Source organism: Chroicocephalus ridibundus, chromosome 2 (assembly GCF_963924245.1).
Source record: "Chroicocephalus ridibundus chromosome 2, bChrRid1.1, whole genome shotgun sequence".
NCBI classification, from domain to species: Eukaryota; Metazoa; Chordata; class Aves; order Charadriiformes; family Laridae; genus Chroicocephalus; species Chroicocephalus ridibundus.
In genome coordinates this window covers 37,345,281-37,484,373 of record NC_086285.1, presented here as the reverse complement: position 1 = coordinate 37,484,373, position 139,093 = coordinate 37,345,281, and the positions used below count along the sequence as shown (strand labels likewise).

The window sequence follows — 139,093 nt, the reverse complement described above, 5'->3', positions numbered from 1 at the left end:
ACTGGCTTTGAACTTCTGTATTGCTTGGACATCACCCATAACCTTGAGGTGAAGCACTTACTGACTTTGGGCCTTTGTTGACAACCGCCAACCAGCCAGACAACGTCTACCCAAAGGAAATGTTAAAAAATGAGGCGGGGGGAAAGGGGACTTTGTTTATTTGTTTGTCCAGCGTGCAAGGGGGAATGCCAGTTAGAAGGAGGCGGACAGATGGACGGGCGGTGGGAGAGGGACAGAGGGACGGATGGAGAGCTGAATGGCAATGAAAGTTAAGCCAGCAAGCTTCCTTTCCTGGTTAAAAATTAACTGGCATTCACAGCCAATCCCAGAGACAGTTAAACCATGGAGTTTTCTCTGGTCGGGGGTTTTGATTTCCTCAACCCAATAAAATCGCATCCTCTGTGTGGCTGTGACAATGTGGCCATAAAAAAGTGTCCGTGACTTGTCCGCTCGCTTCTACGAAAGACATCGCTATAAAGGCACTGGGAGGTAAACGGGCACTGCCCTCCGCTACCACCACCGCCGCCGTCCGTCCGTCCTCCCGCCCGCCCGCCCGCCGTCCTGCCGCGGCAGGACGGCGGGCGGGCGGGCGGGAGGACGGACGGACGGCGGCGGCGGTTTAGGGGCTGTTTTGCCACAAGATGGCGATCTTCCGATCAATGTCAAAGCCGCCTGGGGCGAGGGGAGCAGCCCTGGAAAGGAAAAAAAAAAAAAAAAAAAAAAAGGAAATCTTGGCCTTTGTTCATTTTGCATCCCTGGAGCCGCACGGGTAATTATTGCACTTAACCGGGCTCCGCGTTCCAAAAAAGCCGCTCGGGATGGCGGGGTTGGGGAGCCGCCGGGGCTTCTCGGTGAGGTTAAAGTTTCCTTAAAAAAAAAAAAAATTAGGAAACGCGCGAAGGTAAGTGTTTTATACATCTAGCCGGCGTGGAGAAGGGCGAGGAGTGTTGCGGTGATCGGAGGGGTACCTAGCGAGCCGGGGTGGCCCCTGCCCCGGCCACTGAGCACGGCGGAAAAGAACCGTAGGGAGGGGAAGCGAGGCAAAAAGTTGGTGGTTACGATGTGAAATGATATAGAAGGGACTTTCGAAGTTGCAGTTGACCTTTTATTTTCTCTTCGTAAAGTTTTGGCCAGGCGTGTGGAAAATCCACGTTATCTGGAAATATTTTTTTTTCAGAGTAACTCGTAGCTTTCTTCCAGTTATAAAAAAATTGTAGCACTGGAAATATTATGAAACTTGACATTTATGTGTGGAACAGTAGGTGTCTTCAATCAAATAGATCTATGGCAACACAGACTGCAAATGACAGATAATTCTGGCGATCTTATTGGACTTGAACTGTAGTTTAGTTAGGGTCGTTTGGTAACTTTAAGGAGTAGTCTGCTTCCTCGCAGCTGGACACAGATAGTGGTAAACAAGTTTTGACACACTTATGCTAAAAATTATTCATATGGTTGCATATTAAGTCAATGTTCATGCAAGACCAGGTTTGGATTCCATCTATCTATCTATCTATCTATCTATCTATCTATCTATCTATCTATCCATCCCTCTTTCTAAACCAGCACATGTGCTGTAAACAAACAATAGTCACACATTCTCATGTGCTCAGGGCTGCACTGGGTTGTAGCTTTGAAACTCTATCCTCTCTACGAGTATCCCTAACTCCAGGTTACTTTTCTCGCCCATAAAAGTTTCACATGTTTTTGTTATGTCTCCATTTGAGAAGGGCGGGAGGGAAGGTGGTATTATATGGAGGAGATACTGGTTTGGCTACATATTTTAATCCACGTGTTTCTTAGGAGAGGGTATACAATTTTTAAATATCTGTCTGGAAAAAAAAAATTAAAAAAACCCGGTTCATTATGCCTTTGCTCTGGTATGTAAAGCAGTGCAACTCGGCTGCAGTATTTTTTTAGAAAGCGCCCTTTAAAATCGTGCTTCCAGGGGACTGTTGCAAGGGTAGTTAAAAGCACATGCTCAGTCGGCAGAGAGCGTTTTGAGATGATTATCGGAACCTATCGATTTCATCAAAGATGCTCCATTAAAAGCTGGGGATGTTGATCTCTTTTGACCTCCCCTCGGCAGCTCCAGGACATGAAAAGCCACGTCTTGGGAAGGCGCAGAGCGATTTGAGGGTCCCTTTGCAACATTTCATTTTACACCAGTCAAGTTAAACTCAGCATATTTGATCAAATATTTATTTTTCCCCTTGTTGTTTCCCTGCCCCATTCAATACTCGGCTGAATAAATCAAAGGGACCCCAGCAGCAGTTAAAGCGCCCTCTGGTTACGAATTGTTTACTGACGGCCGCGGTCATAGGATAATATTTAAAAAAAACAAGCTTGTTTCTTACAATAACTGTTTATTATTTCACATGATTTGGGTTTGCATGTTTTGGAGGGAAGAGGCGAAGCCAACTCAGTGTCTACACTGTGTTTAATTAATCGTGTACTCAACTTCAGCTCACATACCACATCCAAACCCCTAGGAGGCTTTTTCATAAGCTCTTCGGGTTTGTGTTTTGTTGCCTTTTTCTTTTCTTTTTTTTTTTCTTTTTTTTTGTGTGTGTGTGTGTCACAATCTTTTCATTAAATGCTCTGAAATCGAAACTTCAGGCCAACGTGTGTGTCTGAGAGCCAAGCTATACCGCAACCAAAAAAGATATTTGTATATGCATCCAGATCTTATTTAAAGGAAAGACAACTACAAAAAGAGGAGGAGGGATACAGTTCCAAGTGCTTAATACAGCTGTGCGGCCCATCTCTCGCAATAGAACGGGTACACTTAGAAGACGGACTCGGGTATGTAAGATTTTCCCGACACATATATAACCCGATACCGTTGTTGCTTCTGCACGGTTTTGGGGGCTCTCCGGACAATAGAAAGCCCCGTTGTTCTCGCCAGTGCCGGAGGAATGGCGAGGAGATAAAGCCCTAATGAATTGGTTTGGCTGTAGTTTGTCCTGCCGCACACTAGAATTCGGAACTCGTCAGAATTACTTGCAAAATATGTTCCTAATCCAAATGAGTAAAACGATACACATATAGTATAAAACATAGTCAGGAGAACAAGACTCCGGATGGCTGGAATAAAATTAAAACTCAACCTAATTTTTAACAGGGTAATCCGCCAAAACAAGCCAACCTCCCCCCCTCCCCCCGGCGTGAAAGAATTTCTAGTAAAGATAAAATTAGTGGGGCCGTCATTTGTCACCTAACTTGGCACAGACACAGTTCCTAAACCTCCTGTTTGAAATCCGCCTTCTTTGGAGCGAATCCAGAAAAAGAAAAAAAAAAATAGAGAGAGAGAAATCTGGCACACACGCACGTTCCCGACAACTGACAGTTCCAATATTAAATAACTATACCCTGATTGCATTAATTTTTGGAGCTGAATAAAATGTAATCCACAGCTATATTGTCAGATAGGCGGCGCATGCACTCCTGCCACAGACTGCAAGGCCGTTTACGTTTTCACAAATTGCAGTTTGCCCGTGTCTACAAATAAAAGCATATTTTAATTAGCTCGCAAAATGCGTCTCTGGATTAACAGTGCTGATCTTTTGGGTTATATGGGCCAATAATAAAAAGATAAATCACGGTTTAACACGATACATTTTGAGTTTTCCAGTCAGAGTTTTCTTAGGCTGAGCTGTCGGTTTTTATTTATTCCCTTTTTGTTTTTAATTTTAGTCCAACCAATAAAACGGCTTAACGACGCTATTAATGCATCTATTATATTTTTCTTAGATCAATAAAGTTTTATTTTGATAGCGTTGTCTACGTACGCAGTGAATTTAGATTCTCCGCGAAAGCACCTTCTCGCCGGTTTTGATATTTATCAGAATTTTATTTGCTCGGTTTTATAGACCCTCGGACAGCTTTACTTACAGAAGTAGAATTAAAAAGAAAGTATTTTTCGTCCCCTGGCGTCCACAATATTCTTTAAAATTTCTTTTAAATAGGGGTTAAGCTCCAAGGGACACGTTGTTAAGCGCTGGAAATGCAGTAGCTACACCCAGCGCATGCCAAATTAGCTCAGTTTAGTCAGAATTGACCATTATCTTTTATAGTTACGAATCAAGTGAACATTATTAGTTTTACTTCACTGGGTTTGATGATGCTGGTTACTATTTGCCTTGGCCTTGTTAGCGATTAAAGAAAGCGGAGATAATGCAACGCCGAGCTGAGTTCATGATCTAGACGGAGTCAGTGCCTTGACCATCAAACCGGCACCATTCGCGGCAATCAACACCACAACACACGGCCTTGCCGGACCCGAGACGGGGGGCAAACCCCACAAAACCGAGGAGAGGGGGCTAAAGAAAACTTAAAACGTTCCAAATTGTCCCTGGCTTCCGTGCCTTTTGTCTGATTTCCCTGCGTTAGCTCGCAGAGAGGGAGAAGAAGCCAACTACTGTTTCTTCCGATGCATTTCGAGTCGTTTTACTCCGGCTGACAAGGACTGCAACGTACTTTTATAGGCCTTTCCCCGCATTAATCCAATTTTTAAAAGGGAGCTGCTTATTTTAAAAACAGCTTTGGAAGGATTTCAAGTGTTGCTCCTCGGTTCCGTATGGCTTTTAGGTTTGCAATCCATTTCTATTTAATTTGGCAAATGCAAAATAAACATACCGCAAGAGCGGACTTCCCCGGAGTAATTTTTATACCTGAGTTGTGTAGAGAAATGTATTTGGAAGGCGGCGTTGGGGCTCACGTTTCATTTTATTTAGATCTGTATTTATAACGCTAAGCCTATTGATAATAGCCTTCCTGTATACCAGCCAATAAACCGGTGCCTTATATGGTATTAATTTTGTTAGCAGTGATATGGCCCTCATAGGAATCTGATAAGGGTTTGTCCATCGCACATTAACACATCGCGGGGTTAGTCGGCTTGGGGAAATGCAAACAATATTATAGGAGGAAATGCGAGGAAAACAAAACAAAACAAAACAAAACTCGAAGGGTTTTTTTTTCTATAGGCTGTGGGATCGGCGCCTGCCACCGCATCCCACGGGCCGGTCAGAAGGAAGCCGCGCTGTGGTGCTGGCCCCATCACGCTGGAAAAATCAGACGCCTTTTCCCGTAAAGGTTTAACGGGTATCGCGAAGTTGTAGCAGCCTCTGCCTGCCCCGGCGCTTCCCGCGGGCGCGGAGAGAGGCTGCGGGGGGGGACGACCGCCGGCTCGGCTCGCCCGCGGGAAGGGACACTCGCCTCCCGCCGCACGCAGGGACTCCTCGGGGGGAACGTCACGCTGTGGAAAAAGCATTTCCTCGTGGCAGGCAAACTGCGGGACGAGACCACGTGGGGCTTGACAGATCCGTGGGGCGGGGGGGTGGTGGGGGGAAAGGGCCGCCCCAGCCCCTGCCCCACGCTGCTCCCCGGGGCGGTTTGAACGCCGAGGGTAGGCGCCGGGGGATGCGGGGTGAGGGGGGACGCGGGTGCCGGGGGATGGGGGGCGCCGCGCCCGCCCCATCGCCACCCCGCCCGGCAAGCAGCAGCCCCGGCGCCGCCGCCAGCGGCCTCCCGGGGCACGGCAACCGGGTGCAAGGCAGCGGCTCTGGCCGGGGACGGCGCTGAAACCCGGGCGGCCGGCAGCCACTCTCCCCTTCCCGCCCTGTTGGAAGCGGAGCCCTGTCGGCCGCTGCTTCCCTGGGCAGCGTGCGGGAGAGAGGAGCGAGCTCTTTTCCTTAGGGATGTGCAGGGAGTACTGGGAGCACCCCTTGTCTAAAAAGCCCTTAGTTTCGCGGGCCAGGCAGTGAGGCGACTTCCAAATGGCATAGGCGAGAGATGATGGAAGTGAAAGCAAGCCATCATTAAGCGATTCATTAGAAAATCTATCTGTCTCTCTGTCTGCGTCCCTGTCTGTCTACTGTCTGTCTGCTACCTCTGCCACAATTACATATTGACTGGACAGGGCTTGTCTAATATCTCAGGATTCATCTGCTTACTCTTCTTTCTATTATTTAGTACAGTGCTTGTGAAAGAGACGGTGCTTTTGAAGAAGCGAAAAGTGAATGACCCAAATGGGGAAGGGAGGGCAGGGATATAAAAATGATCGCCCAAATATAAACACATCAATAAACAGGGTGCGCAGCATCCTGCGAGGATCCATTTGAACTGCTCGCGTCTGGATTCTTTCTGTGGCATATGTCTGGCTTTATATTTTAAATGGTAATCAGACCTCGGGAAGAATCCACCGTTAACTAAAGCATTAGGAGCTGCAACCGCACAATCAATCCTCCCAGAGTGGCATTGCTCCCTAAGAGATTCTTCAGCGCAGCAGCGAGCATTTTATCTCCAGGAAATTTAAGCCCAGCCTGGCGGTGATGTTAGGCTGGAAGCAACCCCCTTCCTCGGTAGTTTAACGCGAGAGGCACCAGGCCCCTTTACGGTTTCCAATGATCCGTGATAAACAATAACACGTCTTTTATTTCTTAAAAAACGAGACAATCAAATAAAATGAGCAGAGCCTGAGCATAAAACACCGGGCGAGCCGTGGCTTTATTAATTTCGTGAGACACATAGGCTGTGCAGGGAGGTGAGCAGGCACCGCTGCCGGAAAACCCAACCGCGGGGAGAGAGGAGCGATAGTAAAAGCTTCATCTGGACACGGCTTCAGCCTAGGTATAATAAACATCAGGACCGCCGGGCTATTTTATAGCGGTGCGTGTGATAAGAGAGGAAGAAAACTTGGAGCCAGGACCAGCAAAGCCCTCTCCTTCCCCTTCCCCTTCCCGGGAGCCGGGGCTCCCGCCCAGGCGCAGGCACTCGCCCATGTGGGCGAAGCGTGCGCGCCTGTGTGTATGGAAATCCATATTACATATTAATATACATCTATCTCCCAAATTCAGAGGTCGACCTGAGAGCAGCTCGGTGCATACGAAACCAGACGGGGAGGGGTTGCTGGGGAGGCCCGGGCTTCCATTGGCTGCAAGCGTCTGCCGTGGTGCGGGGGTATCTCTAATCATATTCAGCATGTTTTGCACAAGAAATGTCAGCCAGAAAGGGCTATCTGCTCCCTTCGCCAAATTATTCCACAACAATGTCATGCTCCGAGAGCCCGGCTGCAAACTCTTTTTTGGTAGACTCCTTGATCAGCTCGGGCAGAGGGGAAGCGGCGGGAGCAGGAGGCGGAGGCGGAGGAGGAGGCGGCTACTACCCCAACAGTGGTATCTACCTGCCACAAGCGTCCGATCTGTCCTACGGGCTGCAAAGCTGCGGACTTTTCCCCGTTTTGAGCAAACGCAATGAAGGTACTTCTCAAAGCATGGTCCCCAGCTCGCACCCCTGCGTGTCAGGGATGGAAGTGTGGCTAGACCCCCCCCGGTCCTGTCGCATGGAAGAGCCGGAGAGCCAGCAGGCCACCTCGTGCTCCTTCGCTCCAAGCATTAAGGAGGAGAGCTCCTACTGCCTCTATGACTCAGAGAAATGCCCCAAGGGCTCGGCCGCCACGGACCTCGCTCCCTTCCCCCGGCTGAGCGCCGAGGCCGGCCCGGCCGGCGGCGGCGGCGGCGGCGGTGGGGTCCCGGTCCCGGGCTACTTCCGCCTCTCCCAGGCTTATGGCACCTCCAAGAGCTACGGCGCGGGGTCGGCCGGGGCTGCCCCCTTCCCTCCGCAGCCCCCCGGCCGCTTCCAGACGCCTCCATCTTTGCCTCCCGTCCCGGACGCGGGGAGGAAGGAGGACGAGGAGCGCTCCCCCAGCCCCTTGGCGTGTGTCTCCCAGAGGGAGGACGAGACTCAGGCTTCATCTTCCACCGCAGAGGAGCTCTCTCCAGCTCCGTCGGAGAGCAGCAAAGCCTCTCCCGAGAAAGAGCCCGTAGGTAAGCGAATGATGATGGTGATGTTTGTTTTGTTTTGTTTTGTTTTAAAAAGAAAAAAAGGAGAAAAGAAAGCGGTTGAGGATCATAGTGGCATCGCGATGCGAAAGGAAGATCCCAGCTGCCCCGCGGGGCTGCCAAGAAGCGCTGCTCAGACTGACCTTCTGAACTTTGTAATATTCGGGCATGGGGTTGCCGTAAAAATTAATGTCCATCCTATAGTTTAAAACCCTTGGAGCCTCCGTTCTGGGCGACTTTAGCCTGCATGCTGCTTAAACATATAGAAAAACAAGATCAATCTTTCCCCTGTGATGTGAAGGTGCCTACCAGATAACAGAGATGTTTGTAAAGCATCCAAAATAAGCAATAGGCAGTGCCAATAAATAAACCTATTAACGCGGTAAGTTATATTTTACGATCCAGAATGCTTTTCGGAATAACAGCCGCGCTGAAATGTGCCATCTATGAACTGCTATCAAATTAGACTGATGAATGCACCGCGAATATCCTTCAGCGTCTACACTAGATAACAGGGCTGTTATTTATTCATTTGCTTATTTATTTCCCTTTCGGGCCCCCATGGCAAAAAAAAAAAAATCTCCCCTTCCCTGGGCGGCAGACTTTTCAGACTCTTCTCTCCTGCCGCATTTCAGACGCCCTGTTATTCCTTCAGGCGCCCCGTTGGAAAATAATAAGATCAAAACAAAACAAAACAAAAAAAAAAGAAAGCAGAAAACTACCAGAGAGCCAACCCCAAACCACGAACCACCCCGAGCCATCGAGGGATCGGTGTTACCTCTTTCTCAGCCGGTTCCACTGATAGGAATAAACACCCTGCAGCGGGGGATTTTTAATATCTTTTTGGTGGTTTTGGTTATTTTTTTCCTCCCCCGAAATGGTTGGAAAAGAGAGGGCCGGGGCGAGGCTCCCCGGGAAGGCAGGGGCTGGAGGCAGGGAGGCTCCGTCTCCCCAGCTCACCTTGTTTTCCGCCTCCAGAGCACACTTACAAAGTTCAGATCCGCAGGCTTTGTTTTTTTTTGAAGCAGGTGCCTGGGGGGCGCGGGGGGTGAAAACCGACCCCAGGCCACTCACCAAACCGTCCCTCAGTAACAGTGGGCTCGGAGCGGCCGAGAGGGAGCGGGCAAAAGCCTGTTTTGGGGGGTCGGAGATGGGCTGCCCAACGGGACAGGCTGCCCTGCCGGAGGCTCCCCGTAGCTTTTGGAGCAGAGGCAGAATTTCCCGGGAGGACCTTTGGGAAACCTCTTGGAAGCTCTCGGTTCCCACAAGGACACCCCGCATTCCAACTCCCCACAGCTGGCGGAGAGAGCCCCCCGCACACACACATACAGAGATGCTCCATCCACCCTCTCCCCTCCCACCCCCCCAGCTCTTCGCCTTCCTACCCGCTGGTAACGTCCCTTTTTTACTTTCTCAAAACTAGGCAATTCAAAAGGAGAAAATGCAGCAAACTGGCTCACGGCAAAAAGTGGCAGAAAGAAACGGTGCCCCTATACCAAGCATCAAACTCTCGAGCTGGAAAAGGAGTTTCTATTCAATATGTACCTGACTCGTGAGCGTCGCCTAGAGATCAGCCGCACAGTCCACCTCACAGACAGACAAGTTAAAATCTGGTTTCAGAACCGCAGAATGAAACTGAAGAAAATGAACAGAGAGAATAGGATTCGGGAGCTCACAGCCAACTTTAATTTCTCTTGATGAACCTATAAACACATCTTTATGGTTTAAAGAGCCAGTATCATTTTCCTAGGCTGTAGTCATCCGCACCTGTATGGATTAACGATTTTTAGGCGTTCTCAATATGTCCTTAACCTCTTAAGAGCTACTTTGGGGTGGGGGGGAGGACTAAAGCCACGCTAATGCACAAAATGCCGTGCGTGGACCTCCCCGCTTCCTTCGGCCTTCCCCGGGGCCGATTTATTCCTTTAAGCTTTGAAACACAGAAATACCATTTCAGGAGCTGCAAATATCTTTCCCCTCTGAAATCTCTCTCTGAAAAGTAAACAAGCTCGGTTAAAGGCGCATTCTTTTAAATTATAAGCGGTGTAACGTGGACTGTACGTAGCTGCAGAATGAAGAATTTAAGCCTCGCCATATTTCTATACATTCGGTACTTTTCCCCCCTCCGTTTTCCTTTTCTCCCCCCTCCCCCCGTTTTTCTTCGAAAAGCAGGACTTACAATAATGAAATGCAGGCATCCTTTAAAAGGGCTTCATGGGAACGGGTGTTAAGAGCGATTTTTTTTTGTTTTTTGCTTTACCTTAAAAGTCAATATTACAGCTTTAAAATTGGCCAGGAAAATGAAATCTCTTCTCTTTAAAGATATAAAAGAGTTCGTGTTGCTCATGGACTAAATTATGACACTTACCTCTGAATTTCTCTCGCTCTTTCTGGTTGTAGATATTTACTTAATGTAGTTTTGCTTAAATATGTGGAATTAGTGATCTTTTTTTGTCTATAAATAACGTTACCTTTGGTAACGCATGACAAGCACACATAAATTCCCCCTTGAGAAGAAAGTAGTCACTTTTTCCTCACTAATTTCACTGAAAAGTATATATCCTGAACATCAGAAGGACTTTCTGAGCCAGAGTCTGAGATTGCGAGGGAGAATATGTTCGTCTTCCTTTATACTGTGAAGTTACATGCATTAAAGGGTCAAACATATAGGTGAAAAAAATTTAAAAAGAGAAAAAAAAGAAAGAAGGGGAAAAACTATAAATACAGATATGTATAAATGTCTATTATTATTAAAATGCCGGTACTGTTTTAAGCAAATGCATTCTATCGTTATTATAAATGTTAGTTCTAGCTATATCTAGTTCTTACCTTAAATCGGAATAAATTAATATTGTAATGCTGCTGTGCGTGAAAAAGACGATGTTTATGTTCTCATAGAAGAATAAAAAACCGTGGAATGAATCCTTTTAATTTTACCTCTTTTTGTGACTGTTTATCCTCAGGTTCTACTTTATGTCTTCGAGAACTTTTACAACAGGAATAGTTGCCTAAACCCCCTGCAATTACTTTAGGAATCTATTTAAATATTACCTAGACGGTCGTAATTTGTCTGGGCCATATAGCGATGGTGCTCTAAGGTTTGTCGGCTTTTGTTCAGTTTTATGACTTGCTAGTATATCTGGATTGTTGCTGTCTTGAACGAGTGGTTTCAGTTGACTGAGGAGCTGCATAGACTGAGGAAGCAAATTACTATTTCTTGAGGGTAGGGAAACGATTTTTTATTATATTTTTTTTTTTTAAATCAAACACCTACAAGTGTGCGGAGATGTTTAACTCCAGAGGACGGTGACAAAAATCTAGCTTTATCTCAGGGCTGAGAAGAAATCGTAAAGGTGAGCGCATGGGGGTGGGGGGGGACCCCAGCCTCGTCTCCCTGCCAGCGGGCCCCTCCAGACAAGGCTACTCCCTACCTGGCTGCATGTGGACATGTGGAAGGGCTTATTACACCCAGGCTGCTTTTTTTTTTTTTTTTTTTTTTTTTTTTGCATCCTCCCTTCCTTGCTGCATGTTTAGCTAATAGACTCTTGCACAAAGGGAAGGCAAAAGGAGGGCTGGGAGAAGAGCCACAGCTAATGCTTCTTTGCAGGGTATGTGTGTGCCGGGAGGAGGGGGGACAGACTTTGAACCCGGGCTTACTGGGAGCCGTTAGCTTTTCATGATGTAACATTGCCGTGCACGGCCTTTTTCTTCCCGATTGCATCTGCATGGAGAGGCGAAAGCTGCCCGGGGGTGGGGTGGGGGGTGTGTGTTATTATATTTCTCTCTTGTTTTCATTAACCCACCCGAGGCTGGCCGGGGGGCGCGGAGGGGCGCCGGCGGGGCGGGCGAGAGGGATGTTTTAGTCACGTTTCTGGTTTTATTTTCGTAGCGGGATCCTTGCGTTAAAGACCACGGCAATGGGGAAAGTAATTATTAGCGCCTGAGAACTGCTCTGTGGTTTAGGTAGTTTCATGTTGTTGGGGCTCCACCTTTCTCTCTACAGCACGAAACTGCCTTAATTACTTCAGTTGATATCATCACCAGGTATGCTTGGTGCGAGGGTCTTTTCTGCCCGAAGAAATCTTAGCGCTGAAGTGATCTGTAGGCGTCAAGTCCCAATGCCATTGTTCCCCATCTGCAACGGAGCCTCCTTTGATTCCTCAGATAAACACGGCAGCCGAGGGGGGAAGCTTGACAAGTTCTTCAAGGTTAGATAGCTCCTAAGCGAGTCCCTGCCTGCTTGCGGGATTTTAATATATCTCGTAGGCTGCATTCAAGGTCAGGTGCGTTTTTGCATTCTGCTCGGCGTGGGTCGAGCTCGGGGCGGGGGGGCGGGGGGGGCCGGGGGACGGGAGGGGGGGCATGTCGGCGGGGTGGGTGCTGTTTTTATTTTTCTGTCTGGATTTATTAAAAAAACAGAGACCCAGAAGGCTGCTTGGGGGAGGGGGGTGGGGAGAGATCAAGTCTGCCGGCCCCACTCCGCGCAACAGCACAAACAAGGCCCGGGAGCGCAGGGCCCGCGGCCGGGAGGACCCGACTCGCGGCGGGGGTGCTCGGCCCCACAGGCGGTTCTCACCCCCCGACACCCGTGGGGGGTGGCTGGTGCCCGCCGGGGCCTGTGGCAGGGCTCCGCCGTCCCCGCACCGCCGCCCGTCGGGCCCGCTCCCCCGAGGCTGCCCCGCAAGGCCTCGGTTACGATCACGATTGCGGCGCGGGCGCGGGCGCTCTCCGCGGCGGCGGAACGGGCAACAGCGACCTCTCCGGGCCCGCAGCCACCGCCGCCGCCGCCGCCTTTTGTTGTCCGCAGCGCGACCGCGGGCAGGGGCGGCCTCCCGCCGGGCCCTCAGCGCCGGCACGGCAGCGGAAAGGCAGGGAAGGGAAAGGGCAGAAAGCTCACTCGTTGGGGGACTTTATTTCTATTTATTGTTTTTAGTGGCCGGGATTATTTTTGCCTAAAAAAAAAAAAAAAAATTAAAAGAAACACCGACAGAACAAACTACAAACTTTTTCGAAACTCCGGGCTGGGCTGCAGGGAGCTCAGAGGAGTTCAGATAGCGGATTTTAGCTAGAGCTATCCTAGCCGCTTCCTTAGAGGAGGAGACGTCCTCGGCTGGGGCAGGAGCAGAGCTCTACGTCGCAGTCAAATTTAAGTGCTTGTGGCTGCCTCTACACACACTGTGCGCCTGACGGGCTTTCTGCTGGGTCTTGTGTACGTACAGGGTGTGTATTTACAGTGTATATGTCTGTGCGTGCCTCTATGGCGTTTGTTTGTACATAGGTTTGCCTCTGCCCTTTATTTCCCATTTGAATTGCATCATCCTGATTTTGGACCGCTTCCCCCAAATTCTGAGTCATTTTTTCTCTCCGCTGTGCCAAAACCACCTCCGTGCATTCGTAGCACCGGCGATTCCGTGAGAGAGGTTTGCAGTGGCAGGAAACCCTAGGAAAAGGCGATCCTGAACTTCCCGTTCAGGGAAGAGACCGACAACGCCCGCGGATTCCTGCTCCGCGCCCGAGTACACTCCGCGCCTCCGCGGTGCGTGGCTAATGAAGCAGGGCTTGCAGATGCCCCCAGCTTAAAAAACGACGGGGCCCTTCCTGTTGCAGCCGGGGGTAAGAGCTAGGGAATGGGAGCTCTGCTGATTTGATTATATCGGGATGGAGGGCAGAGAGTATTTTTATTTAGGCACGATCGCTCCAGCGGTGCTCCGTTCCTGGGAATTCCGATTTCATGTCACAATTTGATGTAGAGGTCTGTCTTTGCCCGGTTTGGGGTGTAAGGGTGTAAGCCACCAAAACCTTAACTAATTTGCAAGGCAAATTGTACGAAGCCCCCGCTGTCCCCACTAGCCCTGGTGGCTCGTATGAAAAACGTACTTTGGGGAAAAATGGGTGTAAAAGGACGAAGAGAGAGGCGAATGCTCCAGCGTTGTTATCAGCAACGTGACCGCGTGAAAAATGTCTGTAATTATTTACTATATTTTATCTCTGGCTTTCTGTACACCCTCTCCTGCCGCTTGGATGCCGGCAGTGAACAAACGCAGAATTTTACAGGGAAATAAAAATGCAGGCGCGTTCTCTTAAACGTTACTGTTATTGTTATTCATTTGCTATTATTTTTGGTGAGGAACCAAAAAAATGAAACCCGCTGCAAGTTGAGAACCCAAATTCGAATATAAACATTCAGGACTCCTGCAGCTAAGATTATTTTTTCTGAATGGAAAAAGGAAGTTCTACAATCACATTTCACCACAGCTGACTCTTAATAATAAATACAAATGACGTCGAGTTCCGTCTTTCCAGGAAAGAAATACAATTATTTTTTTCTATTACGGCGTGTCTATAGAATGGCCACAAAAAACAACAGAGGAGAGCTTTATTTGCATTTTTAAAATTGTTAGAAAATAACGGGCTCCTTGTTTGTGGAAACCTTGCAACTGTTCCGTAATTTTCGAACTCTAATGGGGGATAATAGTTTCATTATGGGTCTTTGTAATCTTGAATGGGGGGAGAGAGCGTTGTTAAAATAGGATCTCCGTAAGATTTCGGATTAAACTGTTGGGAAGACATGAAAAGAAAAAGAAAGAGAGAAGGAGAGAGGGGGAGAGAGGGAGCGAGACAGCCCACATAGCGATGTAAAACTAATTAGAACCACACTTTCGCATGCACAATATTTACACGTGATTTTAATTATTACTCAGCCGTCCCTACTACTTGCTGGGCTCTATTTTCAATAAAAGATATTTCGAGTAAACTGAGCCTCTCGCGGAGATTTTTTGTGCCCCCTGCAGCCCCACTGACCGCGCTCCTTCGCCAACCGTGGGGACAAACAGCGTGAGCGTCCGCCGGAGAAAAATCAGGGAGTCACAGGCGTATTTGCAAAGCGCTCAGCCAGGACTTTAATTCCTAACACTGGACTTGGATCTGGCCGCCTCTTACTTTCCCCCCGCGCACCCTCCCCTCCTTCTGCGGAGGACTGTAACCCTCCGCTCGGTTTCCGATGCCGCTAAGCGTGCGTCCTGCAGTCAAAGGAGGTGCCAGCAAATAACTAACTATATTTGCACATAAATTTGATTCACCAGAATGCGGGGACGGCCGACTGCGAGCGCCCCTTTGATAGCCGCCCTGAGAAGCGGGGTGCCTTTCGGCAGCGGGGAGACGGGGCTTTTTCTCCCCTTTCCCCCCGCTGCTTGCCTGCATAGTTAAAGAATTAATCGTAGCGATAAATACCGCCGCCCGGCTCTACCCGCGCTCCGTCCCTCCCGGCCGGGACGGCTGCTCCGTTCCGCTCCGGAGCTCCGGCCGCCGCCGCCGCCCGGCCCCGGCTCCGGCTCCTCTCCCCGGCCTGGCGAGGGGGCTCCCCGGTCACCGCGGCCCCGTCCAAGGGCAGGGGCGGGCGGGCAGGCGGTGCGGGGAGGACGAGGAGGGTGTTTCGGTCACTGCCGCGCTCTGCCCGGGTGGTGAAGTGCAGTTTGGTGCGGGCCAAGCCTAATATACGGAGCCAGCGCCTGCCCCGGTCCTCCTCCGGCCGGGCGGGGAGGGCCGGCTCGGCGGCGCGGTTTACGGAAAGGGGATACGTTGAATTTGACTTTCCGCTGCCAGCTCCGAGCCGAACTGAACGGTATTATTTACAGTGAGTTCCCAAACTAAACACAATAGTATAATTTAACCTTTCCAAGCACTCGTAAATTTTTACGGCTGTGAAACACAGCGATGCAAATGAGCGCGCTCATAGTTACTGACTTAATAACAACCCCGTGGCTCCCGAAACAATAACTCCTTATGAAATATAATAAATATATATTTAAATACAGTATACCGCAACTGCTATTTTGCTTTTTTTATTGCTTCAATTATTGTATAATTTTATGTGAAGGTCTCCGATCACAAGGGTGGTGGTTTTGTGTTGTTTTTTTTTTTTTTTTCGCGGGGAACACGACCCACTGATGGGATGATTAATTATGATATAAAATAGTCCGCTTAAACGAAAAAAAAAAAAAAAGAGGAAAGAGAGAGAGAGAAAGAGGGAAAGGGGGGGCTGTAATACGGAATCTGATCTTTTAATCTCAGTTGGCCGCAATTAAAACAAACCCCGCCGTATAACTCCAATATCCCTTTGCATAAAAACATATGGCCTCGCTATAAAAATTATGGCTGGAAAACACTGACCCATTAATAGCCCGCGGACTGATTTATACTTTATTGTTCTGCTCCCCCCGCCACGTGACCGGGGCAGCCAATGGGCGCCCGGGCTGCCCTCAACTTATTACTGACTCTACTTCTCCGCCAGCACCAAGTTGTTACGTGAAACCCGCAGCCCCGAACCGCGGCGGGTCCGCCGCCCGCCCGCCATGTCGGCTCCCGGGACCCTCAGCAATTACTACGTGGACTCCTTCCTGGTGGCGGAGGGGGACGAGCTGGCGGCGCCCCGCTACGCCCCCGCCCCGCTGGGGCCGCCGCCGCCGCCGCCACCGCGGCCGGCGGGGCTGGCCGAGCACCCCGAGCTGGCCCCCTGCAGCTTCCAGCCCAAGGCGCCCGTCTTCGGCCCCCCCTGGAGCCCCGCGCACCCGGCCGGCGCCAGCGGCGTCCCCGCCGTCTACCACCACCCCTACGCGCACCACCAGGCACCGCCCGACGGCAGGTACATGCGTTCGTGGCTTGAGCCTGTGCCGGGCTCCTTGTCTTTCCCCGGGTTACCTACCGGCAGGCATTACGGCATTAAACCTGAACCGCTGGCGGCCAGGAGGGCTGACTGTACCACGTTTGACACTCACACTTTGTCTCTCTCTGATTATGCTTGTGGTTCTCCTCCAGTTGATAGGGATAAGCAAAGCCACGAAGGCGCATTCTCTGAAAGCAATGGAGAAAGTGAGGCAAACGGAGAGAAACCGCAGATCGATCCAAGTAAGTGGGACTGCGGGGGTAATGGACTTCAGGGCGCTGCGCCGGCGGCGGGGAGGTGTCGAAGCGCTGGGGCTAATTACGCGGCTGAGCACCGGCTGCCGCCGCCGCTCCGAGCTCGCCGGGGTCTGCCATCTGCAAAAGCCAGCGCTGCCTTTCGCAGGCTCGAACGGGATGTAGGATGGCTGGGGCTTTTCCAGGCTGAAAGGAAAACAAAAAACCCACCCGACAACTGCAACTTAAACAAAAAAAAAAACCAAACAAAAACAAAAAGAAAGGCAAAACCTGCCCACTCCTGCCCCAGCCACCCCAGCAAACTCCAGCAGGACGTATTCGCATCCTACTCCTGCCCCGCCGCGCTCCCACGCGTGGGCAAAGGCCGGGGAGAAAGAGGGTGCTTAGAAAGCGTTGGATGGGAATCTGATCTTTTTTTTTTTTTTTTTTTTTTTTTCTTGAGACGGCTCGCAGGCCGGGGCGGCTGTTGCGGGGCTGAGAGCAGAAATCTCGCCGTTGACTTGGTGTCGTGTCCCCCCCCCGTCCCTTCCCCCTTCGTCTCGGTGGAAAACCCCGGGCTGGATGCTTCCAGGGCTGCGGGACTGGTGGCAGAGCGCCTCGGGATTGCTACCGCGATTAACGCCGTGCGAATAAGGGTGCTAAGCGGGCGAGGCTTTAATTCTGCCAGCTGTAGGCTGACTCGCCAGCTCCCTGGGTCTTGCCAGTGATGACACGGGAGAAGGTCGAAATTAAAATGTGAAACAATTTCGATGACATGTTGGTCTGGCTGGTCACTCCCCGGGCTGGCACTTCGGCGGGGGTGGGGGGGAGTCGGGGTGCGTGGGGAGGCCAGGAAGGAGGGAGGGAGCTAGCAGAGAGAGAGGAGGAGAAAGTATTTTAAAATTGCATCCTACAAACAATAAAAAAGGCGAGGGGAGGCGGGGGCGGTGGGGCTTTGCCGCGTGTGGTTGCGTGTGACCTCTCCATGTGTCTGTATTTTGGAGTCCATTGTGCCTCACCGTCCCTCTGTGCCTGGGGAAAGGAGAGCCACTTCCTAAACCCCACTATCGGGACACCTACGCGGCTGGTCCTGCGTGGGTCTCCCTCCCCAGCCCCCCTCACTCCCCCCGCCCCGAGCCTGAACTTCTCCTGTTGTTTTCGTTGTAGATAATCCAGCTGCAAACTGGCTCCACGCAAGGTCCACCAGGAAAAAGCGATGCCCTTACACCAAGCATCAGACGCTGGAACTGGAGAAGGAGTTTCTGTTCAATATGTATCTCACTAGGGACCGCAGATACGAGGTGGCCAGACTCCTCAATTTAACTGAGAGACAAGTGAAAATCTGGTTTCAGAACAGAAGGATGAAAATGAAGAAAATCAACAAGGATCGAGCGAAGGACGAATGATGGCGACATGCGGGTTACATTGAAAATGCGTAAAGTAAAAAAAAAAAAAAAAAAAAGTTGCAAACAAAACAAACAAACAAAATCCTCCCCTCGAGCCCTGCCATGCAATGCGTCTGGGTCCAGGCCTCATTTTTTTCCCTTGGCAAATTCTGATAATGATTGTACCTTGATTGTCACAGAGGCCAGTTTGCCAGGAGAGGTGCAGTAAGACTTTTAATTTTCTAATAGGAAAGAAAAAGGGGGCATTAGCGCGAAAAGGCTGTTTAGCTGGCTTGTATAAATCTACCTGTTTCTTCACTTACGTCAAGAAAAAAAAAAGAAAAAAGCAAAAGAAAAAAACTACCTTTTCATAATGCACAACTATTTACGGACTGTATAGTTTAGTCTATGTAGTTAATTTTATTCGCTCTTTGCGCGGCAGAGATCTCTCTGCTCTAATACTTGAACACTGTGTTTTATTGTGGTAATTATGTTTGTGACTCAATTTATGTGCTTGGGTGCTGTACCGGATGTAATGGTGTAAGCTAGAATTCAATTTGAACTCAGGTTGTTTATTATAAAAATTGCATAGAGTATAGCTCTGTAGTGTATTAAGTCTTTTCTGTATAATTAGACAGTTAACCTTTGATTGTAAAATATATATTATATATCCCAACACACACACACAAAAAAAAAAAAGTAGAAAAAAAGTTCGTCCGGGATGTCTGAGAATTACGGTTCTCAAAATATTGAAGCAAGTCATTTTAGTATGCACAGTTGATATATATATAGTACTGTCTTTGTCAGTTGTATATATAATCTATATATTAAAAAAGTAAATAAACAGACTAGCTTAAATATTGTTTTTGCACCAGTGAGCAGTTATCAGATTTCGGAGCTATACGTATATGTGAAAAGGGTAACTACCTATGGTTTACGTTTTAATTTTAATCGAATGATTTGATGGTTATTGTAATGAAGGTTAATTTTATTGATAATAAATTATACGCTATAAAAACCTACATTTGGTTATTGTAAATTTGTATCGATTTAAAAAAAATAAATCTGGGAAGTTATGTTGATGCAGAACGTACACTGTCTATTTTGAAATAGTTACCTCATGGCCTACTGACCAAATCATTGTGTTGAAATGATATTTAACTTTTTGCCAAATAAAATATATTGATTCTTTTACATTTTGTGATGTTCTAAGCTTATTAAAGGAGGGTTTTTTCCACGGCACACCAGCAGACGTGGCAGGGCTAGGGCAGCTGCGGAGGCCAGGCGAGTAGCAGTGTTATTTCTCAGCCAAGGCAAACCCACGGTTCTATAAACGCAGACCCCAGGGGATGAAAATTTGGGCTTATTTTCGTCCTAAACGAGCAGATTTAGGTCCTAAACGCCATTGCTTCGCTGAGAGGAGGCACGGCTTCCCCCCGCCTCTCCCGGGTAGAATTTGGGAAGCTGGTGCTTGCGGTGTGAGGATGGAGCCCCTTCGGATGGCAGTGGGGGCACGCTCCCCAGTTAACGCCGATTTAATAAATTCGTCTGGTGGGGCGGGGGGATTTAGGACCAAACCAAAATGTCCGACGTTCTTTAGCGCGGACAATAATGTAAATCAGCTCAGACAGCGACATTTAAGCTGAGATGGTTAATTAGCCTCCACCAGAAAACGTCCAGCACTAAGTGTGCTCCAGCAAGCTCTGTGAGAAGGCTCGCCTTATCAGCGCGTTCATTTTAAATTCTCTTCTAGAGATAATTGCCCATGCAAAATATGTTATTTCAAGCGCCACACATTTTTTTCCTTCCCTTGCCTTCACGTTTGGTTTTATTATTTTTTATCATTTAAATGTCCCGTGGCAAATAAAAACAACCCTTGCATTTTACTAGCGCCTCGGATTATATATGTATGTATAGATAGATATAGATACAGATAAAATTTTACTGACAATTACGGTAGAATTTATGGCGTCAATATTGTTCTCTGATTTAGCCGAAGGAAAGAGCTGGGCTGGGAGCAGGCTAGAGCAGAGAAGGCAAAATAGGATTTATTTTTAAAAACAGAAAGAAGGTTTCTCTGGAGTGGAAGATTTCCACACACACCCCCATTGCATCCACCCCTCCCCCGCCGCCCCAAGCCAAACCAAGCTCAGCAACAAAAGAAAATAGCGAAGTCTGTGAGCTTGCTGAAATTTACCCTTGTTTTGGGCGGACATCTTACTGTTCAGGGTAGATATCCTCCATACTATGAACCGCAGCACGCTCCTGCGCCATACTGACCCTTGTCTGCAAATATGTCGAATAACACTAAAAGCCTTCTTGTTTTACGGAGGTACGCTTACATATATATATATATATGTATTTAAAGCAAAATAGGACGGAACACAGTTATGGTCTTGGCAGAAGTTGTTGTTAGGAAAATTCAGAGCCATACAGCGCAATAAAAGAAAATGACTGCTGTAACCGTTTATGGGGTGTAAAACGCTGCAGGGCTGAAGACAAAACTTAGGGAGCCGGCAAGAAGTTTACAGATGTGCAGAACTGCGGGAGAAAAAAAAAAATAAAAAAAAAGCTTTCGGCTTCACCTTGGGGGGAAAAAAAAAATCCGGGGTAAGATTTGATGAGTTCTAATTAGCAAAAGGGAGCTCGTTCTGGTGTGCACACACACAAAAAGCCCCTAATTGATCCCTGAGCCAGTATTTGGGGATGCTGGGACGCCCTCTGTTGTTGCAGACAGAGGCAACTTCAAAGAATCAGCATTAAGAGTGTGTAATAAATGACGGGTCTGCAAACTGTCTGGAATTCGGCTCTTAATGAGTTTACAACTGTCCAGCCACAATTAAGATTTTCTACAAAAGCCTTTTCATTTGTTTTGTCTGGCTGTTTTAGATAAAGCGGGCGAGCGGAAATAACAACCTTTTATTGGCCTTCCCCTGCTTAAATCCAGGCTGGGAGGTGGACATTTATCTTCCCGTGGGCTGGCGGGCAGAGGCGCTTGGCTCCGCCGGGCCGGCGCGGCGGGGCGGCGGGCGGCGGGCGGGCGGCGGTGCCGGTGGCGGCGGCGGCGGTGTCGGGCGGGGGCCGGCAGGTGGCGCTGTGAGCCCGCGAAAGAGCGCCCGCCCGCCATCAAGCGCTTCGGCCGCCTCCCCGAAAGCTCCTAAAATGTCGACTTTATGGGAGCATAACTGAGCTCGGAGCCGCTGGTTTGGTTTCAACAAAGGCCGAGGGGTATGAGGGGCTTCTCCCCCCACCCTCCCCGCCCGCCCTTATTCCGGGAATACGGTGAGGGATGCCCCGCTGCGCGGCCAGCGGGCGCGGACGGGGTGGCGTTTAACGCCTGGCCACGCTGGGTGCACTCGTGGCAAAAGTAAAGCTTGTTCTGCACCAAGGACATACCCTGCATTTATTATTCTCAAAACTCGCGTTGCCTCTGAGCTAACAGAGGCGGATGAGGCCCTGGCACAGAACTGCCAGCTCCTCTTTCCCTCGCCCCAAACCTTCGCCCTTCTCTGGCGAAGCTCTGAGCCTGCAAACGGGGGGTGTCCTGACCCCTCGAAGGGCTGGTGCGAAACAAAATATTTGGAGAAAGCGGGAATTGAAATGTTGGGGCAGGATGGAAGAGGGGACCAGCCCGGGAGGAGAGCCCCCGAAGAGCTTCACCCTCGGAGATGGGGGCGAAGCGACGGGTTTTCCGATGCCCTTCTCCGCCCCGCGTAGCCGGAGGCACAGCCGTGCCCGGGAAACGGCAGCGCCGCAAACCTCCCGTTTGAAAATTATTTACCGGCGAGAGAAATTCCTCAACAGCTGTCTTTGATACAAATAAAAAGCCCTGCTTGTGTCCCCAGCAATTTCTGCTCTGTGGGACCCGCTGTAATTATATGATACAGATGCGAGCAGGCTGATGCTCTGCAAACTTGACGTGTCTCTCAAAGTCATTCCTAACTTCTCCTCGCCTTCTATTTTGATTTCCTCCAGTCGTTTTCGTATTTTTTTCCGCTTTGCTCTTGTTGGCTGTCGCGTCTTGAGAAAGAGGCTTAGTGGGGAATTGTGGAGAATTTTCAGACGGCAGTTGCCAAAGAGAGGGGGAAAAAGTAATTGGAAGGAAAATAAAGGCAGGAGAAAAGGAAGCATAAAATGTGGGCTGAAGTATGAACGTTGTATTTTTCAAGTTAAAGCCAGACAAGTAAACAAATCGCTGCATAGTACTCCGTAACAGAGCTACTTTCTCTGCCCTTTATTCACATTTCCTTAAATCAAAGTCAATATCTTTATATCGAAATTCAGCATCGGGAAGGAATGTGAGCACTAAGCTATTTTTTCCTCGCACTGTTTCAAAGATTTAATTCTTTCTAGGGATAAAGAGTAACAGCCACTCCCTGCTTTCTAACAAGAGCCTTCCTATCAAATGTTTGTCTACAATAGCATTGCTAAACTTATTATGATTAATTATTTTTTTCCTTGGGCAGTAAAATTATATTGAAATTAAAAAGTGTTTACGCATCGTCATACTAAGTAATAACTTGGCACAGTGCACTCCATTATAATCGTGGATAAATTACGGCGAGAACAGATTCCAAAACAACAAAATCCTCCCTAGTATGAACCACATCAAGATACTGCTTAATACACAAGCCATAATCATGTAGTGCTCCCAGGTCGCTTATAACTTATGAGCACCGTTTTATCACTACCTTTTACTTCCCGGAAAAGCTCAGAAGGCAAAGAGAGGTAGTCCAGAGCTCACAAGAAAAAAAATACATACAATGAATCTCGCCTAGAGGATTATTTTTTTAAAGCGTGAGAATATTGCGGTGATCGAAACCTTGCAATCTGCGCTCCTTCGCCGTTTCCTAGACAGGAAAAAAATACATACAAATGAAAAAGTGCGTTTTCAGGCGCGGGGATACAGCCTGGTTTTGTGTGCGACAAAACGAGAGATTTCAGAGGCTGTTTCAGAGGCAGCGTTATGCCTAACACGCAGAGGGTGGGGGAAGTAAATATGGTGGGGAGGGATCCACGTCTGGGGGTCCTTTTAAGATTTATTCAGTGAAGAGGTTTTGAGAAATCTTAAGGGTAAAAAAAGCTGGAAGAGAAATATGTATTAAAATAAAAAAAAAAAGGTGGCAGCAGTAAACACATAGACGCAAAGAAAAATACATAAATGTGCAAATTGTACAGGACCAGAGAGCTCGAAATACAACAACCCAGCTAATCTATTCGGTCCTACGTTATCCATATTTAGGTCTAGACATTGGTTATATTTGCTGTTTCTTTCTTCTTGCATCTTGGTATGTTGTCACCAGAGGAGCAATTTATTGGTCTAATGTCATCTACTTCAGCCTCTTTGATCTTCTTAGTCGTCGTCTTGTTTGCTTCGCATTCGTTTAACTTCTTGGGCCTTTATTCCTTTCCAGCAGCTTCTTCTGCCGGCGTGTTCCCACATCGCGATTGCGACCGCAGGGATATTGTCTAATATTGGCGAATTGGAAGAAATAACCGAAGGGGGTTCTTTCGCCAGCTTCTCCCTTACGCCTGCGAATAACAACTGCGTTTTCGCATACTTAACACTTGGCAAATATCTACATACAGCGGCCACATTAGCATGCTCTGAAGCACCAATATTTCAGAGATCTGGCTTTAGAAAATTTACTTGCTTCTGTCAGTAACCTATATTCATGGGGCTGCAATAACCGCGCATAAAGAGTCCCAAAGGGTGCGTGTGTGTGTGTGTCTGTATTGGAGGTGAGTGGGGGGGGGAGAGGGTGTCCCACGTTTACAAAACGTAAAGTTTAGGGTCCGTGCGAAATATCGCCAAGAACAATTTTAACTGGTGAGAAAGTCTTTGTACACGGGGCACCAAACTATAATTGAAAGGAGAATTTCCGGGGCAATTCCATTGTGCTCCTTCCAGTTTATGATGTGCAATATAGGCAGGCAGTAAAAGCTGTCTTTACCAGGACTCCCTGTCTGAGGGAAGGAAACTCATTTTACGATCCGTTTAAAGGAAGGGCACGGTGCAGCATCCTCAATGGAGAGCCATTCGCATTGTTGGGGAGCCCAGGGCTTAGAAAAGCAGCAACGCTCCCCGTCATCTGAGGGTACCGCTGCCGCCTCTCGCGTAGGACTGTAAGGTAGGTAGGACGGAAAGGTAAAAGGGGCATTAAGCAGGCGGCTGAGATTTGAAGCCATTTGTAGGCGATTTCTTCAAACTCTGGGGGTTTTGGTTTATTTTGGTTGATTTTTTTTTCTTTTTAAGGCGTTCAGAAAGTTGAGTCCTCGCATATTTTTTTCCCTTTTTTTTTTTTTTTTTTTTTTCTGGGGGGGGTGACCGTTTGTTTGTTGTTTTTGTTTTTTTTTTTTTTTCTTAGGGAGGTGAACCGGCGGCGATCCTTCCGGGGGGGGCGCGCCTCGATTTCCAGGGCTCGGGCAGCCCCGGGGCGCGGCGGGGCCAAGGGGATACCCCCGTAACCCCGCTGTGTAGTTCCCCCTACCCCCCCACCCCTCCCCGAGCTTATTTTCCTTGCGGAAAAGCAACGAGAGGGTGACGACCAGCCCCCTTTAAAGTTTATATTTCATTTTATTAATTTTTCGCAGCACACAACACAACCACCCCCCCAGCCCCCGGTCCAAAGGACCACATGATGTGTTTGTGTCGCGTGTGTGTCGTCGTCCCCCCCCTCCCCGACTCCCGGCGGCGCCGTCGGGGGGCGAGGGGGCGGCGGCGGCTGGAGGGCGCTGCCGGGCGCGGCGGCGGCGGCCCCGTCCCCGTTCCCGTCCCCGTCCATGGCCGGGCACCGTCGGGCCGCGGCCGGCACCACCTGTGAGGCGGGCGGGGATTGGCGGGCGGCGTCATATGACCGGTCACGTGCTCCAGGCAGCTCAGTCCAAAAGAAAATGGGGTTTGGTGTAAATCTGGGGGTGTAATGTTATCATATATCACGCTACCTCGTAAAACCGACACTGAAGCCTGCCGGACAACAAATCACAGGTCAAAATTATGAGCTCTTCGTATTATGTGAATGCGCTTTTTAGCAAATATACGGCGGGGGCTTCTCTTTTCCAAAATGCAGAGCCTACTTCTTGCTCCTTTGCAAGCAACTCCCAGAGAAGCGGCTATGGACCAGGCGCGGGTGCCTTCGCCTCCTCCATGCCCGGCTTGTACAATGTGAACAGTACCATATATCAAAGCCCGTTCTCTTCCGGATACAGCCTGGGCTCTGATGCCTACAACCTGCATTGTTCCTCTTTTGATCAGAACATTCCCGTCCTCTGCAATGAGCTAACCAAACCCAGCTGTGAGAAAGCGGAGGAAAGCAACCTGCACAACCAGGCTGAGCCTAATTTCCGGATATACCCCTGGATGAGGTCTTCAGGTAGGGGCGAGCGGAGAGGGCTCGGAGCCGTGGCAGCCAGGCAAAGCGTGTCGCCAGAATTACTGTCAGCACAGCCTTTATGGTTTTAATTATAGCCGAGGCGCCATTGCGTAGAAAGCCCGTGGCATTGTATGTAAATGAGTATCATAAAACTTTTTATTGCCCAATTAATGGGTTCTAGCCTCGTAAATTTATTTAACTCCATTTGCTATGGAATTTTAGCATTGGGTTGATTTGCGCTGTTTGCTATAGAAATGTGGAGAGTTGGCTGCGGGCTCCCAGAGCCCCCACGGGTAAGCGTCTCCCCTGCCCTCTGCCGAAGTTGGGCAAAAAAATCCTGCTCGCTGGGGAAGGCGGAGGGGAGAGGGGCGTTCAGGAGCGGGGGACGGGCTGCTGAGGACTTTGCCAGCCCACGTTGCCGAGACGTGCCACCCTCGTCCCCCCTGCCCTTTCCACGGAGATAAGGATCTATAGAAATATACTAAACAGGAAAACGGGGCGGGGGGGGGGGGAGGGGGGGAGGCTGGCGGGGCTGGGGGGGGGAAGAGAGGCTGGGGGCAAGAGTGTGTGAAAAAGGAGACCTCTCTTCTGGAGCTAAATGCGATGTATTGTTTACGATCCAGGCGGGGTGGGGTGGGGGGTGGAGGGAGCCCCCGACATTAAAATAAAATAAATACAGCCCAGCCTTCCAGCTTTTTATTTCCCCTTGCGAAACGCGAAAGTCTGGAAGGTTTTAGGGAAATCCATCGCCTGGGGGGAAAGTTCCTCCTCCCAAAAGCAATTTCCTCCCTCACCTCCTCTCCTGAATGCTTTCTCTCCACTTTTTCTAGGTCTCGAGCAACTTAATTTTTGCCCTGCCTGAGCAGGGCAGGTCGTGTGGCTGAAATGTCTTTGTTAGGGCAAAGTGGTGGGGCGGGTGGAACTGAAAGAAGGGGATCATTCACTCTATCTCGGCCGCTTTTTGTTTGTTTGCTTGTTTATTTATTTATTTTAATAATACTAAAGGGGCGTGTGAAAAAAGAACCAACAAAACTAAAAAGAGAAAACTTTCCACCTCTCTTCTTGCCTAACTCCTGGCCGTGTGTGCCTGCTTTCAGGTCCAGATAGGAAGCGAGGGCGCCAGACCTACACCCGCTACCAGACCCTGGAGCTGGAGAAGGAATTCCACTTCAATCGTTATCTGACTCGGCGGCGGAGGATAGAGATCGCCCATGCCCTCTGCCTGACGGAGAGGCAGATCAAAATCTGGTTCCAGAACCGGAGGATGAAGTGGAAGAAGGAGCACAAGGAAGAGAGCTCCAGCACCCCGGCTCCCAACGAGCCCACGTCAGCAGCAGCCTCTGTTGAGAAAGTGGAAGAAGATGAAGAGGAGGAGGACTAAGGAGTCCCACTCGAGGAAGCGATCTCTTAGTATAATGAATGCACATGACAGTTGGAAAAACTCCCTTTAAAGGAAAAAAAAAAAGAGAGACTCATTGTTTTTATTTAAAAAAAAAAATCAGTTCCCTTTACTAATCTTCTTGCAAGCTAGCGTTTGCAAACATGAAAACGTTTCTTGGGGTGGTTTTCCAGCCTTCTCTCCACTCTCCCGTACTCCCCAAACCTGCCCTGTGCCGAACCTTTCGGTAATATCTCCTAAGAGCATCCTACAATCATTTGTTTTTTCGTTCACGCAAACCTGGGTGGGTTTCTCCAGGGGACATTTCAGTGGGAGAACTGCTGCTTGCACAGATAGTAAACCGTGACCTTCCGAAGTAACTACCTGACTCAATAGTCCCATTCATGTGTGAGGGGAAAAGTGCATTAGGCTCGTATCAAGAAAAACTACCTAATTTTGAAAAAGTAGCTCTGCACTTCTCTTTTTTCTTTCTTTATTTTTTTTTAATTATTGTTAGAAAAGTATCATAACTAACAGCTACACGAACAAAAGGTTAAACAGCAAGTAAGGGGGAAAAAAAAAAGATGTTCCACAAACCACTACAATCTACAGCAATGATTTGTACTACCTATTTTCCAGACTACCTATATATCTTGCTCCGCCTACCTATCTTCGAAAGTATACTGTATTTTAGTAGTCAAAAGAAGATAACATTACTAATGTGAATTGCAAAATGCTTTTAGAAATGTAAGTGTAGTCGTTCGAAAAGCACGCATCAATAGCTTTGGTATAGAATTTGGTACCGAAAAGGCTGAATATATTTAAATTTAAAATAATATATTTATTCCAAAGCAATTATAAATGAAAACCATATGCTGCAATATATCTTTGTTCTCGATTCTTTACTATTCCGAGTGAGGAAGCAAACACATGCCAATATTGTACAAAGCGGTTTAATATCTCCCGTTGGCTTCTACCTTCGGCTGCCTCTGCTAAAGGCCGTTTTCTTAGTCTAGGTTGATCTTACTTAATATAGCGAAAAGTGTTCTTTGAAAAGTGAATTTAAATGACCATGTAACCACCTTTAAAAAACCCTGTTTGTCCTGATTATCCGAACGTGTTAATATGTAATACCGTGAATTTTCCTACAATAGCAGATACTGTATATTTGAACGATTTTTTTTTTTTTGTCATTTATATTCGTCTTGGAGCTCATTTGTAAGATCATGTCATAAATTGGGAAGTATGTAATTAATTTGGAAACTTTGTAGCATGATGTATCGTTAAGAACTCTGTATAAATCCGTCTTGAAGGTTTGGCTAAAGTTTATTCAAAAATTGTATGTTACAATGTGTTTCGATGTGTTCGTTGTGAACATTTGGATATACCGTGTAAGTATTGGAAGTGGAAAAAAAAAATGTCTGTGAACTCTCTTTGGAAGTGCTACCGTGTTCAAGTATCTCCCACGATAAATGTGTTTTATGTTACACAGAAAATAAATATGCTTGTTGACAATGAATTGTGTTTCTTTATTAGGGAAACAGTTCGAAGGAAGCATCAAAAAATAATTTACACAGACAAATAAAGAAATTAGACCATATAAATCTTTTTTTGCCCCATAATCATAAGGAAAAAAAAATCCAAGGTGATGAATTGATAGGAATCAGTCAATTTCTCTACCTCTACTTCGTGATATTTTTTTTTTTCCCTAGCGCAGTTGATTAATAAAGCGGAAAGCCTTCTTTATGGGAGGGCTTCCTTCCACCGTGTTCCCGTGTCCTCTTGCAATCGTAACCCCGGTCCAGGCGGCCGGCGATCAAGCCGAAATCGCAAGCAGCGAAATAATATTTTGTAATGAACAGAAAGTGCGATGCGAAACTTCCAAGTGTAAATGATCTGGTCGGTACGTGTGTAGCTTGTGCGTGCGGCTTTCGGGGGGCGGGGGGCATCAGGGTGGCGTTAAAAAGGGGAAAAATCGCCCCGCTTTAGAAAATCTGTCATTTTTGCCAGGTACCACGTAACGTCAAGGAGATCTAGTATTTTCAACCTTCGTGAAAAATTAAAAGAAAAAAAAAAAAAAAAAAAAGCTCCGCGAAAAGTCCTTTTATTCGTCCGGATAAATACAGGTAGAACCAGAGCATCATTTGCGCAGAAGTTCCCTTTTTCTACTACACTCTGTTCCCGGTCAACGTACTAATTGTAATTTTAATAAAATTAGTACAAACTCCAGGTCTTTTGAAAAACTCCAGGGCTGCCTCTGTGGTAAGATGGCGCCTCTCTAAGACCTGCCTCTTCTTAGTGATGAGGAAAAGGCCATAAATCCGTTGTTGTTTATGAAAATTTACAACTTTGCAATACAACTTTATGAGTTGTTCGGTTTTTCCATTGGTCGTTGTCGGTCATGTGGATGGTAACCGTGAACATGAACTTTTTTATAATTTCCCTTGCGAGAATAGAGCCGCATTCTTTTGCTGAGCTCTGTCCTGCTTCGGATCTCTCTGGCTTTCAATCCCCATTTCATTTGTTCTTTGTAAGGCAATAGTGAACAAAGTGTGCGGAGGTTCGGCATAAGCAGCCGCCTAGAACACAGATCCGGGATGGCAATTTCCAGTTCCCCCGCTGGAAGGTGTGGCATATTGGATTCAAAGCACTGGCGTGGCAGATTTTCAACTTGCAACCTGGCTAATTTCCTGCTTCTTCTGGCACCAAAAGGAGGGCGATTCGTCTCCTGTGCAGCCAAAGCGACAGCTGTCAAAGTCGCAGGGGCTCCTGTGAGCCAGAACCTAAAAGGTGAGAAATGTATATGACACTACCGTAAGCAGGGAAACATTGTTTAATACGTTTAAATATTAGACATGTGCAATTAAACCAAATAGAAATGTTACCGGCCAAAATTAGAGGTGGCTGCAGCTCAATTGATTTCGATTTAACCAGTGCATGCAAAAATATGCCTAAATAAAATGTCTAATTTCTATTATTTTGCAAGGAAGTCGTGGATATTTTTTTTTTCACGAAGTTTATTTCTGTTTGCATTTGCCAGGGGGTTACTGTGACATTCATCCTATTTACTAAGAATTGAGGTTTATAGCATCAATCCGAGGGGATTTTTTTTTCCCCCAGCACGAGGAAAAAAAAAATTAACCCCCCAACATGATTTTTTTAAATTTCGCAGCATTAACTTAAAGTTCAATTTCGGCAGCTGGAATTTAGGTGTAATTTATTTTTTGCTATTTCAGAAAAAAAAACCCCACCAGTCAGCACAATGTCTCCTGGCTGCCCTGGCACGTCCAGGAGAAAGGTTATTTCTAGACGGGGGGGAGGGCGGGGAAGGAGGGGAAACAGCGCGAATGTGTCTTTGATTTTCTTTATCAGATCGAGCGCTGCCTGCAAACCCCCCGTGCCCGGCCGTGGGTTCCTCGGAACAGCGTTCCCGGCGCTTTCCGGCGTGGGTCGCTTGGCTGCGCGGCGCGGGCTTTGCAGCGGATAAACCCATTTCAGTGCCGGAGACGGAGCTTTTTCCTTTTTTTTTCCCTTTCTTTTTTTTTTTGTCCTCCCCCCTCCTTTCCTCTCCTTGTTGTGACTGTTACGGTGCGGCGCTGGGGCGGGGGGAGCGGCGGCTTGGCGGGCCGGTGCCCCGCGGTGAGAGCCGGCGAGGGGGGGAGCGGAGCCCCGGGGACGGCGCCCCCGAGAGACCCCTCGCCGCAGCCGGCCGGCTCCGCTCCCGCCTCCTCATGGCGAACGAGCAGCTCGGAGTGCTTTAAGTGTTGGTTGGCCCCGGCTCTGGTTGTGCTGCCGGGCTGATAAAGCATTGCATTTGCATTGCATTGCGGTATCCGCCGGACTGGAGCTGCAGTGAGCGCCGGATTATTTATTGCGGGGGGCTCAGTGCTGCCACGGCGTGGCGGAACGGTGGAGGCGGGAGCGGAGCGGCCCCCGCAGCCCCTGGGAGCCTGCGCTGCTCGGGGGAAACCCAAATAAAAGATTAAAAAAAAAAAATAAAGGAGAAAAAAAAAAAAAAGAGAAAGAAATCCGGCCTACTTTTCCTACGGGAGCACCGGAGCTCGCCCCCGGGCAAGATAAGCCGGCAGGGCCGGCTCTGCCCCCTCCCCTTCCCCTCCGCTTGTACCTCGGTGTGTGTCAACTGTAAAATATCACAGTGGGAGCTGGCTGGGGAGGACCCGCCCGCGTCCCCCCGGCCAGGCTCCCGGTACCCCGCCAGTCTAAACAACGGTTCGCCTTGCCCAAACTGTTTGGATTAGGAGCTATTAGGTAAAGGTTGGTTTTGGTGACGCTGCCGAGCATGGAGAAGGATTTGTAAGTGGTTTTATGTACGAGGAGAAGGAGGCTTTTAAGCTCAAGAGGGTAACTGCCCCCGCACCTGTATGCGAGGGTGGCTGGGGTTGCGGCCGGGTTTTCGGCGGGAGGAGGAAAGCGAAGTGCTTTGCTGGAGGAGGTGCTGGGGGTGCGGGGAATTCCGAAAACAAATAAAAGGCGGACGAAATACACGGGTATCGCCAAGTGTGACTTTGTTGCGGTGGCAAAATGCAGCGGCTGGCTTTCTGCTTTCCTTGGTAGGGGGGGTGGAATGGTAAAGGGAAACTGCTGCGAAATATGTCCGGGCAGGACATATGCCCCGGCAGAGCTGGGGGCTAACAGATTATTGTAATTCGGGGTTTTCTGGGGGTAGGGGGAGGAGCGGAGAGGACGCTTGAATGTGACTGAAGCGGAGATTGCAGTGCAGATTGTTTAGCTGTCACTGTAACTACTCTAACACGACCCGGCCAGGCAAACGTGCACATTTCATTCCTTTTAATATTATGGGATCAACGAAGAAATGTTTTCGCTGCCTGCGGACGGGTTTTCGACAGTTTGTTTTGGACGCAAACAATAACTTGAAAGCGAGAAAAGAAACGAAAAGAAAAAAGGGGAGAGCAAAAAAAATCAGTCTGTAACCGATGCTATAAAATGTAAATATAACTGAGCCTGGAGCGATTTTTTTTTTATTTTGGTGTCTGTGTGATGGATTCAAACAAAAGACTGTCTGGCCACAACTTTTTAAAGTAGGGCCGGTGGGTTTCGCGTGTCCTGAGTATTCATTTTTCATGGTGCGTTTTCGTTCTGACGTATGTTGGCGAAAATCTGCTCTTCTAAAAACCTCTTTGAATTTAGCGTGCTGTGTGCTTGTTTGCTGGTGTTCCCTCCTTTTTTAACTGTTCGCGCTGAGTAAAAAAACTTTTTCTGTAGAAGGCTGTCTTTCAGGAAATACATGTTTCTGAAATGACCTCCCAAAGCATGCAGCGAGCGAGCTGTAATTCCACCAGGTGTGTTTATGGATTAGCCAGGCTGAAGAGGTTAAGGAAATTGGGAAAGAAAAAAAAAAATTGGAGGCAATCAACATCTGAATGTGAAAGTCCAGCTGAGACTGTGAACAATACAAACTATTGTGGAGCGATGTTTTAACTCACTACTGTTTTATAGGTATCGTAATCTGCCCCCGGAAATGAGACAAATAGTCTCCCAACAACAACAAAACTCTCCTTTGAAAGCTACTTTAGGAAACGGGGCTCGTACGAATGTCACTTTCCGTCAGAGCGCATTTAAAATTAGGCTATTCAGTCTGTTGTAATGGGCACGGATTATGAGTAAACACAGTTTGGAATGAACAACCTCATGTTATCTCCAGGAACTGCAGGGTTACGGCCGAATTAAAAGCGCCTCAGCGAATTTCATCAGCACTGTTACTGTCCCTGCCCTGGGCCAAGAATTATATTTCCGCTATGGGGTAACTGCCATGTTGAAAAATGAAGGTGGAAATGTTTGTTTCATATAATTGTTTTTTCCCTCTTAAAGACACACATCGCGTTTAATTATTCGGAGCAACAACGAAACCGATTGGCTTCTGCTGACTCATTAGCGGGGCTGTATTAATTAGGAATAGTCCTACTGGCTCGTTTTTGAATTTGAATGTTTGATTCCCTCGGCTCGACTTTGGCGGGGGGGTACTCGGGGAGAACAGACACGTGGAACTTTATCTGGGCTGCTCGGGGGGCGCCGGGAGCCCTCCCAGCCCTTCCCGGGGCCTTCTCGGGCACTTTTTTGGTGCAAATCAAAAATCCCCCTCCCCAGAAGGCCACCGTTCCCTGCCCCAGCCACAACCTCCGAGTTAATTACGGGGGTGCTCATTAAGATAGGAGGCCTCTTCCACGCAGGACGCGTTAGCCTCTCTCACAAAAGCTGGGTTCTGCGCTGAGGCAGGCTCCCCGAGCGCCGAAGGGAAGCCTCAGCAGAGGGTCGATCTCCGGGAGGAAAAAAAAAAAAAGAAAAGAAAGAGAAAAATCGTCCAAAAACTCCTGGATGCGGCTGCAGCATCGCTGTGGGAAAATGGAGAGAGGCCGGACCGCTCCCCCCCGCCTCCCCCTTTCACATACTCCCTCCGCTCCAAACTTTCCCCCTCCCGCAGCATCCCCCTCGGCCGGGGAGCCGGGGGGCGGCTCGCCCACCCTGCCCGCGGGACTGCGCAGCTCCCTCGGGGGCGACACGCCGGTCGTGGGGCCACCAACTTTTCAGGGCTCCCCTCCCCTACACATCCCTCCCGCCGCCGCGGGCGGGAGGGGGTGTGGGTGTCCCCGTCCTCCGCTGTCACATTCCTGCCGGGAATCTGTTACTGTTATTATTATTATTATTGTTGTGGGAATTTTTTTTTTTTTTTTTTTCCTCCGGAGGGGCGGTGCCGCGGCGGGGGCGCGGCCGGTGCCCGCGGGGGCTGCGCGGGGCTGCGCGGGGCGGCGCGGCGGGGCCGGGGCTGCCGGTAAGTTGGCGGCGCGGTGGCGGCGGCCCCGGGGGAGCGGGCGCCGCGCGCGCTCCCATTGGCCGCCCCGCCGTCAGCTGCTCCTATTTTCTGCTGTCGCTTTTGGCGCTCGGCCATCCAGAAACAAACCACTTCGATGACTCCTAATAGTTATCGCCAGATGTACTAATACACAACAAATCACGGTCCGGGAGAGGGGGAGAAGCAAATGAGTTCCTATTTCGTGAATCCCACTTTCCCGGGGAGCCTGCCCGGGGGCCAGGACTCTTTCCTCGGGCAGATCCCCCTTTACCCGGCGGGCTATGATGCTCTCAGGCATTTTCCGGCTTCGTACGGGGCAAGCAGCCTGCAGGACAAGACTTACACCTCACCTTGTTTCTACCAACAGTCCAACACCGTCATTGCTTGCAATCGGGCTTCCTATGAGTACGGAGCCTCTTGTTTTTATTCGGACAAGGACATTAGTAGCGCCTCTCCCTCCGGCAGTGGCAAGCAGAGGGGGCCCGGGGACTACCTGCACTTTTCTCCCGATCAACAGTACAAATCCAGCGGCGTCCAAGCCAAAATTGTAAATGACGAAGGCACCGACCGGAAGTACACGAGCCCTGTTTACCCCTGGATGCAGCGGATGAACTCCTGCGCTGGTAAGGCATTTCAATGCAATCAAGGAAGGGGGAAGCGGGGAGGGGGGGGGAGGAAGGAAGGAAAAGTTTCTTTTCCCAAGATTTTTCTTTTTTTTTTTTTTTTTGGTGGTTCTTAGATAAAGTCCAGGCTGCTGGAGAGACACGGTTCCAGCAGGGCAATGCGTAACATGAAACCTTCCCAGGTTATTTTAGACCTGGGCACGTTGGCACCCTGGGAACGGTGACCGAGAGCCCAGCTGGTGGGTTGACTGGTGAAAGTGACTGGGGAATCCTTAGGAAGAAGGAAAAAAAAAAAAAAAAAAAAAAAAAAAGGAGCAGAGCAGCTTTACCACTCTCCTAAAGCCACCCCAAAGCCTCTGCTCCGCTCTTTCATTGTCAGAGAGCGATGCAGGGAATATGCCCTCTGTACTGAGGATCCAATGCATTTGTGGCACATTCCTCCTCGCCCCCCTCCTCCCCCAGCTCATTAGCCTGTGAGTATTGGATACTGAGAGCACGTTTCTGGGGCCGTGGGCGCACTTCCATGGCATCGCGGATTTTTCTCTGATTTACAAGTGAACTTCACATAATTGAACTATTCTGTCCAGGATTGGTGCTGGGAGGGGAGGGTTATACTGGGGTGGCACTTATTTTTAATAATCCCATATCAAGAGGTTTACTTCCAGTTCTTGCTAATGACTCCCCTCCTCCGGAGTTTCCGTCTGCTGGACTGTAGGTCGCATTTCTTTTTTGGAAAGTTAAACTTTTAGCAAGACCTTTCTGATGCTGCTTTGCATTCGAGGGCAATAAATTCCGGAGCAAATGGCAAAGGCTCTTCTATGATCTTTCGCTGATGTCTATAATTATACTTAAATTACAGACCCTCTGTAGTCACAGCCATGGCAATAGAATGTGTTTGTGTAAACACACCCGCATATGCGTGCACACACACACATGCGTGCAGCTCCCTGGATCGCACGCGTGTGTGTGCGTGTGTGTGTGTGCGTGTGTGCGCGTACAGGCGCTCACCACGCAGAGGGCAGACACTGCTCAGCGATTCACACGGGTGCTGCCTACTTCACTTTCCCTAGGTCCACCTTAAAGCCTCTTTGTATCCCAGTTACCCCACTACCGTAAGCACGCTGCACATCCGCATTTACAGCTGGCCAGGCAGGAGAAAAGGAAAAGCAGGATAAAAAAAAAAAAAAAAAAGCCTCCAGGAAACCAGAGCTCCCCCCGCCTCCCCCCCCCCCCCCCCCCCGCCCCCCGTGATTGTGCCTGCAAAAGGAGGCAGAATATACTAACCACTCTTTCTGGTCTGAAATCACTGGGCCCTGTCCAATGCGATCGTTTTGTCTTTACTTCTACAGGTACAGTATATGGAACTCATGGGAGACGAGGGAGGCAAACTTACACCAGATACCAAACGCTAGAGTTAGAGAAGGAATTTCATTTTAACAGATACTTAACCCGAAGACGACGTATTGAGATTGCAAACGCTCTCTGCCTTACTGAACGCCAGATTAAAATATGGTTTCAAAACAGGCGGATGAAATGGAAAAAGGAAAACAAATTCATAAATTCCACACAGCCCAGCAGCGAAGAAACAGAGGAAAAGTCAGGGGAGTAGAACCACGTTTAATAAACGCTACCAGGCCTTTCCTTAGCGCTTACAATTACTATTATTATTTAGCTTGTGTTCCTTCTGCTACTAAAATCCTATAGGTTTGTCACAGTCTATTAATTCCCAAAAGGCTTGGTTAAAAGATGTACATTTGCAATCATCTGTGACTTTCTTTAATATATGTGGAAGTCCGAGCTTTCGGGCTACAAGCATGTATGTGTATAACCACCTTCCCAAAGCGTAGATGGCGTTGCTTAAAGTATTAGAGAAATGGCTCAGATTTTTAAATATTTGAGGTGACCGTCTGTGTGTGGGTGAGTGTCCCTGGCGTGGCTGCGTGAGAAGAGATAAGCGAGTGATTTTTTTCTTTTTTTTTTTTTAATTAGAAATTTTCATATCGTAGAAATACGAGAGATTTTAGAAAATCTTGAATTTATGTTTTTGCTAACTCCCGCTACGTCGGGCCGTCTCGTTATTCTGTGTTTGGGAGCTTATGGTCTGCAGGGGAGGAAAAAAAAAAGTTTTACGCATGTTTAAGATATTTAAATAGCAAAAAAGAAGAAAAATCCTTTAAAAAAAATCGTTGTATAAAACCCTGGGTATAAACTGGCAGTTAAAGCGAAGATGAATCGCAGGGAAATTTTTTAAATGCCGCTAAACTGCCTAATCTGCACTACTAGTATTAAAGTTAAAACTCGGCGTTAAACTTCAGGGGAAGCGAGGGAAGAGGTTTCGAGGCGGGTGAATTTCTGTGGTTCCCGTTGAGCTTACACTGAGGTTTTGGTGAGCTCAGCTCTACACTGAAGGGTCTTTGAATTACGAACTACATTTCTTGGGGCTTCGTGGGCTTGGGTCGATCTTTCTTTTATTTTATTTCTTTATTATTATTATTAATTTTATTAAATGAAAAGTGTCTGTCATATTAACTCGGGGATCTTCTTCCCCGCTTTTGTGGTATCTTAATTCACATTCGCATTTCTGAGCACTGGAAAAAATAAATAGATACTCTAAAGAAAAGTAGCTGCCATAAAATGCTTCCACTTCGAGTTCTGTATAAGCAAAATAAGCGCAGCGAAAATATTGATTAATATATACGTTATATCTCTATGTATTATATTGTGTGTGCGTGAGTGTGCGTGTGAAGCCGTGTACAAATATGCTTGTATACACATCAAGGCTCTTTTGTTTGGAAGGCAGCGCTATTTGGGCTACCGCTCTAAATATTTTAAAAGCCAAATCTGGAAAATACTACTGCAAAATGGCTACCGCCGCATTTAGAGGTTTTGTGTTGTGTTGTTTTGTTTTTTGGTTGTTTTTTTTTTTTTTTTCCGAGAGGCGGAAAAATAACGGCGGCCGTAAAGCCGCCTGGAATTTGACCCCCTAGTTGAAAAAACACTGCACGATATTTATCTTTCATAGGTACCTGCCATTTCCCATCGGCAGGACTCGGGTGCCTCTCGAAACCTCCGGCACGGGAAAAAGGGAGGGGGGGAATATATATTTTTTATATATATATATATATTGAGAAGGGACATAAGCGTTCCCAGCATCCGAGGACGGATCGTATAGGATTTGTGAACTGGTGTACATAAGCCTCGCACACAGGAGACAACAGGCACAAAGCGGAGCGCTCTCTGCATGCCAGGCTCTCCGCCGGCCGGGGCGGGGGACCCGGCCCCTCCGGCCCCGCCGGCCCCCCGGTCCCGCCGGCCCCGCAGCCCCGCCGCCCGCTCCCGCCGCCGCTGCCGCCGCCGGCGGCGGTGGCGGCGCGCCCCGCGCCTCTCCGCTCGGCTCCGCGCCGCCGTCGGGGGCCGTCACCCCGGGCCGACCCCGCCGAGCCGCCGCCATCCCCCTCGTCGCCAGCGGGTGGCGCCGGAGGCCGGCGGACCGGCGGGCGGCGGCGGCGGCGGCGCGCCTCGGCGGCGCGCCCCGGGCCGCCCGCGCCCTCCCAGCTCCCCCACCAGTGCACGAGTTTACCTCTAGAGGTCATCAGGCAGGATTTACGACTGGACAACAAAAGCACGTGATGTGAAGCCGTACCCCATATTTGGGTGCCTACGTAGGAGGGAACCAAGTACATGTCCCAGTCATTTCCATAATTCATCATAAATTGTGCAAGGGTGCTATAGACGCACAAAACGACCAAGAGCCACAAATCAAGCACACATATCAAAAAACAAATGAGCTCTTATTTTGTAAACTCATTTTGCGGTCGCTATCCAAATGGCCCGGACTACCAGTTACATAATTATGGAGATCACAGCTCGGTGAGCGAGCAATACAGGGACTCCGCCAGCATGCACTCCGGCAGGTACGGATACGGCTACAATGGCATGGACCTCAGCGTCGGGCGCTCTGCTTCCACCCACTTTGGTGCCAATGAGAGACCCCGCAGTTACCCGGCCAACACCACCTCTGCCTCGACAGAGCCCAGGTACAACCAGCCCGCGGCGGCTTCCCACTCGCCTCCCCCTGACCCTCTGCCCTGCACCGCCGTGGCCGGTTCGCCTGTCAGCGAGAGTCACCACGGGGTGAAAAACTCCCTCGCCAACTCCACCAGCACTTCGTCCAATTCCAGCAGCAACACGCACATCAGCAGAGACGGGGTTGGCACCTCGTCTGGGACTGAGGAAGACACTCCAGCAAGCAGCGAGCAGGCAAGTGCCCCGACCGACCAAAGCACAGCCCAGCCTTCACAGCCCCAGATCTACCCCTGGATGCGAAAACTGCACATAAGTCATGGTAAAGCAAATACCCTCTTCTTTCTTTATTTCTCTGGAGGAAAAGGAGGATTTAATGTAAACCGGGTGGCTGCGCCGAGCAAGGTCGGGGAGAGGGGGAGAGGAGGGCGTGAGAGCGGGCAAGCCTCCGCGCACAGCACAACTCTGCTAGCAGGGAAGCACGCTCCCTTCTCTGGGAGAGTCCCCCCCCAAAAAAAAAAAAAGAAAAAAAAAGAAAAAAGAGGACTCCCGACCCCAAAAACCACAGCCCGCCCGGCTCCCAGCGCCGGCCCCGGCGGGCAGCGGGGGAGCAGAAAGCGCCTTCCCGAAGGGGGGATCGGGAGCAGAGGCTGCTCCCGGCTCTCCTCTGTAAGGGGGAATCCTCCAGTGGGAACGGCGAGGCTGACCCCATTTATTTCGCCGAGCCATATTAAGAAGAGAATAGGAGAGGGCGAGGAGGGCAGTTTTCACTGCTGGGAAGCCGTGGGGGAGGAGGCGGGGGGTGGGGTGGGGGGAACGAGTCGCCCCAAACTCCGGGGAGAGGGTTTGAGGGGCGCGGGGAAGCGGAGCAACTTTCAGCCCCGGGTACCTGCCCTGCCCTCGCTGCTGGGGGAGCAGCCGGGGGCTCGCTGCCTCCCACAGCCTTCCCTAGCTCAGCCGTGGGAAAGGGCTGCACGCTTCAGCTTTGCTCTCCCAGCCCTGAAAACACAGATAGCAGCAGAGGCATCCTCCAAACCAGCTTATCTGGGGGAGGCGTGTGTGTGTGTGTGTGGTGGTGGGGGATTAGCCTTCAAAAAAAAAAAAAAAAAAGAAAAAACCAACCAAAAAAACCAAAATAAAATTCAATTAAAAAAAAAATCGAACCCCAAATCCAAGCGAAAACTTACCGAGACCACCAAATCCCCCTCCCCCAAGCCTTTCCTAAAAGGGGCTGGAGGGGGAAACTTGTTGAGCCTTTATCCAAGCCAGAAACAAAACCAAGCAGGACTGAGAATAACGGTCCTGGTCGCTGGTAGCTGCAATAAGACACGAAGGCTCCGAGTGGCTGCTGAGAATCTAAATCATGTACTTTTCTCTTCCAGACAACATAGGGGGACCAGAAGGGAAAAGGGCTCGGACTGCTTACACCCGCTATCAGACCTTGGAGCTGGAAAAGGAATTTCACTTCAATAGATACCTGACCCGCAGAAGAAGGATTGAAATAGCACATGCTCTTTGCCTCTCAGAGAGACAAATAAAGATCTGGTTCCAAAACAGGAGAATGAAATGGAAAAAGGATAATAAGCTGAAAAGTATGAGCATGGCAGCTGCAGGAGGGGCATTCCGTCCCTAAGCGTTTGATCAATTAAAAGTACTGAGCAGTATTAGCTGACCCTGCGTCTCATGTCAGTACTAAGTTGACTTTCTAAAACTTCCTTGTGTTACTTCTGTGAAGAAACCCTGTTCTTGTCGCCCTTATTCATCTTTTAATCATGAGCCTGTTTATTACCATTCTCTCGCGTGTATAAGTAGATCTGCTTTTATCGTACATTTCTTTGTCTTGAATGGCTTTGTCTTGAAAAAAATAATAGATGTTTTAACTTATTTATATGAAGCGAGCTGTGTTACTTGAAGTAACTGTTAAAACAAAACAAAACTAAACAAAAAAGAACAAAAAAAAAGAAGGTAAAAAAAAAGGAGAGAGAGAAAGAAACCCTCCCCCGGTTTAGTACAAATGTTATGTGTTGCACTCAACCTGCTTAACTGTGCATGTGTGGTCAAGTGTTAATGTCTGTATAGCTCCAAGCTGTTAAAAATATTTTTATTCAAACTACCTATATAATTCCTGTGTAATTAATGCTGTTGTAGAGGTGATATGATGAAATCAACTGAACTTGTCCTACGTGTAGTGAATAGTGAATCTGTGACGAAAACTGTGATTCCAAGCAGTATGTCCTTGCTGTGCCTTTGTATATGACTCTTTGCACGAACTCTTAGAAGTGGCTCTTATTAAGCGCAGCTTCTGTGATGTATGTTTTTTGTGAACAAAGTTACAAATATAGTCAAAGTCTGGCTGTTTGAGCAAACTGTGATCAGCTTTTTTTTTTTTTTTGTATTTGTTTTTAAAAAAAACTGACTGGAAATCAACAAAAAAAATAAACTTTCTATTGTAAAGTTTTCGTGATCTGGTTTGTGCAAAGCAAGAAGTTGTGCTTCCTGATTTGCCTCTGAAAAAAAATATTAATCCGTGCAGAGTTTGTAATAATATTTTACCTGGCTCCTGCTGCACGTTGCAAATGGTAGACGCTGCGGTTGTCCGCTACAAGTATTTTTAATTGAAAGTTTGACCATAAGTTCCTCCTTACCAGTTTCTCGCTAGGTGGAAAGCTGCATCGCAGGACCACAATCAACACCCTTTGTGGGTGAATTAACTGTTAGCTGTTTGCTGATGGTTGAAAAAAAAAAAAAACAACAAAAAAACCATGTGCTTTGTTAAAACACGCTGCTAACTCCAAGACGTGTTTGCAACGCTCTAGAATTTCTCCTGTGGTTTCATTAAGTATATTTGCAGGACAGCCTCGTCCGAGCCCTCTGCGCCTATTAGTAACCCTCGCTAGCTACATTCCCACTTTTCACCCTTTAAAGATTTTTGGTTTTTTTCGCTACAATTAGTTTGCTATAAACGCAATGTTACTTACCCCATCAGAGCTTGAATGGTTAACTCTTCCGAGCTTCTAAGAGCAACTAAAGATTTGCACATTTACTGACTGGTTACATTGATGCCTTCCCTTAAAAGTTATAAAACAGTAAACTTTATAAGCCCCAGTTCCGGCTATATGACATTTGGGTGCCAAATGAATAGGGTTTTGTCTATGAATTAGATCGTAAAATCATCCATAGCACAGACAGATAGGCTCACTGGCTATAAAAAGTCACGTGGTGCCATTAAAGTAAGTTTTATGGTTTTGGGGAGTTGACATCCAACATTATATACCACATAACATATAATCTCACTGACGCTGGACTTCATTTGACTCTTTTGCAGGCTACGTGTGCCTCCTGGCCATTCAAATTGTCAGGTTTAGGGACAGAAGTATCCAAACCACAAGTTCTCAATACTGTATGAAAAATGGCTCCTTGCAAGTCAAAGGTAAGTTTTGTGCACAAGTTCCTTAAAGTTTATTTGTACAGTGGGGAAGCCGAGGCTCCCGCTCGCTCTCGCTGCCTCTCGCCTCTCTCTTTCTTTCTCTTTCTCTTTCCCTTCCTCTCCGCCTGGAGCTTTTCAGGACGGTCCCAGCGAGCCCGAGAGGCAGGATCAACCACTAATGATCCAGGTTGCGCTGCAATTCCCCCCCATCCCTTCACTCGCAGCAGCTAGCTCTCTATTTTAACGATCAAATCAAAGTAAACCACAATAAGCGACTTTGGCAGAGATGGATTTTGGGGCCTAGCTTTAATCACTTTGACTACCGCAGAAGATAATTACTTCCTTTGCTCCAATAGACTCTCCAAGTTTGGAGAGGTTTTGTTTAGCAAAGAGTAGTTACTGCAGGCGATTGAAAAAAAGGGGAAACAAAATAGATAGGGCTTGATATTATCTGGGCAGTGTCTTATGTAGGCATGATAGAGTTGGAGGCGTGCTGATATGGTAATAATCTTTGGATTGGTGAAATATGTTGCACATCAGAACTAGTATTATAATGGCGTGGACTGTACTGGAGGGCTTAAAATTCCTATTTTCTGCATTGGGTCGTGCAGAAAGCTTTAGCTATGTATATATGTCCATCTGCGAGCGCGTAGTGTGTTTCGGGGATGCGCATTTATAATGTTGCTGTAACTTTTTCCAGATCCTATATGTAATCGCATAAATATAAATATATTAAAATTATATGCACGTGTGCATGCATGTACAAATCGATGTATATGCCTTTATAAAGCCGTGCACATGCATATGTGTGTTTAATATCTGTATATTTATGTATACAAAGGGTGCATACGTGTGTATACATATATACGTTCCTGTGACTTTTTTTTTTTTTTAAAGCGAACCAATTGACTGTAACTTGTAGCATTAATACAAGAGACTACAGGTCATTAGAGTGCTGCAAATTATGAAATACGGGCTTGGTTTATTGAAGATTGTAAATATCCCCCCAGCTCTGCTCTCTCCCTCTCTGCCTTATATTGCTGTCTGCCATTGTGGGGTAGGCCCCAGCTGCGTGTTTACTTCAACATTCTTTTTATTTAAGTGGACTGTTCTCACTAGAGTGTGATTACTCAGCAATAAACTTTATGGCCGGATTTAACTTTAGTCTTTGAATTTCCAGGACTTGAATGAAAGGGTGAAAGGAACTCTGTCTTTCTCTGGTTAGCATTAAGGCCTGATCCTTATCCTCAGAGCTGTTACTCAGGCGAGTGATCTTGGGGGGGTGGGGTGGGGGTCAGAACAACTAATCGGGGGCTAGAGAAGAGATTTGAGAATTGCCTCAAAAAAAAAAAAAAAAAAAAAAATATATATACACATACACACACACACACACACATATATATATGAAGCAGCTATGGTTATCTCTGTCTCCCCTCAGGTTTGGAGTAGCAGGGATTCAGCAGATCGCATTGTTTTCCTTCTTGTGTCATAAAGTCGGGTTTGCAAAAGAATGGGGTGGTTTGGTGCGAGCTGGGAGATGGGCTTTGTTTTATTTCGCTAGTGCTATTCCGTTTGAATATTGCGGTTTGGGCTGTATCTGCTACTGAGGGTAAAAGTGAGAGAGAGGCACAGGGTAAGGTTGTTGCGTACCTCTGCAAGGTCCCACTAGTTCCTATTTTTAATGTATTTGCCTTTAACGTTAAAGAAACGGTATTATATAAGGTTGTCTCTGCTCAAAGGTCTCACAGATTTACAAATATTTAATATTTAGAGTCAGCCCCCTGTGTAAGATGAATGGACTCTGAAGCCTTTGTGTCTGTGTATCTTCCTATGAACACTAAACAAACACATCTGCATATACTTTATGTTAAAAAAAATGGGAAAGGCTTTAGAAGTGCATATCCAAATGCACATTTGAAAATAATTTCCGTAATAAACAGCTGGAGATTTTATAGTACACTAGCTGTCATTTTTTCGTCAATAGGAATACCAGAAAGTTATATATGATAGGCGTGTATTATATTATATTATATAGCATAAAATTTTATAGTTTGAGGGAAAGGCATGAGAACCCTTTAAAAGTTTGGGCCTCATTTATGTTCGAGTCCTTTTCCAAAGAAAATCCTTCGCTTGTAAACGGGAACGATACCAGACACAAACCATTCGCGATTACTCAATATTCAACAACACTGCGTTATTTGAATTATCCGGTGAATACACAAACACACAGGCACACCCGTTCGACTAATATTTTAGGAACCTGGATATCATCGCGGATTGTAATTTTTCACTGTCTAGACCGAAAAGATTTGCATCTATATATTTTCACATTTCTGAATGTGGCTTCTGGAGCATATTCCACATAAAGCAGCGTACAGAGATTCAAGAACTATGGCAAAGAAAAATATCCCCAAACCCCCAAGCATATAAACTCGCCCGTACTGCAAGAAACTCCTTAACAACAAAAGAAAGTTATCTAGAAATGACAGCTTCTCCGTATTTCTGGCCCTGCCCTGTCCTAAGCAGGACAGTTGAAGCCATTCAAACCCAGAAACGCATTAAGATTTTCTAATCCACTTTGAAATTTGAAATTCAAACAACCCCAGACTACCGAACTCTACCAAAATATTCTCAGGTCCTAATTGTTTTCCGAGGGAAAATGTCATGGAGAATAATCGCTGGGAATCAGGAGAGAGGTCTTATCTGCGCACATTATTTTTCTACTGTGTTTGGGGGATTAATGCGTGCGAGTTTGTTTTACTTTAGGCATGGCAAGTGGCGTTCTGCGATTTGAAATATAGTTTACCTAATCCTTTGAAAGAAATACTTGAGTGTAGTGTGTCATGTCTAAGCGTAAGGCCAATTAAAGATTAGGCAACTCTCCTAATGTGTGTTACTAGTGACTGTGCAAGACATAACTTTCTCTAAACCAGAAGTATAACAATCCGATGGAGAGTCATCCGTAAATTACAGCTCTGCAGCCTTGTCTAAGCCCTGCAAACGCCCTAATTGCAGAACATTACGGGGAAATTATTATTCTGCCATTTCCTTACATTTAATAAGTGTGTATCTGTGGAAGGGTGACAATAGAGGGGTTTGCAATCTGCTCCATGGGAAATTGAATGGAACAGATCATGAGGGGCGGATCAGGAGGTTTCGATTTCAAACACTGGATACCCGAGCAATGCCTTTTCCCTCCCCGCAAATACAGATTTAACGCATTAAATGCAGACATAAGTAAATCTTCTGACCGAGTTAAGACATCGCTTTGCTTTCTTAGCTCTTTCTCTTTTCTGCCCTTAAGATCTCCCCAATTTGTTGCTAGAGTTGCTACCCAGAGCGCAAAAACACAGCTCCCACAGCCGCCTGGTCATCTTTGAAAATATTATCCCTTTCAAATTAAAGCACCCTCACTAATGTCTCTCTGGAAGGCAAATACTCATGGACCATCGCAGTCACATGTTCCTGTAGCTACACGCGCAAACAATATCAAGTCTGACATGGAGAGCGTGTAAAACTTGCAAGGATTTCGCCTTATAGCACGCATAAGGCATCTTTCCTATACCCCCTCCCCAAAAAAATGTCTTTTCAATAATAATATTTGCTATGAAGGTTATTGGGTAATTATTGCAATTTTGTGGAACAGTCCTTGCTTGAGGTGAAGTCTGTCTCTGGATAACAAATGGCAGCCCGTGCAGTTCACTGCCAGGTTAAGTAAATGCAGAAAAGATAAATCTGCACACCCTAGGAATCACCAGCAGAGCTCGCTTTAGACCAAGTTCACAGTCAACTCGTTTGCCTAGACAAGGCTTCGCAAACAATTAGAGTTGTTTCTTTATGTTTAAATCAAGGAGAAATGACCGAGACCCTCGCGGCAGAGAGCTGCAGCTTTTCCCCCAACGCTCGTCGCTACATTCCTTCCAACCTCACGCCCAGAACTTACCCAGCATTTCACCTGCAACTGTAACCATATAGCGCCTTTGAGTAACAGGCTTCCCTCCAACGCTGCCGAAAGGCTGTGCAAACTGATTTAACAGCACTTTACAAAGCTGCGAGATTAAAGAAAAGGAAAAAAAAAAAAGCAATAATTAAAAATGCAAAAGTATCCGATTTCTCAACAGCAAGAAGCAGAAAAAAGAAAAAAAAAAAAAGCCCTTAGAAAGCTGGGGGAAACGGCAGAACTATTGAAACAAACAGTGCGAGTCTCTTACTCCTAAAAGAAGCTGCATAGCTTTTGTATATCTTTGTGGTTAAGGGCGTTACAACTGCAGGTCAAAAAGTTGAGGGTCAAAAGTTTACGTTTTGCACCACTCTTAGTCATTCGCCCAGACAGAGTTTGATGTCAATGTTATAGCCGAGATCTTGACTATCAGCACAAAAGATAAAATAGCTTTGAGTTACGTGTGTATCACAGTATGGACTCCAGGTGAACCCTACTGGCTGAATGACCTCAATTACCGAGGAAAGGATAGAAAATTCCTCTTTTCAAGAGTAATACACGTTGTATTTCATCTTGAATTATCGGCCACATTTGTGCCTGAATATCTCGGGTTCAGCCGCGGCAGGTAAACACGCGTGTTACCCCCACGGCAGCCGCTGATGCTGCCTCCTCCGAGAGTCAGGTAGCAAAATGTTTCGCCCTTGTTTATGATATAATAACCTGCGTTAAGAGGTTTAATGTTAAGCCTTCTCACTTTGCAAAATGGCAGGAAGATAAGATAGGAGCGAAGCTATTAACGCGTGTATCGATCCCAGCCGCGCCTTTGTTTTTGCTCTCATTTCTGTAGCGACCGCTAAACTGTGCTTAAACAGGACATGCTGGAGATAATAAGGGTTATATGTTTGGTCCGAAGGAGCTCGTTTAAAATGCGGAGCGGTGGGGCCGTGGCGTGCTACCGACGGAAAATGTTGCGGAGAAGCTGGCGTCCTGCGCCGCTCCGTGATTTGGAGGGATCTCTCAGCCTTCTGGAATTACTCGAGGCAGCGGTTCCCAGCGAAATGGGGAGCAGGGAGGGTTGTTTTCCCTCCCTCCATCCCCCCGCCCTCCTGCCCTCCCCTTCTCCCCCCAAAAGAAAAAGTTTAGTGGAATTTCTTTGCGTAGAGAGTTATTCCCACATTGCTGGGATTTTTTGTTCGTCGGTGTTGAAGTTTTAGCTCCTCGGCTAGGCGTGTCTGTAAGGGAGCACTGGCCACTGTCGCACAGGGAATTTCAGTCTGGGGGGGAGACCACAGCAAACCGGATTCAGCCTCAAATGATGAGGATGAAGGGTCGACGGAAGAGGGAAAGGATATTCCCAAATATTCATAAGCAGATACGAAAGGTGTGGAGGAGGGGACAGGGCGACGAGGAAGTCCGAGAAAGAGCGCACCTCAGCCCCCATCCATGCCTTTCCACCCCCAAGGCAGGAGGCTACACCGGCCTCTGTGTGGCTGGTACGCGTGAATTATTTGCCAGAAACACAGCTGGATCGTGGCAGCCGAGCGCTATTTCTCGGGTACAAATACGCGAGGGGTTAGATTTCAGATTAGCCAAAGTGATTATTGGAGATTTTGCCTAAAGTACCTGCTGAAGCCTGGAAAGAATATAATGCAAGTGTTTGCTCGGCGTGCAGGCGTTGTTCACAAGTTGCTGCTGTTGCTCACTTGTAGCGAGCCTGGCACTGAACGTTTGGGGAGCCTGCCCTTGCTGGAGATAGTATATAACCTTTCACATCCAGAGTATTTATTTGGTGTAAGAGCGAAGCCTGATAACAAGCTAAAAACCGTAGCCAAATATCTATTTTCTTAGAGAATAGCAGGCGGATTGTTTCCAAGAATAACAACGCATCTTTGATATACCCAGAACGAAAGCTGTTACTATAACCGGCTTACTCAAGAGTAGGTGACCGAAATCCATTTGTTTCCTCACCAAAACAATTAGTCGCTCGAATTCCATATTTTCAATCTTGTTTAGAATAAAAATATCAATGAGAATGTTTTCAAAGAAGTTGAAACCGCGACTTTGATAAACAGTGACTCTTATGAATTGTTGTTTAAATTATTCCTTTTTTTTAAAAAAAAGGCAACAAACTGGAGCTTAACAGTTAATAACTTGAGACGAACTCTTTCTGTCCTTTCACTCTCTGCATTCAGCACACTGCTCTCTGGCGTGGAAGTTCTGCTCAAAAGACCATTCATTTAAAATCCAGGCACAAATCACATTTTACGTGTGTTTATTTAACCGCGCCAGGACAGAGCGAGCAAGTCCCGCCAACCACCCCGTTGTAAAGAGGAGCCCCAGTACCGGGGAAGTCCCCGCTTTTACCAAATGCTGAACTTGGGGCAAAACTGCGAGCAATGCCCCGGCAGCGACCATAGGGAAGGAGCGCTCCCGCCCGCTGAGGCAGGAGCAGCCTCGGGGGCTGTATCAGTCCCAGGAACAAAGGAGGGAATACAGTCGATACATTCCATAACGTTTACATTTTCCCGCGATTTTTTCTTAATTTTCCCTTAGAAGTAGTGACCTGGGCAAAGCACCCCGCTATCTAAAAGACACTGTTATAGACCTTTTAGAAAAACTAAGTCCAAGGCCGAGGTGAACTTCAGGTCACCGCGTCTAACAAATATGAAAATGTCGCCTGGTGAAGGGCACGCCTTGTTATTTAACAAAGACTGTCAATGTGTAAGATTAATAAGAAACAAAATGCACACGGTGTCACTTTTCGGTCACTTTGAAACTTGGGACAGCCTCGCATTCAAGAGGGGAAAGCTGGGGCTAAATATATTCAAAATGGTTCAAATCAAATTCAAACCAGGCTGCTAGTGAGATTCTTCCTCCTCCTACCGCTCTCGGTGGAGGATGCCCGGGCACGGCGAAAGGTTGACTTGAATTATTATTATTATTTATTATTATTGTTATTGTTATTACTACTATTACTATTCTTGTGGTTATTATTATTTTCTCTTTCGGGGTAATTACGTTTTAGCCGCGCATGTGGAGGGTAGCGGGAGTGCTTGCCTGTTTCACAAGAAAAAGGGGGATCCCCCTTTTCTCCCTCTTTGGGTATGTATGAGGTTGCCTCTTCTTGGTGCATGAAAATTGACTCTCTCCCTCTCAACTTAATTCCGGTGGGGTCCCCATCTCCTCCTCGGCCAGCCTCGGCCAGGAAACTCTCGCTCCTTTATTAACTGATTAAAGTCTCCTTCACCAGCGAAATCGAGCCTTTAATCCTTGTGGAAAAATAAGGGAGCTGGCCTATTTTTCCTCTCCTTTTCTTTCTTTGAGAGCTTAGGATGATGCTACAAGTTTGTTAAAGGGAAGTACCGGGGAAAAAAAGGGTTTCTGAGATTGTTTATTACAGCCATAAATCTTGCAGTAAAATGTCGAAATGGCCGTGTGCAAGATAACACTTGGTGGTCTTGGCTGGGTTCTTGTTTATGATAACAAAACCACAAAGACATGGAACAGGCCTTTTGGAGGTCCTGCCTCAGCACATCTTCGCGGACTAATAGAACCACACGAAAAAAACAGAGTTCAGCTGAGCAGCTCAGGTCACCTTGCAGATTTACAATCATATACAAAATTGCATCCTTCTCTCTGTAACCGAGCGCCAGAGCCCTACGGTAGAAAGAGACGCAGTGAAACAAGTATACTTTGAGATCTAATCACGGTAAATAATATGAAACAGAGCCCGGTCAGCTCTCCCAATATAGCGCTGAGCTTACAAACCGAGACACCACCTTTTCGTTGCGTTTTACCGTGGCTAGGGAGCACGGCAGCCTCTGCTGTACTGCTCTGGCCAGAGTGTCTCAGGACTTGTGCCGAGGATAATATTTACGATAACCCAGTGTAATTCATCTGGTGCCGGCCGGCAGGTATTTGTACGTATGTGTCTGTATGTGTGCATGTATCTCTCTACGCCGGGAAAATGCTCTCTGTTCGTGGTGGACGTTGGCAGTCTTTTATTTTTTACAGGCACGTAGGTGGGAGCTTTATTCTTTTACAACATGGGTTGCTGTTGGTTTTTGGAGTTTTTTTTGGTCGTTGAGGTTTTGGGGGTTTTTTGGGGTTTTTTGTTTTTTTTAAATATAAATAAAACAATCTCCCCTTTCCTGTCAAATGTGTGCTGTTGAACAGTTGCGGCTGTCTCTGTGTGCGTGTGTGTAACCGCATTTCCTCTCCATGCAGAGTAAATAGAGAAACTTATCTATTACCCCAGTTAAAGAGTTCCATAGATGTGCTGTTGGAAATGAGTAAGTAAATGTGTTTTAGCTCTTTTTACAAATTAGACATTCGATAGGAGGAGGAAATGAGTGATTGTTTAGATAAGTACCCCAGTATAGCCAAGTGTTGGAAATGTTCTAACATATTACAAGCCGCCTGCAATGGGCGTGTGTGCGTGTGTGTGTGTGTATAAAATATAGATCGATACGATGTGTGTCTTGTTAGATAGAATATATATTCAAATAGAATTTTATTGCATGTATCCATTATCTATGAAACTGCAAAAGACAATAATCTGAATTTAAACCAGGGTAACTGTTAATGTAATATCTTTAGGAGGGCAAGATCTAAACCGTATCGTATTTACGCTTGATATATTAGATGTATTTTCCCATACCAGCAGATGAGATTACCCACTCAGCAATTATATTCTCGAAGGGTGCGGTAAATATTTCTATGTGTTTATATGCTTTCCTGTAAAGGAGGAAAAAAAATAATCCGAAAAGTTCGCTTCTAACTACAAACGTACCAGACTAGCTGACGTTCAATAAGTATTTTTTCCCCCTTAGAATAAGAGCGTAATTAGTTTAACCATCAAATTTCAATTACCTAAGGTCAGGGCTGTTGCCTCTTTTCCCTCTGAGCAGCAAATATCGTTAACAGTCTCAGTTTTAGCAACGCAGAAGTGCCCGAGTGCCCTCTCCCTCCTACGCCAGGGTTTCCGAGTTACTTCTGCGAAGGCGCTAGCGATTTCTCGTGGAATTGAAAATTAAGAAATAAAGCCAAGATGAGGCATACCAAACCGACGGACATAAATTCGTAGTTTGGAAACCGCTCCTCCGCGGGGGGGAGTGGGGGGGGGAAGGCACTCGCAGTGAGCCCTGCGATCGCCGGTAGGAAGTATTTTATACCGTCGCGTCCGCCTTCCCCTCTCTCCCTTCCCCCTCTCCTCCCCGTTATTTTCACGCTCTCTGTAGCCCTCGCACCCCGCACGCCACTCCAGGACTCTCCTCGGCCTCCCCGCCACCTTCGTAGTAACTTTTGCATCTATTCCTCCAGTTAGCACGGCTCCAGAGGTGCAAAGGGCTACTAGCCCAAGGGCTCCCGGCCGCCGGCCGTCCGCAGCGGCGGGGCGCTCCGGGGCAAACCCCGAAGGGCTACCGATGGCCTGTGCCCAGCACCCGCTGCCGCCCTCTGCCTGCGCGCAGCCCCGGCTCCAGGCATTTGGAGATGGGCTTGTTTAAAAAGGATTGTGCAACGCCTTGTGCAATGCCTGCCTCCCTCTGGATCACGCAGCTGGGCTGCGCTCCGCTTCCTACGCTATCCCGCGGGGGAACGGAGAAACAAAAAGTGCTGGGGGGGTGGTGCGGGAGGGGTTGTTTGGGAGAAAGACTGTCAGAGCTGGATTAGTTTTATCTCGCTTGACACCGCGACTGCCGGACGCGGCCCGGGTCGGCGGGCGGGAGGAGCCGGGGATGCTGGTGAGGAGCGGCCGCGGGGGTACCTCAGCCCCCGGCCGGGCGCTCCCTCGGCGGGCAGCCGCCCCCCGGGGAGGAGGAGCGGCGGCGGCCCCCGCGCGGTGGGTCCGCGGGCGCGGAGCTGCCCCGCGGCCGCTCGCCCTCCTTCCATTTCCTGATCCGGGGTCCGCGGCCCCGCGCGGTAATTGGCGCTGGCGGTCAGGTGGTGATGGGGTGGCGGGGGGTGCGGGGGTGTGTGTGTGTGTTGTGTGTGTTGTAGGCGCTCCAGGGGTGGGAAGAGAGGAAGGGAGGGGAGTGCGGCGGGGAAAGAGGCGGGGGGGGGGGGAAGCTGGAGGCCCAAACTTTGGCAGCGGCGAGCACTTGACAGCAGCGGGAGGGGGAGAGGGAGGGAGGGGAGGGAGGGGGGGAAGGGGAGGGGCCTCGCCGAGCCCAGAAAAACGACAACGCGAGAAAAATTAGTATTTTTGCACTTCACAAATTAATGACCATGAGTTCGTTTTTGATAAACTCCAACTACATCGAGCCCAAATTCCCTCCCTGCGAGGAGTACACGCAGCACAGCGGCAGCGCCGGCAGCTCCGCCAGCTACCACCCGCACCACCCGCACCCGCACGCCCCGCCGCCGCCGCCGCCGCCGCCGCCGCCGCACCTGCACGCCGCGCACCCGGGCCCGGCGCTGCCCGAGTACTTCCCGCGGCCCCGCCGGGAACCGGGCTACCAGGCTCCCGCCGCCCCGCCGGGGCCACCGGGGCCGCCTCCCGAGGCGCTTTACCCCGCGCAGGCACCCTCCTACCCCCAGGCTCCCTACAGCTACAGCAGCGCCGGCAGCGCCGCCCCGGGCCCCGAGCAGCCGCCCCCGGGCGCCTCGCCGCCGCCGCCGCCGCCCGCCAAGGGCCACCCCGGCCCGCCCCAGCCCCTGCTCCCAGGCCATGCCCTGCAGCGCCGTTGCGAAGCGGCCCCCGCCGCCGGGGCCGGTACCGGGCCCGGTTGCCCGTTGCTGCCCGACAAGAGCCTGCCCGGGCTGAAGGGGAAGGAGCCGGTGGTCTACCCCTGGATGAAGAAGATCCATGTGAGCACGGGTGAGTTGCCCTTGCCAGGGGGAGGTGGGGATGCGCCTGCAGAGGACGGAAGGGGGGAGGGTGCTCCCGGGGCCGGGATGGGTCGTTGCGTGTGTGGCTTTTTTTTTTTTCTTTCCCTCCTTCTCCCTCCGCGTTTCCTAATAAAAAAAAAAAAAAGTGAGAAACCTTTTGTATCCGGGGTCCTTTATCAAAAGATTTACGAGACGCCAAACTGTTAGGGCAGTAATTATAGCCCCCATAAATTTAATTGCCCTGCAGTGGCTCTGGGCCATGTGTCTTTGAAGCTTTTCTTCTAACCCAAATGCCCATCACCATTTTTTATTGCTCCTCGATTGTCCCCACTGTCGATAGGCTGTGAAACAATTTTTCTTGCCGTTTATGTATCTTATGTGAACCTGGTGTCAAGTTATTATATAATGATTATGTTCCATCGCTTTCCCCCCCACCACCCTTCTCCCTTTCTTTCCTCTCCGCGTGTGTGTGTGTGCGCCTGTCTGTGCACGTTTCAGTCAACCCCAATTACAACGGAGGGGAGCCCAAGAGGTCTCGCACTGCCTACACCAGACAGCAGGTCCTGGAGCTGGAGAAGGAGTTCCACTTCAACCGCTACCTGACCAGGAGGCGACGCATCGAGATCGCGCACACCCTCTGCCTCTCCGAGCGCCAGGTCAAGATCTGGTTCCAGAACAGGCGCATGAAGTGGAAGAAAGACCATAAACTGCCTAACACAAAGATGCGCTCCTCAAACCAGTCCACACTGAGCCAGCAGTCCAAAGTACAGACACAGGGCCACCCCCATCCGCTCGATGGGGCTACACCCAACGCAGCCGCGCTATAAATACGGTTATTTTTTTTTTAATATATATATATATTTACCTATCTATTGGGGTTTTCCAGCTGCCCCGTGGTGGAGGCTGGCCGTTTGGACCAAACAACTGTGTAAAACAAAACAGGAGCAGGAAAGGAAGACGAGACGTGCCCAAGAACGGGCACATGTTTAAACCAAAACCCGGACGATTGTCTACATTGTATATAGATAATGGTTCCATGCCCATCATTTTTTTTCTATTTATGGAAACGCTGTCTTGCCCTCGGTGTAAGAGAGGGCTGGATGCTGTCACGGACGAATTCTCTATACCTAAGACGGACTCTTTTTTTTATTATTTTTTTTTTTTAGAGAACACGTTAAAAATAAAAGACGGTTAAAACAAAGCAAAGAACTCGTGAGACACTTGTGTAAGGCATTGACTTGAATAGCGCTGTTTCGTGGCGTGTTCGTGGACTCCCGTGTGCATGCGTGTGTGTGAGGGTGCACAAACACGTATGCACACACACCAACACGGGAGAGAGAACGAGCACGTCCACGGGAGGTTAAAGACTTACGAAAAATATCCCCTTACGCTGTCTAAAGGAAAATGTTTTATGTATCAAAGGTAACTTAACTGGTTTTAAGTGTAGCCCCCGCAGTAGCTGTGATCTATTAGTTTTTCTCCACATTCCCTATTGCATTTATTTAAAGAAATATTGCTATAAAAGCTGTTGCTGTCTTCATATTTGGCACCGTCTAAATTGTTTGGGTCCATGTACAATTTGTGGATTTTTGGTGTAATGTATCACAGTGCCAAATGCTGGTAATAAAGATTATTCTGTACAAAAGAATTAAACGCTTGAAACACAAGTCCACTCAGTGCTGTTTCGTCCACCTTGTGCTTGGCTGGTGTTGGCAACCAGGAATGGAAAACAACGGTGTAACTTCTTGTTTTAACTCCGATTCATCTTGTCAATAAGGTAATGGTTGCTTTAAATATAGTGAAAAAAGTCCTAATTGCCCGGCTGTGAAAAAAAGCGCTGTAGGACGAAGAAAGTTCTTGCTTCATTGATAGGTGAGTGGTGTTCTCTTCAGCGGACTTATGGCAGAATTAGTCTGGCTCTCCATCGCTGTCCGTACGACTATTTTCAGCTGTGTTACAGAGAAACTGTGCTTCTGCTGGGAGCCAGTAAGCTCCCATGACGGGTTTTGCTGGCGGAGAAGTCACACATGCTCCTCATGATAGCACTTTAAATTTTTAGCCAGTCATGATTTATTCGTTCGTTTTCGCCCGATTACGATTTCTCAGTTGGCTAGCACATTTGAAGGGGAATACATGGGCGGTAACCTAAAGTTTCTCCAGCTGCCGTTTCTGTTTCCTTTTATTTTCTTTATAAGACTATTTCGAAATGTGTTGAGAAAGCCTCGGCAGAAACATGAATTTGGGTACAACTCAAGAGGTTTACTTGACCGAGATTGTCAAAATGACTGTGGGAAAATGGGGTTCGAGTCGTTCCAGCTCAGGCTGCGCATCTTGCTGCTTCCAGGCAGCTAAGGAGCACAAGCAAAGTGGAGCTGCTGACGGGGAACCTTGCTCAGGGCTTCCACAACAGGGAGTAACACTGAGCCGGGTAGAAAAAGCCATGGGAAGGAACTCAAGTGCTAGTAAATCTTCCAGGGAAGGCCTGAAGGCCAAGACTTATTTACTTACACAAATACATCCGAGAAGGATTTTTGGAATTAAGGCTTCTCTTTGCTTGAGTGAGGCCGCCAGCATGGGTGCATCATCACCCCCTGGGTGAGGTAGCACCAGGCCCCAAGAGTATTGCCAGCATCCCCTGCCTGGCTAAGGAACACGGATTGTCCCCGAGAAAAATGTAACGTGCCACTGGCAGAACACATTCAGCATCAAAGATATGGCAGCTGTAAATACCCTCAGCAAACACTGCTGTCTCCAAACCTGATGAAGGATCAGGCCTGGAAAGTGTGTTTCCACCCACATATCCCTGTTTACTAAATCCTGAATTGCCAGCTGCCTCCTTATAAAGGGGGGAAAATATAGCTGTAAGTGAAGTAACTACTGTCCACTAGTGTGTAACTCTTCATTTTGTTTATTGCTTGAGAATCCCTCAACATGTTCCCAGCCAAAATTAGCACAACCGAGCAAAATTACAGCTGAAATATATTAACTGGCGATGCAGGATTTCTTTAGTGTGCAGCCTATGCGTATAAACCTGGTTTGCTCCCATTGTAAAGAGAAATGAAATCACGCTGCAAATAGCAATTTTAGCGAGAATCATTAATCACCTCCTACAATAAATACTTCTTTGTAATTCAACAGCGGTTCTGAAAGGCATTCTCTTGGAAAAGTCTGTGAAGACGCAAAGGATTTTCCTGGAAAAAAAAAAAAAAGTGGTCATGTGTAAAGACACAGCATCTTGGCTGTCTGCTAAAAAAATGTACACTCTCTTGCTGGAGATTGAACCGCGGACTGCAAAATACTCCATGGCAGAGTATCGTCGTTTAAGGTAATTTTTCCTTCCTCCCCCACCCCTTCCCCCTCTGCCCGTGCTGGGAGCGGGGCGCTGCTCCCGGGCTGGGAGCCCTCCGCTCCCCGTCCGATACCGCCCGCCTTTACAATAACTTCGAAAATTACATCGTTCAGTTTAAATTCTCGCATTGTGCTCCCTTTGCTAAGGCAACCGGGAGTTCATCGAGAGGACAAATTTTCTATCCCATTAATTGTTTTTTTTAGAGGAGCAGACTGACCCTTCAAACCCTTGACCTTTAAAGACAGTGTTCTTTTTAATCCGGCACTTGGACCTAAATGTCTCTCCCCCCCCACCCCCGCCTCCCTCTCTCCCGTTCTCCCGGTGTCTCTCACACGGATTTATCTGCGCTGGCCACAAAGGCGAGCGCGGCCCAAAAACGCTGGAAGTGGAAGTTTGTCAATATTTCAAAGAAAGACCAAATCACCCCGGAGTCAATTTGCTGGCCGCAGGGAACGCCACGCCGTTAACCCCGGTACCCACCTCCCCTCCACCCACCAAGAGAAAGGCTCCTTTTCCCAGGTCCCCCTCCTCGTTCCTCCTCCAAGCTCTTGCTATACCTGGTGTTTTATTACACGGGGAACTCAGCTGTGACAAGCGCCTTGTGGTATTTAATAATTAGAGCCATCCTGCAATGGAAGATTACCCAATGCTGGGACTTTTTTTTCTTTCCTTTTTTTTTTTAAATTTTTTTTTTTCCTTCAGGGTGCTTGCCGTCCCGTGGCCTTCTTTCCCAGTGTTTTTAAACGAGGAAGGGGGTGGGGGGAGCCCTCACACAGGCAGAGATCTTGACAGGCTTGCCATGAAACTCCGGCTCCCCCTTATTCCCCCCTCCCCTCCCTTGCCCCGCGTTGGGGCCCGATCCGGGCTGCCCCAGGCCCGCCCTCCGTTCCCACAGCTCCGCCGGAGCCGGCCGGGCGGCTCGGGCCCGGGGGCCCCCGCACATCGCGGCCCCGGGGAGGCGGAGGCGCTGGCCGGGTGCGGAGCCTAGGGGCCTGGCCGGGCCGCGGCGGGGTGGGACTCGCCCCCCCGCCCCGGGGGGTCGCCCCGGGGCCGTCCCCTCGGGCGCTGCGCGGTCTCCCAAGCCCGGCCCACGCGTGTCCCCCCGGGACCGGGGAACCCCGCGTGGGCAGGGGAAGGTCGGCGGCCTCCTCCCCCCGGCCCCGGGCAGCCCTCCTGGCTCCGCCCGGGCCCGTGGACAGGCAGTGCTGACCCGCGGAGGGCAGCCCGGGGGATGCCGCCCCCGATGCTCCCCTGTCCGCCTGCCAGCAGCGCTCAGAGCCCCCCCCGCTGCCACTGCAGACAATGAGGGTCCGGGTTCAACTGGCTAATCGGGGGTGCTGGGTGTGTGTGTGCAAAGCTGCCCCATCTCGCTGTACATAGCGGGACAAACCCGTGTTATTAATGCCCAAGCGCTCTCCCTAGAAATTGAGGAGCTGTCAAAGCCAGCAGAGATTAGGGGACCCAAGTATGAGGATCCCTGCGCTCGCAGATAAAGGTGTTGCGTCTGTTCTGGGGGAGATATTGAAATTTTAATCTTTAGGGTCACGTGACTCATTAAATAATTAATGCAGATAGTCAGGAATGGATCTGTGGCCGTCAGTCCTCACTAGGAGTGATTCTCTCAGAAGTGAAACTCAACTCCTTATTACTGGAGTTTGTTTTTCTTTCTTTCTCTTTTTTTTTTTTCCCTTTAAAAAAAACCCACCTGATTTATCTTGAAAGATTCTAAACTTCTTAAGCAAGCAGTAGGGTCTGTGTTGGTAAGTAGGTAGTGTGTATTTCTAGCTTGATGACTTTAATTGTTTGTGCTTGCTTTGTCTGCTGAGCATTTGCTTAACAAGTTTAATATTTAGAAATGTTAAATCTTTGTTTTAGCTGCCTTGTGGTCACATTACGGCTTTTGGTGATTAAGTGTTACCGAGGCAAACACATTTGATAATGTTCTAATTCACACTGTGGAAGGCTGGGTGCCACAGTGCAGGAGGACCTGCTTTGTTCAATTTTCCTGGCGTTAATAAATCACCGGCTCCTAATGCAGGGCCAAAAAAGCGATGGAAAGGCAGTGAGCATTGTAAAGGAAAAGTCATGGGCGAATTTCTCTATGACTCATTAGTCTGAACGATTTATGTACGAACTTAAAGTGCCGCAATGAATATTAGAGTTTGGGATAACAACAAATTAAAAAAAAAATGTCATAGCGTTTGTAAAGTGCTTTATTGCTACTTAGCAACTCTTTCAAGAAGCAGCATAGTTTAAAGGACTGTGGCAGCGTAAAATATGGTGGCGTGACTTAATAGCTCCAAAATAAATAACAGAAAGTCGCTGGCACCATTTTCAGATACACGCTCCATATTTAACACGAGTGGGGCAACCCAGTCACGACACGCTTGATCGATGATTATTGCCGTTTGTAACATGACTATTGATTAGGGATCAAAACGGCTAAGGTATGAGTTTGAGCTTAAAATGCCAGGGGGTTCCCTCTGTGCTGGAGCCGAGCGAAGGGAAAGGTAGAGCTAAGAATAACCCCAGGCAGCAGTGCCCGGGCTCTGCGATTGCAGATTGAACTTTCCATTTTCTTTTGTGTTTGCCAATAGATTCTAGCAGTCAGCGCACTCAAATTTATGAGACGGCAATAAACAGCTTAGTAGGCTATTATTGCATGATTTTATGTAGACTGGAGTTCAACACCAAATTTAAAATTATTAGAGTAATTATGGAACTACTATATTACCAAAGCAAAGTCTCTGCTCGAAAAGTTCTCCCAAGACAGACTTAATATTTCCAAGGCTCAGATGACACCCTTCCGCAAGAACTGTGTTATTTAATTATTAGCATTTACATTTACTGACAATTTTAAGATGCGTTAGATGGCTTTTATTAGCGAGAATGAATACGGAGGGTACATTATCATATCTGACAAATTCATATGTAAACGTGATTCAGTAAGTGGCGTGCGGATAATCTGACTATTGTCTTTTTGTACTGCGCAATATTGTTTATTTTAGGCGAAGAGAAGCCGTCCAGTTTTTTCCCTCCTTCAATGGCTTTCAGTGTGTTTTGGGTTTCTTTAAAAAAAAAAAAGGCTTTGGGCCCGATCCCTCTTCAGTGAGGTCAATTGCTAGTCTCTTATTGCGCTAGTGGTGGCAGGATCGGGCCCCGGCTAACCGTTTGAATAAAAGCCCAACCACAATACGCCCCGCATTTAAACTGGAACCCTTCCCGCGTTTTATTCAGCAGAGATGAACACCACGAGTTGTGTTTAATGTCTGTTCTTGATTAAATGATCCTAAACAAAGGTTTCCCAGAGGAAAATAAAGCAGACATTCATGTAACAAGAGTTTGGAATGACAATATTTCCAAACACTTGGAGACAGAAGGCATAGCTGTCTACGGGAAAAAAAAAAAAGGGGGGGGGGAATCCCAAACAACAACCACACGCTTTTATTTCTCAGCTCCCCGTGTTCTTCACCCGGGTGGGAACCCACGCTCCGCGCCGGGCGCCCGCGCCCTCTCCATCCCTGCCCGCCCCGCTCCGGGGCTCTCCCAGCGCACCCAGCAAACCATGTATTGCCTATGAAGGAGCAAAATACCTCCCCCGGCACTCCCCGGTAAGGCACTGTTTGTTGCTTCTTTACAGGGAGCCCCGAAAAAAAAAAAAAAAAAAAAAAAAGAAAGCCGCTGGGCCGGGGCGGTGGAAGCCGGGAGCGCTTCAGCCCAATTCCGCGCAGCTGGAGGAGGTAAGAGCCGGGAAGCGGCTGGTTTTGCGCCGATCGCAGCTGTAAGAAAGCCATTTGCCCAGTACCTGCATGCAGAACGAGCCTGCTGGAATGAGATTTTTGTTGGTGGTGTTGTTGTTGTGATAAATATTTAACCTAGCAGGATTTTTTTTTTTTCATTTTTTTTTTTTTTCTGGATTGGCTCTATTCATCTTCCGTGGGTGGTGAGTGCGCGTGTCTGGGCAGACAAAGAAGTGTACGGGACCTGAGTGATCGCCATCCTTATAAAGGCATTGGGGACAGGAAGGATGCAAAGTCATTTGAAGAGCGAAAGAGGTTGAGAATTTCTTTGTCCATTCTTAGCTCCTTCCCAAATCAAAGGCGCAAGGCGAGGGGAGAGCGGGGTTGGAGCCATTTCGGTGTTGAATGGCTTATCGCGGCATGTTTGTTTGCCTCCTCCTCGAGGAGTTCCGCAGCCGGTCCTGCAAACGTGGAGTTCGTGTGCGGATGGTAGAAAACCTGATTTTTTATTTTTTTTTTGTCTGAGTGCGTGCACCAGAATGGATGGCAAATAAGTTTGGGGTATTTGTCTGTCCTGGCCTGCTTTGCAGCGGGCGGAGGTCGGTGTTTGGTGGTTCAGGGTTGCTGGAGTCCTTGATGAGCTTGGTCCTTTGGCAGGAGAAATGTAATGCTTTTCATAGTGACCATTTTCTTATGCCGGCCGCCGAGAGGGAGGGATTACATAGAATTAGCTCAAATTCCTGGTAGATTTACCTGCTTATTTTTGGACGCTGATGTACAATTAGTATATTTTACTACCTTTTAAAAGCGGCCATAAATTACAGGACTACAAGGGCTCTTTGTGTTAGCTTAATGGGCTGCTTAAATCTTAACTACAAAAAGGCGCTGCAAATGTCTATTCACGCTTGTGTTAGGAAATTAAAAGCGAAAATAACGCTCCGGAGGAACCTTCCTCCGGTGGCATGTACCCACAGCACGACGTGCAGAGATATTTGGGATTCCTTAACGGACCCATCGCTGGCAGACTCCGCTGACTCTGAGCAGAACTTCTCCCACAAGGGCACAGTCGATAGCTCTATTCCTTTTATCTGCTTGGAAATGATCAAAGACCGACTTTATCTCTATCAGACGCACAGATGTAGGTAAACAGCTCTGCGTCCCGGCAGATTTCAAATCTTTCGAGGAAGCGAGGAAATAAATACTTATATCGTACGGTGATTCCCATTTCGTCTCCACATGGGAGTGATAGGCTTACCTCTTTACAACTGGCATAAAAGTAAACTTGAAAGACAGTAAAAACTCTAAATCTAATTATGTTGAAGGTAACTTTAAATAGCATAAATGCTAAGAGTGGCTATTAATGCCAGAGCTGGCACAAAGGGTCTCCCTTAATGAAGAGGCGTTATGAACTCAGATCTGTTTGTTGTTACTGAGCCTGGAATTTCAGCTCAGCTCGAAGCCATGTGTATAGAACACAGAAAAATCAGTAGCAGACCTACTGATAAACTCCACATTTTTCTGCTAGAAGCGGTGTTTCAGGTCTCCAAATCATCGAGGTAATAAAACACAATGTTGAATGCCCAGGAACAGGAACAAAGCAATATATGGGGTGGCGGGGGAAATCTAGCGTCTGCGACTCGCAAGACCATTTGAATTTGTATTTGAAAACTCGTAATCACGATACTAGAGCAAAGAAAGCTTTCTCCAAAACCGGCGGAAGGGAATAATTTTCAGCTGCGACCCAGGACGGCATAAAGTTAGGCAGACTCCCCCTTCCGCCCTTCCAAAGCACACCCTGTGGAAGGTATTCACACGTCAAGAAGTTACTTTTCTTAAGAATTAATTAGTTTCCCCACCACATACACGAAGTTAATTGTTAAACAGTAGTTTTAGCATTAACTTGACCATTAATACTAATAAAGATGTTCATAGAAACAGGGTTTTGAAGCCAATAGCCATAGCTAGCGTTAAGGCATTTAAGCTGACTTATGATTGTGATTTATTGCTTTTGTAGTTTCTATTTGCTCAGGTCTGTAACTTCTAAAGCCATCTTTCTGCTTTTGACGCAAAGCAGTCGATAACTTTTTACAACAGCCCCAAGAAAGACTTGCTCTGCTTTTTTCGACATCTGCTCCATTCCCCATTAATTTCAGTTTCATTGTTGCAGAAGAACTTCTCTGTGTGTTTCTTTCATGGGATCTAAAGGCACCGTATTTAAAAGAGCCGTGAATCCATCTCGAGTAAATATCAGCCCTGGCTTACGTTAAGTTCGAGAGCTGTGGAGTTACCAGTCGTGCTGATGGTTACAGACTTGGGCACGTCGTGTGTGAATAGTGCTCTCTCTTTTTCATAGGTATATAGCTCTTATTCCAGTTCTTAGTGAGGGATAATATGTGTCTTTCCTGCTACTAGCTTAGTCGCTTCCATATGAAAAATTGCAAATTCTTCCTCTGTTGTAATGTCACGCTGACTTTGCTGCAATGTCCACTGCTCTACACTGTTACTGATGGATTTCAATTCCAGTGGCCCACTCACACAATCCAAGCGAGAGTAGATAAGGCTTGCCCATAACACCAAAAATCGCTTTGAAAAAGAAGTCTCCTTCCATTCTGTTCAATGAAGTGCAGGTGAAACTATAAGAGGGGATATGCAGTTAGCTGAAAGTTTTCTCCGGACTCATGGGGGATGGTGGAAAGGTTTAGACAAGGGTTTATACATCACGATGCAAAATGCTGGAGTCACAGAACACGTTAAAAGCGTGAACTATCTGATTTTCTTTGACTCCTTCCAGAAAAGTTATGTGAGTTGAGGGTTTCTTTTGTTTGTTTAGCTTATTGTGTCAATAGCACAAGTTAAACAGTCTTACAGGGAAGATGTGGTGTGTTCGCACACAGGAGAAGCTGCCTGGCTTGGGGGCCGCATACAACTTTGCTCTTATTTTTTTCTTAATTTTTTTTTTCCCTTAGGCGGAGAGCTCCCCCTCCCCATTTTTTTTTTCCATCGTTAGAAACCTATAATTTTGTGCATCACTCAAACTAGCTGTATAGGAAATGCGTAAGCACAGGTTTAACAGCAAGGTCCCAAAAGGTTTTGCAAAATTCAGAGCCACGCCAGTGAAGGAAGGTGTATTCTTCATAGTGTGTTACAAGGACAAAAATCAACTAGCTTCTTAGAAGAGACTCTTTTTTGCCTTTGTCAGGTAATTATAGGTCTTTTTAGTTTCTACAGGAGCCCTGATGTAGCGTGTGGGAGTTGAGCAAGCCCTGTACAATGGCAGGGTAGAGGCGGCTGGGGGTGGGGGGAAGGCTGGTAATCGTCCCATTTAGAAGGGGGCTGGAAATAATAGTATTAAGATTTGGGCTTTCTTCGGGGGTTGCAGAGGACATGCGACGTGGAGCAGAGTGGCGGGCCTGCGGAGCAAATGCCGGTTAATTAGGCTAAGTATCAAAGTGCAGCGTAATGCCCTATTATAAGAATTCCTCTTACCTTCCAATGGGCTTTGTGTAAAGAAATATTGGTGTGGGAGGAAAAAGAATTAAACCAATCTCCCCCCCCCGCTTTATCATCTGCATCTCTTGGATTTTTTTTTTCCCCTCCCTTAAAACTCTTCTTTAACATATTGGGTTAAGGCTTTAAAAAGCAAAGGCTCGCGCTAAGAAACGCTGTTCCTTCAATGATTCCCTATTTCAAATAAAAGGATTTAAGTTGACGTATGACCACGTGAGCACATAATACAGCGCATTATTGTGGCATTTGGAGTGGAGACCCGGTCTGGCTCCGTCTGCGATTACGCTTTTCCAGTTTCTGTTCAGAGCAAGCACTGCTTTCTATTATTTTTTTTTTTTCCTCCTGCCCCCATCACCGTCCCCGCAAGAGCTGGCCATTTCGCTGACAGCTTTCGTTCCTTATGGAAAGGTTATTGTCGAGCCGAGAGGACGAAATGCTTCGTTAGAAAGGATGGATTTTATTTTAAGGTATTTCCGTTGATTGTTCATTTATGTGGTGAGTTATTGCTGTTCGAGGCAAAGGTCAGTAGCAGAGGCTGGAGCGAGTGCGTGTGTGTGCGTGCGGGTGTGTGTGCACCCGGAGCCAGGCTGCTTCCCCCTTTGTTTCAATTTGCTGCGGTAAATATTCAACTCTCCCCTCGCAGCGAGCAGAGCAGGGAGAGTTTGCTTCTTTATTTATTTTTCTCCATAGAGATCCCACACTGCTGCTGATGGCCAGCTGCCTCAGCTCCAGCCCCTCGATTGCCATCTTATCATTATTTATGATCGGCTAGAGATGGGAAGCCTCTTTTATTGTCGCGTTTGGACTTTTTTCACCCCCCTTAATTTTATTTTATTATTTTATTTTATTTGTGTGTTTGTGTGTTTATTTATGTATGTATTTGGGGAAGTCGGAGAAAAAGATGCGGGGGGGTGGGTGGGGGGGGTGGGGAGGGATGCTCCTCGGTCGGGGTCGTGCTCGAGTGTGCGGCGGCGGCGGCGGTTGTTGTTTTATGGGTGTTTGTTCGGCCGCTGCCGCTCGGTAAATCGATGAGTATGCGATCGTGCTGCCATTTTATTTATGATGCTTTAGCGGTACTTTGTTTCCCGTGCGCGGAGGGCTGCATGGGCGCCCAGCTCTATGGCAAAGCTTCCCCTTCCCAAATGAGCCAAGGGGCTTTATTTCTCCGCCGTGAGAAGGAGCTGAACCCAGAGCCAGCCGTGGCTTCTAACAATAAATCGGCCTTGGAAATGTGAGGGCTTTCTCTCTCTGAATGGGGATCTGGAAAGCGAGAATAAAAACGGGAGAAGTGGAAATTATCTTGTGGGAGAACATATGGTAGCTCTAAATTCATATCCATACCGTCGTTTATTTAAATATAGGTATATCCGTACGTATAAATATATAAGTATTTGCATATACTTATAAATACGTGTGCGTAGCTATACATAAAAAAAAATGTACTTTAAAAGACGAAAGTGAAAGACTACTTGGCTGTTCAAGGAGGGCAAAATGCTATATAAAACGACATTTGCACGGTGTGTCCTGGCTTTGGGAAAGGTCGGAGCGCTGGGGCTCGCTTTCCTCCGGTTCGCTCCGCGCCCCTCGCCTATTCCTGCTGTACCAATTTGTGCCCAGTTACCGGGCGCTTGTAGTTACTAATTACTCATCTTGTAAGGGGTTACAAAGAGAGGGGGAGAGAAAGAAAAGCAAACTGTGATAAAAACTCCGCCGTAAACGAAAATAATAATAAAAAAGGTTATTTCCACTCGGAGCTATTCGCGGGAGCTCTGCAGAGACCTGCAGGGTGGAGATGTTGGGGCTGGTTTCTCGCTTTCCTGCTCTTAAAGCCGTTCTCGGAGCAGAACTGACCCAAAGAAATGCTATTTCCCCTTCTCGCCATACTGAAGCACGTTGTCCTTTCTTAGACCCGGCCTCTCTCTCTCTTCGGAGAGGGGAGGAGAGCTGTTTCTCTCCCAGCTGTGTGTCTAAAAGCCAAGGTTGGCTTTGCCGTATTTTGAAATGGGCCAAAACGCGCCTCAAAAATAAAGTACGGGCTTTAATTGCAGCTCAATTACTTGGCAGCGTTTCCTCTGATTTATGACCCAGTTCGGATGCATATTGACCCAGTTAAAACACTCATAAATAATACAGTCCTGGTCTAGAGCAAAAGAAAGCAAGAAGAGTTTTGGAGGAGAGGGGGATTTCGGCGAGTTGTGTAAATAACCTCAGTCTGCTGAGCAAATAGCAGAGAGTCCGTTGCCATTCTTTAGTGTAAGAGAATATAAACAATAATTCGGATTAACCACGGCTTGCTTCGATAGTTCAGTCTTTCTCTAAGGCAGTTAACACCCCCTCCTAACTCTCTAACGACTTGGTCAAACACCACTTCCAGAATTGGTTCCCTTCTCCCTGCCTTGCTATTTCATCCCTAAGAGATCCCCCCAAATCAGCCTTGAATTATGGTGCTGCCTGCTTCCATTTCGGAGCATCCAAGGACAAAGCGCTTTACAGGCATTATTTTATTCAGAAACTAAGAGTAATTCCATGAAAGGGGGAGAGTCCCGCAGATCGGAACCCTTCGGGAAGAAAAGGCAGCTCATTTCTGGCCCGCGAATCGGCCCCAAACGCTGTCGGTCCCTCCCCGAGCTGAGCCCTATCGTTCTCCGCGGAATAGAGCAGAAAGAAAATATTCGGCCTCTGGGAAGGAAAGATAGATAAAAGCAGCGGGGATCTGTGCGTTGGGACACTTATCCCGACATCATAGGAGACATTAAAAAAAAATAATCATCTTCTCAGGTTTAAAATTACCTCTTTGGGGAGAGAGGGGGCGTGGGGAAACGGGACTAATAGGCGAAATCTCGCAAAATACTCTTTGCAGGCAGTAAGACGAATGGAGGAAACACTTCAGTATTCCTATGAACCACTTCGGTTCTCACTATTAAAATCCCTTGCAAATCCCTTCAGTTTTCAAAAGACCCCCTCCCCCCCGCACCTCCCAGTCCCCGCTCTTAGATACAGACATGTAGTCAGAATATCCCGCTGGAGATCGCTCCAAAGTTTAAAGGCGCTCCTAGGAAAAGATCGCCCAGGCTTTCGGCAGGGCTCCCCAAACCGGCAGGCTCCCCGGCGTCCGCAGGTTCCTGCAGTCCCCGGCTCTTTCTCTCTCCCTTGCCAAATCCTCCTCTCCAGTCCGGGGGGTTCCGCCGGGGCGCAGCGCTGCCTCTCGCTATTTGGCCGGGCAAGAGGGCGAATGGCAGATCAGCAGTTTCAGAAGAAAGTGTGGGGTTGATTATTGACTAAAAAGACTTTGTTTTTTTCCTTCCGATGCAACATTCAAGGGGTTGTTTGAAGCAAAACGCATACGCGGGATTTTTGCCTCTCCTCTCCTCCTACGCTGCCCGCTTCCCCTTTCATGTGGTGCCTTCTCACTTATGCCATAAGGAGCAAGTGTTTTCTGTTTTAGTGCTCTGTTTACAGCTTTGGTGCATGAAGTCATAAATCTTGCATAGCCATAAATGACAAAAACCATTGGTATGCGTAAGAGGCCACCCCAGCCTTATAGTGCTTTTTATTTCTCGCTTCCCCCGCGCTTTGTTTGTGCTTTAAGATGACGCCGGGCTCCCTCGTGCTTTAAACCGGCTAGTTATATTTTTAATGCCTTAATTAACGAAGTAACGTCAAATTTACACCTAGGCATTATTCGGAGCCTCCGCTTAATGCACGGAGACCATAGTCCAGCTACTAGAGGGGCAGGGGCTGCAACTTTGTTTAAGTTCTCCTTCGCACGGTCCGCTGCCGTGTTTCTGTTGCAGGGAAAGGGGCGGCGGGGGGGCAGACACGGCCATCCCCCCAAAACCCAGGGCGCTGGAGAAAGAGGCGAACGCCTTCCCCAGCTCTGCCGAAGAGCGGGAGGCGAAGGCGAGCTGTGCGGCGCCGGGCTCGCGTCCACGCGGGGCTGCCGCCCACGCGTCCCCACGGGGGCCTGCGGGCACCCCGACCCGCCTGTGCAGCACATGTGTGTGTGTGAGCGCCTCTGTGCCCGTCCCGGGCGCTGGGGATATTTGCGGGGGTGAGGGTGGGAGGGGGGTGTCTGTGTGTACATCTGTGTGTGTGTGTGCGCTCACGCATGCATGAGTTAATAATTAGTAACTCTAATGATTTCCAGCGTGGCTCTGAAGGCATTGCCCAGAGCGGGGATCCTGGTGGGCTTCGGTCGGCTCTCCGGACCCAGCCCCGGCTCTCCGGGCTTTGCTCCCCTCCCCAGGACTCAGCCGGGGTTTTGCGGGGCTCCCGGCGGCGGGGAGCGGCAGAGGGGCTATTCCGCAACCGCCCCCCAAACCCACCGGTAAGAGGGACAAACCCAAGTTCCCCCCCCAGCAGCACCCCCGGAGGCTGGTGAGAGCGACCCTTTGTGAGCGCCGTTTGTCTTCATTAGCATAATTTTCCTGGACTTTGGTGACGCCCGGGTGCAGGGGGGGGTGTCACACTCCTTCACTGCCGCGCTCCTCCGCTCCCCCAGCCCCCACCCTGCCCCAGGCTTACCCAGGCGGCCGCCTTTCTTTCTTCCTTCCTTTTTTTTTTTCTTTTTCCTTCTTTTTTTTTTTTTTTTCCCCCCTCCACTCCCCCCCACCCCCCTTTTCTCCTTTCCTCTCTCTCCTTCCCTTCCCAGACCAGCCCTGGGAAACATCCCCGTCCTCCGTGCCCCGCGCAGGGGGAGTCCGCCACGCCGGGGACCGGCTCTGGGTAGGGTGGGCAGCTTGAAGCGGGAGGGGAGAGGAGGAGGTGGGTGTCCGGAGTCACCTTCCCATCCCGTGTGGGGCAGGGCTCGCCCCTCCCGGCTGGGGGGTGCCGGGTGCGGAGGAGCTGAGCCGGTGCCCACCCCGCGGCCGCAGGGACCCGGCTGGGGCAGACACAGCCCCTGCTTCCCTGGGTTGTGTCGCCTCCAAAAAAAATAAAAAAAAAAAAAAGAGAGAGAGCGAGCGAGCATGCTGGCTTCCGCCTCAGTCGTCAGAAGTTAAGGTAAGCAGGCCACAAATACGCTGCTATCAGTCGTGAATGGCGGAGTTTATGTCCCAGTGATTTATGACCGTAGACTTAAATGTCGGTTCAAGAAGAGTTCACAAGCTGGGGCTTCCTTCCAGGCAGTGACTGATACCCTTACACTTCGTGTTCAGGCAGCTCTCTCTCCTCTCTTCCCCCCCCCTAACCCCCCCCCCCCCACCTTCTCTCAACTTTGTCTTTATCTTTCAGGAAATCTTGCGGGGGGGGGGGGGGAGCGGGGGGGGGGGCGCTGCCTGGATTTTCGTCCTGGAGTCAGAGTTTGGGGCTCGGCTGGGAGTTACAGGGCAAAGATCTGGCGTGCTTGGGAAGGGGGGTGGCGGAGGGAAGGAGAGGGTAGGGGAGAGCTGGAGTGGGGGAAATGGGAGGTAATTGCCTCCCCCAAGCAGCTTTCATCTGCTGCCTCCGGGCTGTCTGGGTTGGGGGGAGAGAAGTTGGTAAAGGGCAGAGAGGTGTATTGCACAAATGGAGATGGAGCCGATTAAACGGGCACTGGAAAAATTGGGGGCCCATCTGTCTTTGTGAGACCTGGCCTTTTGTCTGCGAGGGGGAGAGGAGAGCTCTTCCCATCCCAGGCACCGGCTGGGGTGACAAACTCCCCCCCCCCCCCCCATACACACACCCCTTCCCACCTCCGCGTCTCTCGTTAGGGCGCTGTTATTATCGTGATCGTCGTCTCTCTTAATCCCGCTATTCCCGCTTTTGCCAGGAATGGCCGCGCGCTCCTCAGGTTACCCCCGCTTCTCTCTAACTTTGTAGGAAGTGATTAACTTGGCGAAGCCAAAGGCGGGAGCTGATTTTTTGCCCCCCCCGCCCCCCCCCCTTGCTGGCAGGCGGCCGAAGCTCCAATAATATTTTGCCTTCCGAGCAAAGTTGCCTATTGTCTGCGGGCAGGCGGCTGCGGGAGCCGCGGGCTCCGCATCCCCGCTCAGCGCTGCCCGTCCTGCCTGCGCCGGCAAACTTCCCAGCGGCCGGGGGAAGGCGAGATATTTGATGTCGCGATCATGAAAGGCGGGTGGCTCTGTAAAATCACCGCCTGCTCGTTATTTCCTCTGTCTCCTCTGGTCGTGGTGTCTATATTCTCTCTTTCAAAGGAATTGAGAAAAATCACACCAGGCCTCGATAGCATCAGGAAGGAGAGGCGAGGAGCTGGAAATTGTGTGCGCGCCTCAGATCTCCATCGGTTTATTAGCTTAATAACATCCAAAGAGCTTGATTAGTGCAATAACAGGGTAGCCGCCCTGCTGTAGGTGTGTTACCTTCATTTTGTTACGATCTAACAAAGGGAATACTGTTTTCTAAGAACTTGTATAACTTGAAAGGCGTAGAATGAGCTCGTTTGGTGCATGTGTTGTGTAAGGGTTTTCGCCCCTAAGCATTTGTCCTCGTTAGATGTTTGTGGGGGGGGGAATATCCATCTGCTTAAGTACAGGGTAAGTGGCAAAAGAAACGAGAGCTCTTCTGATCCGAAAAGACGTGGTCAGCAAGGGAGTAGGGGGTGAGGAACACACTTTACTTGCTGAGAACAATGTGAGTGCGTGTGGAAAAAGCTCCTAGATAGGAGATTAAGCACAGGTCTCTTCTTTCATTAATGCGGGCGATTCTTTAACTGGTTATTTTCAGGCAGGTAACCAGTAGACTTCAATCTGGGAGGAAAAAAAATATAAAAATCACAGGAAGAAAGAAGGACGGGGAACAAAAACAGAGGGGGGAGAAAGGGATTCGCCCGGGCAGGAGAAGCATTCTCTGGGTTTGTGTCCACCCTCTCCCCAGCCAAGTGACCCTCATACATCAAATTACATAGCAGTTTCCAAGACAGAACCTATTATCGCTAAGTTGGAAGGAAAGTTCAAGCCGTGGTCATGGAGATGAACGCTGGTTTTTCAGGTTCCTGGTGTGTTTTTTTCCCCCAATCCATCATGTTTTAACAGGTAGGATCTGGCTGATTCCACGAAAAGTTAGTGTCTTGAAAATAACTGCTGAAAAAAACAAACCAACAACCGCCGAAGCGCCCAACTTGCCCCTGCTGGCCTCGCTTGAAGGGGCTTCGAGCGGCGCCGGGCGCAGCCCAGGCTGCGGACGCCTTCGCGGGTGGGAGGCGGGCGCGGGGGGTGCGTGGGGCGGCCCCGGCCGCGCTGCGGGGGCCGAGCGGGAGCCGCTGCGGGCGGCGGCCGGGGCTCGCCCGGGCAGAAACCGCTGCCGCCGGGGTGCGTGACCTGGGCGGCTCGGGGTGTTGTGCGAGCACGGAGGGAAGGCGGCTCTGTCTTTGTTTATTTTCCTACCGAGCATTTCATAGACAAGCCAAAATCCGTCGCTGGGGATCGGGGTGTGTAAATATCCCCGTCTAGGAAACCCTTCCACCCCGCTCCTGCCCCCTGCCACACGTAGACAGGAACAATCTCGTGTATTTCTTTGACGTTGTATGGAGGGAGAGACATAACCTGGAGAGAAAGGCTAAAAATAAAATGACGCCGGTTAGAGGAGAGGGTTTGATCCCAGAGCTGGAATGAAGGAGTGTCCCAGCCCCTTCGCATTACCGATTCCTCGATCACCCTTATCTCAGAGACTGGTATTAAAACAGCCCCTTGGTGATAAACGATCAACCCCTTTGCCTTGTGGTGCCCCACTCTGTTTCTTAAGAAGAAAGAAAGAAAAAAAACCTAGAAAGCCACTATCCCGGTACAGCAAAGCACATATTTGTAGCTGCCAGTAAATCCAGGCAGCTTTTATATCGAAACGCTCTGTGCCTGAGGCCAAGTCATGCTGCTAAATATTGCTGACCACTTTTTCTTTTATGGCTTTCATGTCACTTAGCTATTGAAAGTAAGATGGATTTGTACCATTTCTTCACCCTGCTCTGCTCTCCCCACACCCCAGGTCTGCCCGGAGAGGCCATTGGAGGAAGAGCGCCACGTGACAGAGGGGTGCCAATGTTATTCTCCAAGGGTGTCAAGACCCTGTCAGTTTGCGAAATAAATATTGGGAAACAACGAAATGCAAAAAGCGACCTACTACGACAGCTCTGCAATCTATGGTGCCTACCCCTACCAAGGAGCAAATGGTTTCACTTATAATGCGAGTCAGCAGCAATATCCTCCATCTTCATCACTTGTGGAAACTGAGTACCACCGCCCCGCGTGCTCCCTCCAGTCTCCCAGCAGCTCTGTGTCCCACCACAAGGCCAATGACATCAGTGAGAGTTGCATGAGGACCCTCCCCAGCCAGCCTCTCCAGCCCCCCGGCCTCACCGACCCACAGGCCCCACCGCAACCACCTCCAGCCCAGCAGGCACAACCTCCACCTCCGTCCTCCACCTCACCATCTCAAAATGCCAGCAGCAACCCTGCCCCGGCCAACCCCACCAAGAGCCCGGCTCTTAACTCGCCCACCATGTCCAAACAGATATTCCCGTGGATGAAAGAGTCTCGGCAAAACACAAAGCAGAAAAACAGCAGTTCCAGTTCAGGTATGAAACATGTTCTCCCCTCTCTCTGGGTACCCCTGGGCTGGCCATGCATCCGTCCTTCCCTGCCCACCCTCTCTTTGGGGAGGGGAGGGGGCTCTTTTCCTCTCCAAGTTGACCCCCTTGAGCCTTTGGAGAGGAGTTCCCACTGCTTGCAAGGGGAGCTCGGTGAAAAAACCGCCCCCTGAAAAACTTTCCCAGCCCCGCAGGATGGGTCTGAAGTGGCTTTGTTTCCTCGTGGCTAAGCCACTTGTGCCCTCTTACATCTATCACATTTCCTAGGTAATCCCCCCTCCAGTAAATCATGTCAGTGCGGAGCAGCCCAGGCCTTAAGCCAGAGGCCTGTCCCGAGTACTTTGTTGGCACGGTGCTGTTAGATTAATAAGACAGTGACCTATCTCTGCTGAAGTGTAACAGGAATAAAATAGCTCATAATCACGTGCAGGCAGGATCAATGCCCTGCATGCAGTCAGAACCCCTTTCTATTTTAACAAGCTGATTGGCAAAGTTACAAGCCTGGTAAACAAAAAGCATTCTGGAGTGCCATAAACTTAAGCCCATAAAATATTATTTGAGGGATGCAAGTGTATATTAACGCTTTTATTACGCGAGGAAACCCAAATTGATAACACCAGTGCTAGCTCCAGTGCCCAGGAGTTGGGCTTATATTAACTTCTTCCTCTTTCTCTCTTAAATGTGCCTTGGAAAGAGAATCCAAAACTTTGGCAAATGTCTTTGCCAGTCTGCTTTTTAAAGCCCTGGTAACATTGCTGTTTACAGCTTTCCATATCATGTATTTATTTTATTAAAAAGCAGTAACATTTAAATATGTCTGTATGCCTGTATGCAAGCCTAGCCACTGAATGTTCTTATGTATATTATACTTCCCAATCACTACCATATGTTTATGCTATATGCTAGAGGTGATAGAAACACTATACTGTCAATGCTGTGCTTATGTGTTATAATGTTATATTGTAGATACCTAACTTTCAGGCATCTCTAGCTGATGTGTAGATATCAGGGTTTTCAGGAAAAAGAGGGCTGCAGGTCTTTAGAGCAATGGAAAACTGCTAGTTCCTGAAGACCCTGATCCCACTGTGTTAGCAGAGCCATAGGTTCACCTTCAGAGTTTCTAAACCCAACTGTGTTTCCCTGAACCCTTCTAACTCCCTTATGCAAAGCTCAAGATATGTTGTATGCTGTCATTCTTAAAGGAAGAAAATATAGTCATATAGTAACACTAATGAGGTGAAGGAGTCTACGGAGGCTTGAAGGTTGGCATAGCTGAGCTTGTGCCATGGGGGAGTACACGTTGCAACTGTAGGCGTCCATCTCACATCCAAGAGCTGGACTCTGCAGGTGCTGGTGTTGTTGGCTGTTGTCTGTGGTTGCTGTGTCCAGGTTCACCATGCTGATTGTGTTCTTTGTGTGATTTACATAGGTGAGAGTTGTGCTGGTGATAAAAGCCCTCCGGGGCAAGCGTCCTCTAAGCGAGCCCGTACAGCTTACACAAGTGCCCAGCTGGTAGAACTGGAAAAGGAGTTCCACTTCAATAGGTACCTTTGCAGGCCGCGAAGGGTAGAGATGGCTAATTTGCTCAATCTCACAGAAAGACAGATCAAAATCTGGTTTCAGAACCGCAGAATGAAATACAAAAAGGATCAAAAGGGCAAGGGCATGATGACCTCTTCAGGAGGACAGTCCCCAAGCAGAAGCCCTGTCCCTCCAGCTGCTGGGGGATATCTAAACTCTATGCATTCTTTAGTAAACAGTGTCCCCTATGAGCCCCAGTCGCCTCCGCCATTTAACAAGCCTCATCAAAACACCTATGGCATCCCTGCATCGTATACTGCTCCTCTTAATAATTGCCCACCTCCTCAAAAGAGATACACGGGGACGGCAGCTGTGACACCTGAATACGATACTCATCCTCTTCAAGGCAATGGTTATGGGAATCCACATATACAGGGAAGCCCCGTCTATGTAGGGGGCAACTACGTGGAGACCATGACCAATTCTGGGCCTTCCATCTTTGGTCTAACTCATCTCCCTCATCCTCCCTCTGCCAACATGGACTACAGTGGGGCTGGGCCAATGGCCAACAATCACCACCATGGACCTTGTGATCCGCACCCAACATACACAGACCTTACAGCTCACCATCCTTCTCAGGGAAGAATTCAGGAAGCGCCCAAACTCACCCATCTGTAAGAGACAGGAGTCACTAAGTGGAACACCAAGCCCCCAACTTTTGGAAAGTACTCACCCCTTCCCTTCTCTTTCTCTCCTCCTCCCATGTGCCCTCCCCTCCCCTTCTCGTTTCTTTTGTTTGTTTTGGTTTGTTTCGTTTCCTTTGGTAAAAGCGTTTTCTAGTTTATGTGACGTAGCAATATTTGTTGCTTGAATTGCTCTATAGTTTCACTAGTGGATATTTATCTTCTTGAACTGTAGCCTTGTGTCTCACTTTGGGAGTATGCAGAGGCTTTATACTTTACCTTCTACACTTTTATCAAAACAGGGTATATGAACAAATTTTCTATAAAAGGAATTCTTAAATGTGAATTTGTTCGTACATGATTGATCCCACGGGGAAGCAATTTTTTTTATTGCACTTCTTTTAAATAGCGAGAAAGACATCAAAAACGCTTGGACAGGGACTCCCTGGACAATTATTAATACGTGTAAGTCTTTCAATGTGTGTATGCTGGTGAACATTCAGATTTATTTATATTTTTTTTTGCAAACATTGAATAATCTAAGTGTTTAAAATTTTATTTATCCCCATTTGTTCATATTTATATATATATAAAAAATCTGTACCCTGAATATTCAGGAGGTATTTACCTGGCCATATGTTAGATGGCGTATCGGCACGCATAGGAAATATCATTTGAAAGGAAACTATTACTCCTTTTATTAAAAATGATGATAACGATGATGATGACGATGCAATAAAATCTGGGAAAAAAGATCATTGTTTGAATACTTTATGCTTGTAACATCCAGCTAGGCGGAAAGCCTGTGAAGCTGAAAAGGCTAGATTTGTTTTGAAAGTTATACATTCCTTGCTGCTCACGTTCCGGAAAAAAAAAAAAAAAGAAAAAAAAGAAAAAAGAAATAAAGTTTTTATTCTGAATAATAAAGAGTTAAGAACATGTTCTTCGCAGCGCAAGGGAAGGGAGAGCCCTTCATGACGTGGGGAGCTGGGAAACTCGTCTGTAAACTCATACGAGGATCCGCTCGCCCACCCGAAGGGCCCCGCGACGCCTTTTCAGCATTTCGTAGGCAGGGAGAGGGAGTTTTTTGGCGTGTTTTTTTTTTTTCCCTTTTTTTTCTTTTTTTTTTTTTTTTTTTCCAGCGGTGTTTCACGCCCCGCGGCCCGGACGCCTCCTCCTGCCCCCGCTGCGCGGTGCCCGCCCGGCGCGGAGGGCAGGCGGGCGCGGATCTCCCACCTCCCCGCTCCGGGGCTCCGGTGGGGGACCGGCGGCGGAGCAGAGCGGGGGGACAGTCCCCTGCCTCCCTGTCGGGGTGTGTGTGTGTGTGTGTGTGTGTGTGTGTGTGTGTGTAGCACATGGGAGCAGAGCTGAGGAAAAAGCCTCGCGTGGGTGCGGAGGGGCCCGCCCCGTCCCCGGGCTCGCCCACTGGGCAAGGAGGGGACCCGGGCAGCTGCCGAGCCCCGCCGGATTTTGGGATTAGGGGCGTTGGAGCAGGCCCCCGGCCAAACCCCAAAGGCGGCTGGTTGCTGGGGCGGATGCCGAGCACTGCTGCCTCCGGACACGGCTCCTTCCACCCACCGCCCCCTCACCGTTTTTCCCCTTTTCCTTAAAGAAGTGGATTTTATCTCTTTTTTTTCTTTTTTTTTTTTCCCTTCTTTTTTATTTAATTATTATTTTTTATTTTATCTCGGGGTTGTTTCATTTGTGCTGAGCCGCCTTCCCTCCCCGCCGCTGCCTGAAGCTGTGGGGGAGGGGAGCCTTGCCCTCCCCTCTCTTCCCGCGGGGGTGTGGATGTGTGTGCGTGTGAGTGTGGATGTGTTGCGGGGGGGAGGGGGGAACCACACGGTACTGCAGAAGGGCGACTGTCCCGGACCCGAACAGGCACCCACGGGGGTCTCCGGTCCGAATCGGCTCGAAGCGGAAGGCAGAAACCCGCAAACGTGTGTTTAAATCCGATTTTTCTCCCTTTCAGGCGAAATGTCCGTGATTTTTAGATTGAAACTTGAAAGATAAATCAAAATGGACCTTAATAGACTAGGTAAAATATACCCCCGCACGTTTATAAAGACATATTCCTATGCTGCGTAGATAATAATGCACGCTGTTCACCATCTGTATCTTTTAGAGCACAGAAAAAAAAAATATGTCGCCATTTTGGTCTCATGCTGAAATATTATTAATCTTTGGGCTTTATCTTGTTCCCAGAACCATCCTTGCCTGATGCTGAAACATTGTCATGCGTCCATGAATCTATACAGAGCTTTTCTGCATAAATAGATAAAGCATGCTCAGTCAAAGAAAGGCACTGCAAATATATTTATACCGTGATGTTTATTGTATATATAGATATGTAACCGTGGAAGGAAAGGTTATGTAGTCTGATATTTTTCATCGAAACCTGACTATTACCCAATACAGACCAACGACTCACTATTATTTTGTAGGCAAAGGAAGCATTTTTGCAACATTGCAAGACATTGCTCGTTTCGAATGAGCGCCCGTATAAAATTCAAGCAGCCACCCCCCCCATCCCCCCCAACCCCTCGGATCGGTTAGGTTAGATACAACAAAAGGTAACGGTACAGTCGGTGATTCTTACTGTGTGGCTCCTTTAGCACCACGAATTACATTTAAGAAAATGTTCGAAGAGAAGGAATTTGGCGTTTCACCCCCCTCCCACTACGGAGAAAGAAAAATACAGGCGATTATGCCCCCTTCTTTTCAGAAACCGTACTCAACCCCTTCTCTGGAGCTTGGAGGTTGCAAATAAGAATTTGAATTTTTGCATTTAAGATTCGCCCGATTAAAACATCCCTCTGGAGGCAGAAGTAATTGATTTGCCCAAGAATTTCGCGTCCCCTCTCCAAAGGTTTTGTTCCAGGTGGTTTTTGTATTAGACTGACCACAAGAAACAAATGTGCAGAATAGAGACACCCACACAGGTTTTACTCACAAAGCCTGGTTAAAGTCCAAACCTCTCTCTTTATTATTTGTCATCCTGCTGTTAATCCCAATATTTTCCAGAGGGGAAAAAAAAAAAAGGAAAAAAATTAAAGACAAGACAAGAAAAGAAAAGCCCGACCCCACGGTAGGCACTGAGAAGCAAAATAAAACCGGACTTTTCCCACAAGCAGCCCAGTCCTCTGCCAGCATATTTTAAAAGCAGCTTTTTTCCTTGTTTACTTGCGTTTCTTGCTCTGCCTCTTTTCTCGGCCACATTTGATCTCGGAAAGAGCAAGAAGCTTTAAATGTGTTCTTAAGGGCCAGTAGCTGTCAAACCTTTTGGCGGCCAAGATTGATCGCGCACAGACACCACCAGAGCTTTGTTTGGACTAAAAGCAAGAAAATTAAACCCCTTGCATTTTCCAACAGCATCGATATTTGTAAGGCATCCCTTTTGAGGGATTAAATGACAAGTCTCGTTCTATATTTTATTTAAACAAGCAACCACCAAAAAGCCCATTTAAAGCCTCCCAGCCCCTCCCCTCCCCCTCTCTCCAATGCCTTCGCAGATATGCTACATCTTGTGGGTGCATTAACTTAAAAGCGATTTTTTAAATGCACTTCGTGCAGTCTGGACGCCGACTGATCCGCTGAGTGCTTGGGGTCTTGTTTTCTTTTTTTTTCTCCCCCCTCCCCTCTTTCTTTTTCTTCCTTTTTTTTTTATTTTATTTTTTTTTATTATTAATTACGAAGACGCTTGCCGACCCCTTTTTGGCAACTCCGAAAATAAAGCGAGACGGCACGGCATCGCCCTGGCGATGGTCCCTGGCTCCTCGAGGACGCGGAGAGCGGCTGGGGAGCGCCATCCCACACACCCCCCGAGCCCCCCGGCGCACCCCGACCCGTCGGGCACCCCGGGTTCCGCGGGAAGGCAAGCCAGCCCCGTCCGGGGCTGCCCGTGGGCGGCTGTGACCACAGGATTCATCAGGCTGGTGATTGTGGCCATCATTGTCATCGCTCTCCCTCTCGCCTCAGTCTGGTTGGAAAATTGTGTGCCCAAAGCATCCAAATTCTGGACTTGCCTCGACCTAGCAGGGGCGACTGGAGGCGGCGGCGGCGAGAGCCAAGCGTCGGAGGCGAGTGCCGTCTCTCAAGTCATAACCCCGCAGCATTTTCGCTCTGCCTGGCCCCCGTGAAAACAAACCCGCTACCAGCCCATATATTTCCTGGTAATCGAAAATACTCACCAGACCCAGCCTACTACGGTTATTAAGCAAATTATGCCAGCAGACGGGAGTATCGTTTGCAAGCTAAGGCACAGGATTTGGGTTTTTTTTTAAAGAGGCAACAGCCAGACGCGTTTGCAGCCTCGCGATTTGGCTCGCCCAGAGAGGTACTCCTAGGGTTATGTTTTACGGTCCAATCCCGGGAAGCCAACTGGAGAGGGAAGTCATGAAGCACAAGGGCTGCTGCCTATGTGACTCTTCCCCTAGAAGCAAGGTTGCTGAGGAAGATCCTGTTAAACAATGGCTCGGCACCGGCGGCCAATTGTTCTCCGTACTGTACACCCGAGAGCTACCAAAAAAAAAAAAAAAAAAAAGAAAAAAAGAAAAAAAGAAAAAAACAAAGAAAAAAATGAGAAAGGGTAAAGAAAGGAAAAAAGAAAGGAAAAAAGAAAGGAAAAAAGAAAGGAAAAAAGAAAAAAAAAAGAGAAACAAACAAGGGAAAAAAAAGAAGGAAAGAAAAAGGAGCCCATCGAGGCTGAGTCGGGAAGGAGAAACTAGTTTTGAAGGAAGTGCTATTCCTAGGAAAAAATCAAGACCCTCTGCTTCAGACTCCTGCCTGGGTGCAACTTCTTATGCGGGGGCCTGGCGGTGTCAAAACTTTGAAGATTAATGGATTACTTTGTTAATGACTCAAGGCGTCAGATTGAGGTGCTTAAATGATTTGTGAGGTGCAAAGCGTTTTCCTGACAGTCCCAAACAATGAGAGAAGAGTGTGCGGGTGGAGGCGAGGGAGGCAGCAGGCTGCAGGACAAGCAGCCACACACACACACACACACACTCCCGCGCACACACACACACTCGCAGCCTCTCACACAAACATATCCACGCACACGCACCCTTCCCCCCATCCCCGATCATTTCAGATTAGGACGCCAAGGGGATAGATACTCGAGATATCATTTCCCTCTTTAAAAAAAGTGTAAATAAAGCCTTTCTGGCCCCCAATGAGGCGTTCCTTCCCGACTTTTTTGGATCAATCAAACAGACAGTGGCTTCTTTTGATTAAAGCCCAAATTGTCATTGGGCAGAGGCAATCATGTGACAGCCAATTCGGGCCAATTTCAACCTTGTCTCCATGAATTCAATAGTTTAATAGTAGCACGGTCCCCATACGGCTGTAATCAGTGAATTAGAAAAAAAACACCCCACCAGCGATCTTCTATGCTATATTTTTTTCTCCTCTCTCTCCTTTTTCCTGGGCCTTCCCCCCCCCGAGCCCCCTGAATCCGAGGGAACTTTTTCTCCGCGGGGGCTGCCAGTTGAAGGCCATGAATTTCGCATTTGAGCGAGAGATCGGTTTTATCAATAGCCAGCCATCGCTTGCTGAGTGCCTGACATCTTTTCCCCCTGTCGGTGATACATTTCAAAGTTCATCAATCAAGAACTCGACGCTTTCACACTCGACACTGATTCCTCCTCCTTTCGAGCAGACCATCCCCAGCCTGAACCCCGGCAGCCACCCTCGCCACAGCGGCGGCGGTCGCCCCAAGGCGAGCCCCCGCGGCCGCAGCGGCAGCCCGGGCCCCGCCGGCGCCCCGCCGCCCCCGGAGTACCCCTGGATGAAAGAGAAAAAGGCGTCCAAGCGATCCGCGCTGCCGCCCGCCTCGGCCTCCGCCTCAGCCGCTGGACCTGCCTGCCTCAGCCACAAAGGTCAGTCCAAAAGACTTGCCGCCGGCCCCGCCGGGCCGCTTTTTTTTGGCTCCCCGCAACCCCCCGGCTTCGCGGGGGGACGAGGCGGAGGGGCGGGCGGGCGGGGAAGGACGGAGCTGGCCGGGCTCGCTGGAAACCCAAACTTTTCCCCCAACTTGCTTAATGCGGGATGATTTATTTGAGTTGGAGCTGACCTCTCTTGTCTCGCCGTCCTAGAGTTAGGATATTTGACAGTAATGAAGAGTGATAGATTGCTCCCGCTCAGCTAAGCAGCTGATGCATTAATTATAAATTGCGGTATGGCTAATATAAAGTTTGCTCTGGTGTGGGGAGGTTGGGGAGCTGGAGGCAGCAATTTTGCGGAGGTGGCCGAGGGGCACGCAGCACCGGGCGCTCAGCAGTGCAACACAATGGGTTTACTGCATCCAAAGGCGGCCATTTTGTTGCAGTTGCTATTTTATGCTATATGGACATATAGATATAGTCACATACGTGCAGAGAGAGCACTCCCCCCCCCCCCTCGCCAGCCCCCCCCGCCCCGGGATGCGATGTGCTCGGGAGCTGAAATTCAATCCGTGCATTTATCTGTTTTGTGTGTGCGTGCGTGTGTTTTTGCTTTCACTGTTCTGACGGTGGTGCTTTGGGGTGCGTGTGGTGGTGGGTGTTTTTCTTTTTCTTTTTTTTTTTCTTTTTTTTTTTTTTTGTTTTTCTTTTTTAACAGACCCCCTTGAAATCCCCGATAGTGGTAGCGGTGGATCTAGGCGGCTGAGGACGGCTTACACCAACACCCAGCTTTTGGAGCTAGAGAAAGAATTTCATTTCAACAAGTATCTCTGTAGACCAAGGAGGGTTGAGATTGCAGCCTTGCTGGATCTGACCGAGAGACAAGTCAAAGTCTGGTTCCAGAACAGGAGGATGAAACACAAGAGACAGACCCAGTGCAAGGAGAACCAAAACAGCGAGGGGAAATTTAAGAGCCTAGAGGACCCAGAGAAAGCGGCGGAGGAGGAGGAGGAGGAGAAATCCCTCTTCGAGCAAGCCCTCAGCAACGTCTCCGGCGCTCTTTTGGAGCGGGAAGGCTACGCTTTCCAGCAGAATGCCCTCTCCCAGCAGCAGGCGCAGAATGCGCACAATGGAGAGTCCCAAATTTTCCCCGTTTCGCCTTTAACGAGCAATGAGAAAAATCTGAAACATTTTCAACACCAGTCACCCACTGTTCAAAACTGCCTCTCAACAATGGCCCAGAACTGTGCAGCTGGCCTGAACAATGACAGTCCTGAGGCCCTAGATGTCCCTTCTTTACAGGACTTTAACGTTTTCTCCTCAGATTCCTGCCTACAGCTTTCAGATGCAGTTTCCCCCAGTTTGCCAGGATCTCTGGACAGTCCCGTAGATATTTCTGCTGACAGTTTTGACTTTTTTACAGACACACTCACCACAATTGACTTGCAGCATCTGAATTACTGAGAAATTAAAGACGTCCTCTCCAAGGGTCCTGCTTTCTCCTCCTTATTCTTCTTCTTTATTTTTCCCGTGAATTAATTTTATTTTTTTCCCTCCCTTTTCCTGGTCAGTATTTTCTGTTTATTACCTCACTCTGCTGTGTCATTTTGCCGTTTCTTACGAAGTTTTAGTTGTGTTCAATTTAAACCTAGCCACATTCTAGGTCCTTCTATGAAAGCAATATATGAGGTCTGTAAGAAAGTGATTATATAGGAATTGTATCTTCACTTTCTTTTTATTTTTGTATTGCATTAGGATGCGTTGTCATAAGTATTTTTGGTAGAATAAATTCTTGTTTGCTACAAGGAGCTTTCTCTTTTTTTCTTTCTCTTTCTCCCTCTCTTTATCTCTCCTTTCAAGACTGATAACATGCCGGGTATTTCTCCCTATCCCTTCTGCTCTTAATTTACTAATAATCAAAATCAAACATTCTGACTATGAGCTCTCCCCTTTTCACAATTTAGGACATATATTAGAGAGAAAAACACGTTCAAATTCTTTATTGCAAGGATTTTAACACGGGAAAAAAAACCCCAACAAACCAAAACAAAAGCAAACTAAAACCATTCACAGCTTTGATGGAGATCTCTTCCTTTTAATGTATAAATGTAGCATCTTATCTCCGTGAGGATACAAAGCTTGGAAATGCTGAGCTGTAACAAAAGCATGAACGAGCACTTTCTCTCTTACAGGCAAAACATAAGAGAGACACAGTAGGATAAGCGTCTCCTACAGAAACTACCCTGTTACATACACGAAAGGTACTTTTTAAAAAAAATAATCCTGTTTTTCTAGAAAGTAGTGCTTAGCAGCTATCAAGCTGTTTCAGGAAGCGTATCTTAAAAATATCAGAGCTCACAGAGAGTGCGCTTGGTTACTTCTCACGTGCTGAGCGGTCCAAGGAATCAGTCCTAGAAGGAGAGGAAATGGAGAAGTTAGTGCCTGCAAAATCAAAAGGGTGGCACAAACGCGGGGGAAAAAAAGAACATTTAGGGAAGAATCAGCCACTCCACTCCTTTTTTGAGGGGCGGTGCGGGGGCACAGCCGAAGCTATTTTTGTTTAAACCTTCTTGCCGGACGAAGGACTGATAAACGAAAAGGGGAAACCCGTAACTTTAAAGTTACAATTTCCTCGGGGCTCCCCCACCCTCTGCTTGCGGCAGCAAAGACGGGCTTTCAGAAGTCGCCATCAAATTGCTTGCCACCCGGCTAGCGGCGGTGCCGGACCCCAAAGAGGAGAGTGAGCCCCGTCCTTCGGGCTAAAACCGAGCAACAGATGCCAGCGGGGCTCGGCCGCTGCGGGGCCGGGGGATCCCGGGCGGGTGCGATCGTGGCTCCCCGTATGCGTGCTGGGTGCGTGTGGTGACACCGCACAGGCGAGTGGGGCTTGGGCGGGGGTTTGTGGCCGGGGCTCTGCTGCCCGTCCGTGCGAGGAGTGTTGTCTCCTAGCTCTGCAACACGTTGTGGAGCTGGGATGCGTGGGTTATAGCTGGAAGGGCTGAACGCAATTCTTCCGAAAGTCATAAATCAAACTCTTTCTATGAATGAGAATGTCATCAAAGAGATCAATTGCAGGAACACATGCACAAATAAAAATCCTCTTACGTATTTGCCGGGGCTGGGGATCCCCGTCTAAAACCATTAAGTGAGAAGGCGTTTAGTCATAATTCATTTTTATTGCTCTTTTAAAACAACAGCTTGGCTGAGCTGCGGACGCGGCGAAACCTCGGCCCTGCTTCTTGTCCTTCTCTCTGCTCCAGCCCTGTCCCTGCGGAAAGCGAGCAGCCTCACCGGCATTTTAACTCCTCTGCCACTGGGTTAAATTGGACTGCAACGTGCACGGACGGGTGGGGGGTTCTTTTGTGCCCAGATTTCTGGATGCTGACAAAGCTTCAAAAAAAAAAAAAAAAAGGAGAATAGGCTACAAGATTTAAACTTCTCGCAAACCCTATTTAAATAAATGGGGGGATTCAGGGAGCAGGACTCGCCTCTGAGTCTCCCGGGGAGCCCTGGGGCCAGAGCGGGGGCACGCTCCCACGGAAAAGCCTAAAGCGCCGGGATCGCCCCCTCGGCCCCAGTCGCGGGGCAGGAAACGCGGAGGAGCCGCGGAGGGGCGCGGAGGGAAGCGGAGGGGCCGGTCCGGCCTGCGGGCAGGGGGAAGGGGCGGCAGCTCTCCCTCGCCGGGCCGCGGAGGAAGCGGGGGGGTGTCCCCTCTGCTACGGCCCTTCTCATGGTGTTGCCCCCACGCACAGTACAGGCAGCAAAGCCCCGCCAGAGAGACAATGCAACAAAAGAGACAATGGCACGAAAAAGGGAGAGAAAAAGGGATTTCAGGGTGCTGGAGACTGTAAGAGAGGTGCTGGGACTCGGCGGAATTTACGGGTAAAAAAGCACCATTTATAGTAAAATATACTTTTTTTTTCTTGGCCGGCTGTTGTGAAAAAGCACTGAAAAGATGCCAGCCCTTTTATTAGTAAACAGTCCCAGCAGCCTGCCTTTTTTCTCTGCCTTATGAAGCATTTATCACAACTGGTTTACAAGAATGAAATAAATGTGTTTACAGCCGTAACCATAGCCAAAATTGGTGCAGTATAATGCCGTAAATGCCTCTGGAGTGTTGTTGCTCTTGTCCTCCGCTCCGCCCCCCTGGAGTTTAAGAAACTGAACCTTTCCAGAGGGCCCTTAACCATCCGTGCCTGCGCAGTAAATCAGAACAAATAGAAATACTGAAGGCATAAAGCAGCCCTTCGGTTTTGGCTGGCAGTAGAGAGGCCATGGAGGTGGCATGGGAAAAGGGCTGACCTAATAGCAGTAGGAGAGCTCTGCACCTAGGAGAGGATGTTGTAGTTCGTGTGGGAGGGCGGAGCTTGAGGGTTTGTGTGTGCGTGTGTTCGTGAGCAGGGAGAGGTGGCGGGGTAGAAGAGCCTTTTGGATTTCAAAACAAGCAAGAACCAAGCGTGAGAACAGAGGGACGTAGGAGATGGCTAGAAATGCACCTGCAGAACTACAGCGGCCAGCCCCTCCTGGAGCTGGTGGCAGGGGAGGTGACTTTCCATCCATCCATGCATCCCCGAGATTAACGTTTCGCAGGACGCCTCTATGAAGCGGGTTGGTGCCATCCTCTCTCCCTGCAGACGGCTGGGTGCCCCGGGACGGAGGGACGCCCGGCCTTTACCTCCCCTTTCCTTTTCCGCATATGTAAACCGCATATGAGGTCGCAACCCACATCCCACCGCCCTCCCTCTTTCTCTATCCACGAGCCCTTTTTATTTTTCCGTGGGGGTGGGGAGGGGTAGGTTTATGGCGATGCTCAGCGCGGTTCCCAAGGGTCCTGGGGCCGCCTCTGCCACTGGCCATCTGCCACCTCCCGCCACTGCCGGCCCGGGTGGCGGAGAGCAGGGACAAAGGGGCCGGGGCGGCGGGCCCTGCGCCTCCCGCCGCTCTTCTGCCCCTGCCCCGAGCCGCCTCCCCGGGCCGCCGGGCTGCGACCCGCGGCACCCCGGGCAGCCTTCCCCCCGCCCGGTCCCAGGGAGGCAGCGGCACCGCAGGGACCCAGCAGATGGGCTGCGGAGCCCGCGGGCCCCCGCCCCATCATCCGTCCCCCTGCCCCCGGCTCCTCCTCCCCTACCCCAGCCCCGGGCTGGCGCGGGTGAGCCCGGCGGAGGTGCGGGGGGAGCAAGGATGCGGGCCAGGGGGAGGCCGGTGGGCCCGGCAGAGTACAATGGCCGTCAGTCCCAAAAGCGGCTCATTTCCATGCTAATGTCCGCGGCCGCCTGGTGATGCGGCTGGACAAGCCCCTTTAACTCTTGGCGTCGCGTCGCGCTGGGACTGCGGCGGGGCAGGAGCAACGACATCCTTCGGCCGCGTCCCCGTCCCCATGCCCGTCCCCACCCCATCCCCATCCATATCCTCGGCCCCGTCCCTATTCTCCGCCTTATCCTCATCCCCGTCCCTATCTTCATCCCCGTCCCCATGGCAGTCTCCAACAATATCCACGGTCCCATCCATATCCCCGTCCCCAGGGCTGATGCTCTCAGCGCTGCCCGCGCCACCCCCCGCCCCGTATCGCGGATCCAGCCGTCCCCCCGCGACCTCGGCCGAGGCATGGGGGGCGGGGGTCGGCGGAGGTGCCCAGCGCCGACCTGACAGCGCCGACAGCAGGGGAGGCGCCGGGGCACCCTCCCTGCAGCAGCACTCACCCTGGAGGTGACGGCCAGTGGGCTCGGCGGGCCGGGCGCATCCTCCGGGTCTCTCCTGCCTTCCCCTCTCAGACGGCGGGCGGGACCCCGCCGGCGGCGGCGGCGGCGGCGGCGGCAGCGGCGGGGCGACAGCTCGGCCCGGCCCCCCCACCCCCCGCCTCAGCCCCCCCCTCCCCCCCGGGGGGCCGCCGCCGCCGCCCTGCCCCGCGGTGCCGCGCCGCGCCGCGCCGTGCCGTGCCGCGCCGTCGGAGCGCTCGGCGTTTAAATGCCCCCGACGCGGCGATCTATCAGCGGCAGGAGCCGGGAAAGTCCCGCAGGCGCCGCAGCCATTGGCTGCCGCCCCCCACGTGCCTGCCCGCTGCCTGTACCTTCGTGTCATTTTCCTGCCGGCCCCATGGAGGAAGTGGGAAAGTTGGTGCGGCCCCGCCGGACGCTGAAGACCCGGTGGCGGCGTGACAGAGGGACGCGGCGAGGATGAGCTCCTTCCTCGAGTACCCCGTCCTCGGCGGCGAGGCGGGGGGCTGCGCCGCCCGCGCCTACCACCCCGACCACGGGATTACAACTTTCCAGCCCTGCGCCGTCAGCGCCGGCAGCTGCAGCGGGGAGGACCGCTTCCTGGCGGGCCGCGGGGTGCCCATCAGCCCCCACCGCCACCACCACCACCACCACCCCCCGGCCCAGCCCGCCGCCTACCAGCACCACGGCGGCCTGGGGGTGTCCTACGCGCACCCCGGCTGCGGCCCGACCTACGGCTCGCAGGGCTTCGGACCGGCGTACGGCCCCTACCCCCTCGGGCAGGACGCGGAGCTGGGCGGCGGCTTCCCCCCCTGCGCCCCCGCCGTCTACTCCGGGAGCATCTCCTCCTCCGCCGCCGCCGCGCAGCACCCGCACCAGGGCTACGCGGGGGGTCCCGCTCAGTACGTGCCTCCCCCCTACGGGCAGGAGCAGCAGAGCCTGCCCCTGGGCACCTACAACCATGCCCTGTCTCCCCTCCACGCCGGCCACCGGGAAAACGCCCGCTCCCCCTCCGCCGAGACCTCGCCGCCGGCGCAAACCTTCGACTGGATGAAAGTGAAAAGAAACCCACCCAAAACAGGTCAGTGGCCGGCGGGAGGGCCGGGGCGGGGGGGCCGCTCCTCTCCCGCTCTGCCGTGGGTGCGGGGCAGGCGGCGCGGTGCCCTGCGGGGCGGTGGGGCAGATAGGGCGGCCCGCACCACTGGGAGCAGCCGCAGCCGTCTGCCCGCGGCGCTGGGAGCCAGCGCCGCTTATTCCCGACTCCCCCCTCTCCGCCTCTCCCCCGGTCGTATTTCTTGTAATTCATAAACCACTTATCAAGTTTCCTCTGACACTAGAGGCTGACTCCGGTTTAGCACCTCGCACTCCATCACTCACCCTGCCGGGGCTTCCCTCTTATCCTAAGAAGTTCTTGCTCCCTATCGCTTAGCCGGTGTGGACATATTGATTACGTCGCCTATAAATCATTTGCGCTTACTTACCGCTGCATGTCCCCTCGCAGGCAAGGCTGGCGAGTACGGCTTCGTGGGGCAGCCCAACACCGTCAGAACTAACTTCACCACCAAGCAGCTCACCGAGCTGGAGAAGGAGTTTCATTTCAACAAGTACCTGACCCGGGCCAGGCGGGTAGAAATCGCCGCCTCCCTCCAGCTCAACGAGACGCAGGTGAAGATCTGGTTCCAGAACCGGCGTATGAAGCAAAAGAAACGGGAGAAAGAAGGGCTGCTGCCCATCTCCCCCGCCACCCCCACGGGCTGCGAGGAGAAGGCGGAGGACTCCTCGGAGAAGTCCTGCTCGTCGCCCTGCAGCGCCTCGCCCGCCTCCTGCGCCTCGGACACGCTGGCTGCCTCCAACTGAGACCCGACGCGCCCCGACGGCCGCCCGTCGCGACGCCCCCCGCCAGCGCAGCTCGCGTCCGCTCATCGCGGTTATGTCGGTCCCTCGGTCGGTCCCTCGGTCGCTTTCCCCGAGAGGTGCCGGTGCCCCTCGCCCCCGCCGCCGCCCGGCCCCGGGGGTGCCGGCTCGGCCGCCCGCTCGCCTCCCAGCCGCCGGGTCCCGGCGCTTTGGTGCCAAGAGATTTTCTTTCGCCCCCCCCCCATCCCGCTCCCCCTCAACCCTTTCTGCCGGAGGAGCTGTGTTGGCACACGTGTAAGGGTCTCTCCCTCCTCCGCTGCAAGGACGCTCCTCCGAGTTTCCCTGAGTGAAAGACAGGTGATCTAGGGTACATAACCTCACGAAGAGATGCACTATTGCAAGTGTTTACACGACTTATTATAGGACTTTCATCCCCTTAATTTAATGTATTCTTTGTTCGTGTCTATGAGTTTGTTGCTTGTAAATACTTTGTCCGAGAGATTTATCTTTTTACAGATTTTTCTAGAAATGACGTTTCGATTATCAGGTTAAGCAGGGTGAACGCATTCGCCAAACTGGATCCACTTTTATATTGGTAAAGCCGACGACCGTATCAAGTAAACGTCTTAAGCTCAAGCAGATACCTCAAAAAAAGTAGCGCTATTTCTTTAAATGTGACAAACAAGGCTTCAATTGCACTAGGTTTTGTAAACCTTACCCGGTGTGCTTGCCCCCCATCCTTTGCCTCCCCTCCTCCCCCCATACTGTGCTGGATTATACTCAACCGAAGGGTATAACCGTCCAAAAGACCTCACCTTTTCCTATTTTCATATTAACCTTCCTTTAGACTCGATGTCTTTTCAACCTACTCGTGAATGTGACGAATGGCCAAATGAATGTATAATTTCTGTGGTTGGTGTCCAGACCATTGCATGACGCGCTGTGCTTTGCTGTACTGCGGGTACACTGAGTTCTATCAGTTGTCGTGTGTGAGCGAAATGTCCTCCTGATTTTCTGTACAATCATGAAAGGCTCTGGGATTCCGCTGGTGATGGAAGCCAGGGCAGGATTTACGGGTCCTTATAATGTCTGTAATAAATATATTCCACTTTCAGGTAGCCCTCGTCTGCCTACCTCTGCGTGACGTCAGCGCTGAGTCACAGGCTGGGCTCAGCAGTTTGGTTTCCCTTATTTCCTGCTGCTGGGGCCTTTCCAAGGGGGAAAGGGCAGAAGAGTCTCCCAACATTACTCTTCATTGCGTTGTTTTGCTGGGGTCAGAGCTCTGACTGCCCAGGCCGACTCATAACACAAAGCTTCTTCCTTTCCTATGCTCAAACAATATTATTTTTAGAAAATATAAGGCCCTTCTCTCCCTCCTCCATAACTGGGAGGAATTTATGACCCCGATCTATTTCTGAAGCACAAACACGAGAACTTCCCGGGTCAAGTGCTAACCTTTTCACCTCGGGATGGATGCTGACACTTACGTAAACAGAGCACCCTTCAAAAGCAGAAACTGTCTTCAGCCAGTCTTTCCTCACATCGCAGGCCCCTCGCCAAGGGCTGCACATTTAATTAAGCCGGGCACTAAGCTGGTCCGGCTTCTCTCTTCCCCCCCTCCCACCCCAGGCTGGCTTCTCTCTTCCCCCCCTCCCACCCCAGGCTGCCATCCCCAGCGGCTGATGGGTGCCAAGGTAGGAGATGGCTCTCAGGCTCAGGTGCTCGGTAGTGTGCTTCTGGCATTAACCCCAGCCCATTCCACTACCATCACTTTTTTGTTTTTTTTTTTTTTTTTTTCCGCGGGCGGGGGGGGGGGGAAAGCTAGTTATCGCAGGTAAATATAAGATTTCCAAGAGGTGTCAAATAAACAGCGAGTCAGGGAGGCGGGAGGGGGAGAGCGTGTGGGGAGAAAGCGGGTGGCAGGACGGAGCAGAGGCACGCTCAGCTGGACGGGGGGGTGTCTCAAGTCACTGCTGCCTCTTGAAATTCAGCGCAAACACGCATAACATCTCCTTCACCCGGCCCAGCTGCGGGGGGGAGTGCTCCCGGGCTTCTCCCGGGGCCGGGTAGCCCACGCAGGCTCGGCTTTGCGGGATCCGCAGAGAGACAACGAAATTTTCTTCACTTTGGTGTCAAAAGAGAAAAGCCCTGATTTGCAAGGCGCGGCGGCCATATCAAGAGCCGAGCTATCTGCAAGGGAGCAGGGCCGTCTCCAAAGGCTCCCGCCGATGCCTCTATTTCTTTCATTTCCCCTCCTGTCATATAGTTTACCTTTTGTTTATTAGTGTAAAGCCACAAAGCAAAACAGATGGCCTTCTTCCAGAGACTTGGATGTGTTAAAGTGGCATTTGCATGCCAATGAGGGCATTTCAATATCGAAATCTGGATCTAAACATTGCTGGAATCCGGATCTGCAGCCCTGCTCCCCCGGTGTTGACTTAATGTGTTAGAAAGAGCCGCCATAAATTATAGACTAAATGCGAGAGACAAGACACTTGTCAGTGCGTCAATCCGCGGTGAGCGATTCATCGGAAAAGAATCCCGTCTCCTTCCAAGCCCAAACCCCGGGTTATCTTTTTTTTTTTTTTTTTTTTTTTTTTTTTTTTCCGCAGCCCTGATCGATTTCAAGGGAAGACACCCCAAATCTCCCTATCGTAGCTCATTGTGTTAGCGTTATTATTATTATTTCGATGCGATCAACCTTTCGGGTCAGGGCGTGTGGGAAAGAGGAATGAAAATCTTTAGCTTAGAGTCTCTACCACAAAAATATCGCTGAAAAAAATCACAGCGTCCTTTGGCCCGACGGAAACACTAATTTGCCCTTCAGGTCGTGGGGATCCTTTTGTTTTTACACTTTAAAAAAAAATTTTAGTTTTTTTTTTTCCTAGAGTCTCGGGGGAAAAAATGAAAAAAAAAAAGCCCCACCAAAAAACCCCACACCAAACCGCATCCAAATGTCAAACGGAGTTTAGCATCTTCCTATCATACTTAAGGCCATTTCTGCTGTTCACCTTTAAAGTTTACTTTTGGAGGCTATTGAGATGCTTTGGTGTTTTCCTCTGGGGCAATCAGATTGAAACCGATCAATATTTACTCAGTCTGAAAGGGCTGTTGAAAAGGCAGCTAACAACAAACTGCTTAGCTGCTCTCCCCTCTTTAATCTCAGGTTCACCGAAAGTTCAAGCAGAAATGAATTCGGTGATGGGTCACTTTAGAATAAATCCCAGTGGTTAATCTCACAGCCTCGGTAAAGGCAACAATTACAGAGTCATCCCTCTCCTTCTCTCCCTCTCGCTGTCTCCCCGGCAGCGGCAACTTTCCTCTCCTTTTTGCCCAGCAGTTTTTACTAAATCCTGACCGCTTTCCGCTGGTTTGCGGAGACACCCAAAACCCCAGCATCTCCCCCCGAGGCCGGCGTAAAGGCGGGTACCCCCGGCGAGAGGTACCGGGGGTGCGGGAAACAAGTCTTCCCGCAAGAGATCCCGCATTTTCAGAGGCGGTGGGGGGGGGTGTCGGGGGCAAAGGGAGGGGTGCTGGGGGCTTGCTTTTTCCCCGGTGGTGGGCGCTGGGGGGGCGGTTGGAGACGTGCCCGGCAGCTGGAGGCGCTGGCGGAGCCGCGGGGATATACTCCCCTCTTCATCCTTTATGGGAAAAGAGTAGAGAGAAATCCGGGCAAAACGCGATGGACGTCGCTGCTAATTGCAGGGACTCCTCAAAGGCCAAAGTTCACGTAATCACCGCATAAATGCATGCTTAATAGGGATTTATTAGTACCTCTCTAATGGCAGCTCACGTTTGGGCTATTGAGTCCAGCGTGTTTTCACCGGCAAATTACTACTCAGGAGCTACCCCCCTCCTGCCCAGGCGTTGGGGGGGACCCCGGGCACCAGAGGCGATGAGCTCCGGGCCGGGTCCCCGGGAGGCTCCGAGCCGGACCGAGCCCCGGGGCCGCCGGCGGGAGAGCCCGGACGGCAGCGGCGCGGCGGGGAGGGGACGGGAGGGGACCGCTCCCCGCCCGCGACACGGCGGGGGCCCTCGACGCGGCGGGGAGGGGGGGGTCCGCAAATTTTTTTTGGGAAAGAATCGTTTCGGAATATTTTTCCCCATAAGGTTAGGAGCAAGATCTCTTGTTTGTTTTCCCCTAGCAATTAGCTCTGTGAGATCGCAGTAAACTGGTAACCACAAAAAGGGAATACAGAAATAATGAAATGAATAATATATGAATAAATACCAATAAAATATATTTAAAAGATATTTCTTTCTTTCTTTTCTTTCCTTTCCTTCTTCTTTCCTTCTTTCTGTCTTTTTCTGTGTCTTTCTCTCTCACTTTTTTCTCCCTTTCTCTCCCTCTTTCTCTCTCCTTTTTCCCTTTCTCCCTTTCCAAGGCAAACATTCCTTTTCTCCCCCAGGCATGCTACTTGGCCGACTTTCACTGTTAACATTATTCTTTTATGGTTTATGTGTCATAAAATATTACAGGTCACAGTTACTCCCGTTTCAGGCTCAGAAGGACCATTGAAATCAATGGGAGCTCTAGAGAAAAGAAGTCTTTCCTTGTGCCTAAAAATTTGGGGGCAAACTTTGTTGATTTTGATCATGCGAGGAGCCCTTTATGCCATGCAACTTCAAAAGGATTACACATTTCGGTAATACGAGCAGAAATTGGCCCGGAAAAAATGCTTCCGAGCTATTTTTTATAGGCAATGACATATTTTAAGAATTTGTTCCACACGGAGAATGTTTCAGCCGTTATTTTTACAATTATTTTGGCTTTTCGATCTGTTTTCCTTGAAAGTGTATATCTCGTAAAGTTAAATCGGGACTGTTGATTAAAAAGGTCGCTGAATAATGATCAACCTCTATTACAATGAAATCATTAGCTGGTTCATGACTTTTCCGTGTGCTCAGTTTATAAATACAAACTCGACGCCTTGCAAAAATTCTCCCCCTACAAGAAAGTAAAAGTAGCAAAAAGAAAAAAAAAATCAAATAAGACCAAATATAAGCTCAAAAGAGGGACGGCGAGAGGACACGAAGCCAATCTGAGCCACCAACTCTGGTGCCTACGTTCACATCCATCTCAGACGTGGTGTAGCCAGCGGGAAGCGGAGAGCTTGGGAAAATACAGGGACTCATGGAGCGTTTTCGCTCGCCAACAGTTGTAGGAAGTGTCCGAGCTGTCGGGAGTCGGGGGACCCACCCGGGGACCCACCCGCCCTGCCCCGGTGCCTGTCCCGGTGCCTGTCCCTGTGCCTGCCCGGCTTCCCGGCGCTGCGCAGCAGTTGCTCTTTGCATCCGATACGCTTGGCTTTGCGCATAAGTATTTACAGGTTTTCTAATTCTGACCTACGCGGGGTTGTAACTCGGCGGGACACTCGCCGGCAGGAAAAAAAAAAAAAAGCAATATGCTATCGATTATTAAAAAAAATAAAAAAGAAATAAATCCAAGGAAATATCTACTTTGATTGAACGCTTCGCCAACGCATTTTGTAGGGATCGATTGCATTCGCAGCTGTCTTCGGGTTTGATCTTCGGGAAATGACTAATACGAGGAAAATTCGTTGTGTGCATTGTAATAACAACGAAGCGGGGCCGCGGCCGCCGGGCCGCTCCGCGCCTCTCCGCGCCTCGCCCGGTGGGGGGGGCGGCGGGGGCGCCGTGCCCGGCGGCCCCGCTCCTCCGCACCCAGCTCGGCGGGTCCCTCCTTCGGGCCACCGGCTGCAGGGAGGGCAAGCACCGAGCTCAGCCGGGGGGTGCCCCGGCGGCCATCCCCCTGCAAGCCCTGCCGGCTGTCTGCGGGCCGGCCGGCCGCGCCGGAGGTGGCATCGCAGCGCTGAGCCAGGGGTATCGCTTCTGATCTCCTTTGTCTATTAATACAGCCATCACCAAATCCCGGATAACCTCCCTTTTCCCTCTGTCAACACCCCTCCGCTCCAGCCCGTGCTGGGGGAAGAGGGATGGGACCTGCCATCGGGGTCCTGTGGCAAGGGGGTGCCCCTTTTAGGGGTAACTTGGTGACAGATGTTGACGTTTCTAGGGAGCTCGGTAAACAGAAAGTTGGACTGGACTTTTTCATAGCCCATGTGGTTTTCATCATTCCCCGTCAGGCTCAGACCAAAGGCAGAAGCTTCCCTCTTCACACTCCTCATCCCCTCTCATCTTCAGCAGTCACTCAGCCCCGGTGACATGGAATAAAGAGCAGAGAAAACACAGGAGACCAGGTTCATTAGGTAATGAAAAGAGATGGGGGTGAGGCTGGCGGTGGAAATGGGGGGCGGGGGGGAGTGCGAATCTCTCCTCCACCAAGCACCAGTGAGCCTTCAGGTGCAAAGCACATCTGTGTAAATCACATCTGGGGACAAACCAGGGGGAGCACACCGGAGGAGTCTCAGAGAACAACCACTTGTCCAGAATTCTCTCTGCCTTCATAAGAAGGTGAAGGTTATGGAAGGGGCTAAGCCACAGGGGTGGGGATTTCTATGCCGCTTTAATTAAAACTCCTCTGTACCGATACAACAAAGCTTTTTCTTCACTTTTGCAACAGGTCTACTACTTCAACTGACTCCTGTGCAAAACATCAGTTGCACTGAAAATGCCATGCAAGCTTCAATTTATTTTCTTAGCATAGTTGTAAAAATATTCCTGCTAGCACCTAGCAAAGGTAGAGACTTTAACCAGACTAGTCTATTTTGCAAGAAATAAAATCCCTGCAGCACTGCTCTGTTATATCAGTGGATTTAACATCTATGCATGGTTCTAAGGACAGATGGATCATAAAACAAAATGCATTGGTTGGGGTAGTGTTGTGTTCCACATGCTGTGCTGGGGAAAAAAAGAAAGCAAAAAAAACCCCATCTGTCTAGAAACTGAAAGGTGATCCCATCCGAGCTGAGCCATCGAAGAGCCAGGCATATTTATTTCACTGTGCAAAAATGTTATCTTGGAGGAACACTCCTTCCAGCAAACAGTATTAGCATGAACAATATGTTTAGACATGGAAGCGGGTATTGCAGACAGGCAGGACCCCGTGGGGCTTTGCAGTTTATTACATCCCCCTCCACATATTTTATTTTTCGTATTTCTGACAGTGCTAGGAGGCAAGGCAATGATCATGAAAACAGAGGCTGAGGCAAAAAGGGTCTGAGAAGACCTACCCTCAATGACACACCTCAGCTCACACCGCACAAGAAACATGCTGTGTCCTTATCCACAGGAACGTGTACGTTCCCCCAGAATTCAGATTAATTTAAAGAGGCATTACCAGAGCTTCTTTCAAGTCAGCTCACAAACTGAAAGGTTTGAATGTTAGCAGAGGCTGGCACTTGACCCCATGCACACATCGGCTTTGAGTGGGACCTACTGTGGCTCATTGCGCAGGGAGATTCAGCTCACTTGAGACCCACAGGTCTGCAAATCAAAAGATTAGGCTCATTGAACCTGGTAATCCACCAGTAAAGATAACTTTTCTCTCTTCGAATCACACCTTTCTCCCCCCAGGTTTTGAATGGCACAGTAAGGCATATTAGGAACACAGACAAAACCCACTGAAAATTCTGCTGAGGCTCCTCTAACAAAACAGTTTGGTTGCAAATCAGATCAGAGACTCTAGAAATCCAGATAATCTCCGTGTAATCCCCTTTCTGAACACGGTGATGTGTTTTGAGACCAGTCAACCACACAGGTTGACTCCCACTTTTGCTGGAGCTGAAACAAAAGAAGACATGGCCGTTACTCCAGGCTCTGGATCAGGCCCTAACTGCAAACTCCGTATTCAAGAATGGGCAAAAATGTCCCCTCTGCTTTTCATTGAGAAGACAGCAGGGCAGACTGTGTGCTGAAAGTGGTGGGAACCCAAGAAGAAATCTTCTGGTCAGACATTCAATGTTTTTTTTTGTACCGTGTATGTGAGCAACCACAGGAGAATCCTGCTCGTGGAAGGGGAAGATGATGCATTTAAAATATTTGCTATCAGAAAGAACAGTAGGTGTGAATCAAAATAAATGCAAATCATTGAGGCTTGGTTTAAAAACAAATCTTAGCTGCAACCTTAACTATGATCCTGTTCAAAATACAGGAATGGAGGAGGCCCTTCTGTAACCCATCTTAACCAGGATTAAATATAGAACACATAATGGGACCCTCTTCTGCAGACCTTTTTCATTAAAATCAGTGGAGTTTTGCCTTAGAAAATACTGCAGACAGGATTTTTTGAGCCACTAACCATTTTTCAATGTGGCATTTTACAATTTAAAATAATAAGTGAAAATTAGTTACCACAAATGCAGCATTTAAAGCAACAGTGAGCCCATGTTAACATTGATTTCTCTCTGTGTGTCTCCTTCTCTCTTTCTTTATAAAACTTATGTACTCTGTCGATAGAATACTACCCACTTTGATAATAAATCTGTTGTTTTAAGCTAGGATGCTACTGTTTCCTTTTCCAAGTAATTTATAGTGATATTGATTCTGAAGCTGTGGTTCTCTATTTCCCCCCTGTTGTATTAAAAATGAGTTCTAATTGCAAAGCAAATGGTCTTTGGTCGAAGCACCTCACAGAGTATTTTAACTGTGGCTAAGGGGCTTTAATTTGATTAATAGAGAAATGAAAGCCTTGAACATTTAAAATGATAATTTTCAGTTTAGGAAAATAAAAGAGAGACAGAGAAAGAAGGGAGGTTAATGGAGCCAGGGAAAGCGTTTCATAGATCAGCACAAGCAGATGTTCTTTTGCTTTTCTGTCAACATTTCTGGTTTGTTGTGCATAGAGAAAAACAAGCTTTTCAACTCTCACCACAATTTCAGCCTGTTGCCAGCTTTGCTTGCCTGCAGGATATCTGCTTATCTAGCACAGGAGCAGGATCAGGCCTCCTCCCCTTCGGTCTAGAAGCAAAACAACCTTTCACATGGGTTGCGAGGTTTGTCACACTCTCCCCCACCATCCCCCCCCGCCCCGTCCTCCTTTGCACACACATTTTCAACCCTTAGATCTTTATTTCATAAAATTCCTTTCCTCTTAGAGACTGAAAAAAAAACCCCAAACAAAACGGCCAGGAGATGAATGGAAGAGCTGAGCAATATTAACTGCATTCAGGTGCGTGTTGGCTGAGAGCAGACGAAAGGAACCCGGCCCCTTCCTCGAGGGCAGCGTGAGCATTCCGCCACGTGTGACGGCAGTGGCCGTGCAGCTGTACAGGGTCCCCTGTATCCCTGGTGCCTGCACCCCGAGGGAGAAGGATGCTGTGACTTCACATAGGAAATTCAAATAGCCGTTTTCCTCAGTGAAGCACCTTTGAGAGCTAAAATGTCCAAAGGGTCCATGTTGAATGAACAGAGTGATCATGGGTGTGTCCTTTAGGATTTATGAGTATGAGGCATGTTTTTTCATGTTTTTAATCCCTAAAGCAGGGTTTTAGTGCAATTCTATATCAGTGCGGAACAGCAGCACTAAAGGTGATGGAGTCCAGCTTGAGCCTTAAAATTAGGTTTGTTTGTCTCTAAATATTCTCCGGGGCAAGGAATATATATCAGCCTCTGGATAAAAAGCAATCTGCATTAAAGTGAAGATTAAATAATCTAAGATCTACCCTTCACATCTCAGAGGGTAGGACTTTTTTTATTGTAGTAAAACATCTGAAGTAAAAAAATGCCAGCAGGCATCAAATAGAAAATTTCCCTTCATCACAAAAGGTTAACTCCTGCCATATTTGTGCTATATAAAACGCTCTAGCAGTTTCAAAGGGGAGTTTATCAGGAAAAGGACTGTGGAACCCCAAAAGTCACTACCCATGGGGTGAACACTATCTAAGCTCAATGAGAAGAAGGAGAAAGGAATGAAGGCCGTCAGCAGTCCTGTCTTCAGACACACCTGCTTGATGTGAGTTTGTCCAAAGGCAGGCACCATGCTCTGCTCCAGAGATCCTGTCAGCTAGATCTGAAGGACATTCCTTGATGTCATGTGTGAACATCCCTTTAATTGTGAGTAGGAGTATGTGTGCTTAGCCAGAACGACGCTACTGAAAATAGTGCTTTTTTTTTGACCAGCAAAATGAATTCTGCATGCACTAGAAAGGTGAAGACCTGCAAAAGTTCTTATTAGGATAAACAAGGGGAAGGAATTCCACCTTGCATACAGCTTACTCTCTTATTTAAAAGAATTTAAAAAATGAAGCTTTATCTAGATGTTTCCCAGATGCTTATCCACACCTATGAGACAAGCCCTTCAGGATCTACTCACTGGTGCTCCAAGCCTTTCCAGTTTTCCAGACCTCATGAGCTTATATTCTCCAGCCCTCGGTGCAGCCCTTCTGTTGCTTTAATCCAGGTTAGGATGAGAGTGGTCAAAAGGGCAAGGCTGATGTGAGGAAAGAAGAGGGACAACCGTGCAGGAGCTCTGCTGGCCATTGCTGCTACCATCCCCAGGGATACTGACTCCAAGGCAGTGGGGTAGCCAGAAGGAGAGACTGCTGCCCAGGCTGGGCAGGAGCAGGGGGACAGCACAATGAGAGACTTTGGTGGTGATATCTCTTTTTCCCAGGCACAATGTGAAATCACTAGAATGCATGGAGAGGCATTCCAAGTTGCATTTCACATGACCATCCAACAGGACTGCTATTCCTTAATGTATTTTGTAATTCCTCTAGGTTCTTTCTTCCAGGATTCTGCACTGTTTATTCTAGCTTGGATCCCATCACCCACAGTTTTGTGCTTTTGGGTCTTACACAAAAGTTTGCTTTTCTTTAAAAGGCATGTGTGTCATGTGATAGAAAATAAATGACTTGAAGATTTTTTTATCCATTTTTACAAAAACAAACATGTCCCTTCCTTCCTTCCTTCCTTCCTTCCTTCCTTCCTTCCTTCCTTCCTTCCTTCCTTCCTTCCTTCCTTCCTTCCTTCCTTCCTTCCTTCCTTCCTTCCTTCCTTCCTTCCTTCCTTCCTTCCTTCCTTCCTTCCTTCCTTCCTTCCTTCCTTCCTTCCTTCCTTCCTTCCCTCCCTCCCTCCCTCCCTCCCTCCTTCCTTCCTTCCTTCCTTCCTTCCTTCCTTCCTTCCTTCCTTCCTTCCTTCCTTCCTTCCTTCCTTCCTTCCGTCCTTCCTTCCTTCCTTCCGTCCTTCCGTCCTTCCCTTCCTTTCTCTAGACAACCTGAAAATATTATCCTTGTCAGCCAGGTGTGACTGTGAGATATATGTACCTCCGTTTCCTTTCTGGAACGCCCCACAAGATTTATACTGGGGTGTGTGGGAAGGAAAGGAGGATGTATGGTTTCCCCAGATTTCTATCTGCCTTTTCAGTGCAAGGTTTTAAAGGGAGGCTTTGATTTGAGCAACGATAACTCTGCTGAGGGTAAGGATGGTGTTTTACTCTCATTTGATATTCATTTGTGGTTTGCTGTTGATTTCAAGTTTTCCCCCAGTCTCTTCAGTCTGGAATTCACAGACTCAGACTTCTGCTGCAGGGAAAACATGGAAATTGTTTTTTCCCTTGCCACAAAGTGTTTTCTAATAGTTGCCTCCTTTTCTGCCATCTTTTCTTCTCCTTTAATATCTTTAATAAGTGTTACCATCTGCTTGGGTGCCTGGTATTACGCCTTGTGAACAAGGCCAAGAGTTCTGGGGCTGGGACGGTGTTGTTTACCATTAGGCATAATGAAGATTGTTGTCTTTGCCTGGGGCAGGTGGGCTGGGGCTGGAGCACACATAGAAATGCAGAACATGTGCTGGGTTTCAGCTATCTGCGGTTCTCTTAAAAGGAGGTTTCGATGCCTGGCTAGCGACACTTACTTACTATGCAGGGACTCTTTCTCCTGCCATTCTCTGGCCCCTCACATGCTTAACCTCAGCGAGAAAGACACAACATATTGTGATGCTACTAACTGGTCGAAAGGCACTATCAATTTTAGATGTGATAGGTGCATGTCAGAATCAGCATAATTAACTGGAATGACAATCCTGTTAAATGTGTTCATGCCATTGCACCGGCAATAAAGCATGTGTAAATTCACAATTAAGGCCTGTCTTTCTTCTATACCTTGGAGACTAGTGACAAACATTAAGAAGTTGTATAGCATCAGGAGCTGAAGGGAGGTATTTATCACAATAAAAGCATCAGGTGATGCATTTCCCAGATTATCTGTCCTTCTTATGCAAATACTCTTTTTGCTGGAAATTTCCGGCTAAGTAATAATTGTATTTCTGATCTGAAGGGTGATATTTCACCCTCTGACTTTTTCTTTTCATTTGCAAGATGGATGAGAACCATACTGTTTAGCTACCTTGCATAAAGGTATTTGAAATAGTTCTCATTTCACATTATACACCAAGCTGCATTTTCTTTATATTGGGTGCATTGCGCATTGCCATATGCATGGAGAAATTTTCAGGGATGCTACGAGACATTTCCCTGCATTGCACATAGATGCTACAGCTGCTGCTACAGCGATGGCTGGAAAGCATCAGCACAAGTAAGATAAAGGTGATTTAAAGTGTGTCTGTGAGTCAGGCAGTGAAGTGACAGCCATCTTTAACCAGCCTGACCCTGGGATGACCCTGAGCTCAGCTGGTTGTGAGATAGTTGGGTCTATTATGGGACAAAGGATCATATGTCTGACAGGATGCAGAGAACACATTATAGGATCACAGCTGAGTAACAGTGCAAGACATAATGTACATTTATTTGATGAACAACACAAGCAAATCTTGCCAAGAAAATTTAATTTCAACTATTTTGTTTATTTCAAGTCAATCTCTTTCTGCCGCCTATTTCAAGAAATTCATATTTGCTAGCTTTTTCTCTTCTAGGAACGAAACAGATGATCATGCTAGTGAAATTTATAAAGCATGCAGAATGTACACTGATAAATTCATTTAATGGAGTCGCACATTTCTTTTGTATTTCCTGCTTCCCATGTGGGCTCAATCTGCATCTATTCGACATGAAATTTCTAACGTCTTCGTCTAAACCCACATAAAATTTGGTCAAGTGAGGCTGGAAAAAAAAGACCAAGCACAGCAGTGGTTAGAGAAAAAGCCATGGGCTTGAAACTGCATAGGGTCTTGTATGTACATAACTGCGCTCATGTGAGCAGTGCCAGGAGACCAAAAATTCGGTGTGACAGGGTTCTCAAGAAGGGAGAGAAAGACCTGAGTCCCTTTCCAGGCTGAACTACCTTCACATCTAGTCTTAGGGATATCACTGTGTTGAGGGATCTAATATCCTCAATTTCAGCACGGGGAAAAAGGCTGATGGAGATGCAGGTGATCTGGATAACCTGGTGTATTAAAAATTACAGCAGCCTTAGTCTCTCCTCCGCAGAGCTCAGTGTGTGCCACAGAAGGGAATGGTTGCCAGGCTGAAGACGTGGAAGCTGAGGCTGGGGAGGGAAGGGTCTTGCCTAAGCCACTTGGCCACCAGCCTCCGTGCTCTGACCCTGTTGCTGACCACACCAGGTGTCTGATGTGGAGGAGACTGAGGATGGGTGTCTCATTGCCCCAGAGGCATGGCTCAGCACCGAGGGGGAGTGCAGTGTTGCATGGTCAACAACAAGCCCCTCGATCGGACCCAGGAGCTCTGGCACTGGTGAGAAACCCTTTGCAAGCAAGCGAATGGTCCTGCTGGCCTCAATGGGCTTCAGGTCATGTCCTGTCTTCTGAAAAAAAAACCACCCCAAACCCCAAAACAGAGTGGTTAGTAGTGCTCTCCCCAGCCTCCAGCGGTTAAGCTGCTGGGGTGGTGGGCAAGAGAGGTGGGCAAGGGGGGCAGCATGTCTGTCTGAGGACAAGTCTTTTGTCGCCCTGCAAGGGAGGCAGGACCACATCTGCCACAGCTCCTGGCAGTGCCGTGCTCCGATCCCTCTGCTATCCCAAAGCTGCCACGGGGTCCGGCATTGCCGAGCGGGAGGCAAAAGCTTCAATCAGCAGAAGGAAAATTGAGAGTTAACCCCCCGCCTTCCCTGCTGCCCCCGTGGCCGATGAGTTGGGGTGATGAGAGAGGCGGGATGAAGCACCGCACTGCAGGCAAAGCTGAGAGCAGCGCTTTACCTCCGCCAGCTTTCGCGGGGACGGGGGGTTAATCTGCTTCCCAGGGCCTGTTGTCAGTAGCCGCATGTCCTATTGCTCCGGGCAAGCTCGGATCTGGCTCAGAGTCCTATACAAACAGCTCACTCTTTACAGAGCTACTGTGCCGGGTGACCTCTTCTAATGTATTACTGGTTTATATTTGGGCTGATTGCTTCCAAAGGGGAAATGACATGAAGTGAATCAGTGTGACCTCATTAGCGTGGCTCACACTGGTAAATGGATGGCCACCATTAGGAAGGCTCTGTTGTGGCAGCGCTTCCATCGTGTTACCTGTGGATAGTACCGTCATCTTGCTGTAACCTGCTGCAAAGATTTATGCACTATGCTAACTTGCGTACTACAGCTGCTTTCTGTCTTATAAATATTGACTTCTGTGCCAAAAACAACAACTTGGTACAACAGGAATTAATCTTCTGCTTGACTGATGCATCTTTACGGACCAGTTTGTCTTTGGAAAATAGAGCTCAAGAGAGTTTTATGATTTAGAAAAATACTTTATAAGTTGATCTAAAATATAGGCTGTGATAAGCAGAGGCATCATTATAGTGACATGGGGGCTATAGTTTGCCTTCTAGATTTCCCTAACTGTGCCATCTGTTTGTCATCTCGGCTTGTGTGAAAATGTAAAGAAATCGCCAGACTCTGGGTCTTGAATCTTTTCTGTATGTTGCAGTTTCTCTGATATTTTATCTATCACACTATCCAAACGGTTTTAATTTTTTGATTTTTATTTTTTTAATTAAAAAAAAAATCTTTAGGTGATCTGATTTATCAAAACACTTGCAGGTGTTATACTTTTTGTCCTCAGCTATAGCATTACAATGCCAGGGAAGCAAAGTGCATCCCCCATCTGGTGCTGGACACTAAGAAGAATTCACAATATTGCAGGATTCTGGAGTTGACAGTAAATAGCAACATACAGAACCACGGCGCTAAAAAGATTAAAAGACAGAACATCAGCTCATCTTAGTCAAGATCCTTCTAGGAAGACTTGTCCACTATAATGCCTAGACAAAGACATTTTACTGTGCAAAGGAACCACTTAGGATATTAGATCTAAAGATGAACTTACAGTACTTTGACAATTGCCCTTTATTGAGGTTCGGGTCTTCAGGGCTCCAGTTACAGATATTTTTTGTAAGTCTGTCCATACTGTGCATGAGAGTGAGAGAAAGTGAGTACTCCCTGCTGTGAAGGAATTTTTGACTTGACTATGCTCTGATGGATCCTGTCAAAATTAGAAAAGTGCTATAGTTTAGGACAATATTGACTCAGATATGTTATCATGTGTGATGGTCTTACACTCTACAGATCTGACTGACTCACAACTGCATTTTTGTTTGGATGGAGACTTCAGTGCTGGTTCTTTAATGATTTCAATGAAGCTCACCTCTATGTGTTCCTGGTTGGCTGGTGGCAGGACTTCCACTCCTGGGGTGAAATTCATGCCTCTGGAAAGGAGCCAGTCACTGGGTTTTCCCACAGTCCCGACCCAGGCAGCTGTCTGGTTTGCGCAATGCCGTGGTGGTGCCTTCAGAGCCACTAGCTCATGCTCTCCCCACAGAAATTCTCCTTTTAGATCTCTAAAATCTGTGGTTGAATACCAATAATCACTGTGGGGTGGGATCAGGGATGGAGGCAGCTGATCTGGCTGAGGCTGTCACTGATACGGGGTCTGAGAAATCCTAGACCACAGCCCCTGGGAAGGCTGAAGTAATTGGAATGGCTCATGTTAGTTATTCCACACCACTGGTTAATTTTGGCATAAGTATAAGGTTTATATATCTTGGGAAAAAAGAACAATGGAAAATACTACAAGTGCGTAATTTGAACAAATTAGTCTTTCTAAAAGAAAGCTAACCTGTTATGTAGTGAAATGAAGCATTTGGGTTTGATTACACTTGATAAACCATTAGCTTTCATTTCTTCTAGTTGATTTCCATGCTTGCTCAGTGCTTAAGAAGTCAAGCAAGTAGACGTCTGAACTGGCTGAGCTGTATGGCAGTCTCAGAAACGGAATTTTACAGTTTTCTGATGTCTTAGCCACAGGAGATGGATATGCCGATGCATTTAAAATTATGGTGCTGAGTGTCTTCAAACAAGAGTTGTTTTTCTCTCTTCAGGGGAGACAGCTAGGCAAAGTAAACCAACACTGAATTTTAAGCTTCATCCCTGTATAGGTTCTAGTAATGCAAATATTCTCATATGGGAAAAGACTATTTATTTTGTGGTCAATCCTCTAAAAAAACAACTGAACTGATTAAAATCACTTTCAATCAATAGGAATCGTAATCACTTGGAATCTTCATCAATAAGACTTTGAAATTGTTAACTGCAAATTCAATTTCTGTTGTGATTATAAGCTCTGCAGCTATTTAATTACTTCAGGTGCAATGCCATTATTAGAAAAAGGTTCATTCATAGTGAAATGCACATAATTGAGGCATTTTTAATATATAGTTCCAAATAGTAGGAGTGATTAGTTTACCAAAAAAAAAAAAATGGAAATTACATGGCTGGAATCCTTAAGTGGGTCACAGCCAGATACATATCTTCTGTAACTGCCTGATAAACTGTGCATCTAATTATAAATATGCCAAAGCACAGCTGTGATCTTCAGTAAATACATGTTCATACAGAACATTAATGGATTCATATTAAGCAAATGAACATATTTTGAACTCTAGGAATGATTAATGAATAGAAAGTAACATGAGCCGTAGTTTAGGTGTGTTAAGTTCCAGATTTTGGATTGCAAGGTAGGAAACCTTATAATACCTTAGTCTTAATTCTGGATTCAAACCGAGAAAGCAAAGGCTTTATTTTCTTTTTTCAACACTTTCCACAGATGGGATGCTGATCAACACCACAGTAAAACAATTGCTATTGCTTTTCATTTATGGGAAGCAAAACCAGACACTGGCACTTCTGTAGTATTCCTGATCTGTGGTAGAGGGGTCACCAGCAGGAGCTGCGACTGAAGACCCAGAACTGGCCGGATTCGAGTGACTCTTTACCTCGTCTACAAAATCTGCCCACCCTCTCAGTGTAGCTGTCTGTGCTCCTGTAGGGGGGTTGCCCTGACGCTTCATGTTATTTCAGGAAACTGTGATTTCATTACATACTGGGCAGAATAATCTCTTTGTTTCTGAGAAAGTGAAGGTTTTGTGGAAAGGGGTTTCTCCTTTATCCAGCTTTAATCTTGAGATCTTACTCAAACAAGCAGATCAGAGTCAGTGATATACAGACGTTGTTTTGGGTTTTCACGGCTCTCTTGTGGCATAGTCCACTAATACTTCAATCCCTGTCAGCACTGGGAAACAATTTTTGGTGTGCTACCTGATATTACTGACTTCCTTAGGCTCTGACATTGCATGCACTTGTGATTCTGTCACAGATGTATAAAGCTAAGCATAGGCATTACTCTGGATTTCCAAGATCAGAGCAAAGCTACGAACAGTCATCCTGCTGCTTTAGTGCCTCAGGTGGCAGCTGAGCCCAGCTCTGGGCCAGCATGACTGCAAGAGAAAACCACTTCAGACAGAAACCGTGTGCATAGGGTGTTGTGAACCCCTCAAGTTTCTTGAAAAGTCCCCTTGGACTATGAGTCGTCCGTCAGAGTGGAGGAGGCGAGCATTTCTGGGTTGGAGGTTCAGCAGGGATCATTCGCTGAGGAAGGAGAGATCGTTCCTTTTCCCATCTCTACCTCCTCACTTTCCTTCTCTTGTATCAAGGCGAACCTGAATGAGAGCTAGCAGAAAGCCAGCAAAAAGTGAGTGGACGATCTAGCCTTGAGCCCTACTCATGTTGCTCTGAAAAAGTTGAAGTTTGATTTAACTGGAGGCAGGAAGAGAGGCAGGAACCGCATTTCCTCAGGTGTCAGGGAAGTCACTCTTGGCATGTTTGTTTTTTTTCCTCAATTTCAAATACTTGTAAATTCCTCCCAAGCTTCTCTAGGGCTGAAAGCTTTGATGCTTGATCTCAGCTCATAAAAGAGATTTTTTTCTGCTGAAGTTCTGAGGAAAATTCTTTGATCCAACTTTGAGTCACAGAAGAGTGAGACAATGAACCTTCTTACAGGCTACAACTTAAAAACAAGTGACCAAGCAAGTAAGCAAACAAACTGAAATACCCCAGAGCAAATGATATCTGATTTTGATGCCTGAATGTTCTCCTGCAAGGGCCAATGCCCTAGGGCAGCAGTAGTCCCACAAAATTCAAGGAATGCCATGCGCAGAAGACTCCTGAGTAAAATCTCAAGTTAGGAAAACAGAGTGTTGAGAAACAATTTCTAAGTGTGCATGGGAAAAATATTCCTTTGAGAAATACAAACAAAGGAAAACCCTCTAGCGCGGCAACCTGGGAAGTGGAGAAGAGCTGTCTATTCCACTTGGCTGGAATACCACACTGGGGCCAGGCTGCTGGGGGGGATTTTGACATGCCTTCAGATGTACCTGTCTCAGTGTAGTGAGGACTTGCCCATCCCATGCAACTACCATTCTTTTTGAAGACTAATCCAAGCACTGAATTCTAATAACTGGCTTATGCACTCAAAATGTTCCAAGCAATGCATTTGCTACTGGTGTTTGTAACATTTAAACAGTAAGTTTACAGCAAATATCCTTCTGTTGCATTTCATGTTTATTTTAAAATATGTTGACAGTGGCCTTAAAATCAGTTTAAATCTTCTAACAAGTTAAAGAGACGGCTGAATGAAGAGATGGTGGGAGTATATCTAAATTGCCAATATGGATCCATAGACACAGACGGATTTGGGCTTTACAGTAGTAATCCCCCCTCTCTGATGCAGTAGTGAGTGCAGCCTGCTTAACTGGACTATGGGATGTCCAAGCATATAGATGTGCCGTTAGCCACAACACTCCCTTGTGTACTATTGGCTGTAGAAATTCGGTGAGCTTTAACTTTCTTCATCTGATGGGCCATCTAGACCTGGGCAGATACTGATATGGGTACACAGATTCTATTTGCAATTCAAGTACTTATCCTTCACAAATCACCAAGTTGATTTTGTTTTTTAAGCTGTGAAGTGCTAAGCATGTTCTGTTGGCCTGGTTTCGTATGATGACAAATAAAATCCTGTAAAAGAGCTGATGCCATGAAATAATGCCAGCAGGAATATGTAATGAACGCAAAGTAATAGTGTTTACAAAATCAAGGCTTATCATGCTGTGTAAACCAAGGCTTATTTCAGCTGCATTCAAATCTGGGCTCTTCTCACCGTTTTTGTCTTAATAACAAGCACACATCTCATACTGGCAAATAGACCAGTCCCTATTGAGAATAATATGCCTGTTGTTGTCATAATGGATCTCCATTGACACATTTAACAGCTTGAAGGTATACACTTCAGACACTATAACTTACACTAATTAATCTTTATTGCATCATTAACGCCTTGTAAAAAAAAAAAAAAAGCAGAACCTCTGCAAGAACGTGTCATTCACTGACATTAATGAATATCCCTGACGTTAGTAAAGTTAAAGATAAACTTTATTTTGAATCAGAGATGCTCTAAGAACCTTATGCAAACAGTGAGTGGATAAACCCAGCCAACTGAAACTGTGTTCTCCATTACTGTAGAGTGTAACCACAGCATATTCTTATCTGATGATGAGTTATGGGTTTCTGTGTTTAGAATTCAGAGGATTACTAAAGAGATTATCTGATCTGTCAATCAAACTGATGTCTTGATGGCTTGGAATAATGCTACAGATTTAGCAAAGTGTCTTTGCTCTAATGCTCATTCTGGGTGTCATGGTTAACCAACATCTTAATTACATATAATGAATAATCTCTCCAATGGCTTATTATTGTAATACAAGCCTCAGTAGCATCATATAAGCAGAGTCCATAGCCGGCAGTCACTTAGAGCTTCAGGGTCCCACTGAAGGACTGCTATAATAAAGAATTTGGTATATCTTACCTATATTGAATTGAATGAATTTGATTCTGGCCAGCTTTGGAAACTAAGCACTCTTGGGGCTGCCCGGGGGACTCAGATGACCATATAGAAAGTCCAGGTACAGCAACCACATGCTTCATCATGGCCAAACACCTGGCTGCAGAAACTAAATGACTGAAGATGAAATATTCCACTTGTATCCACTGCTGCTGCTATACTGATGCTTACGGTGAAGAGAAGAAGCCCCAACGCAGTCAGCTGAAAACAACTTTTCTCAATAAGTAATGACCTGCATCCAGGTATCTAGTAGGACCCGGAGGCTTTGCAATGCCTTTTGGTCTCTGGGCTAATAGACCAATGCATTGACAAGTTCACCTGTCTTCTTTACCTCACCCTCTCTGCTTCCCTAGGTCAACTTTTTGTTCTCATCCCTCCACCCGTCTGCTTATCTCACACAAGAGGAGGGACATTTTGGAGAGGAAGAGAGGGTTTCCTATGGACACATAGCTGCACATAGTGCTACCTGAGCACTCGTGCTGTGGAATAAATGGCATTTTGCACTAACAGCTACGTAAGATTGCTTGGAAATAAGGGCTGGGGGGATGGGCAGGTAGCAATGCCACACACCAGAGAAGGGATGTACAGACACTCTCCAAAATCCAGCAAAAAAACCCTGATAAATGGGAACAGTTTCAGCACAGCACTTCTTCATTTAGATTTCTCCTGCATATTATCAGCGCTGTTCAGGCAACGCCAGGTATGAAACTGCTGAAAGATCTAACATGATTGAAACATGAAAGCTTATCCTGGTGGCAGCTGCCAGGGCTGGCTGTTCTCCATCACAGCCTAAAGTGGAATTGCAGCGGAATAGTGATGGTGGGCTATCACTGCCCCCTTGTAACTCTGCAGAGGAAGGGAATGTTGCTAACATAGCTGGATCTCTTAAAATAGGGCATTGCTGAAGGAAGTTGGTTTCACTGAAAATTGTTGTTATTACAGGATACAGCTACATATACAAGCTTTTGTCATTACAGAAGGCCAGGGATGAGTTTCAAAGGGATGCTCTAAAATGGCTGAGTACACATTCTCACAATGATGCAAACTCATCTATGCTGTGCAGTGCACCCTCATCTGAAATGTAGATACCTAAAAATCAATGGCATTAATTCTCTGTCTGGGTGCTGAAAACAAACACAACGGTTATGGTGGTTAATACATATGACACATTCCTCTCATCTGCAGATGAGCACAAAGCAGTTAAGTATTGGACACGTCTTCTGTGACTTTCTGTCATAGCTGAATACAGACAGTACAAAAAGAACTGGATTCTCAGGTGCTGTAAGCTGATATAGTGCCCCAAACTTGTAGCTGATGGGAGAGAAAATGTTTCTTTCAAGAAGATCTAGGAAAAGAGCTGAAAGGACTAACAAATATAATTTCCAGTAACTACATTTTCTTTACCATGATCAGGCTCTATTTATAGCCATTTTCCATAGAAGTTCTTGTGTTCCTGTCCCTAGATACAACTATCCATATGACGTACGCTTGAGTATTTGCTTCAGGATTGCTCACATGCTTATCCCAGTAGGAAATGGAAATGAACTGAAATGATAAGCTACAATAAAGCTGCATGGACTAATATGAGAATAGTCATAGCCAGGCAATGGAAAAGTTGATAAGTGATTAGCTGAATAAGATTTAGAAGGAAATATGTCCAAAATGAGCCAAATTACTCACAGTTAGAATTAAATTAAATTTTTGGTGCGTTGTTATAGGCTATCTTAACGTGTGTCTAACTGAACTTCTGCCAGCTGTGCCTGGTATGTGTAACAGGTCCTCTGTAACTGAGGCAGAAAGCAATGACCTGCAAATACTAACTGTGCCCTGTAGCAGTTATGACTTAGATGCAAGGAATAGAGGGGAGAGCTACAAAGTTAGTTGTGCCTCATTGATGCATCCCTGGCATCGGAAAATGACTGGTGAAAGCTGCATGATTCCCACTGATCCTTGTGGTGGTGGGGGCCTCCTTGCACATTGGGACAGATCTGCTGCTGCCATAGCGTTATTGAGTTCCTCATATCAAACGACGCTCCTCAACTGGAGAGGAAAAAATCCCCCATGTTTCTTACTTTGGGCTCGATAACATCAAATGAACAAAGTGACCTTGCATACACATTACCCGAAATGATGTGCATGCCGTGTTGTTCCCAGTTCAAAGAAACAGCGCTCTGCTTTAAAAAGAAAATGGTAGAAATCAGTAATTTAGCGGCATGTAGCAAGCAGTTTTCAGCTTTCCCTGCTGTGAATCAAGTCCATGTCTTCCTGTCTTAATCAGGATTTTATTTAAATAAGTTTCATTGTACCACAAGAAACAAAATTGCCAACCCATTCTCTTGCAATGAGCTGCGTTGTCTGCAGGGCCAGCTCAAAGCTTCTCAGCAGTGTTGGCAAGATTGAATTTTGCAGCCCCAAGTTGGAGGGCTGGGCTCGTCCAGCTGCTGGATGGGGAAGGACGAAGGAAGGGCTGGAATGGAGGCGAGTCCTGGAGAGCCAGGCTTGCTACTCCTGGGCCACTGGGGTGGGACATCTGCCACATCCCCTTACATGACTTTCCAAGGGCTCTGCTGGTAGGTAACGCAAAAGCTATTTTGCTGTTCCTACCAGTCATCTGCTTGAGGTAACTGCTGACTTCGCCAGCGGCAGTGCCAGCTGTGGTTATTAGTTTGTCACATGGAATGCAATGTGGAAGGCAGAGCAAATACTGGGGCCACTCTGATCCGCAGCGGGAGAGAGGTTTTGGCTGGCAAGGCGCCTGTAAAGCTGCCTTTCCCCCAGTGAAAGGCTGGCTGTTCTTGTTTACTACTTTATTCAGGTATTATTTCCACCTCCTGCAGCACTTCTGTGAAATGTGTGCCTTGCCTTTGAACTCAAAGATCAGGATAAATTCTCCCCTTCACCAGAGTTTGACTTAGGCTGAGTGGGGTGAAAGGCAGAAAGGCAGCCTTAGTTTGATCCTGGATGTAATTTAGATTTAACGAGAGGTGTTAAACCCTGGGTCTGTCCTGCCTTCTCCTTGACAAACAGTATTCCTACCGTGCAAATGCCAGCCCTGTCTCCTCCTTGCCTCCTTCTGCTTGCCTGTAGGACTCTCCCTTCTTGGAGGGAGGTCTCCATTGCCCACTGCTCACCATAAATGGCGTGGCCTGAATGAAGCAAAGAGTTTGAGTTCAAGGAGTTATCTAATTTACCCAAACCTGAGGAACATGGGATTGTGTCATCTTTTATTTGCTCTAACTCTTGCAACTTGATGTTTTCAGATGTCAGGAACAAAAACCTGCCCTGGTCCTAAACTGGTTGAAAGGGCTTTGTTAGGATATGACTACATTGGCTTAACAAGATGGCTTAATCTTAAACCTATTTACAAATTCTCAACGGGAATACAGAAATTGCAGTAACTTTGGGGCCAGGTGTGTCTGTGTTACCAGAGACGGGGAACATTTCTTCCTCGGGGCCAACATAGCCTGCATACACAGGTGCAATCTTCTGGTGGCTTCTGTGGCACTTCCTGCAGGAGACCTTTTGAGTGCTTCAGATGAATTTTTGGCCTCCAGCTATCCCATCAGCTCTGCCTGGAGTGATTTAGGGCAGGAAAGAAGACTCAAGATGGGTCTTGCACATGGATCCTTCCTAAAAGGTCTGGTATCACTTGGAATCAGCACAGGCAAGATGCAGGCTGCCTACCCTTAGGCTAGCGAGCGGCATGTCTTAAGAGTAAACTGGGGGTCAAAGCATTTTTGGGAGCACCCTCTCTGATGTTGCTGCTGCTCTGGGGACAGTCAGCTGGGAACTGCTGGTCCTTCCTCCATGAACACTTCTCCAGCTCATAAGGTATCCTATGATGAATATTTGAAACACTTGGTTATGGCTTTAAATACTCGGGTTAAAGCAGTAATTGTAGCTAATCACTGAAGGGGATAATGAGATGCTTCTAGATATCAGATGACCATAACACAGTAATACCTGTCTTGTCACGTTTTATTGTCTAGCGACATGATGAAGGTTTTGAAGATAATTGAATGGCAGGCATTCACGAGTGCAGTGGGTGATTAAAGGAGCAAATAGCCTAACAAGCATGGTCAGGTACCGGGTGCGTTTCAGCTGTTCATTTTGCTGAAGGCCAACAATTTATGCTACACCCAGTGGCTACCGACTCTCTTCAGGCCAGGTACATGCAATAAAACTGGAATGTTAATTGGGGCCGACTGCAAGGCCTTAAAGGGACAGTGTCCTCGCAGGTACCGGGGATACCTTATTCTAAGTCGCTTCACTCTTGAATTTTAATTTAAATCATGGTCGTTGAAATGCTTACGAGAAGGAATTAATAGAAGAGGCAACATGTTTTGACACATATTGGACATCCTCATTTCAAAGTGAAATCCAGTGCTCATTTTTTTCCTGCAGGTGAGATGACAGCAAACGTTTTAAGTAATGCCTGTGGTATATGAGAGACGCACTGTACTAATAAATGTGGAAAAATGCCAGCGTTGTGGAAGTATTGACAGGTCTGATATAAAATTCAGTTTCTCCAATACTATTCCAGCTAAACAGAATGAATGGGGTATTAGACTCTCTGGGTCTGTGGTTGCAGGCATATCACTCACTGAACATCTTCCCAGCTACGCAGTTAAGAGGGAAAGGCCAATGTTCTGCATAAAAGTACAAGCTTGCCAGTACTTTTTCTACATCAGGTAGCTGTCTGCCTACTTGCAGGGTTATTGACTCACTATGTAAATACTGTTATAATCTGTTCCTCCTCCTCCTCCCTCCAGATTTATACCTGAAGTAGGGATCCTTGAAACTTGGGAACAGCTCAAGAAGTAACTCCTCAATAAACTGTTTAAATGTCAGCTGTGTAGGCTCAGTTTCCCAAAGGTATTTAAGATCTAACTTTCCAGTGGCTAAATTCCAACCAAGGCCAGAGGGAAGTCAAGCACCCCTATAGGATTTAGGTTTTCAGATATCATTCTGAATTTGACCTCTAGCATCCGTAAAGCCTCCTGTTGAGTGGCACAAAATGTTTCCTGCTCTCCAGAGATTAAGTGTATTGTCTATCTACACTAATCCCCATCTGTCAAAAAGGGAAAAAAAAAAAAAAAAAGTGGAACTGAGACCTGTAGCTGGAAAGCAAGTGTCTAACTTGCTGGACCATCAAGCCAAGCTATGCTTGGAGGTTTGCCACATCTTCCGTTTTCTCATGGACTGGACGTTGACAGCAGTTGAGATCCTCATATTGCCCAGACTCTCCTGACATGAGAACTGTACAGTGATTACAGATGAAGGGTGTTGGTTACATCTGTTTCGGGGCCGCCCCACTCTCTCTGCTAACAAGCTGAACTGCCTCAGGCCAGTTCCCAGTTGCTTGTGGCTCTCCTACCTTTTCTCACACTTGCTCATGAGGCAACACATTGATATTTGTTCTGCGTGGAGCTTGGCCACTGAGCGTGTCCTTAGCAGTTCATGTCACCAGCTGGATCAGCTGCACAGCATTCTAGGAGGGACAAATGTGGTTGTGGCAAGTTTTGATTAAATGCACAAGGTCTTAGGAGGTTTTAGCTTTGCATCTCTAAAGATCGCATACCTTGTAAAGGTATAATGATTCCCCCTTACAAAGATTTCCACATATTTCCTCTTTGAAGAACTGGACATATTCTGTCCTATGGAAAACCTATGCCATGTTTTGACAGTTTATGCCTTGATTTTTAGATTCCTTTGAATATGATGAGTTTATATTTTCACTCAAACGCCACAGACTTCTTATAGATATTCCCCTTTAAAAATTCAAATCAGTAAAGAGGGATCAAAAGTCTTCACCCTACCCCACGGAACGTGGGGTGGCATGAAGCAAAAGATAGGACAGCAAGTGAATGAAGTTTAGTAAAAAATGAGAGCAGAAATGAGGCATGAAAGTATGGATAAATAGTAATTTATGGGGATTAATGATAAGCATCTTGGCTTATTCTTACGTGAATGACTTCTTCTTTTTAGATACCTTTATTTTTAACTTTCAGGAAAGACAAAGATCAAGCTTGTGGCACAGTGTGAAGGAGAGGTGAGCCTGGGGAGGAGGACGCTGAGGTGCTGGGATCTCTGCTTCTCAGAAATGGCTAATCTTGGTGCTCCAGTCAGGTTTTGTTGTTGTGTCCACTCCTTTCTGCCTTCCCTTGCTGTTGTGTTTGGGTAGCACCTCCTGCAGTGAGGGGGAAACAGGTCAAGGAGGTGCTCACATGCCTCCTGAGGCCTCGGTTTCTCGGAGTACATTGTCCTCATGGGCAATTTGTCACCTAGCCTTACATTTGGGATGAAAGAAATGAGCCTTTTAATTAAACTTTCCCATCTTTTCAACTCTCACTTTATTCCCAGCCGCCACAGTCAGGCAATATTGAGGTCTACGCTCTGGAATATAGTCTGCAGCAATCTGTGGTCTGACGGCAGGGCCAGAGTACCTCAGTTGAGGCTTAATTTTGGGAACTCATGAGGGCCCAGCTTATTTTAGCCTTGTTCTCTTCTGCGTGGGATTAGAGTGCCTCTGCTGTCAAAATTATTAATAGACCCCTGAGGCAGAAAATGTTTCTTCTCTAATGATATGTACTGTGCTACTTCACATCTGGAGTGCTGCAGGGCCACTCTTTTGGCTACCTCTCACTTTGCTGGGGAGAGAGAGATGGAAAAATGCCTGTCTTTCCTGGTACACCTTTAGCATACTTTAGTTCAGTTTACATTAAATACCCAGGAGTGAGGACAGAATGACAGCTACTGTACTGTGTGAGCTGCCCAAAGGTAGACTCTGTTAATACAGAAGTTAGACAGTGTGACAGATAGATGGGAGATAAGCAAAAGGCTATTATCCCAAGGTAAAGTTATTTCAACATACTGCCAATAACCCCTACACGTAATTTGGATGAGAGGTGGGAGAGGCATGACTTCAACTGAGATCCTTTGACTGCCATCTACACCTTTCAGTAAGGCTCTGACACTTTATCAAAGAGGAGGGGGGGAAAAGAAAGATCAGTCTTTATATTCTGGGCAGATGTCCAATAAGAAACTCCAGCAGAAGATTAAAGTCTTTAACATGAAAGAGAGATCTAGTGCAATGTGTAATATCTAGCAGTTCTAAAAATAAGTGTGTTTGTCAAGCCTGCAACAATCAGGCTGATTGCTAGCCTTGACAGCATGACATACAGCTCACAATCTGGCACAGGGGAAAAATGTTATTCAAATATCTTCACAGGCAAGCTGGCCTTTGCATTTACAGGAGAGGAACTGCTCAACGGCCCCAGCCCGGCATGCCGAGTCCCTCTCCCCGGCGGTGACACCCCACTTCCTGAGAAAGACAGTTTCTCAGGGGCATTCAACAAATAGCTCTGCCTGATCTTGAAAGTCTGACCAAATGCTTCTAATGGTCCCGCCACAGAGCAGGAGTTCCTGGCACGTCTGCTGGAGTGTCACAGGTTGTGATTGAGTTGTTCTGACTGCCGTCTTGAGAAGGCGAAAGGTAAGCCCAGAGAGGTGATGGTTCTTCAGCAAGCAGTGGCAGAGCTGGGGCTAGGACCTCTCTCTACCCCAAAACACCGAGAACAGATAACTCAGCAGGGAAAGGACTGTACGCAGAGGATGAGTGCTTGTCTGCTGATTGATTTCACAGCGTACTTCCTTTTGAACGCCAAGTCCTCCTCTGGGAGCAGGAAAGGAGCATTACACCAGATCCAACAACAGGGGTGGGGTTTGGGGGAGGAAGAAAACTGGGGCAGAAAAGCCATGTAACTTGGCCGTAGCCATAGAGGAAGCTGATGTTCAAAGTAGGATTCACAGATGGAAATGCTCTCTTCCAGCTTCTAGCATGCTGAAGGAGCACTAAATATAAGCTCAGGCTACGGCACAACCTACTAGTCCATGCTCAGAAAACTGCCCGGTATTTATGGCCAGAAATCTGAACAGTGGCACACAGAGAAATTCAGTTTGCTTCCTGGGAGGGAGCTGCTGCCTTTGGGCTGCGAGCAGTACCTCTGTAGCAGTCCTCCGCTCCTGGGTGGACAGACTGCTTCTCCGAGGGAGGCATCAACGCCCAGGCAGCCCTTTCGCGGGAACTGAGCTCCACTCAGAGCTGGACTGGGACCAAGAGCAAACTACATGTCCTAATAAACAAGCCCCCAGACGGGAAGCATTTTTTCTTTCGAAGAAGCATGATCGAGCTGATTTGCTCTTGAAAAGAAAAAGGTTTTAAACACTCCAGCTTTTATCTCTGCCTAACTGGGGATGAAATAGGACAGTCGGTGCTTTCTGTGGGTCTGAGACCTGCAATGAAGTCTCTGGGCATGAAACTCTAACACCCTGTCCCTTATCTCTCCTGGCTAACCTTTCCATGCACTCCACCGCTCCTTTCATTTCCAAGTGTCCTTCTGATCTCCTTCGACGCATAGGATTTTCTTTTTTTTTTTTTTTTTTTGCTTATTTTTTCTTTCCAGGAAGCCAAACACTAAAATCTGAACGTGAACATAATGTTAACCTTGCTAAACCCTGGTTTAGGCCAAAAGAACAGCCACATGAATTACATAGCTAATGTTCTTCAGCACCTCATTAAAATCCAGGACAGCTGAATGCTGGTGCTCACATGACCAGAACTGCAGGCATTTGCAACCCTTCACATTAATAAAATTCCAGAGTACTTTATTAAAACATTGCATCTCCACCCACTCCCCAAGACACCTCTGGGGTTTGTGAGCCTGAGGAAAGAAAGCATCAGGCAACAGAACTATTTCTGGTTCTGGCAGGCGTCCTTTGTTCACAAATAAAGTCTTTGATTCCTGTAGCTGTTTTTATTCTTTTAAATGCAGAACTTATGACTTCATACTTTCTTCCCAGGGCTAAGTAGTGCTGGTTCATGCCCGTTAGTGCACATCATCTTCTAGAGTAAATAACTCCTCATGCTCTGTTCCTGTGAAAATAAAATACAAGCTCCTGGCTCCTGTCATCTGGGGCAGGTCCTAATTTTATGGAAATCCACTGGGCTTGGAAAAATATAAAGGTTTTAGGGACATAAAGACACAGAGAGCTGGCTTAGTGTCTCACAGTTTGTCCCCAAGGCTGGACTGGATGGGGAACACCCAGTTTCATTTACTAGAGGTTGGACCAACGCTCATTCCCGTGCTCCTTAGCTGTTCTTACACCAGTCCACAAGGCTGTTGCCTGCTGCTCTGAGGGAACCGCAGGAATTGTACTATGCTTGCTATAGAGAGAGGCATTGGATATACCATGTTCATTAAACAGTTTGAAATAGTTCAGAAAGTTTCGGTAATGAGAAATGACCTCGTGGTAGCGTTTTGAGTGAGGACTGGGAAAGTGTTCCCATATACAAACAAGTCCAAAATGTCTCTGGTTTCTGGGAAAGCCTTGCCCAATTCATCTTTGTAAGGTAAGGAATTAATTAAATAATTATAATTTATATGCTCACTCACCCATAAGTGTGAATTGCAATTCCTTGCCTCCTTGACCCTAAAGAGATATGTCTGGGTTTAACGACTCTAATTCAGATAGTATTTTACCCACAGACACTGTCGGCGACGTCAGCATTTCTTGCATGACAGGGTAAGGGTTCATTACCCCAGGAGCGCAAATCCAACCCCATACCTAGGAACAGATCCAACGCTCGTCTAGCCATGCTCCAGCAACCCGCTTCCGAGCGCCCAACAACCTGAGCACCGCTGACTGAATCTACCACCAGCGATATGTTTTTTGAGATCCCAGCTGTTACCCTGGGCTCACCAGGAGGACTGGCATGCGAAGCTTTCAGGAGGGAAAGAAAGATCCTGTTCTCTGCCAGTTTCAACACTGCTGTGTGATGTGTAGGAGGCAGCAGAGCATGTCCAGAAACCAGCTAAGCTGGAAGAACAGCCAAACCTTTTGTGAGTGGGGTTCCCATTTCAGCTGAGCAAAGGCACTAATGTTTCCTGAACGCATTATTTCTGACATTTGAAAATGCTTGGCTTTATAAAAGTTCAGTAAAACTTGGCCTTATTACAGTTGGTATGAATTTTATCGTTGATTTCATCAGAGCTAGAATTTTACCTTGGACATACAGACCCACAAATCATCTATAAAACCCTACATATTTAAACTTACTCCAAAACGTTTTTGTAGTCAGGTTTACGATATAAGATGGAAGATCACACTGCCAATTTGAGTCAGACGCTGAAAGCCCTTTCACATCCCCCCCATGGGAATAGGATGACAGCCCGTACCATTTCACTCTTTAGCAGCACATAATAGAGCAAGTGCCACCTGTTACAAGAGCTGTCAGCACTCTCTTCGGTGGAAGGGTGATTGAACAATGAAAAACACTTGTCTGATCCAGTCAGGATTTATGATAATATGTTTCTGAGTACATTTGGGTTTTTAACTGTAAGAAAACATACAAACATGAATGCATTGATCTGCATCACTGACTTTTGGCCTTGAGCTGGCAAATTTCTTTATTCATCCTTTTGCCTTTTACATATTTTGTTTGCAAATATTTTATCCCATATCTAATTGCGAAGTTGCTTCCTCCATAACATTTCCCTCAATCACCTCTTTCATACCCCCCATTACCGTGTTGTCCCAAGTCCACATGAAAAAAAATCTGCTCAAACTCACCAGGATGAAGTTAGCTTTATGATTTTTCCCAGTTCTTCCTCTCCTCCCCTGTTGCTTAAGGTTAAGAGAACCAGTTTCCAGCCAGGCTGCGTGGGCAAGAGGCACGGTAGGGAATGGAGGCCATTCCTTTCTGCAGAAGTGCTTAGGAGGATCACCCTCTGTTTAAGCAGTCCTGCTTGCCATCACAAGAAGGATGCAGGTGGCTGGCTTCCATGTTTCCACACTGCCTTAGCTGAAGGAGAATATTTTTTCTCTCTCACTTATAAATAAATTTTGTAATTTCCCTGAAGGCTTTGGGTGAATTGTGCCAGATGAACCTTGTTTGTTAGGATACTTAGCAGAATTACCATATAACACCTGTTTTGTTATGACAACATTTCCCATATGTACAATCAATCCACTGTAGTCACCCGGAGCCCGAGGACTAACTTCACTTTTTACTTGGGGTTTGTTTCTGTTTGTTTAAATAAACATTTAAGGCAAAGCAAAGTGGAAATCCCGGCATTTGATCATGTTCTGGCAAGTAGCTCAGAGTTGCACAGCAAACCAAGGAGGAGACTGCAGAGGTGCATTTCTGCCCTGACACTGGCATGCTTGGAGAAATGAGGACGATTAAAATGAAGGTGACAGAAGAGACTACTACTTAAGCCGTGATCTTGCAAAGACTTTGAATCAGGTGGGGTTTTATGGCTCTCCAGGATCACCCCAATGTTCTTAGCTGTCCCTATGACTGCAGGAATTGAGCAAATAAAGTGCTTCTTCCAGGCTCCAGATTTGAAGCTCCAGAGCCCGTGAAAAGCCCACAAGGCAAGGGCAGAGTGCTTCAGGTCCGCCCCTTGTAGGCCTGTCCCCCTCAGCAGGTTAATCTATGTCTGCACCATCATGCCACTGTGCTCCCAACCATAGTTGAGCCCCAGGTGCCTCCGTTTGCCCTCCCTAACCAGGTCACAGCCTCTTCCACCTTGGCTCAGATGCACACAAGCCAGCTCCTTCAGGGCAAGGATGGAGGGTGGAGAAGGTGCTGGTGGGCAAGTCACCTCCTGCCTGCACACACAGGCCTGATGCAACTGTTACACCCCAAAAAGGGTCAGAAGACCTTGGACATGTTGGTGCAATCAGTGGTCCCACTTTCCTGGGGACGTTTACCGAAGGTGTGGAAGACACAAAGGAATTTCCCCTCACAGCTCAACCCATTGCTCTCCACATGCTGCCATGTATGTGTGAGAGATAGCCTGTGCTTAGTAGAGTGAGTTGATGGAGCAACTATGTTGTGTAAAATCCCATTGGTACCACAGACACACGCAGAATCACAGAATGATGGGAAAACTGAGGCTGAAAGGGAAGACAGGAAGGCTCCAGTCCAACCTCCTGCTCACAACAAGGTCAGCTATGAGAGCAGATCAGGTGGCTCTGGACCTTATCCAGCTGGGTCTTTAAAACCTCCTAGGATGGTGACAGCACAACCTCTCTGGGCAGTGACATCCGGTATTCAACTGTCCCCCATCGTGAAAAAGCTTTTTTCTGATATCCATTCTGAACCTTTTGTTTCAATTCACAACCATTGCTTCTCGTCCTGCTGCCGTGCACCTCTGTAAAGATCCTTCCTCCATTTCCTCAACAACTTCCCTGTAGATACTGAGAGGTTGCCCTTATGTCCTCCCAAAGCCTCCTCTTCCCCAGGCCGAAGAAGCCCAGTTCTCACTGGGCAAGTGCTCCAGCCCTGACCACCTCAGTTGTCCTCTGCTGAGCTTGCTCCAGCTTATCGATGCCTTTCTTGTATTAGCTGGTCCAGCATGGAACTTCACGTGTTTGAGATGAAGACACAAAACCATCAGCTACGATACCACTGCATGCATTGAGTTTTATTTTGTGCCTAATCACAGGCACAGTGAAGTTTTGCTTCACTTTCACGTTTGCAAAAATGTCACAAAGAAAACTTTATTGGATATGCTTAGAGCAGGTTGTATTAGTTGGTTACTATCGTTTGGATTTTGGTAATACTAGAATTCTTTTTTTTTAAATAGATATACAGAATTAGGAGCTCCACATATGTAGTTTCAAAGCACATAAAACTTACAGAGCACTGCTGCTATTTTGAAACATTTTCTTTTATATCAGTTTGATTTATAATATAGACATCTACAAAATCTAGCATTTGGTTATTCTTTTTCAGAATTTGAAAGCTTCAAAGTTATTTCCAAGATTAAGGTTTATTTTTCCAAAAATTTGTTGAATCACTGTGCAAAACTCTATCAAAGTACCAGATTTCAGCACACAGTTATTTTTCCATTATGAAAAAATGCTTACATTGAAAGATGGGTCAGTTAAAAAGTTTATGAAGCTGACGCAGTTGTTATATTAATGTTGAGTTTTCTAAGGGGTGGATTTTTATTTGATAGAAACTGGCATGCCAACATGCCACCAACTGCAGCTGACAATCTGATCCTGAATGCAATCTCCCAACCTAAAAAGTATAAATGCTTTCAAAAACCAATTAGAAAAAAAAAATCATGGCTAAAATACCATCTAGAACAATTCCATACAAAAGATGTAGGTGCATAAGGTGTCCTTACGGATTGCTGGCTACTAAAAGGATTTACTGAATAAAAATATGCTTGTCCTATTCTGATAATGTTCTCCAATCATTATGTGCCAGACACCAGGCAAGACTGGACTGAGCTATGTGGATCCTTGGTCTAGTACAGTTCTGTCACTCTGATTTTTTTTTCCCTTCCTCAAAACTAAGAACATGCTAGCTACCACCAGTCACACGGTTCTCCTTTGTATAGTAGAGACTACTGTACTTCTCTGATTTTCAAATGAAGCCATGCTTAACTTTACTTACATATATCTTGTGAAATAAACTGCGCGGTGCGAAACATTGCTGCGCTTAACTTCTGTAAAAATATCCATTTAAGACACCCCAAGTGTCATCGGTCGCTGTGAAAAATGCATTTAAAATGTCTGCGCTCTGACTTGTTTTTGCACAAGAAATAACATGCCACAAATGCACATTTTGTTTTGAACTCCAACATTCAGACTTTTTTTTTTCTTCTCCCTGCGAGGCATACTGAGCTACCACTGCTGAGCGGTGCAGGGGATTTAGCAGGCACAGTTAGCAAAGAACCCCCTGGAAATCCCATCAGTGTGTCAAGACTGATGTTATTGATGTATATGGGGAGACTTCTCATTCCAACCCCTGCTGCTCCTTTAGAAACCCAGAGGATTGTTAACATGGTTAGAGAGAGTTCATGAACTCTGCTCTGTATGAATGCAAAGTATCTGGAACATTGATATGGAAGTGGAGGCTCTCTTGCCTTTGTTTCTATTCATGTTCCTTTACATAATATTTTAATGATTAAGAACCAGATTTAGCCCTCTGATATGCCCTTGAAGTCACCCGATTGTTACCAAACGCAGAATTTAATCCCGAATCTTGTAAAAATGAAGTGATAAAAATCCCAGCTCTTCCAACTTCATAGAACTTTTAAATAAAACCATCCCCTTTGGCTCCTGATGCCTATTGTTGATTCTACTAGAAAGAAAAAGAGAAAAGGAAGCTTAAAAGACACAACCCAACCCTGCGGATCTGGCTTTTGTGCCGGAGGCATAAGCATAGGGTAAGTTCCTTACTGAACTTTTTTACCAGTGTTAGACACACTCCTCCAGGCAAGTGAAGGGCCTGATCCCTTCTAGCATCCTCAAGGCTACAAGCATCTTCTAGTGTGGCAGACGTAAAGCCGCTTTCCTCCAGCAGCCAGAGGTTTAACCGCAGGAGCTGAGCTGTGCCATCAGAAAGCATGCCACAGCATCAGATGCTCATTGAGCCATTTTGCAGCGTTCCCAGCACACGCCAGTTCCCACTGAGGTGACCATGAAGTATAACACGAAGCAGGGAGTTAACAATGGTCGCTCCTTAATTTACCACACTTAAGCCTCAACTTGAGAAAAGTTAAGTTTTTTGCTGGACTAGGGCCAGCTCCTTCCCTGCTGCCAGCCAGTGCCTGCCTTCCCTCTCCGGAGAAGTTCAGCGGGGCTTGTTAGATTGGATCCTGTTCTTCACTCATGAAGTCCTCTCACTTCACGAGCCAGGTGCCACGTGCTGGCTGGGAGCTGCTGGAAGGGAGGAAGGTCTATGCTATAACCTCACAGACACTTCTTGGACTACCTATTTACAAGGCACTGCTAAGATCCCCCGCCCTCCCCCCCCCCCTTTTTTTTTTTAATATAGTTTTCTCTTTTTGACAGCTTGGACTCTTTTATATTCAGTGGGCCAAATTCTAAGGAGTATAAAATTGATTTAGCTTGCACACAAAAGGTCATCTTACACTGCGCTCTGAATTTCAATTTCTTGGTGCTCTAAAGTTATGGGATGAGTTATGAGATGTACAATAGGTGCTAAATAATTTTAAACACCTTATGGTTATAACTAATGAAATGTTTACAGCTGGCACATAGTTAAGAAAACTGCTTGATACAGCTCTAGGCTGGTAGATCACTTCGGGAGAGTAAATACATGCTGCAGCAGCAATCTAGTTTTTACTAGGAGTTTGTTCAGAATAATGGCTGGGGCAGTCACTTAATTTTCACAGCTATCACACTGAGTAAATTCTAAAAGACAATGAGATGGTGCGTAGACATTGAGAAAAGAGGCATCCTTGACCATCCTCCCTACCATACTTTATCATTTTGCTGGCTTGCTTCGTGTGTTTAGGTATGGGGAAGTTTAGCTAAAACATTCTAGCCTGAGACTGCAATGAAATGCAGTGATTTCACGTATGATGGTTGATCAACATGGTATTTGATGGAACCTAATACCACATTTTCTCTGTAGTAAAAAAAAAATAATAAAAAAATTATTGACAGCTGCTTGTAGACACAGTAATTTGTTCAAACCAAGAGCTAAAACAACAAGCCTACTGCTGCTGGACCACAGAAGCCACAAGCCAACAGCTCCTATCTTGGAACTGAAGTCTAACTAAACATACCGCCTTTCTGCATCTAGGAAGCGTGTAGCCAAATGAATGCTGAGCAATATAGACATTTCTGGTTAGCTCTGCCTAATGATAGGCCATGACACTTTCGTGTTTTTATTCTGTTTTCAGTAGACATTTATCCAGCAACACACTCTCTTGCAGTGTAAACTTACCTGTCTCCAACAGAAATAAAACACATTTCAACCAGCTACATTTTGCCACTAGACATAACATTGCTCTGCTTATACTGTCAACGATCCTGTCATTTTTTGCCAGAGTGTTGTATGATAGTGTGCTTCTGGGTCCTGCTATAACAAGTGAAGTCAGGAATTCCCTTCTCAGAGCGAAGCCTTCATGGCTGATGGCTGTATTGACATGGAGATGATGGCTGAGGGTAATGTGTATTGAAGACGCAGCAGCCTGCTGAGATTGGTGATAGTCATTCCTGAAACGCTTAATATAATCTTAAATTTTTCACTGTTTTGTCAAGTAAGGACATGCTTGGTTGGAAGGTATGATAATTTCAAGAGTTCAGGTCTGAATTTAGCTTTGTTTTATGTATCTTTTAGACACGAGAGCACACGCGCAGACTCCTGAAGTTCTTCCCTGCATCCAGGTCCTCTTACATGGCAAAATAAGTGGAAAAGGCATCACAGTCATCTTTACATTTGGCTGCAGGCTGTGTGGGATTTCTGTTCTCAGCCGTGCCAGTCCACCTGCCTGCAAGTCTGCAGCAAAGTCCACACACAGCTCTCCCGTTAGCTAAAAGGGTTCATCGGTTCTCCAAGAAGGGAGAACCTACTGCCTCTTCTGAGGACCCAGGTCCCCCAGGCAACTAGAAGGGTGGAGACGCATTATGTATCTGCCAGAAGGAACATGACACAGAAACTCTGATTGTGCAGAAGGCTGTCAGTCCAGAGACACTGAAAAGCAAACCTCGCCCTCCGCTCTTGCTTCGTCATAAGGTGAAAGGACCGCTGAGGTCAGTGACTTACGATTGGTCATTGTTGCTGTCTGTTATGATTAACTTCAAGAATGTGAGACCTTCATTTACATGACTGCATTCTCACTGGCTGTGGTGCAGTTTTGGGGACAGGATGCAAAGGAATAGTTATTTGAGATGACACAGTTGGTCCCTATGTATTCTCTTCAAGTCTCAGGGAGCAAACCTTGGATTTCCCTCAGGGAGCAAACCTTGGATTTCCTTATCCAGCTGGAATACAAACGACCATTTCTGCTGCTGATGCATAAACCAGAACAGATCCCAGGCTGTCCATGAACTGTTCTCAAAAGTAGCAACCTGTGTTCACCCATGCCCTCTTGCTTGCTGCCTGGTAGGAATCATCCCTTCAATACACTTGAGGTTGAACCTCCCAGATAACTTTTCTACTAGCTTCTAGCTATCCTGTGGGCAGAAAATAAAGAGTTAACCCCCCCCTCCTTTAGCTGTTTTATTGCTGAATTTATGGTTATTAGCTTACAAAATTAAATTGCATAAAGGTCCAATGGTTTGGAACTCCGAAACATAACTTTCATACAAGTCTTCATTTCAATTTCTCATCAATAATTCTCAGAATATGGCTTCCTTTTATTGCCAAGAGTTGTGTTTTTATGAAGGGCATTTTCTTCAAAATAACAAATGTTTCAGGTGATTTATATCTATTTTTAAACATAACACCTTAGTATGCACTCTACCTTGTTACGGATGTCTGTCACTCATGCTTCAGTCCAGTGGAATTACTGGTGAAACTATGACTAATAAAATTGGTTGTGAACCAGAATTCAATAACAGCAAAGTTAATTACATGTTTGCAAGAGTGTAAACTTACAGTTTGATCAATATGTAAATTCTGACCTTCAATGGTCTTTTCAGCCTTCTTTTAAGCTTTTAGTCTTGCAAAGATTAACTTAACTGCCTAGAACTTCCTTTTATGAAGTTACCAGAATATGAGAACAAAGAATTTTAAATGGTGACTTCATAATTTTCAGAAATTAAAAAAAATACAAACTGCAGATTCTGTAAGTACTCATTCAGATGAATGAGTACTAATAGCAGCATTAAACTGGTATATATTTACTATTACAAGAATAGCTACTTAACATTTTTGATATTTATTTTCGTATAAATTATGCTATTAACTATATTAACACAGCGTGCTTGAAACACACTGTTTGAGGCTCCTGTTCGAAGTGAAGAGTTCTGTATAAGGGATGGTTGTCGAATTAAAGCGTTTTTAAGGTTCTTTGTCTCACAGGGTCTGCCAGAGCAGCCTTTATGTATCGACGATCGTCTTTCCCTGACTGAATGACTACTTTTTTAAGTACCTTTCCTGAAGTGGATCTAAAGACAGCAGCGTACTTGGTTTTATACTGCTTCTTCTAGGGAATCCATTTCTCTTGCAGATTAAACAGGCCTATCATTCCCTCTATTTAACATTGTTATGGATAGTAATAAGCTTGACACACAAGCTTTATTCAGGGCAGTCAAGAAAACACGCTTTTGGACACATAACTTTCTGGTTAAACTCTAATCTGACCTTGGGATGACATGTTGTTTGAGTGAACAATTTGCAGAATACTGCCAGCTGCACCACAAAAATTCACTGAGAAGGACATTGTTTCTATCCAGACATTCATCATTTGTATGTTTGCTTGGCTGGTTTTGTGTGTTACGTTTATGCCCTCAGAGCCAGCCGGGAACAGCAGCGACTGGGAAGGAAACTGAACGAAGTCCTTGCTCAGACATAAATATATTCCATTGTGTAATATGAGGCTGTATTTTTCCAGAGGATTTGTGGTTACAAAGCAAACCACAAGACCAAAGCAACTGGCTGCTTTCTAGCATGTTTGGACTGAACGGTTTCTACAGTGGATGTAGATGCTGCCATTCAGCTCTTAGGCAGCTCTTAGACATTGAAGTAGGTTGCTTGATGGACACAAAAAGGACTGACTTACTTTAAAATAACCTGCAGAATTTCACTCAATGTTTTTAAGTGATTATTCCCTCAGGAAGATTATATCTCTGATTGGGAATAACAGAGAGAACTTTATTTGAGAGGTGTGGAATCTTATGGTTTACCTAATTGTAGCTTTGCTTCTGGAGCCTCCCTCCATGTCCTGCCATCCCACCGTTTCCAGATCTATCAAAGGTGTCAGCTATTCCTTTTTCACTTTGTGGTTGGCTTTGTTGGTGCTACAGCAGAACAAGTCCTAGCCCAGGAAGGGGCTCACTACTTCATTTAAATGGCCACGGGAAACTGATTTCTCTCCTGATTTAAACTGATGTCCTCTGATATTGCCAGTGTTACCTGGGAGCTTCTATATGCTTCATGAAATGAATTCCTCGATTTCTGTCATCTTAAGGTAACAGAATTACTGAAGAATTTTATGAAATAAAACAAAACCCTCCAAACATCGTAATTTGCTTTAGTATCAGCAATCACTTCAGGCCGTACAAAATCAGAATATTATACACATCACAGGATCATAGGTCGTCAGTCTGTAACAGCATGGAAAGCCTACTCTAGAGTGCAGCCCAAGAGGTAGTCTTTAGAAGGAGAATCTGGAGCACCCCTTTTCCCCACCACTGACACAGCTGGGAGGCAGAGGACCCCAGCAGCTTGCACGAGGCCCCTGGTACCTTGCAGAACTGGCTGCGGCATTTCTGCTGATGAAAAAGCCAGAGCCGTATTACCGCTCATTGCCGGAGTATAAAGTTTAGTGTATTTTGCATGGCGTTTGCTAAAGAAGGCTAAAAAAGGCTTGGTAACGTATAATGAATGTATGTTTTGCCTTTGTTGATGTGATTTAACTACAATGCTGAAATAGAAAAGCAAGTGGAAAGTATCAGGCAACACGCAAGAAACGAACCTAGTGAGAATTACTTGGTCATTGAAATCTAAAAGTCAGGAAGGTTTCGATCTTTGGGCTCACCTATAATTTGTGCACCATAAATGTAGACTGAAGTCGTTAGGGACTTTGTAATGACAGTGCTGTCTATAACAGTATCATCAAGCAAGACATTGGCATAAATCATTGGCACTTTGCAAAGTGTCACTTCTGTCAACCTCCCAGTGATGTGATCTTTAGTCTTTCAAATCTATAGACTGGCATTTGGATCAGCTAAGCACCTAACATCCTGTCTTGCATATTAAAGCTGCTTTAGCCAATATCTAAATGCTGAAGTAATGCCTGCTTAAAAATATTTTTGAATTATTTGCATAATATAATCACACTACTTTAAAGCTTTCCTTTAGGGCATAACTGTACAGTCTGTCCTCTGTTGATGAATTCGCAACTACTTTAATCAATAATAAAAAAAATGCTATTAATTGAAGCAAGAAGCGCTGTGAAATGACTAAATGGATGTTAAGAAAAATCAGATACTAAAATAATCACAGTTCATATAATACTTTCAAACAAATGCTATGAAGACTAAAGCTTTTCAGTCTGAAATGGTTTTAGATAATACACAGGCTTTTTGTGGATAGGAATTGTGCTTGTATGGATTGCTATAAATAGACTAAGGAACATAAGAAGATTTAATACCGGCTGAAAGTGGGCAGCAAGAAAAGAAAGCTTTCTTCCAGCTCTCCAATGAACCTCAGCGCTGGTACTCAGCAATGTAGCACCTCTCTGGACAATACTGAAATCCTTTCAGAATTGTCTTGTTTTCCCATGGGTGAGGTTTTAGAGACGATGTATCGCTAGACGTGCAAACACTGCTGGGTATATTCCCAGCACTGGATGTCTGTTAGCGCTACTGATAAATTGTTAGAAGGTCCCTGGTATGGTCTTGTTCAGTGCCTGCTGTCTCAAGAACATTAATTGATTGGTACAGATGTTGTCGTAATGGCTACCTGAAGCTACTAAGAAGTGTGTGCAGAATTTGCAGGTGTCCTTATGGCTATACTGAGATGACAAAGTTTAGTCACTTCATTACAGTCACTTCATTATACTCTTCCCTTCCTTTCTCAAGCTATTACAGCTCAGGGCTGTATCTTGTATGAGATTTTAGAAGAGTTTTCTTTCAGATCATGAACATATTTCTGGAAGACACTTTAAGTGCCCTTGTAGTCTGTGCCAAAGCCAAACTGATTGATATACCTACCATGTGATTTAAAAGACGTTGCATTTGTATACACAGATGCAATGAAAGGCATGAAATCACCTTTGCCACAAATAAAAATACATGTAGCTCTGTAAAAGTCAACAATTTCACGATCATCTACACCCAAGACTAGACTAGCGTACTCACAGTCTAGAAGGCACATGCATGTTTGACTGCAGATGTTTGGAAAAGGCTAGATTAGACAGGTGGATTTCATTGTCTTTCCCACTGGCCTCTGGAGGTTTCTGGACTACCTCTAAAGTGCCTATAAAGGGTTACTAAAACCAGATCTGTTTTCAATACATTTCGGTATCCTCTCCTTTGTTGAAAAAATTGAAGAGGTTGAATGGAGGGAAATGAGACATCGCAATTAGATTAACATTAAGCACCTTCAAACCCAGGCTGAGTTTTAAGAAAGATATATATTATAGGTGTTCAGATTTTACGAAGGCTTTACAGGCTTCTAGCATAAGTAGCTGTACTTTTGTCAGTAAATAAACAAATCTAGAGCTATTATTTAGAATATTGTGGTGTATATAAGATCTGTGATGGACTGAAGCCCTATTGTTCTATATTCTTTGTCCAAGCATAACATAATTTTGGTTTACAATTGCCATCACAATAGAAGTGGACAGTAGAAGAATGGCAACATTCTCACAAACACTTTACAACAGTGAGAATCACAGATGGATGACCTCACAAATTGATTTTATTGTGTTTCTGATTGCCAAAGGTAATAAATGAGTAACTTAGCCAGGTCGTATCAATAAATTTAAAGCAAAATGGCTACAACTGGACATGATATAAACAAATGTGCTCAGAGTTGAAAGATTTATACCTCTTTTGGCATAAAAGCTGCCATAACTTTCTAGATATGTTGAAGTCTTCAGTGTCTAATTTGGAAAACCTCTTTAACAGGCAAGAGCAAAGAATAAAATTCTGCATTATAAGACTTTGATGATCGAAAGTGCAAGCAATAGATGTAGTTTCTTATTTAAAAGACTAGAAGATATTTTAGAATTAACTTGGAAATACAATAAGAGCATCATCCATCCTCCACCTGAAACTCAAAGGAGAAGCCCCTCTTCCACCTTTGTTATTTAATGTTAACATATTCATAGCATATCTCCTAGATGATTTTGTGTGTTTAAGTTGTGCAACACTGAAGTCATAGCTTTCTGGAAAGATCAGGAAGGAAAACTGAACTAATATTTGCATTTCTGCTTACTGATCTTGTTTGTCCATAAGCTCAAAAAATATCTGTTCGTGTTTACATGACTTTTTCTACTGTGAACTATGTTAAGTGATGAGGGATGAGACAATAGGTGGGTATTTAAAGGGATAAAATGAAAGAATTACAAGGAAGATTTCTATCAAGTGCCTGGCTAGTAATTGGAAACAAAAGAAGAAACCGTCAGCAGTGAAATGAATGACCGTCCTGCCATGGGCTTTACGGTGCCAGGATTTTCTTCCCTAGTATGTAGACCAGAGTAAGAAAAACAATTGCACAAATCATAATGAATTCAGGGATAAGGCCGGAAAATAAAGATACGGTACTCCAACTCTGTTTCCAATCTCTGTGTAGCTACACGTTTTATATAATCGAGAAGCAAAACAGAAGCTCATTAGATTTCATAAACATTTCAATGCAATTAATAAATTCATTGCATCCAATGCAGGGACAGAGGAGTGGTCTCAACAGAGAAAAAAACCCTCCCCTGAGACTCCATTTCTTCCGTATAACGGACTCAGCATTCAAAGAGCCGAATGATTTCACCAGATACTGAGGTAAATGAGCTAAATTCTCTGCTCTCATACAACGTCACTATAGCGTAACTCTGCTGAAGCCAGTTAAGTCAGACCGGTGGAAAACTGGTCTAAATGAGAATGGATCTGTCCCAGGAAGGAGTAAAGATGCTCAGCAACTCAAGAAAGTGCAATATCTCTTATAGCTTAGCTTCTTGGCAGAGTATCAGATGGGAGAATAAGGTTAAGAGAAGTCCCACTTCCTTTCTGGTTTAGTTTTTCCCGTACATATAAGCGTCAATGGTTCCACATTGCTCCACATCTAGAAAAAAATATTATGTTAATTCGGTGCTGAGGGCCACTGAGTGGCAGGGTAGCCTTGTATCACTATAGGCATAAATTTCTTCAAGACCAAGCCCGAATCTCTTTGTAGCGCTCAGGTGGACAAGTCCTCTCAGTGATATTTCATCTGTCTGCAGAGACCTTTGCTGATGGGTGTGGACATACCTGAGAGCATGGCTGCTTGCTCTCTGACTCCTGAACCCTGAACTTTTTATCACTCTCTCCAGTTTTCCTCCCTTCACTTTTGACTTTTATCTACTTTAAGAATTCACTGAGATTTCCTGCATCATCTTTTCTTCCTTCCAAGCATCATTCATGATACTTCCAGTTCGTTTGTTGTTCTGACACAGACAATTTCCCTCTCTGCTCTTCTCATTTGCTCCCAGGGCAAGAGTTTGGAAAAGCAGCATCAGCATCTGACTCTTCCCAACGCCCAAGATTCAGCTGGCTGGAAAGAAAATAGTAGTAGTAACTAGTAACTTCACTCAGTGCACTGTGAGCATAAAATCTCATAGTTTTAGGGGGAGGGGGCTGTACGAGGTTTATTGCATAACTGTAGGTGATAAATGTTAAGAGGTTAGCTACCAAGGTGGCTGATTTAACATGTTGCTGTGCTGCTTTTCCTTTCTGGGTCTTTCACAGGAGATGAGGCCTTGAGTTCTTACTGATTTTCAGGAAATTGGGCCTGACTTTCCCAGGACCTTTGAAAATGTCTGCTATTACTTAAGCAAGTCTTTAAATTGTTGTACCAGTTCTAATAAAAGGTGTTATTGCTTCACTTATGATTTACCAGGGAGACTGATGACCTGGGATACAGCAGACACTAGCTATTCACCCCTTTAAGTACCTGGTCCTAAATGGGAGATAGCTGTAGCAAAGTAGTATCTTCTTATTTCCTCTCTTCCTCCTTCTATCATCGTCAAAATATTCTTTCTTACCACGTTTCATAAGGAGCTTTCACCTGATGTGATTTTTATATTTCGTATTTTTTGTGGTGGTCTCTTTCCCAGCCCCTTTGTAGATTTTGTCAATATAGCTGAAAATGCTTCAAGCCTGAATGTCACTACATATTTGTACAACAACATAACAGAACCTGCGCTGGTCAGGGCTGCAAGGTGCAACTGCTGTAGTTAATTAACTAGCTTGACTCTTTAGCAGTAAATTGGGTTTTGTACCAATACTGAGACATTCTCAGGATCGACACATCTGAAGAAGTGGAAAGTGCCTTTGATCTAGCCATTGTCATCAAAATAGTGCAAAAGATCAATTTAAAAATGTGTTATATATAAAATTATAAAATCATAATCTTGACCATGGCTTCTAAAATGCAAAGATGTAAAGGTTACTCACGCTTCTTAAAGTCTTCAGGACATTTTTCAGGAAATGTTTCTCTAGCTTTGCTTCAAGTATTACTTACCCTTACACCTAGTATCTGGTAAAGGAGCTTAGAGAAGTGTTTGCATCCTCAATAACTTATCAGAAAACATGTGTAAAAATACTCAAAGACAATGAACGCAACTGTTCCTTATGGACTTCTGATGACAATGTGTATCAAACACTCAGCACATATCTAGGCAGCAGCTAAAGTTCAGCTGCTCAACTTTAACCCCCAAGAGGAGGTCAACAGGAAAAAGGAATGCATGTTAAAGCTCACACCGATGTTAAGTGAGATTCCTTCAATGGGGCTTGAAATCCTACTCGAGATACCAGCAGCCGGGCTGAGTGCCTTGGAATGCAAATCGAGCTTGTTACTCAGCATCGCAGGAGTCATAAAAGTTCTACATCAAAGATGCAGATACAGGCTGAATTTTATCCAAAGGATATTTCACCACCTACCCAACACCAGCTTCCAATCTGGGACAATGGCAGGGAATACTTTGAACTACTTGTCATGGCAAGGCATGTAAATCGCTGCTGATTAGACTCCCTCTGGCTTCACAAATACTTTATCGTTGTTTGTTCCACTAAATTAACACCAGAAATGCAAGATCTTGGAACAAAGGCTTCATGGAATGCTCTCAAGGATGAAAATCCTCACACCTTAGAACCTCCATTTTTATTGAATGATCTTTCATTTTGGATCTTTCATGTATCAACAAAAACAAAGGAATCTCACTTCCGAGTGTTGCCAGACTAAATCATGAAATGTAGAATTTTACTGGCCATGAGATGCCTCTGAATTTTAGTGATCAATTTAAAATAATTTAGACACACGGCTTCACCTGCAAGCATAGCAAAAAAAAAAAATTAAAAAAATATCCACGGGACATGTAAGAGAATGGCACAGATAACAAAAATCCCCCAGTTTTTGTTGTTCATTGTTGAAAGTTCAAAGCACATGAAAGGGCCCAGCAAAGAACCATAGGAATCACAGTTTATTGATCTCTTAAATTAGGGGGAAGGATGTACCAGGGAAGTGAAGAAATTCAGATAAATTGAGGGGAAATGAAGTGGAGCAATAAAATTCAAAATAATGATAATTTGCATAAACTCAAGTGTTCTACTGTTAGTAGATTGAGCAACCGAATGAAAGAGAATATAAAACCATGCAACAAAAGGCATGCAGAGGATAAAAAAAGAGAATGGAACAACGTTTTTTGTGGCACTGGCCACATAGGTTATAACTGATGGAATGAGACTGATGAAAACAAGACTCAGCAGTTTGGACCTCTTTGTTTCATTCCCGTGATGAAGATGAGAGAAGACATACATAACTCCGTTTTGTTTTGTTTTGTTTTGTTTTGTTTTTCTCTTAATTTCTGGAACGTTTTAAGGTACTGCACTACAGAATGAGGTACAACACTGCAGTCCGACAGACAGATGAGCAGGAACGTTCATGAGGAAAGGAGACCTGTACCTCTGGTCTTGTGTTTCAACCATAAGTTTTTTTACTGGTCCTCTTTGTATTGTTTTTGCTGAGAGGACTTTACCCGCTGTTTCCTTCCGTGCCACTCTCCGTACTTCTCCTTTTAAGATCTGAACTCAGCCTTTCATGGTGACCATCCTTCGGTGAAGGCGGTCCTGCCATCACCGACCATCACCCAGTGAATGCCGGTGAGGACCACCACCCAGTAGGCCATAGCAGAGCAAATCAAGCCACAGGGAGTCTGAACCTGTGTCAAATTGCCCTCACACAAGGAAGATGTCTTATACTGTGCAGTTATTTCCTGGTGAATCTGTGTGCTCTGCTCCCGCTGCAATATTCATTAACACAAGTCACTTGTACAGTAAATATTTATTTAACTTTAAGATTTATATAGTGTCTTTCCCTACAGCATCTAGGTGGTATTTGCAGAAATTAAAAACATAAGTTATATGAAGCTTTCAATAATGTTTTGCATTAAACTGCTACTGTTGTCAGAAATAAATCAGCCATATTGTCATGAAATGAAATAAACCGAACAAAACCCAAACAAGCAGAAGTACAAAATCAATCAACCAAAAGCTAACCAAATAAATGCGGCTTGCATAAATACAAGCAAGAAAGATTGGCTATCAGCGGCATCTCTGAAATACCTAGACATGAATGAAAGCAGGCATCATTAATCTGCATTGATTGCACTTGTTTGCTGTGCTGTGCTTCCTCTCTGACCTGAACACTAGCTGGAAGCCATATTGCTAACGTTATTTGTAGGCAGATGTATGTTTGCCGCAGAGCCGGTGTTAAAGGCGAGCAATCACGGCAACTGCTAAGTTTAGGAATGTGAAAGGGGAGCATTTTTCTCTGGCAGCAAAGGCCGTTTGAGGGGTTCCAGCCTTGTTGCTCATTTTCTCCTTTGCCTCTCTGTTCATCACTCCAGCGGTTGCTTAAGGGCAGCTATTAGTGCAATTTTGCTATATGGTCAATCGGTGAGGTGTTTCAGATTAAATACCTCCAAAAGCACTATTAACAAAGAAAATCAGAAAGAACAGCAAGCTTCTCCAGGCAATGCACTGATCCAGGTTAGGACACAACCTCACAAAGAGCTAAACCAGCACCATTGAGAGACCAGTGACCTCCGGGAGCCAGAAAAGAGGGAGAAACAGAGGCTGCAGAGAGCTCTTCTGTAGCTTACTGCCAGGGAAAATGTCTGTGTAACTACACACTAAGTTAGGGAGCCGTGCTAGTCTTCAGTGGTGGCTGTGGGAGAAAGAGGGACTTTTCCCTTTCCCTTTTCAGATGTCTGAAGCTGACTCTGGTCACTACAGGCTTACAGATACGGAGCTGCATGTGAGCCGCTATTTTAAACGCTGCACACACCATCGCTTCGCTTTTGCTTTTTGTGTTGGGCTACACGCTCGACCCACAGTAAGGCAAAGCACTTAACCGACTAACTTCACGCATCTGAGTTAGGAAGGCTCTAATAAACATTGCTTTGCCGTTTGCATGCATTGTTTCCGTAGGTTTCCTTTAGCGATGGATTTCTCCCATAATAAAATACACAAAGAAGAGTGAGGGAGCCCAAATCTGCCACAGTGCTTGCAGCGGAGCAGTTCCCATTGAAAGGCGGCCAATTCACTAGGTGCCTACATGGAAAGCCAAGCACTCTCAAAAATCTAATCCACTCTCAGAGCACCTTCTGCTTCATGATCTATATTCCTATTTACCTTTTCACCAGCTGATTATCTAAGTTCTAAAGCGTGCTGGATTAAGTTTGGTTTTCATTTGTACCCCATCACAGAAACAACATTATCCAGCTGTAGAATAGAGCAAAAATGAATCCAGAGTGGTTTTACTTGCATATCGGTCCTACAGCCATGACTCTCCCTGCTTGCATTAAGTGGGATTTATTTTTCCCTTTATGAAGAAATCAGTGGTTTGACTTATGATATTACTTAGCATGAGGATGCTAGTGCAGGGACCAGCTCTTATTACTGCGATTTGGAAACAGATGCAGATATAAATGAATATACCTTAGAACGGCGTTTTCCCATCTTTCTCCTTTTAGTACCATATTGTGCTTTTTAAAACAACCTTTACAACTCCTTGCTAAGGAAACCCATCTGCATCGTTCACCCTTTTAAAGACCATCTTTGGTGAAATAGATTTCACAGGCAATGTAGTGAGGGTTTAATAGGAAATTGGATTTTTCTCCTCACTTTGTTGTACAAAAGGTTAAAATTTATTTCTGTTTGATTGTGCACACCTCAAAGATGTTCCCTGCAGGCTCTGTCTGTTGGCAGTTAACATGGGTTTAAAGAATGCTCTCTAGGCCATTTTGCAGTGGGAAAGTAGTAAGTCTTACATGGAAATGCAAACAAAACCTTTAAAGCTTTTGATCTTCTTGGGGACTTGATGAAATCTCTTGAGCAAATTGAAGGATTACATGCAACAGCAAATATGTACAAGTATAACAAATTAACCGTAAATGATATAACTAATCTAAAATGGAAGTATAAGATATTACTGTCTTATGGCAGCATTTGAACTTTGTTTCACTAAAACTCAAGGATATTTTAAAAGAAATGGTAAATGACTATTGACTACAAATATTCATTCAAATGCAAAGGAGAATTGCTCTGGGGTTTCTTTTCCTTTAATCTTCTTCTGATTTGATCTAAGCACATCCTTCTAACCTTAATGCAGAGGGGCGGGAGGGAGTGGGGGGGACAAGCTGTGAAATTCATACTGCTAATCCCCTGAGGACTTTCTAATCAGACAAGAGCCACCAGGGAGATAGTTTCCTAAAGGTCTTTTGTTTCTCCTCATGTAAAGAACACAGAGAGCAGGTACGCTGCTGTGCATGGTACACTGAGACTTCTGCATGGTAAAACAATAACACTTTGAAAGGCAGCAGGATTACCATATCTTCTTGTACTAATTGTCATTCAAAAAGGTGACCTATAAATTTCCCCCTGCTTTGAGTAGAGGTGGCGTGGTGACCTGGTCAACCCAGGTTCAAGTGTCATTGATTGGATGATGATGGACAAGGAAGAGTCCTTTGCCAGACATGAATCTACTTGACATTTCACTCATCAAACACCTTGGGTTTATTTTCTAAACCAGCCTTTTCTCTTGCTTTGCTTACAGTTTAGCAACAGTGGCATGCACAGGCACATCATCACGTTTGCATCTGGTCACAGCTCTTGGGAGCAGGCGTAAAGGAAGAAAAGCCTATGGATAATTTTCACTTCACATAACTTTTAAATGAATGGGGTGAGGAGCAGCCAGGACTGAAACACTGAGAAACTCACATCGTTAAGAACTTCAAAAGAGGAGGACTGCAAATCTTCTCTTGCAGCACCATCAACTAATTTGTCATCCCTTTGGAAATGCTTCTGTTCAAAACCCTTGAAAATAATTCACAATCATGATAGCAGTTTGAGAAAAAAGTCAAAGTGATCACCTTTACCAGAGTCTTTTGAAGTTAAATGGATCTCATTTCAAGACACGCAAAGTATTCTTAATATAGGCAACCATTAGAAAGATCAGCTGCAGAAGGCTGCATCTTTTACTGCTCTCATGTTTACAGACAGGATTACAAATCCATGTTCTCTATTGAAATCATGCCATCAAACCTTTCAAACTTGCGGTTTAATTACTACTACTGCTTGAAATGTTTAACAGGTTCCAGACATTCAGGGCCTGTTTAAGACACAGTTTTTGCATCTGCCTTTCCAGTTAAACAGGTATAACCTTAAGTGTGAACTGAGCAAGAGTAGCATATTGGCATTGCGCATTGTTTTTTGGCCACAGAGAAAACATGTCACTTGAACCATATTGCTACTGAAAACACAGTACAGGCCTCCTCCCCTGCCCATGCCAACAGAGGTGTAGTTTTATTAGGATGAAAGTTCTTCATTTTGGTATGAATGACTGACAATCTGGAAGGGGAATGGACTGCAACACTCCTGCATCAATAGCAGGGAGCATGCCAGGTTAGCCATGTCAGTATAAAATACCGGCAGAATGGGTACCATTGCCCATTCAGCCTGGAGAAGAGAAGGCTCCGGAGAGACCTTATAGCAGCCTTCCAGTACCTAAAGGGGGCCTACAGGAGAGATGGGGAGGGACTCTTTATTAGGGACTGGAGTGATAGGACAAGGGGTAATGGTTTTAAACCGAAAGAGGGGAAATTCAGATTAGATATTAGGAAGAAATTCTTTACTGTGAAGGTGGTGAGGCACTGGAACAGGTTGCCCAGAGAAGCTGTGGATGCCCCATCCCTGGAAGCGTTCAAAGCCAGGCTGGATGGGGCTTTGAGCAGCCTGGTCTAGTGGGAGGTGTCCCTGCCCATGGCAGGGGCATTGGAACTAGATGATCTTTAAGGTCCCTTCCAACTCTAACCATTCTATGATTCTATGATTGTGTGAACATGCTGGGCAGTGGTGGCCCACCCCAGGGCAACAAAGCGTGAGAGGTCTGAGCAGGGCCCAGGGGAGTCAGAGGAAGCAGAGCGCTTCTGCTTATCAGAAGATGACTCTGTCCTATCAACCAGTCTGAGCCCTGTGGAGTGCAAAGGCTTTTCAGCACTGATTTGCCCTGTCAGGATGACAGGCTTATCTGGGACCTCCCCACGGCTGGCTAGGACAGATATCCGGAGTCTGGTGCACTGAGGCACCGCTCCCTCCCTCACAAGCTTACCACCAGGGTTGAGCCTTCCATGCACTATCATTCCCAGTAATGACCGCAAGTGGTCTGGCTAGCTATACCATGCCGTAGGGGCCTGACGCTCATACAAAGTGAAGTACTGCATAGAATTGGTCCAAATTTGCAAAGAAAATGTTTGTTCACTACAAAAAGCAGCTTTGGTCCAGCTGTAAAAATGGACAAATTCATGCCAAGTTTGATGATTTTTTTTTTCTTTTCCCAGAACAGTCAAGACATTTTATCTGTTGTTCAAGGATGCCTTCATTTAACAAGTAAAGAGAAGGTCTATTCCTCTCTCCCCTGAACCTTGGTGTCTAAATGAAGCATCTTCATTATACAAAGTTGATTCTTGTTTGGCATGTTTTATTTTTCAAGGGTGAAGGATGTAACTTCAGAGTGAAAACTGAGAGCACTTTTGGGTGATGCAATATTTTCATTCAGCTTGCAGATTGAAAAATCGGTTTTCCCAGGTCTATTAATGTGAATACCTGCACATGCTCTTTCTACTAATACAACATGATAAAGAAGACTTCCCTGAAAGAAATGAGCAATTCTGATATATGCAAGAATACAGAAAAAATGGTGTTTGGCGAGTAGCGTTGAGCAAGCAAAGACTGAGTAATAGATACGGGATGATGAAAGAGCAAGCCAGGAGGCATTGGCACTGCTGATTTAATAGCATAACTTAACAGGTGAAAGAGAGATGGTAGTAGTTCCCTGGCTATTTTTCCAGCTTCCTTTGGTAAAATGCACAGTGGCCACACCAGCTAACAGGAATCTGCAAAATATGGCTGGGCATAAGTAAGTCAAATACAGCGACAGAACGATGCAGTGATTTGGGAGCATCAAGGCAGAATATAGGCACAGCCTTGTCAAGGATCTGTGAATGTTTTTGATGAGAACGAGCTGTGGGTTCCCATCATGTGGGTAACAGAAATTTGCTGCAGGACAGCTGAGGCCTCCTGCTCTACAGCCTTGTGGTTAGTGCCTGGGTTCTCTAACAAGGGCTGAGCACGGCCCTTCCTCAGCCAGATGCAGTTATATGATTTCCTTCCTTTACACAACTGATTGTTTTTAGGATTCTTTCAAGAACTTAATGTCTTTGAGAACTTCATCCCTCTCTCAGACTTGGATGAAATTAGTTGGGGAGCCCAGAGAAGAAGGAAGAAGAGACAGATGGGGGGCTAACCAGTAAGGGGACAGACAGAAAACACGATCCACTTCTTTTAGCTTCTTTTCATAGGCATCCCAGCATTCATCTGGTATCAGTGCACCACACATGACAACCAGCCATATACAGCAATCCCGCCATTTATCTGAAAAGCCACTGACTGTTCTCCCCTTGCCAATA

General features: G+C 47.1%; 8 protein-coding genes and 1 long non-coding RNA gene across 22 annotated transcripts; 8 read left to right on the top strand and 1 right to left on the bottom strand.

Annotated features, from left to right (window-relative positions):
• The first annotated feature begins 6,829 nt into the window (after nt 1-6,829).
• Nucleotides 6,830-10,751, top strand: HOXA10 (homeobox A10). Its single transcript, XM_063325076.1, has 2 exons — nt 6,830-7,829; nt 9,268-10,751. Exons 1-2 carry the CDS (start codon nt 7,001-7,003, stop codon nt 9,540-9,542), a joined length of 1,104 nt encoding a protein of 367 aa, XP_063181146.1. The 5' UTR covers nt 6,830-7,000; the 3' UTR covers nt 9,543-10,751.
• Nucleotides 10,752-13,363: 2,612 nt separating this feature from the next.
• HOXA9 (homeobox A9) lies at nt 13,364-19,318 on the top strand. 4 transcript variants are annotated; one of them, XM_063325079.1, is made up of 3 exons: nt 13,364-13,380; nt 16,135-16,748; nt 17,214-18,049. In XM_063325079.1, exons 2-3 carry the CDS (start codon nt 16,196-16,198, stop codon nt 17,465-17,467), a joined length of 807 nt encoding a protein of 268 aa, XP_063181149.1. In that variant the 5' UTR covers nt 13,364-13,380; nt 16,135-16,195; the 3' UTR covers nt 17,468-18,049. The 4 variants fall into 4 exon arrangements, 3 of the variants coding, with proteins under 3 accessions (XP_063181149.1, XP_063181150.1, XP_063181151.1); XM_063325080.1 differs by lacking the exon at nt 13,364-13,380 and having other exon boundaries at nt 15,856-16,748; nt 17,214-17,481; nt 17,907-18,045; XR_010069854.1 differs by lacking the exon at nt 13,364-13,380 and having other exon boundaries at nt 15,858-16,748; nt 17,203-17,481; nt 17,907-18,045.
• A 5,691-nt stretch (nt 19,319-25,009) lies between these two features.
• On the top strand, nt 25,010-28,382 carry HOXA7 (homeobox A7). Its single transcript, XM_063325075.1, has 2 exons — nt 25,010-25,497; nt 26,595-28,382. Exons 1-2 carry the CDS (start codon nt 25,122-25,124, stop codon nt 26,876-26,878), a joined length of 660 nt encoding a protein of 219 aa, XP_063181145.1. The 5' UTR covers nt 25,010-25,121; the 3' UTR covers nt 26,879-28,382.
• A 1,143-nt stretch (nt 28,383-29,525) lies between these two features.
• Nucleotides 29,526-37,667, top strand: HOXA6 (homeobox A6). Of its 2 annotated transcripts, none has more exons than XM_063325074.1 (3): nt 29,526-29,665; nt 34,072-34,327; nt 35,677-37,667. In XM_063325074.1, the coding sequence occupies exons 2-3, from the start codon at nt 34,303-34,305 to the stop codon at nt 35,934-35,936; spliced, it is 285 nt and encodes a 94-aa protein (XP_063181144.1). In that variant the 5' UTR covers nt 29,526-29,665; nt 34,072-34,302; the 3' UTR covers nt 35,937-37,667. The 2 variants fall into 2 exon arrangements, with proteins under 2 accessions (XP_063181144.1, XP_063181143.1); XM_063325073.1 differs by having other exon boundaries at nt 29,532-29,665; nt 32,354-34,327.
• Nucleotides 29,528-81,609, top strand: LOC134511316 (homeobox protein Hox-A3). 10 transcript variants are annotated; one of them, XM_063325058.1, is made up of 7 exons: nt 29,528-29,665; nt 41,676-41,780; nt 55,687-55,873; nt 59,538-59,637; nt 71,062-71,650; nt 79,526-79,745; nt 80,489-81,607. In XM_063325058.1, exons 5-7 carry the CDS (start codon nt 71,179-71,181, stop codon nt 81,210-81,212), a joined length of 1,416 nt encoding a protein of 471 aa, XP_063181128.1. In that variant the 5' UTR covers nt 29,528-29,665; nt 41,676-41,780; nt 55,687-55,873; nt 59,538-59,637; nt 71,062-71,178; the 3' UTR covers nt 81,213-81,607. The 10 variants fall into 10 exon arrangements, with proteins under 10 accessions (XP_063181128.1, XP_063181138.1, XP_063181129.1 ...); XM_063325068.1 differs by lacking the exons at nt 79,526-79,745; nt 80,489-81,607 and adding an exon at nt 73,092-74,541; XM_063325059.1 differs by lacking the exon at nt 41,676-41,780 and having other exon boundaries at nt 29,530-29,665.
• HOXA5 (homeobox A5) lies at nt 37,873-40,807 on the top strand. The gene is made up of 2 exons (XM_063325072.1): nt 37,873-38,672; nt 39,733-40,807. The coding sequence occupies exons 1-2, from the start codon at nt 38,111-38,113 to the stop codon at nt 39,981-39,983; spliced, it is 813 nt and encodes a 270-aa protein (XP_063181142.1). The 5' UTR covers nt 37,873-38,110; the 3' UTR covers nt 39,984-40,807.
• On the top strand, nt 51,815-54,225 carry HOXA4 (homeobox A4). Its single transcript, XM_063325070.1, has 2 exons — nt 51,815-52,537; nt 53,047-54,225. Exons 1-2 carry the CDS (start codon nt 51,940-51,942, stop codon nt 53,373-53,375), a joined length of 927 nt encoding a protein of 308 aa, XP_063181140.1. The 5' UTR covers nt 51,815-51,939; the 3' UTR covers nt 53,376-54,225.
• A 153-nt stretch (nt 81,610-81,762) lies between the features above and the next one.
• LOC134511315 (uncharacterized) lies at nt 81,763-85,562 on the bottom strand. The gene is made up of 3 exons (XR_010069853.1): nt 85,448-85,562; nt 82,854-83,138; nt 81,763-82,159 (listed from the first exon to the last, which is right to left on the bottom strand). It is a non-coding gene; the product is annotated as an uncharacterized LOC134511315 (long non-coding RNA).
• A 190-nt stretch (nt 85,563-85,752) lies between these two features.
• On the top strand, nt 85,753-88,417 carry HOXA1 (homeobox A1). Its single transcript, XM_063325057.1, has 2 exons — nt 85,753-86,543; nt 86,964-88,417. The coding sequence occupies exons 1-2, from the start codon at nt 85,922-85,924 to the stop codon at nt 87,317-87,319; spliced, it is 978 nt and encodes a 325-aa protein (XP_063181127.1). The 5' UTR covers nt 85,753-85,921; the 3' UTR covers nt 87,320-88,417.
• The last annotated feature ends 50,676 nt before the right edge of the window (nt 88,418-139,093 follow it).

What these genes read in the sequence shown, in the direction of transcription:
- HOXA10 (XM_063325076.1), top strand. Translation starts at nt 7,001, where the DNA reads ATGTCAGCCAGAAAGGGCTATCTGCTCCCTTCGCCAAATTATTCCACA. An exon ending in TCCCGAGAAAGAGCCCGTAG is followed by an intron (nt 7,830 to 9,267) that starts GTAAGCGAATGA and finishes TCTCAAAACTAG; the next exon opens with GCAATTCAAAAGGAGAAAAT.
- HOXA9 (XM_063325079.1), top strand. Translation starts at nt 16,196, where the DNA reads ATGTCGGCTCCCGGGACCCTCAGCAATTACTACGTGGACTCCTTCCTG. An exon ending in GAAACCGCAGATCGATCCAA is followed by an intron (nt 16,749 to 17,213) that starts GTAAGTGGGACT and finishes GACGGCTCGCAG; the next exon opens with GCCGGGGCGGCTGTTGCGGG.
- HOXA7 (XM_063325075.1), top strand. Translation starts at nt 25,122, where the DNA reads ATGAGCTCTTCGTATTATGTGAATGCGCTTTTTAGCAAATATACGGCG. An exon ending in CCCCTGGATGAGGTCTTCAG is followed by an intron (nt 25,498 to 26,594) that starts GTAGGGGCGAGC and finishes GCCTGCTTTCAG; the next exon opens with GTCCAGATAGGAAGCGAGGG.
- HOXA6 (XM_063325073.1), top strand. Translation starts at nt 33,892, where the DNA reads ATGAGTTCCTATTTCGTGAATCCCACTTTCCCGGGGAGCCTGCCCGGG. An exon ending in GCGGATGAACTCCTGCGCTG is followed by an intron (nt 34,328 to 35,676) that starts GTAAGGCATTTC and finishes TTACTTCTACAG; the next exon opens with GTACAGTATATGGAACTCAT.
- HOXA5 (XM_063325072.1), top strand. Translation starts at nt 38,111, where the DNA reads ATGAGCTCTTATTTTGTAAACTCATTTTGCGGTCGCTATCCAAATGGC. An exon ending in AAAACTGCACATAAGTCATG is followed by an intron (nt 38,673 to 39,732) that starts GTAAAGCAAATA and finishes TTTCTCTTCCAG; the next exon opens with ACAACATAGGGGGACCAGAA.
- HOXA4 (XM_063325070.1), top strand. Translation starts at nt 51,940, where the DNA reads ATGACCATGAGTTCGTTTTTGATAAACTCCAACTACATCGAGCCCAAA. An exon ending in GAAGATCCATGTGAGCACGG is followed by an intron (nt 52,538 to 53,046) that starts GTGAGTTGCCCT and finishes TGCACGTTTCAG; the next exon opens with TCAACCCCAATTACAACGGA.
- LOC134511316 (XM_063325064.1), top strand. Translation starts at nt 71,179, where the DNA reads ATGCAAAAAGCGACCTACTACGACAGCTCTGCAATCTATGGTGCCTAC. An exon ending in AAACAGCAGTTCCAGTTCAG is followed by an intron (nt 71,651 to 79,525) that starts GTATGAAACATG and finishes CCTTTCGAGCAG; the next exon opens with ACCATCCCCAGCCTGAACCC. An exon ending in TGCCTGCCTCAGCCACAAAG is followed by an intron (nt 79,746 to 80,488) that starts GTCAGTCCAAAA and finishes AATCCCCGATAG; the next exon opens with TGGTAGCGGTGGATCTAGGC.
- HOXA1 (XM_063325057.1), top strand. Translation starts at nt 85,922, where the DNA reads ATGAGCTCCTTCCTCGAGTACCCCGTCCTCGGCGGCGAGGCGGGGGGC. An exon ending in AAGAAACCCACCCAAAACAG is followed by an intron (nt 86,544 to 86,963) that starts GTCAGTGGCCGG and finishes GTCCCCTCGCAG; the next exon opens with GCAAGGCTGGCGAGTACGGC.